This window comes from Chenopodium album, chromosome 20 (assembly GCF_948465745.1).
Source record: "Chenopodium album chromosome 20, dcCheAlbu1.1, whole genome shotgun sequence".
NCBI classification, from domain to species: domain Eukaryota; kingdom Viridiplantae; phylum Streptophyta; class Magnoliopsida; order Caryophyllales; family Amaranthaceae; genus Chenopodium; species Chenopodium album.
The window spans coordinates 40,902,865-41,028,370 of record NC_137853.1 but is presented as its reverse complement, the minus strand read 5'-3'; the positions used below and the strand labels follow the sequence as shown (position 1 = coordinate 41,028,370).

The 125,506-nt window shown below is 33.2% G+C and overlaps 13 protein-coding genes across 19 annotated transcripts; 7 read left to right on the top strand and 6 right to left on the bottom strand.

The window, feature by feature from the left end:
- The first annotated feature begins 760 nt into the window (after window positions 1–760).
- Window positions 761–1,629, top strand: LOC145598356 (protein LIGHT-DEPENDENT SHORT HYPOCOTYLS 4-like). Its single transcript, XM_081654700.1, has one exon. It carries the CDS (start codon window positions 812–814, stop codon window positions 1,478–1,480), a length of 669 nt encoding a protein of 222 aa, XP_081510826.1. The 5' UTR covers window positions 761–811; the 3' UTR covers window positions 1,481–1,629.
- A 10,640-nt stretch (window positions 1,630–12,269) lies between these two features.
- Window positions 12,270–13,006, top strand: LOC145597258 (protein LIGHT-DEPENDENT SHORT HYPOCOTYLS 4-like). The gene is made up of 2 exons (XM_081653401.1): window positions 12,270–12,842; window positions 12,995–13,006. The coding sequence occupies exons 1-2, from the start codon at window positions 12,309–12,311 to the stop codon at window positions 13,004–13,006; spliced, it is 546 nt and encodes a 181-aa protein (XP_081509527.1). The 5' UTR covers window positions 12,270–12,308.
- Window positions 13,007–27,170: 14,164 nt separating this feature from the next.
- LOC145598107 (putative lysine-specific demethylase JMJ16) lies at window positions 27,171–34,007 on the bottom strand. Of its 2 annotated transcripts, none has more exons than XM_081654418.1 (9): window positions 33,802–34,007; window positions 32,021–32,335; window positions 31,166–31,237; window positions 30,744–30,821; window positions 30,152–30,664; window positions 29,842–30,066; window positions 29,506–29,667; window positions 28,513–28,881; window positions 27,171–28,062 (listed from the first exon to the last, which is right to left on the bottom strand). In XM_081654418.1, the coding sequence occupies exons 2-9, from the start codon at window positions 32,108–32,110 to the stop codon at window positions 27,406–27,408; spliced, it is 2,166 nt and encodes a 721-aa protein (XP_081510544.1). In that variant the 5' UTR covers window positions 32,111–32,335; window positions 33,802–34,007; the 3' UTR covers window positions 27,171–27,405. The 2 variants fall into 2 exon arrangements, with proteins under 2 accessions (XP_081510544.1, XP_081510543.1); XM_081654417.1 differs by having other exon boundaries at window positions 32,061–32,335; window positions 33,802–34,006.
- Window positions 34,008–36,435: 2,428 nt separating this feature from the next.
- Window positions 36,436–42,952, bottom strand: LOC145599252 (uncharacterized). Its single transcript, XM_081655652.1, has 3 exons — window positions 42,784–42,952; window positions 39,111–39,376; window positions 36,436–37,523 (listed from the first exon to the last, which is right to left on the bottom strand). The coding sequence occupies exons 1-3, from the start codon at window positions 42,950–42,952 to the stop codon at window positions 36,993–36,995; spliced, it is 966 nt and encodes a 321-aa protein (XP_081511778.1). The 3' UTR covers window positions 36,436–36,992.
- Window positions 42,953–63,293: 20,341 nt separating this feature from the next.
- On the bottom strand, window positions 63,294–68,452 carry LOC145598462 (uncharacterized). 2 transcript variants are annotated; one of them, XM_081654821.1, is made up of 8 exons: window positions 68,230–68,375; window positions 67,562–67,642; window positions 66,502–66,594; window positions 66,157–66,276; window positions 65,705–65,776; window positions 65,467–65,544; window positions 64,274–64,662; window positions 63,294–63,607 (listed from the first exon to the last, which is right to left on the bottom strand). In XM_081654821.1, the coding sequence occupies exons 1-7, from the start codon at window positions 68,260–68,262 to the stop codon at window positions 64,471–64,473; spliced, it is 669 nt and encodes a 222-aa protein (XP_081510947.1). In that variant the 5' UTR covers window positions 68,263–68,375; the 3' UTR covers window positions 63,294–63,607; window positions 64,274–64,470. The 2 variants fall into 2 exon arrangements, with proteins under 2 accessions (XP_081510947.1, XP_081510948.1); XM_081654822.1 differs by lacking the exon at window positions 66,157–66,276 and having other exon boundaries at window positions 68,230–68,452.
- Window positions 68,453–69,401: 949 nt separating this feature from the next.
- On the bottom strand, window positions 69,402–70,952 carry NOP10 (nucleolar RNA-binding Nop10p family protein). The gene is made up of 4 exons (XM_081655363.1): window positions 70,908–70,952; window positions 70,712–70,783; window positions 70,335–70,377; window positions 69,402–69,730 (listed from the first exon to the last, which is right to left on the bottom strand). Exons 2-4 carry the CDS (start codon window positions 70,763–70,765, stop codon window positions 69,633–69,635), a joined length of 195 nt encoding a protein of 64 aa, XP_081511489.1. The 5' UTR covers window positions 70,766–70,783; window positions 70,908–70,952; the 3' UTR covers window positions 69,402–69,632.
- Window positions 70,953–71,564: 612 nt separating this feature from the next.
- Window positions 71,565–78,744, bottom strand: LOC145599008 (protein CHROMATIN REMODELING 8-like). 2 transcript variants are annotated; one of them, XM_081655420.1, is made up of 7 exons: window positions 78,194–78,744; window positions 77,102–77,644; window positions 76,516–76,912; window positions 74,740–75,595; window positions 73,823–74,432; window positions 73,059–73,526; window positions 71,565–72,685 (listed from the first exon to the last, which is right to left on the bottom strand). In XM_081655420.1, the coding sequence occupies exons 1-7, from the start codon at window positions 78,281–78,283 to the stop codon at window positions 72,002–72,004; spliced, it is 3,648 nt and encodes a 1,215-aa protein (XP_081511546.1). In that variant the 5' UTR covers window positions 78,284–78,744; the 3' UTR covers window positions 71,565–72,001. The 2 variants fall into 2 exon arrangements, with proteins under 2 accessions (XP_081511546.1, XP_081511547.1); XM_081655421.1 differs by having other exon boundaries at window positions 74,740–75,592.
- Window positions 78,745–79,127: 383 nt separating this feature from the next.
- LOC145597999 (uncharacterized) lies at window positions 79,128–85,054 on the top strand. Of its 2 annotated transcripts, none has more exons than XM_081654285.1 (11): window positions 79,128–79,294; window positions 79,510–79,740; window positions 79,833–79,916; window positions 80,047–80,180; window positions 80,283–80,377; window positions 81,114–81,202; window positions 81,291–81,387; window positions 82,716–82,864; window positions 82,954–83,024; window positions 84,349–84,463; window positions 84,568–85,054. In XM_081654285.1, the coding sequence occupies exons 2-11, from the start codon at window positions 79,516–79,518 to the stop codon at window positions 84,733–84,735; spliced, it is 1,227 nt and encodes a 408-aa protein (XP_081510411.1). In that variant the 5' UTR covers window positions 79,128–79,294; window positions 79,510–79,515; the 3' UTR covers window positions 84,736–85,054. The 2 variants fall into 2 exon arrangements, with proteins under 2 accessions (XP_081510411.1, XP_081510413.1); XM_081654287.1 differs by having other exon boundaries at window positions 79,130–79,286.
- Window positions 85,055–85,321: 267 nt separating this feature from the next.
- On the bottom strand, window positions 85,322–92,070 carry LOC145598403 (uncharacterized protein At1g03900-like). Its single transcript, XM_081654749.1, has 3 exons — window positions 91,378–92,070; window positions 87,277–87,561; window positions 85,322–86,423 (listed from the first exon to the last, which is right to left on the bottom strand). Exons 1-3 carry the CDS (start codon window positions 91,903–91,905, stop codon window positions 86,355–86,357), a joined length of 882 nt encoding a protein of 293 aa, XP_081510875.1. The 5' UTR covers window positions 91,906–92,070; the 3' UTR covers window positions 85,322–86,354.
- Window positions 92,071–93,278: 1,208 nt separating this feature from the next.
- On the top strand, window positions 93,279–97,109 carry LOC145598500 (biotin carboxyl carrier protein of acetyl-CoA carboxylase 1, chloroplastic-like). The gene is made up of 7 exons (XM_081654862.1): window positions 93,279–93,619; window positions 94,748–94,792; window positions 94,874–95,040; window positions 95,497–95,797; window positions 95,919–95,990; window positions 96,644–96,709; window positions 96,805–97,109. The coding sequence occupies exons 1-7, from the start codon at window positions 93,476–93,478 to the stop codon at window positions 96,826–96,828; spliced, it is 819 nt and encodes a 272-aa protein (XP_081510988.1). The 5' UTR covers window positions 93,279–93,475; the 3' UTR covers window positions 96,829–97,109.
- A 2,685-nt stretch (window positions 97,110–99,794) lies between these two features.
- On the top strand, window positions 99,795–100,427 carry LOC145599507 (auxin-binding protein ABP19b-like). Its single transcript, XM_081655873.1, has one exon. It carries the CDS (start codon window positions 99,795–99,797, stop codon window positions 100,425–100,427), a length of 633 nt encoding a protein of 210 aa, XP_081511999.1.
- Window positions 100,428–104,650: 4,223 nt separating this feature from the next.
- Window positions 104,651–109,367, top strand: LOC145597922 (E3 ubiquitin-protein ligase HAKAI homolog). Its single transcript, XM_081654195.1, has 4 exons — window positions 104,651–104,806; window positions 105,105–105,381; window positions 106,256–106,314; window positions 108,171–109,367. Exons 2-4 carry the CDS (start codon window positions 105,127–105,129, stop codon window positions 109,180–109,182), a joined length of 1,326 nt encoding a protein of 441 aa, XP_081510321.1. The 5' UTR covers window positions 104,651–104,806; window positions 105,105–105,126; the 3' UTR covers window positions 109,183–109,367.
- A 2,947-nt stretch (window positions 109,368–112,314) lies between these two features.
- LOC145596598 (uncharacterized) lies at window positions 112,315–121,225 on the top strand. Of its 3 annotated transcripts, none has more exons than XM_081652793.1 (15): window positions 112,315–112,550; window positions 113,187–113,274; window positions 113,363–113,592; window positions 114,266–114,440; window positions 115,361–115,444; window positions 115,951–116,192; window positions 116,286–116,502; window positions 116,734–116,813; window positions 117,545–117,629; window positions 117,744–117,875; window positions 117,982–118,095; window positions 118,186–118,233; window positions 118,549–118,633; window positions 119,124–119,180; window positions 121,084–121,225. In XM_081652793.1, exons 3-15 carry the CDS (start codon window positions 113,366–113,368, stop codon window positions 121,164–121,166), a joined length of 1,629 nt encoding a protein of 542 aa, XP_081508919.1. In that variant the 5' UTR covers window positions 112,315–112,550; window positions 113,187–113,274; window positions 113,363–113,365; the 3' UTR covers window positions 121,167–121,225. The 3 variants fall into 3 exon arrangements, with proteins under 3 accessions (XP_081508919.1, XP_081508918.1, XP_081508916.1); XM_081652792.1 differs by lacking the exon at window positions 121,084–121,225 and adding an exon at window positions 120,046–120,521 and having other exon boundaries at window positions 112,316–112,550; window positions 113,187–113,265; XM_081652790.1 differs by lacking the exon at window positions 121,084–121,225 and adding an exon at window positions 120,046–120,521 and having other exon boundaries at window positions 112,317–112,550.
- The last annotated feature ends 4,281 nt before the right edge of the window (window positions 121,226–125,506 follow it).

The following is a 125,506-nucleotide window of genomic DNA, read 5'->3' as shown; positions in this document are numbered from 1 at the left end:
TAAGTTTTGTAATACATTATAGCTTTTTAAAATCACATAATATGTGGTACAAAAGTTTCTTAGCTAGAACAACATTTATTAGGGTATGTTCTCATTTACTGAACTAAGCTGAACTGAATTGAATATTTTTATGAGAGAAGGAAATTAGGAACTGAACTGAACTCAAAATAAGCTGAAGAGAACAAGCTAAGCCCTTAGAAGTTAGAATAAAGAAGCATCATATATATGTTCATCCATGGGATATGTTCTTAAGAGAAAACCGCCTCAAAGGTAAGTCTACCAGACATATTTCACCCTTTACAAGACATAACGTGTGATTTTTTACAAAAATAAATGCACATCGAGGTAACCTTTCTACTTAGATTTCCCCTCCTCCTTCCCCATGAGAATAAGAGTAAATTGGTAAAACCATCAACTTCAACTTGTCCCAAACTTAGAGAAGAAAGTAAGAAACCCTTGAAACCCTCCTCCAATGTAAAAACCTCATTCAAATTAAACCCACAAACACAAAGAGACAAACCTTTCACTATACCAATTTTCACTTGCTCATTCAAGTAACTCCAATTCTCTTTACTTGTACTTGTTGCATTTCTTCTTGAAATCAACCACACATACTTACATACATGATACATCCCATTCTATCCTTCCCTCCCTCAATTATTTATACACCCCACACTCCCCTTCCCAAAAATCCATCCTTAACAAAATAACACATACACCTCTCTTTTTCTCCTAAAAAAAAACACCAACAACCCTAAAAAGCAAGCAACTCAAAAACCAACACCAACAACAACAACACTATTAAATTAACATGGATAATCATCAAATCTCTCATCACACACCAAACAACAACAACAATAATAACTCAACAGCATCATTCTTCCTTTCATCATCTTCCTCTACTACTACTACTGATACTACTACTAATCCTACTATCAACACTTGTTCATCTTCCTCGATCTCTAAATCATTAAGTATCCCTACCACTCCACCACCACCAAGCAGTAGCCGATACGAGAACCAAAAACGGCGAGACTGGACCACCTTCGGCCAATACCTCAAGAACCACCGTCCACCCCTCGCACTCAACCGGTGTAGCGGGGCCCACGTGCTGGAGTTTCTACGATACTTAGATCAGTTCGGAAAGACAAAGGTTCACAACCATATGTGTCCGTTTTACGGTCACCCTAACCCACCTGCCCCCTGCCCGTGCCCGCTCCGTCAAGCGTGGGGATCGCTTGACGCTTTGATCGGACGGCTCAGAGCTGCTTACGAAGAAAACGGGGGTAAGCCCGAAATGAACCCGTTTGGGGCCCGTGCTGTACGGCTCTACTTGAGGGAAGTTAGGGACTCACAATCTAAGGCAAGGGGTATCAGCTATGAGAAGAAGAAGCGTAAGCGGGTCCCACAGTATAATAATGAATCGATGTCGATGATGATGCCGTCGTCACTGCCATTGCCACCACCAGGTGCTGGTTAATAATTATGTAAGGACGTATGTTATTTGCGTATTATTATTAATTATGAGTTATGAAGTATTTGTGTATGTATTTATAGTTGATGGTGGTGGTGTTGTTGTTGTAGTAGTAGAATGAAGTATGTTATGAATTATATATGATGATGTTGAATTGTGTTGGTTGGTTGGTTAGGTTTTCTAGGGTTACTACTAGTAGAATAATCTTATGGTCAATGTTATTGCCTTCTTAGGGAAAAGTTATTGAATTTGTGTTGATTATGTGCTACTCTTATGTCATCAGGACCAATTAGTGTTACATGATCAAATAAAAATGAATTAATTAAGTTGAGTCGGGTGGCTATAATTAAGTTGCAATTTGTAGGCTGGTTAACTGGTGCGAGTTCAGTAAGTCGTTTTTATAATGTCAGTTGTTTCTAATAATGAAATTGTTTTGAGATGGTTTTGTTGTATGGAAAAATTTGTGATATGGTTCTATATTTGAGATGTAGACTAGATTCATGGTATATATCTAATTGAAATTAACAAAGGGAAAATAATGTGCATGAGCTTTGAAATTCCCGAGTTAAGTTGTGGTTGATTATTTGTAGGAGTTATTCTATTATCAATTGTGATTAGAAGAATCTTATTACTAGTACTAAGTGGTATACAAAATTGGGCATGTTTTCAATTCATTAGTAAAAAGCAATTGTTGTTTGACTGCATTATTTTAAAGATATACTAGAAAATTGTTGCTATAAGTTTGACTACTGTTGATTACTGCTTAATAATTAAAAGTGGAAGCTAAAAAATAAGCTGTACATCACTGTTTAAATTAAATGCTGGTTATTATACTCCCTAATTGAATTTGAGACATACAAGTAATATAAAAAGTGAGCCATTAAGTAATATAAAAAGTGAGACATACAAGTATATTACAATCTTACTTGTATTTGATAACAATCTTATGATTGTTCTAATGTGTGATTCTATTCAATTTACTCTAAAATTTATTAAATAATATAAGTTTAGTTAAGTTCATATAAATTCATATAGAGTAGAGAGTACTTTACTTAAGTTGGGAATAGTTTAAATAAGTAAGTACAGTTCTAATATATTCTGATACGGTGATGAGAAGATAACTTTATACAAATGTAAAAATATAAGTTCAAATAAATTTGAGTTTGTATATTTAACAAACCCTAAAACTTAAATGCAAATATGCAATTGTATAATATTACTGACCATGCAATCATGCATTATATTACACCATAGCTAGCTCTTTTTTTGAAAAGAAAATCCACTCCATAGTCATTTTGATCATATAAGACATGTCTGTATATGAATTAATTTTTGAGAATTTGTCCATAAAAGAGTTTGTTAGGCAAAAATTATTGAAAATGCCCAATCTTTTAATCAAGGAATGCTACCCTATTATTTAGAGTATCTCTTAAATCTGAGTCTGCTTTGCTTTGGCTTAGTGCTATATTGATTTACAGTTGAAGGTCTTCTTTGATTGAAAGACAATGATTTATCTAATATAACATTTTAACTAAGTTTAAATGTTATCATGCTAGTCTAAAGTGACCGGATTCGGTTTTTTTTTTATTTGCATGGACACGTGAACACAATAATTTTTAATGACTCAATTAAGTATTCTAAACCAACTAGGGCCTATCTAAATTCACCAATGACCCAAATTGATACTCACCTTTCTATGAAATTTATCAAGGGGTAGTCATCCCTAATAGTAATGCACTAATGTATATGCATTGATGTTGGTCAGATAATAATGGATCTAATAAACGAAGCATAGTCTCTGGTTCTCTGATAAATAAGATTGATAAAAGTTATCTACTAACTATAAATGACTTGGTCTATGAGCTATGAATAGTAAGTTGTCAGACTGCATATTTTTTTCAGTGCATATATGTCCATTAACTAGGTGGTTTTTGCCCTGTGGATATTAACTTGTGTCATCTCTAATTCAATGGAAATTAAATGATTATTGAATTACAATGCAAACATCCAACATATACAACTAGTATACACTTAACACCTATATGTGTTACAAGTTATTATAAACCTAATACAAGCTACGAGTAAGTACTAGGGATGGATAAGATATAAACACCAATAGCAAAGATCTTTGATCCTTCTTTAAGATAGATTACATACATGTACTATGTCAGTTATGGTAATATCTTTGATTATATGAAGTATACGTGTATAACAATTTCAAATAAGTGATTAAGTACATAATCCACAGTATCAAAGCTCACTAGAGAGTAGAGTCCGTTCATCACTTAATGTTACATAAACATACTTATTATGATTTATGAGTGTAATATAAATCACCTTGTAGAATTTGAAAGTAGTACGATTCTTTCATATTAGGTTAACAGGTAACTTGATCAAGTCACCATCCTTATGTATGTTACTTGTAACTAATCAAGCATGTCCTATGTTATACTTCGTACATACATAGGATGATTTCCTAAGAGAAAAGCATGGTTGAATAAATCTAAAAATCAATAGTATAATCAAGCCGACAAGTTCTCTATGATTGGATAATTATGTTTGCTAATCCTCATTAAATTTCGTAATTACTAATAATTGTTTGCTTTTAAAGATATGATAATTAGGGTGACCCTTAAGGCCTTGACTATCTTGGTGAAGCTGATTAAGAAATTGCTAAACCGTTGGACATTTTCCTTTCACTTTAAAAGATTCCAAGACAACCACTTTAAAGATAAAAAGTAGTCCCGTAACTAATTGCTTGAAGTTTTGAGTTAAGCCTTTTGTGTGTGTGTTTGTGTGTGTGTAAGTTAATTGAATCCTCAATTACCAATATTAGTTTCTTTAGTACTAGATGATACACTATGAATTTTCCACTTCTTTATATCATAACTTTAAAAATGATAGTCACATTCACATATATTACTTGTGAATGCTAAGAAAAGGTAGCTTTGATTCTTAATATAGTCTTTTGATTGATTAGACTTCCTATAAAATGCTACTATACTTAAATAATTTGATAAAGAGATTAAGGAAATAATAACCCAACGATCTTTAAACTATTCCATGTCTTCAATTTGTGAGTAGGACCGATGTATGTGATGATATTTTCTTTTGACAGAACAAGTATTACTTAATACTCGCTCTAGCATGATATTGCCCTTTTTGCGTGGCATAGACTGATAGACTGGCATCCATACATACTTTATTCATCTCTTTAGGCTAACACGTGTCAATTTATGGTGCAAATTTTCTCATCATACACCCCTTCTTATTTTATAACGGAGTATATTTTGATATATACTTATCTTTCTTATATACTTATGTAAAGTCTTAAAAGTTGGTTATTAGGGGCCTTAATAGGTCAGTTAATAGGTCAGTTAATAGATCTATTAAGTCTTAATAATGATTTTGATTTAATTGTTATATAGCTATTTCAGAATCCATTGTAGTAGTAGTTTAGAGTTGCAAGCAATAGTTCGTTTCAATCTTCAATTAAGTGTTGAGAATCCTTCATTGACTTATATATCAAAACAATCTCAATTCGATTCATGGATAATAGGAGGAACTTTTCCCTTGCACCGAGCCCTTTGTCTTGCTAAAAATAGCACAGCTTTATGAATTAGTTTTCTATTATTAAATTCACTTGGTGCAACTTTATTAATTAAGGTTGGGTACGGTGTGAAGTATGAACTACTATGAAGGGACTATATCAAAAGGAACAAGCTAAGGATGAAGCTAGAGATTAGGGTTTCATTAGAAATTTCCATACTAAGGCTTCAAGCCTTCAACATATAATATTCTATGCGAACAAAGGCGTGTTTAACTGTTTATAAACTTATTCGAGCGTGCAAAATTGTTTGTAAAAAATTGGTGATATTCGCTTCATCTCAAAATAATTGACATGTTGGACTTTTTTTTCGCCATTCATATCTATTAAATTTGACCATTTCGTCATGAAAATGTTTAAGAATAGGTATTAGTGTAAATGTTTAGTACTTAGGGCATGTTCTCTTCAGCTTATTTTCAGTTCAGTTCAGTTTAGCTCCAATAAGTTCAATTTAGTTCAGTTTTTATCTTAATTTTCTTCTCTCATAAGATATTTAGTTCAGTTCAGCTCCAATAGGTTCAATTCAGTTCAGCTCAACTCAGTTCAGTCAATCAGAACAGATCCTTAATTACATATACTTTGTATTTAAGGTTAAACTAGTGCATTGACATGTGTGCTAAATCTAATTGTTTTAATTATTTAGGACAAATTAAATATTATATTTTAGTTTTATTGAACTTCATAATCCGTTATACAAGTAATGAGGGTTCAAATTAGTCAATGGTCATGTAGACCCAGATTATTAACCTAGCTCAATGATCATATGACTCAAAATTTGTCACCTGTTTAAATAATTTATCAATTTAGTACTCTTAGCTTGATTGTTATTGGTTAATAAGGTGAATAGTCATTTGTCACCTTGATGTGATCAAATCATCAAAAACATTGTATTTTTGGAATCACACATGATAGAATTATAATGGCAAATATAGCTAAGGTATCAAATAAAGGTATTATAGAATCTATGTAAAAAACATATATATAAATTAGTATTTATGCAAATGTTTATGGTACTATAAAGCCAAAAAAATTAACTAAAATAGCAAAGAAGGAGGTACATATATATAATTGAAGTTAAAACCATGAAATGTAATTTGGGTCATATGATTGTTCGATTGGTTGTCATAAAAATGATGATGATATAGAAGAGATTCTTTAAAAGAGTTGTCTCTTCAAAATCAATTAGAGCAGCCTTCACTCTCTTATCTTGTTAAATCAATTGAATGACAAGAGAGAAAAGAGTGAATGAGGCCATAAATCGCAATGAGTATGTAAAAGTCAAATCAAATCATTTCTAGATTTGTGGAATTGTTAAAATTGGCTATAATTGGTTAAATACTTGCAATTTACTCTTGAATCTCTTCGCGTATTTCTACTTAATTACTCCGTATTGTATTTGCATGGGTTGTTTGTTACTCTGTATCAGTTTTTGTAAGGTTATCTATTCACATGATTTTCATTTATCTGAACTTGTCAATTTTACTAAAATTTATTTTAGTTATAATTTGAGCTTAGATAATCTTTATAAAAACTTATTGTTCTCTCCCTCTAGAAAAAAAACTTACTCTAACTTTTTCCTAAACTAAACTTATTAGACCTTAAAATAAGTGAAAATAAGTTGAACAACAGACCATAAAAAAAGCCTTGATGAATCTTTACACTTTACATGATATTATTTGAGACCTGCGTATTAAATTTAATTATATATACCATTGCCTTTAATGCAAAAACTAAATAGTGTACGTATGTAGGGCTTATTCTTTTCGGATTATTTTTAGTTCAGTTCAGTTTAATTCAGCACTAATAAGTTCAATTTAGTTCAGTTCAGCTCTTAATTTTCTTGTCTCATAAAATATTCAGTTCCGTTCAATTCAGTTCAGTTCAGCTCAATTCAGTCAATCAAAATAAGCCCGTAATATTAAGTAATTTCTCAGAAGAGAGTGAGGAATTAGTTCAAGTGTTTAAAACGCTTTTCAATTTCAAAAGATTTTGAGATTAATTCTCATCACCCATCTTTGTAACTCTCTAAACAACAACAACAACCCAAAAAATTCCTAACAAACCATGGAGCATACGAAGATTTCTTCCTTGCTTGATAGGTAAAAGTTAAACTTTTGTTTGTAAGATTTTTAACGGGCCAGGATCGGGTCGGGTGGGCCCATGAAAGAGCAAAAAATGGGCAAAAGGGCAAAGTGGGGGGTCATAGGCACGAGAATCCCGCAATCAACGGTCAATCAGATGGGACGTCGGGTTTGATATGACGTCTGTGGCCCTGTCCCACTCTAGGTCTCACCAATCGTGCGGAGCCCTCTCATTTGCCCACGTGCATTTCTGCCATACATGTCGGTTATAATATCTCATCTCCCTCCCCTCGTACTCCTCTGTTTAAAAATAGATGCATCAATTTTAATCGCAAATTATTTGAGGGCTTGTTTTGATTGACTAAACTAAACTGAATATTTTATGAGAGGAGGATATTAAAAACTGAACTGAATTGAACATGAGAAAAAGATATTAGAAACTGAATTAAACTGAATTGAAAATAATCTGAAAAAAACATACCCTAAATCTAACTAAATTCAACGATTTAAGGGATTGTTAATGTAAGTCCAAATATAACATAATATAAATGGAGCCTGTTTTATTTACTTTACTTTCACTCATTTCAGTTGTAATAAGTTTAGCTTATACTTTAGTTTTATTGGGAGTTTAACGGGTAAATCACACATAATTCAGTCTAAACCCCCATTTGCTAACGAACGCTAGAATTGGGTGTTAAGTTTAAATAAATTTATTTCGGAATTTTTTTTTTATAAGGTTTATCTAATACCTATGCCTTAAAAGGGGTCAATAAGTCAAGTTCAAATCATAACTACTCGTACATACATATGTTTTTACGAAGTGAAAGGTTCATATGGTTTGATAAGTTTAGCTTACTAGTGTATGAGAACAAAATGTTTTGTTAAAAATAGTGCATCCTAAGAGAAAGGTTGATAAGTATGGTGTAAATTTGTTTAGATAAATTTAAGTTTAAATCCTTGCCAACAAGGCATAGATGGGTTATAAAGTATAGTATAAGCTCAATTACTGTCTAAATAGGTTAAATGTTTAGAACGCATGTTTATGGTGATGTCATTGTTCTCGTTTAATAAAGAATATAATATAGAGTGCTTTGCCTTCATCTTAACTATACGAGTATCTGTCTAAACCTTAATTTGCAAATGTGTATAAACTTATTTGAAGTTATACAAAATATTAGACTTCATTATGTTTAAAGTAAAGCATTTATCTTTGAGTAAAATTGTCATTATTAAAAAACAATGCTTCTCTCTAACAGGCAGGTACATTAAAAAATAAAGTAGAAATAAAGTCCGAGAAATATTTAATTTTTTTCTTATTTCGATAATCTTTCAACATCTTTAAAAATATATCTACGTAGTATTATAAAATATTCCTATTAATTTTACCCTTTATCATGCCTTTATAAAATTAAAGTATCATGCACCACCAAATCCATGGTTTAGATCAATGTTGATACTCCATTATCATTATTATTAACTCTTTCAAATGAGAGCAAAACCGCTAAAGCTTTTAGATGTGTTGGACGATATTCATTGGATATTTAATTTTAAATGGTTTTTTACTTTTATAATAAAGTGTATAGAATTATAAATTTGAAGGAGTAAAGAATAGAGTACGTACAAAATAGGGGGTCTCAATCTCAATAATAAGCAGTCAAATATGTCAAACTCTTTTGGTAAGTGTGGGCCACAAATTATTGTCTGTTTTAGGCAGTCGTCTTGGACTGTTCTTTGTACGGAAATCACTATTATCCATTTAATTATCATTAATTCTCTACTGCTAGATTTATTAATCCTTTTTAAACTATCAGTGCCATATTATATTTGTATTTAAGCTCGTTTTAACATCTTGGTTGGGCTGTTGGTAGAAATTTAGAAGATCGTTGAAGAATAGAGCATTTTTAACGGTAAGTTAATTGTTAAATAAACTTGTCACGCGATATATAATTTCAATCTAGTCCACTTTATAGTGATTTGGTGGCTCCAATGGTTAGCTATTAACTTGCTATTTAAAAAAACTTTTTAAATTGACTTTGTTATATTAAACTAAAAAAAGAAAAAAACTTAATTGTCAAGCAAATTAGCTTGGACTGTATTTTTTAGTTCTAAGACTTCTAACGATCAAGCTAGTAGCTAGAGACTTTTGAAAGCAAGTTGTTAGCTACAACAAATTGGAGTTGATTTAGTAGATAGATTACATAATATTCTAAGTTTTTTTTTTTTTTTTTAATTTTTTTTTTTTATTGTGATGATTAATAAACTAGCGCTTCTAATTAAAACAAGATATCAAGGGCCTTTCATCAATTAAATTGTAAAATATCAAGCGCTACTTCATCAATTTCATTTACGTATATCATCAATTTCATTCCAACTAATGCTACTAAACAAAGAAGGATCAGTTTTGTTTGACAACAATTAATTATTGCCTTGTTACTTACGAAGTACTTCCTCCGTTTTTTTTAACAATGCATTTATGAAATCATTAATATCTTTAATTATCGATAAGCAAAAATTATGAAAAGTTGATATTTTGAAAGTATATAATGTGACGAATCTAACAAGATCTCACATGATTATATTTTACACTACGTATAAAGCACAAAACATGGTTAAAGGGAGGTGTGTGAATAGTGTTAAAGTCAAAACGTGTCAACTGAATAAAAACGGAGGTAGTATATATCAACAGGATACGTCGATCACTTGAAAAACTAACAAAATATCTCATCAAATAATTGGTAATGTTAGTTGTTGGCTGGTGGTGTTTGAGTAGCTTAATTAGTTGTAACTTGTAAGCAACTATATATCAACTATTGAAACATACATATACCTTGGTAAAATCAAATCAATCTTCTGTTATCCCATATACATGCAAAACTAACAAACAAACAAGCAAAGAGCAAGTAGAACAAGCTACTGTAGTCTTTCCAAGATCGGTTGAAAGTTTTAAACACAATTCAACGATCACAAAAGTGAAAATCTAAAAGCCAAAAGACAACAACAAATCTAGCATGCAAAAAAATATATTAAGGGCCTATTCTCATTGACTGAACTCAGCTGAACTGAACTGAATTGAACTGAGTTGAGTTGAGTTGAGCTGAACTGAAATGAATATTTTATAAGAGAAGGAAATTAGGAGCTGAACAGAACTGAACTTCAACGTAAGAGAACAGGCCCTAAGCCACCAAGGCCAATGTTAGGAATTTACTACACTATATACATTGTATAGTATTTTAATATCAATTTACAATAAACTTATTGTGAGACATAAAAAGTTATTAAAAACAAGAAGAAAAAAAAGAAGTAAAAGGGCCATCATCTTTAGCACTACTATTCTCTGCTCTTTTTTTTGTTGAAATTTGCTATAAGTCCTACTGTGTTGATTTAATATGCTTTGCTCTGCTCTATAGATACTTGTTCTGCTTTTTCTAAAAGTTCAAAAGAATAGGGCCTTACCTTAAAAATACAAAGAGTTACTTTACATTTCTTTTATTTTTTAAGGTGAACTATTTCATTGGACCGAAATCATTCATAGGGTTATCCAGCGGAGTTTGCTGGCTAGACACATTAAGAGTAATCCAAAAAGGTAATTCCAAAAAAAAAAAAAAAAAAAAAAGCCCTTTAGTGGAGATTAATTCCAAGTCTCCAACCACATAGTTAAAACGCTCAATTTGTATCACTACATCAAACTTTAGCTTATTACAATTTATGGAGTATTTTATTTTTATTTTAAATTACAATTATAGGATGGTAAAAAGAAGATAAAAAATGGTAAAAGAGAGGAACTATTTAGGTCAGCAAGACAAGTCAAATCAAAAAGGGGTAGTGAGGTCAGTGCCTCCACTGGTTTTTTCGGCACTTGCATTTAATAATCATCTACTCTTCTTTCTTCTTTCTTCTTCCTTCTTGTTTTTTTGTTTTCTGCCTTTGCATTGCGTGCTCCCCTCCTCTTATTTTACTCCAGTCTCCAGGGTTCTATTATATGTGGTCTGCATTTATATAGTACAAAATTTAATTACCACTCAATTAGTAACTTAGAATTTACCACATTTATCAGCTCTGAAAAGCTTTTTTCTTTTTTCTTTTCGTTACATCCATACAAATAAAATCTCACTTCACATCATTCTTACTATCTCCGTTACAAGTTATGTGCAATGATTAGATATTTTTCCTCTCTGCTTTATGTTAAATTGTTGCACATAACATGTAACGGAAGTAGTATTTCAAAAATTTTAACCTTAGCTTTTATCCTCACTTGATCATAATTTAGTTAATATCATAACTAAGCTTAGCTAAACCAAACTTTATCTTAGGAAAAGAAATATATATTGAAAAACATAATTATATTACATGCTCAAATATATGATATGCATCTAAAACTAACGGCACTAGTCTCATAATTAAGCGCAAATACTACACATCTCACTTAATATATTTTGTTCTTTTCACCTTTGTTCTTATTACGGAGTATGAAGTACAAAATACATAAATTAAGGTCAAAATTAAATCAAATCAGAATACGTATTTTACAAAATTAAGACCAAAACATTTTATTTTAGGTGAAAAAAACTTTAATGATGCATGTAATCATGTAACTCATGTACAGGACACAACCGACAACATTAGTTTCATAAGCACAAATAGTCAAATACTACACATCTTACTATTCTTAACATGACTTGTATAAGTGGTGTGTGCAACAACCAACGGCAACAATCTCATAACCACATATTTGATGAGTACAACACATATATACATACAAGTGAGGTCTATCTTATTATTACTCCTTCATTCACTCAATTTGCCCCCATTTTCCACGCACAAATACTCACACCCCTCCAAAACACTCATTATTATAAACCCTTCAACCTTAACCTTTACTTTTTTTTTTTTTAACCACAAATATATACTTATTTTTTGGTGTTTAGAGAGCCACGTGGTGGATGATAAGAATCTGGGTGATGAAATTAAAATCAATCCCAGAATCACATGTAACTCGGGAGAATAACTTTAACCACTCGAGCTATGCCTAACTCTCACCACAAATATATATTAAACCCAACTCAACTTAATTCAACTCTTCCACTCTTCTTACTTCATTCCTCCAAAACTCACAAAAACCAACCAAAATCTTCTCTTCCAACCAAAAATGGAAACTTCATCAAACATTACAACACTCCAACAATTCAATAACAATAACCCTAATACTACTACTACAACAACAACACTCCTCTCAACCTCCTCATCCTCCTCCCCATCATCTCCATCCTCCTCCTCGATAACCCTCTCTCGATACGAGAACCAAAAACGGCGAGACTGGACCACCTTCGGCCAATACCTCAAGAACCACCGTCCACCCCTCGCACTCAACCGGTGTAGCGGGGCCCACGTGCTGGAGTTTCTACGATACTTAGATCAGTTCGGAAAGACTAAGGTACACAACCATATGTGTCCGTTTTACGGTCACCCTAACCCACCTGCCCCCTGCCCGTGCCCGCTCCGTCAAGCGTGGGGATCGCTTGACGCTTTGATCGGACGGCTCAGAGCTGCTTACGAAGAAAACGGGGGTAAGCCCGAGATGAACCCGTTTGGGGCCCGTGCTGTACGGCTCTACTTGAGGGAAGTTAGGGACTCACAATCTAAGGCAAGGGGTATCAGCTATGAGAAGAAGAAGCGTAAGCGGGTCCCACAACTAAGTCATAATAATTCAACATCAAATTAACATTTATTTGGTAATAATTTTATGTTGTCTTACTATTGTTGTTATAGTTTGTTAGATTATACTCTGTCCGTTTCATAATGATGTTTGTTCTGTTTGCGATCTGATTGTTGCAGATTGCGAGTTGAGTGATTGGTTATGGTAAGGGCGGAAGGATCGGGTGTTTTAAGAGTTGGATTGGTGGCTTATTAGGGTTAGGGTATTATATATCAATGGACATGAATGAACAATCCAATGTCTTGATTTTGGCAATTGTAATTGTATCTTCAACTAATATATATCTAATTAATTAGTTAAAGATCTTTGTAATTATATTGCTTGTTTTAATTAATCAAAATTAAAATTTATTTGGAATAATTAAAATGACATATTTGTGTGATAGAAGAATGTGAATTTCATGGTAAAAAAGTGACAAGACAAGTTGGGTAAAATGAGGAAAGTTAAGAAAGAAAAGAATAGATGATACATCCGTAAGTTTGTCAGTAACAAAGTACTGCTCATAGAACAACAGCAGCAGAAGGGTAATCCATTTTTTGGTTTTTCTTTTTTATTTTCCCCCCTTCATTTCTGCAAGTATGTCTCTACCTTTGCCAATTTTCTGTCATCATTTCTTTTTGATTTGTTGATTCAAAATATGTTGCCATGATGGGTATTTTAGGCAATGTCGTAATCGTTTTTGCGTTTATTAAGGTCTAGTCTGATCTAATCTAATCTGATAACTTGAATTACTCTGGTTTAGTCTAGAATTGATTAATCCGATTTCAACCATAAATAAAGAAATTAAAGATTTGGTCTGTAAGATTGTTGAAAGGTGAGTTAAGGTGAGTTTGTATGTACAATGATATGCATTAGGTCTAATTTAATTTACGAAAAATTTCTTAGTGTTCCATTGTTTCCCAATGTTCTTATAAGGCCATTTCGAGCACAAATCTTTATCTATTTGCATCTTGTTTAAAATGAACAATTTTCATCCATCTTTAAGGTCATTTGTAATTAAGGATGAATTAGGGTGGACTTGTTATGAGGTTCGAGTTAGGGTTTTTTTTTTCATATCAATTACGAAGTACTCTCTAACATGTAGAGAATTGAATTAGGAGAAATTCAAAGCTTGATTATCATTAATTGGATCTTATTCATCCTTTTTTATTTTTTTTTTAAAGTTAATTAATGCTTTGATTAATTGAATTGATGACTTGCGATAAATATTTTGTTGTGTAATTAAGAGCAATTTCTCGGAACTTTCAGCTATCCAAAATTATAATTGTATGTAGTAGTGTCTAATCACTTTGGAGCGAGAATGCGATAATGTGCCCTCTTGTACTGTAATCCAACGAAAATTAGTGGTTGTTAGCTACTCTCATAACCTTATTACTAATTGGTTAAGTACAACAATTAGATGATTTATTAGGTGATTAAAGATCAATGAGCCAATGACTGAATATAATCACATAATTTTTTTATAATCAATCTGGCCGACAACACTTTATATAATCCTATATATTTGGATGTGGCACTGTATTATCGTTGGAGTTCATGATTATGTTGTGCTTAAAGTGTCAACCTTGTTTATTATATATTGTAAATCAAGTTTATTTATTTCTTTATTTCTTTATTTCTAATGCAAGTGAAAAAAAAAAGATTGATGAATGTTCATACTCGCATTACACTATTCACACATTCTTTATTTTATCTAATTCTTGTAATTTATGGAATAGCATATACGGAGTAGCTATGTACTTATAATTTATTTATATTATTGAGAATTAAATTTACAGTGATTAACGTTAATAATTGTGCATTGACAAGAATGGTGGAAAGAGTATTGAAAGGCCAAGAGGCTAACAAATTGGGACCATGAAGGCAAGTACCCCTCTATGAGGAGAAAAGCCCTACAAATAAGTGGGGTGTACCCTAATGAAAAGGGACAATTGAGTTTCCTTAAACCCGTCAACCATTAAGAAGGCCCTAACAAAATCCAAGCTTCCATGATTTGCCTCTTAATTCTTGATCTTTACTCAGCTTGTCTGAAATCTTGAGGCCAAGCATCAGCTTAAAATATCTATGATGGTATTTAACTTGTACAATAACAATAACTGATTTATACGAATTTAATTGAATTGAAATGGTATGGCACAAATTGATTCTAGCTAGGGTTGATGACAAAGTTGATAGATATACCAATAATGGTCATCAACTCATCATATTGATTGATTTTAACTATGATTAATTATGGAAAATTACATGGTTTTATACATTTACTATATATTATTTTCACTTTTTGTTCGAATTGCGAATTTGAATGAACATGTATGTACTTTGTTTTTCTAAATGTTGTTAGATTTTATTCGACATATGCTTAATAAACAGAAGTAAAGTATTACAAACTACTTAAAACTTCAATTACTAGAAGGAACCTTATCAGCTACTTTATTATGTTGTTACAAAGAGAACAAATTAAATTAAACTACATAGTACTAAACAATTAGATTAGCTCAAATAAAGAAAATTATCCTTTCTCATTTGATAGTATTGTTAAAAACGTATAAAAACATGCAAAAGAATCTCAAAACTTCTAAACTTTTGTTTGATGGAAGACATTCACAAAAGTTTGATAAGAAGTCGTTACAACTCGATCAATAAAATTTCAGATACTTCGTAATATTCTTAGGCATGTTCATATGACATTTCATACATAGGCAATATAGCCTAATAGTCACATAAATGACCTATATAAAGATAGAAAATAAGGCACCAAACCTAAGAAGAATTTTCAACATTTGGAGTTTAGGGATAACCAAATCTTATAACCCTCCCATTAGAATATTTGATTCTTATATAATGACACCTATTAATTATTATTACTTTCTCCGTTCTTTTATTTTTGCACCATAAAATTGGGCATGGTGCAATATTTTTGAAATTTTTTTATGAAAAAGAAGTGGTGCAATTTTAGAAAAACGGAAAAAGTATTAATTTTCTAAAATTTGTACAAAGGGTTAGACGATGATAAAAAAATTCAAATATAATTAGATGCCCTAAAAAAGAGAAGAAGAAAAAAAAAAGTGTGTGACCATAAAAAATGGAATATCGATCTTTTAAACTTGCTAATGTCAATATCGTTGATAATGAATTAATGATACTTTTATTGAAGAATATCAACGAGCAAAGAAAAAAATGCAAGTGGATGGATGGTCTTGTCTCTTCGGATAGCAATCAATAATTTACTTTAATTTTTTAAGGCTAAAGAATCTAATCGATAGAAAGACAAGGTTTACCAAAAAGTATGGTAAAGCAAGCATTGCTCTAAAGTAGTGTTGTTGCATCCCTTTGTGATTTGTGAATATCAAAAATTTGTGGCCATCACTCATCATTGTTTGGGAGCAACTAACAAAATTGCATGTCAAAAGTTACACAGCATATATGGTAATTTACACATGATACATTTTGACAAGATTTTTTTTGACTTGGGAATTATGCCTCCTTTTAAAGTAGAGGTTAAATAATCAAGGACGGGTCAGGCCGGGCCTTACGTAATAAGTGTGTTTCCCTCAGGCTTGGAAATTGGTGCGAATTGGGAGGGAGAAAGGTTAAATAAGATTGGCCTTAACAATTTGAGTTGGTTAAGCCATGTTAGAAAAAATTCGCTACACTAGAAAGATCGACTACTATGATTAGTTTAAGAGCAATTGCAATGGTTGAACAAATGCACCTGCTTGCAATCAAATGAAAACATGGAGCTACGCTAAAGTTTAAAGTTATCTAAAGTCTCATTCGTCTCAATTATATGCCATTAAAGGTATGATCAGCCAGGCCGAGTTATTTTGATACATTCTTGCATTTACCTCAAAATAAAAATAACATAAGCCCTTATTAGCTATAAGGTAGACTAATGATAATAAGTTATTTGTTAATTTCTTCTAATAATTAATTAACATTACATCATCAATGTTGTTGTAGCATGTTAGAAAATCCGAGCATGAACAAAATGACTAGTTTCATATTGGTCCCTTCCACTATATATTGGCTCTAAGAGATGCAAACAAGAATTGTTATTATGGTGCAATTATAAATGGTCCATGCATATATGTCACTATATATGTAAGCACTTAAACATCAAGGTGCGTGGAAGGTTAATAAATTCATAAGGTAGATAGTTTGGTTACCTTTGAACTATATTGTACTGAAATTCGTTCGATTGCAACTTGTTGAGTCAGATGAAGCAAATTAAACTATCAACTGAACTATCCTCAAATCAGTTCGATCTCCAGCATTCAACTCAAGAACACTCGCGTTTTAAGTTATCGTATGCCTTACACTACGAACTACATCTTTATGATATTCTTGAATTGTCTTTTAGTAATTTAAATTGAAAGTTATAAATAGCTGGTATTTTGAATGTATATATCGAGATGAAAATGATAAGATTATACACAACTATGCTTTCAATAAAAACTTACTAGAAGTCTAGAACTTAACGTCAATCTAAGTAGGATTTCAAATTTGCTAATCATGCAGATAGATATTTACAATAATTATAAGACGTTCTTTTAGATAATTCTTATTTGTTAACTACTAATTAAGCTTAGTCGTCATTGCACATAATCAGTATTAATTAATTTTGTGAAAAGGGTGAGGCTAATTAAGCAGGTAGTCCTTATATCGACAAATAACTTATCATACCAAAACATATTTGTGTTTATATAGCAAATACAACATAATTAGCTCAAACAATCAATAAATACAATTGTACAAGCAACTAATTAACAATATCAACCATCAAATAATAACTAACAATACCAACTGGTCATATAATCATATATACAAATAGCTAATAACATTACTAGTCTATTGGCTAATTCAACAACTAATACAAACAACGACTAGCATGAGCTAACTAGTAGATTAAACAAACTCATAATAGATCGTTAACACATAAAATTGTATCCGTTACGTTGATTAGATCAAACAAGAATCCAATCAGGTAACAATTAACAGTCAATTGCTAAACAAAGTCATTAGAGTACCCTAGACGACGACCTTTCCAATATTGAAAGATAAGGAATGAAAAAGAATAGAGTGTTAGTGAGGCAATTGACAAAATTGAGAAAGAAAAAGATAGGAAGGACGAAAGTAGCATACCATTGAAATAGTACATGAGAGTAACCACCAATATAATTGATCAATAAATACCAAAAAAAAAAAAACAAGTATAGTAAGAGACAATAAGTACCGTTACTGTAATTTTCAAAAAGAAAACTTTTATAGTACTTGAAAAAGGAAACTCAACAATTGATATGTAAATTATTGTGAAAATGATCATTGTTTACTTACACTTGCAACCTCAACTAGCTATATTGATATAAATAGTGGTCCTTCTATATTTTGTCCTTGACCTAATAATAAGCTAACTTATGTATGAGTATTGAACCATATATTTATATTTAATCATTTTTATGTTTTGTCATCTTATTTTTGGAGATAGATCACTACACTCCTATATCAAACCAGACAAATTGATATTGTAACTTTTCTACGCTAAAAACATACAAACATGTTCACTTGTACAACCACTAATGGTAGCTAGACTGCTAGATGGGTGTCATGGAGTCATTTGATCAAAGTGCTAGTGAATGCGACTTGGATCAGTTAATAAAGCTCACACACGAAAGAGTGTCTGATTACCAAATGTTGAAGTATAACCTTCTTAAATATTAGCACATTTGACTATGTGAGTGTCCAACATCAATAAAAGATAAGATAAGTGAACACTTCTACGACACTATTTCTCTTATTGTTCTTTGGTTATTGAATGAAACTTATTTTATATCTTTAGTTAAATTTCAATTCAGAAAACAAAATTACTTCATAAATAAGGGTTTGTTCACTTCAGCTTAATTTCAGTTCAGTTCAGCTTCAATCAGTTCAGTTCAGCTCCTAATTTCTTTCTCTCATAAATTATTCATTTTAGCGCTATTCAGCTCCAATCAGTTCAGTTCAGCTCCAATCAGTTCAGTTTAGTTCAGTTCGGCTCCAATCAGATCAGTTCAGTTTATCTCAGTTAACAGGTCCTAAATCAAGATTACTACTTCCTTCGTTTCTATTTAGTTGACGCGTTTGATTTAGGCACATATATTAAGGAGAGGAGAGAGAGTGATAGAGAATGAAAAGGCAAGTGGGGTAGCTTGTAAATGCAAGGTAAAAAATTTACCCAAAAAGAAAACGTGTTAACTAAAAAAAAACTTCCTAAAAAGGAATACGTGTCAATTAAAACGAAACGGAGGTAGTATATTTTTAAAAGAAAATTTAAATTGTACTCCGTAATATATACTGTCGACTTGAAACTGCATTGATATATATCATCAATAAAGTAATACCGAGTAGTTGATTAAATATTCTCCACCCCATTAAAATAATCAAACATGTAACATCCACTTGAAAAATTATGATTGAATTTCGTTTTCTCGACTTTTAAAGAAAATGGACACGAAAGATAAAATTAAATACTCGACCTTTTTTATCGAACCATTGTGCTTTTTATAGATCAGAGTCACATGCCTTAATTACAACATGATCATTAATTGAAAGATTGAAATGACATTACATGCAATTTTTAGTACATATGTACGATTTCATTTTTAATCAATTTTTTATATTATACATCGAGTATCGTATTTGTCCAAAAGATAATTCTTCTTTCGGTGGGTAACGAATAATCGAGTAGCAACTTATCTTGTGATATTATCAATAGTTATTTCAGCTCCTTTTGAGGTAAATTATTAATGATCAATTGCAATCACCAAAGGTAACCTGAGTCATGTCCCCCTTCTAATTTATTAGGGTTACCTAGCTAATTTCATGGAGCATTGCCTTACTTTCATTTGCTAGTTTTAAGTTATTGGTCGCGTTTAGGAAGCAGATTTTCAGGCAAGGGAAGCCGGCAAAAGGGTTCTAATAAAACCAATCTCTAGTAGGAACAAATTCATGGGTGAAGCGTAGTTGAGGCCTAAGTGGGCCGTGACCCCTTCACTTTACTTGTGCAACACCCTACTTGCGCTTATTGAATTAGCATGGATGCATATTAGACAGTCCCCCTTCTAAATCGCACTTATTAGACTGGCTCCCCTCAATCAAGTTTGGCTTTGTCCTTGGAACGAATAATCGTTTATCTTTTGGCTAGGTGTGGCATGATATTATGGTGTTAAGCCACCACCCTAAACTATTAACTTTGGTTTGTAATGCTTAAACTATGTGTCTATGTGCTACTCTAGTTACTAATCAAATAATCTAGCCACTTACTCTGTAGCCACTTATTCTGAGGTGAATTATCTCCTTAATAATCACTATCTGAAGCTGCAATTCTCATAGTTTCGGCTTTATTCTTGGTACTCGTAGTCTTATTTGCAGGGCTTCATAAATTTGATTGAACTTCAAAGGGATATTTGAATGTGAAAAAAATGGTTCATGTGCAGAAAAAAGGAAAAACTGTTATGAAATATATAGAAATTAGAGGATTAAGAGAAGAAGGTAATAAGAGAAGTATTACTACTTTTATGTATTACTCTTGGTAATATTTTTGTGCATCATACAAGTGAAATTACATGGCTATTTATAGTAGTAAGAACCACTATTACATTGTGGGCTATAACCTTAGAGGGTGGCAATTAGGGTTGGCTACTACATTAAATGCAATGAAGAAATTGGAGTGTGGACATTCACACCTTGACTAAATTAATTAACTCTTAACACTCCCCCTTGAATGTCCATACAGAATAGGGTATATGTTGCCTCGTTAAAACCTTGCTAGGTAAAACCCTTTAGGATAAAAGCCATAGATAAGGGAAAAGAGTACAACAATATATTACTATATGCTTTAGTGTACTGCCTCATTAAAAACCTTGTCAGGAAAAACCCATTGGGATAAAAACCTGATTGAAGGGAAAAAGAGTGCAGTGCATATAATGCTCCCCCTGATTTTAACATAGTTTATGAAGACGACGCATCCCAATCTTGTGGACCAACCGCTCAACACTCTTCGAAGGTAGGGACTTTGTAAACAAGTCTGCAAGATTATCAGATGATTGGATCTGTTGGACATTTATCTTCCCTTCCTTCTGCAAATCGTGTGTAAAGAATAGTTTTGGGGATATATGTTTAGTCCTATCACCTTTAATATATCCTTCAGTTACTTGTGCGATACATGCAGTATTGTCTTCGTAAATGATGGTTGGACTTTCAGTTACTTTTTTCATCCCATATTCTTCTTGGATATTGCCGATCATTGACCTTAGCCATACACACTCACGTCCTGCTTCATAAAGGGCAATCAACTCAGCATGATTTGATGATGTCGCAGTTAAGGTTTGCTTTGTTGATTTCCAAGAAATTGCAGTTCCACCATAGGTGAACAGATATCCAGTTTGTGACTTGGCGTTTTGTGGGTCTGATAGATATCCAGCATCTGCATATCCGATGAGGGTGGCATCTTGCCTTGATTGATAAAACAAACCAAGATCTTTTGTTCCTCGTAGATATCGTAGTAAGTGTCTTACTCCTTTCCAGTGTCTCTTCGTTGGTGCGTTGCTAAACCTGGCTAACAAATTCACAGAAAAAGCTATGTCTGGTCTAGTATTGTTAGCTAGATACATTAGAGCCCCAATTGCACTTAGATATGGTACTTCAGGACCAAGGACATCCTCGTTTTCCTCTCGAGGTCTAAATGGATCATATTTCATAGTCAAAGACCGAACAATCATCGGGGTGTTTGTTGGGGTCGCTTTGTCCATGAAAAAACGTTTTAACACTCTTTCGGTGTAGTTAGACTGATGGACAGAAATACCATTATTTAAGTGCTCAATTTGCAATCCAAGACAAAATTTAGTTTGTCCAAGGTCTTTCATCTCAAATTCTTTCATCAAGTATTTTGCAGTTCTTTCAAGTTCATTTGGGGTTCCAATGATATTCAAGTCATCAACATAAACTGCAACAATTGCAAACCCTGATTGTGATCTCTTAATGAAAACACAAGGACTGATTTGATTATTCTTGAACCCTTCTTTCATAAGGTATTCACTAAGACGATTATACCACATCCTCCCAGACTGTTTCAATCCATAAAGTGACCTTTTTAATTTTATGGAAAGTAAATGTCTAGGCTTGTGGTTTTCTGGTAATTTTAGTCCATCTGGGACTTTCATATAAATATCTGTATCGAGTGACCCATATAAATATGCGGTCACTACATCCATCAATCGCATCTTTAGTCCTTCTGAGACTGTCAAGCTTACCAGAAATCTTAACGTAGTTGCATCAACTACGGGAGAATATGTCTCCTCATAATCAATCCCTGGAATTTGAGAAAAACCTTGGGCTACAAGTCTTGCCTTGTATCTAACAATTTCATTTTTCTCATTTCGTTTTCTCACAAATACCCACTTGTATCCAACTGGCTTTACACCTTCTGGTGTAAGGGTTATTTTTCCAAACACTTCTCGTTTTTCGAGTGACTTTAACTCTGTCTGCATTGCCTCTTTCCATTTTGGCCAATCATGCCTGCAACGACATTCTTCCACTGTTCTTGGTTCACCATCATTTTCGTCAGATGTCATTTCAATTGCAATGGAATATGCAAATATTTCATTTACGATAACATCATTTCTATTCCAATAATTCCTGGTAGAAACAAAGTTTATTGAAGTTTCATTGTTATCGATGTCATGGTCATCTTGTTCATCCCCTTTCGGATTATCAACTTTTTCTCTATTCTCATCTGTACTTTGTCTTTCTTGACCTTCCGTAAGGGGAATGTTGTTGATCTCATCAGGTCTTTTTAATTTTCTTGGTTTAGAGTCTTTTGAACCAAGTGGTCTTCCACGCTTTCGGCGTGCTAGAGATTCATTTTCAATGATCTTATCACCAGATGGAATTTCAATTCGTGCAGGGGCATTTTCAGCTGGTATATGTGATTTTGTCACTTTCTTTGCATCTATAAATGCATCAGGCAGCCGATTTGCAATGCTTTGTAAATGAACAATTTTCTGAACTTCTTGTTCACACATATTTGTTCGTGGATCAAACATTGACAATTGTGTTGCATTCCAAATGATTTCTATTTCTTTCTTTCGTGGGTCCACTTTCTCTCCCCCTAAGGCTGGGAATACTGTCTCATTGAAATGACAGTCGGCAAATCTGGCCGTAAATAAATCACCGGTCATTGGTTCAAGATATTTAATTATGGAGGGTGATTCAAACCCAACATAAATTCCCAGCCTTCTTTGTGGACCCATCTTTGTTCGTTGGGGTGGAGCAATAGGAACATACACCGCACAACCAAAAATTTTTAGATGTGAGACATTAGGTTCTCGACCAAAAACTAATTGTAGTGGTGAGAACTTATGATAAGCAGTTGGTCTCAATCTAATTAGAGTTGCCGCATGTATTATGACATGACCCCAAGCAGATGAAGGCAATTTTGATCTTATCAATAATGGCCTTGCAATCAATTGTAGTATCTTAATTAATGACTCAGTGAGTCCATTTTGTGTATGAACATGAGCTACTGGATGTTCTACAAAAATTCCAATCGACATACAATAATCATTAAATGTTTGGGATGTAAATTCCCCAGCATTGTCAAGCCTTATTCTTTTTATTGTATGGTCTGGAAATTGTGCTCTTAGTTTAATAATTTGAGCAAGGAGTTTTGCAAAAGCAACATTTCTACTGGATAAGAGACTTACATGTGACCATCGAGTTGAGGCATCAATTAATACCATAAAATATCGGAATGGTCCACATGCAGGATTAATTGGTCCACAAATGTCTCCTTGAATCCTCTCTAAAAATGTTGGAGATTCAGCAGCAATTTTGTTCATAGATGGCCTTATTATTAATTTTCCAAGTGAACATGCAGAGCATGTTAATTCATCTGATCGAGGGATTTTAACATTCCTAATTGAATGTCCTACTGAATTTGCTATAATCTTGTGCATCATTCCTGTACCAGGATGACCCAAACGATCATGCCATAAATTTAGTAGATTCTTATTATCTAACTTCTGGTTAGATATCGAATTTATTTCAACTGGTCGTATATCTATATGATATAACCCTGAAGAATATGCTGGCAATTTCTCATACACATGTTTCTTGCCATGTTTTTCTGCCGCGAGGCATAAATATTCCTTTTGATCCACTATCATTGTTTCTAAATGAAAACCATTTTGACGCACATCTTTAAAACTTATAAGATTTCTTCGAGATTTACTCGAATATAAAGCGTCATTAATGATTAATTTTGTTCCATTTGGGAGTATTATGCAAGCTTTTCCAGAACCTTCTATTAGCTTGACTGACCCAGAAATGGTATTAACATTTGCTTGAAATAATTTTAACTTTAAAAAATATTTTCTATCCTTCAGAATAGTGTGTGTTGTTCCACTGTCCAAAAGGCATTGAAATTTGGAACCAACTTCGGGCAGATCCATATCTTCATAAAATAATAAGTACAAGATTAGTTTAAGATAATTAAACTGGACTTACTTTATTAATGATGAAAAATTAAGAGTACATAATTTGAACATGAAAAAAAAACATATAAGAAAAGTACATAATGAAAACATAATACATATCATAGTAATTGATGAATTATCTAAACATGATTATTCTCTCCAAAGATAAATTCACCACCAGCTTCACCATTGTCTATGTGGAAATCAGACACATCAAGGCTAATTCCAGGGACATTTTCTTCATTAACATAATTTGTTTCGGCATGTTTTTCTTTCCCTTTAATGGAAGCTTGGTATAGTTCTACCAGATGTTTGGTCGTACGACAAGTACGTCCCCAATGTCCAGTCATGCCACATCTATAACATGTGTCTTTTCCTTTTGTGGTGGCTTGATTTTTGTTTCCTTGTTGATGCCCCCTTTGAGTGTTGTTTCTAGGGGGAAATTGGCCTCTACCATGGCCATAACCACGTCCATGGCCACGTCCGCGGAAATTTCCACGACCTCTGCCACGGTTATTATATTTTCCATGTCCACCTCTATGAGCAACATTTGTCTCGGTTGGATTTGAGCTTTCTACAGCATTTGTTTCATTGAATGCTTGAGACCCAGTTGGTCTTAGGTTGTGATTCTTCAACAGAAGATCATTATTCTTTTCAGCAACCAATAATGTAGAAATAAGCTCAGAATATTTTGCAAAGCCTCTTTCACAGTATTGTTGTTGCAATACAATGTTGTTAGCATGGAATGTAGAGAGTGTTTTCTCTATCATTTGCACTTCAGTGACTGGTTGATCACAATATCTCAATATTGATACGATTTTATATAGTGATGAATTATAATCACTGACAGATTTAAAGTCCTGAAATCTCAGGTTTGTCCACTCAAATTGTGCTGAAGGAAGGAGTACCCTTTTATGGTGGTCATATCTTCCTTTCAGGCTATCCCATAGTTCTCTGGGATTTTCCACCATTAAATACTCAGTTTTCAAACTGTTATGTAAATGATGCCTTAAGAGAACTATAGCTTTTGCTTTCTCTTGATCAGTTGGAACTTTAACTTGAGCAGGGGCATCTTTTTCGTTTCCTGGGATGGTAATTTCTTTGATTGTATGTTCCAATCCCTGAGCCTTCAAATTCATTTGGGCATCAACTGTCCATTCAAGATAATTATGTCCGGACAAGTCTAATACGTCAAATTGTCTTTTCATCAAGTCTCTCATTTTAATTACAATCAAATAGGTAATTATTATTAAGCCAATTAAGCAAGTGATAATTAAATTAATCAAATTATAATCATAATAATAATCCATTTAAAACATATTTGCTTCTCCCCCTTGGGTTATTATTATGATTTACATAAAGTTAAGCTAAAATTAAACATGATAATTACTTTAGTTAAACAACGACAACAACAAATATAACAATAACAATGATAATAATAACAATAACAATAAATACTACTACTATTACTATATCACCGACAACAACAACAACAATAATAATAATAATATTAATGACATACATTAATGATAAGACAAAAGGAACATTTATTATAACAAAATGCACTTATAATCTACCTAGAAGACAAAAAAAACTTGAAGTACTACGGAGATTACATGCATGAATTCCCTTTGTCGAAAAACCGAGCGTTACTTATGTAAAATGATGAAAATCATCATTGCCATTAATAAAACTACTAGGGCCATAATTAAAACTAAATATAGTTTTAATTTCCTTAAATCTTCTTCAAAGGTAAAGGGGTGTGGTGGTTGTCGGTTGTCGACGGGGAACATGGTGTGTGACCGGTGTAAATGGAGGAAGAAGAAGAGGAGATAATTTGGGTAAAGTTTAAGGAGGGGATAAGGTTTGTATGGTGAAATAAGGTGGTGTAATCCGCCTTTTATAGGGGGGTAAATTATCCGTTTCAGCTTTACACTACTGTAAAAATATCATACAATGTTCTAGTAGACTGGTAAAATAATCGTAATCAAACTATTAATATTTACAAACGTAAATAAGTATTACACTGGGATGCAAGCCGTAGTGGTCCGAGAACCCTAATCTATTCATGAGGTCAAGGGTTCGAAAACTGAAAGAAACATAAAAGTGTGTAATCTAAAAATGAAATAAATATAAAGGCTGCATCATTTTTTTTTTTCATTTTAGTAATTATGCACAAGTAAGTATAAACATGATTTGTGTGACCATGAAATTTACTCTATTAACATGCATACAACAAATATTTCCACATGCGAAAGTAATTATATATTACTTTCTATAACCATGCATGAGAGTTACCAAACTAAGTATCATAAATAAGGTATGTATTGATATCCTCATTTTTATCAACATGGCTAATTATGTAGAGTAATTTTGTGGAGAAATATATTGTGAGTTTCTGGTATAGAGGATCCCATATGGGCAACTATAGAGCATACTCCTCAAAATATATTTTGTGAAAGAAATTGAATCTTTGTAAAAATTGGATAATCGGTATAAGTATACCTGATTGAAGATGGTGCTGATAACGTGTTATGAAATATATAGAAATTAGAGGATTAAGAGAAGAAGGTAATAAGAGAAGTATTACTACTTTTATGTATTACTCTTGGTAATATTTTGTGCATCATACAAGTGAAATTACATGGCTATTTATAGTAGTAAGAACCACTATTACATTGTGGGCTATAACCTTAGAGGGTGACAATTAGGGTTGGCTACTACATTAAATGCAATGAAGAAATTGAAATGTGGACATTCACACCTTGACTAAATTAATTAACTCTTAACAAAAACAACTATCTTTGATTATTCTTTTAATAAATGTGAGAATTTCTGTACATCATAACATATTCTCGGAAAGAATCCTGATACATGAAACGTAGTTGATTGCGGTCTGTAGAGAGTAACATACGATGATACGAGTAATACAATACTGTAATATAGACATGATCACAGGTAGTAAAAGAGATACACACATTATTGTCGGGGTAAACATTATGCATAAGACCCCCTAGTTTCTAAACACGATCTTTTCCGCTTGGCAATGATTCTCCTTCACTGTTGGATGCTGGACGGAAAGCTCCACTTTTATAGGCTTTCTCCAGACTTGTGACGTATTCATCTAAATCAATATCAGAGGAAGAAGATGAACTTGTATCTTTAGATGCATCGTTCAAACTGGTCTTCCCGGCTTTAGCATTGATATTACCATTCATTTCAAGGGATCCAGTTGCCTCTGAAAGTAACTTTGAGCCAGAAGCCTCATCTTTTACAGAGGTAACCTTGTCTTTAGCAGCAGCAGCAGATGATGGTCCATTTTGATTTAGATTGGTCTTGTCCCACTGCAGGGCCTGCCCAAGATTTTCTTTGAACCAAATCCTGCTCGCAGCCAACTTGCCTTCTGTGGCTTCTACAAGAATATTCAACTCGCTGATTTCGTAGCGCAAGTGGAAGATTTTCTCAGTCCAAGGGCAAGAACAGAAATGCTTAGCATGAAGCAAGCATGAATATCTGTTATGGCTACAAGGGCAGGATACTGCAGACATATACAAGTCATAACAACAGACGCTGCATTCCAGTTTCCCGCCATCACCATTATATGCTTCAATCATTTTCCTTGACATAGCCGCAGAAGAAAGATATTCCCTACTTCTTGTCTCTGACCTAATTCGCTCCTGTGCAGGAAGAAAAAGTTATTCGGCGACATGCCAGCTTTGCCAATAAAACTAAAATCAGCTGTAATATCACAGAGAAAAAAATAAATTCACTGATGTAGAAACAATTGCAGAGTAAAAGACTAGAAAATAGGACTATCACAAATCAATAGCACTTTTGCCAAGCTTGTTTTGGTCTAGTGGAGTGATTTGCAGTTTCAACCTTGTAGCTTTGAGGTCATAGGTTACTAGGAGCTCTTGGGTGAAGAAGATCCTGTGATAGGGTCCCTGGACAAGCCTAAATCATCCATCCTTATAAAAATATCCATGTCATTGGAACATATTATCACTTAAGTTACGTGGCACAAGTGCAATAGGTAATCACTACTTCATTGCCAATCAATTGTAATCATTAAGCCATATTACTATTATCCTAAATATTCCCAGTCAAGTCGAGCCAGGGGCACTTACTTTCAGAGTTTTTGCTAATACCGTGTCTTTTCCAAGAGTCTCCTTCCATGTCAAGACTTCTGGTGTTTTTTTACCCCTTAATAGAAATTCCCATTGGGCCTTCAAAGCTTCATCAGCTGCTCTTAATAGCACCTTATCATAAGATATTAGTGTTTTCCTTCTCTTCTCACGGTACAGCTCCGTTGAAAGTTGCCCATGAGGCAACCACTCCAATGGAGCACAGAGTGCTGAGACAGAACAACTGAACCCACAATCAAAGCCTGAATGATAGGCTCCTGGAAGAAAAAGAACAAATTCGCCTGGCCGTTGGATGCAACGATAAACTGGTATACCCTCTGATTTTAATGTTGCAGGGGACAATTGTCTATCCTGAAATTATAAATTCTAACAATTTTGTAAGAACTACAATACAAAAGTCCAAGATAAATAAAGGTTAGAAAAAAGAAAGAAAAAAAAAAAAAAAAAAAAATCCAGACTACAGTCTTGTTTCCTGGCAAATCAGAATACAAGATTGGCCACAAACAGAGTGTTAGTCTAATAAAGCAATTCTTGTACAAACATATATTTACACAAACAAGACTGTTCACACAAATCATCACTGTGGAATATGAAAGATTATCTGCTGTTACTTATCTCATGCATACAGGTAGTGTCATGCACTTAAGCCCATACTTCTGGCAGAATGAACAATGCCATTATCTTAATTCCACTAAGGTATCATCATCACCTTTGGGTCAAACTTGGGTACCATGAATTGAACATAGTAATATAGCATGTTATCATAAATGAATGACACATATCAAACAAAGAAAGACCGTTCCTCCAAAATTTAGACGCGTGACAATCTGTTAAATCGATGGAGCTATACATACATAAATTTTTTATGCTATTTGTCAGAATACCTTAATTGAAAATTAGAATTTTTTCCTAAGATTTTGAAGAATACTGTCTCATGTTTGCTATAAGGCATAGAAGCAAAACTAAAGAGCTTACTGGTCTATGAATTCGCTCAAGATGCTCTTTTCCAGAATCTGGGAAGTGTCTCTTTGCAATAACCTCAAATTTATGTGAGTCACATCCAGGTGTGCTGTACCATATCCTAGGAGCACCCAAATGCAGATACTGCAGCTTATATAAGTGATGCTCTGAAACAGTCTGATTGATAATTCAAAGAAAAAGACAATAATTATCAGAAGATAGATAATATAGGGGAATACTTTACAAAAATAAATGATACGTTGAATTCACTCACTGAAAAGACTGGAATTTACACAGAAGAACCAAAATGACAGATTAGTATCACATGAGTTTGAAGCGCAAAGGTCATACCCAAGGAAGGCATGAAAAACACATTCCAATATGTAGCTGAGGCGCCAATATACCAGAAGAGTCCAATGTCTCAAACGAAAGCAAGGAACAAGGCAACTTGTTGAGATGATTTAAGTCCCAATTTGAAGCAACACCTTTAACGGAATCAGATGCCTGACCTAGGTTTGATGATACTGAAAGATCGCAGCTGACTTTTTCAGAAATGGTATCAGTCCCATAAAGCACCTAAATAAAGACAGATAGCACTGTAAGTTGATCAAAAATGTAAAGTTAGAACTTTACGACATTATCTGAAATAGTGTCTACATACTTCTATTTCTTCAGTTGGCTTTTCCACAATACGCCAAAATTCACCTTCGATGTTCTGCTCAGATGGTTCCCTCTGTACTTGATGCATAGTTGCCTTAGATTTAACACATGGAGCCTCAACTTCTTTGGAAAAGTAACACTGGTGAAAATTATCAGCATATCGTTTAAAAGCTATAAGATTGAACTCTGGACCAGATTCAATACTGAAGCTTTCTAATCCTTGGCATTCATCAGAGCAAAAATTTGCAGCACAAACATCAGTAGACTCGTTATCCAATTTTCTTCGTTTCGCCTCTCTAGTGTCACTGTCTGGAGTTACCTTTCTGTAGGAGCCGTGATTTTTGAGCTCATTAACCCTTTGAACTTGGGTAGAAAATCTATAATTTTGCCAGATGTCATCTTCCTCGAAAAAGCTTGGAAATTTCCATGATGAAGGTGGGACAATACGACACAATCCATAGGGTTCCACCTGTTGGCGTATGCTTTCAATGTACTTGAAGGTGTCCTTGAATTCCTGAAAGCAGATCATAAAATTTTATAACATAACAATAAATGAAGCATTGAATGAAATAAACATAGAGTTGAAAACATGCCTCTTCATTAGGATGAAATACAATTACATCTTCTAGCGCATAAGTAAATGCACCTTCCGGATCCCACCTAGCTGAAACCTACTTATCAAAAAATAATAGAAAATAAGAAGAGGAAAAAGATTTAAAACTGAAGCATCGTATCGAAGAATTTCAAATAATGCAGTTCTGCGTTTATCAATCCTTTCCGAATATCAATTTAAGCATTGCCATATGTTTTTAGAGGCTAAAGATATGGTCTAATTTTAAAAGGTAACAATTTTATATGGAGGAACCATAATTAAGAGTAACATACAACAAGGAACTTCGGACCAGAAATAATGTGATATTCAATTCAATTAAAATACTTTGAAAAAAAGTAAAAATCAACAAGTAGGGTGAAAATAAAAAAATTAAAAGGAAAAAAAAAAAAATACAGATTAGACCTTTTGACACCCACTGCAGTTTAAGCATCCTCTTTCAACACCCTTGGGAAGACAAACCTTTGGAGATGAACTCTGTACAAAAGAATCGAATAAGTGGACTTGGCATAACTTCCATCCAGTGTATTATATGCAGAACAGAGAAGGAAAATATACTTCAAAGATCCCCATGAAGCTGAGTTCATTCAGAGTACAACTTAATCTGATTTGTACATATTCAATTGCATAGACAGTGAAGCAGCAGATGCAAACAAGTGGTATGAAGGATTTTAACAAGACAACCTTCAGCGACCCTTGCTAAGGTTGTAAGGGATTTGCAAGAGCATGCAGTAAGGGGGAAGAGTATGAAAGTCATTCAGCATGAATGTCCTACACCACTGACAAGTACCACATCTATGTAACCATTTGAAGCAATCAACATTCCAGAAAACATGTGAACATTTATCCAACATAATACATGCACCTATTTATAAATCTTCAGTGACTCTAACCATCTTTCGGATGAAGTACTATGACGTTAACTCCCAACTTCTGTTATTTGAAAAACGCAAAAAGTTACATGCACCTTTTATAAAATCCACTTGAGTTTTGTGATAAAAGGCATAAAGTTTAATTATGGTAACAATCAATAACTACTTAAAAGGTAGCAACAGGTAAATACACACAAGATTAAGAAAGCTAAAATTTACATGGATGCACCTAAATTCTATTTATGAAAGATTTTTTCACTTCTTCATATTATATTTCGTATGATGCAAGAAAGAAGTTTTCATCATTTTCAGGTCTTGGGTGACTACTTTTTTTAATATATAAACCTTGTTTTAATTCAATGCAGGCAAACCAGATACAAAATCTTACATTTACAAACACTGAAATATTAAGGAGAAACAAGTATGACCATATCATGTGGTTTATCATCTGGCTCCCTTTCACTTTCGAACTGGTCATAAACAATCCATGGTCTTTGGTGAATCTTCAAACTTCTCTTGATGCTCTCAAGATCATCAATCTCAGAAGGGGATATCCCTGAAGATATCTCTAGATCATTTACTTCTGCTCTTTGTAAACTGAACGTAGTGAGTGAAGTCAAATCCGGAGGAATATCGAGTTTTTCTTCTTGATGCTTCTCAACAGGACTCATGTTTTCAGTCACCATCAATTCTACTGAGCCAACTAAGAGCGCAAAAAAGCAATGTGTTTAGCCTGTTTGTCTCACGTTAAAGAGGCAAGAACTTTAATATAAAGTATAGAATGCCATTAGAGATATTTCAACAGTCAACTAGCACAAAAAATTGTACACAAAATCTTCTTGATTATCAGTCGTTAGGTATCTAAAAACCTCCCTTCAACTCCTAACTCTTAGCATTATTTGTCACCAAGGGTGTATTCGGCAACAGGTTTTGAGGTAGAGATTAGTGGTTTGACCAAGTCAAAAGATAAAAGACTAGATGTTTTGCAAGGTCTAATCAAAGTTTAAACCTTGGGATGTAGATTCTCAAGTATATATGGCACTGTGACAAAATTAGCCACAATATATTGTTGCTCTCTTCTTATGTGGTCAAATTTTAATAAAATATTACGTTAATTATTGTCTTCAACTTTAACCCTCTTTCTAAAGTATATAAGGTATTCTGATATGGCGATATATGTTGATTTTTGTTGTTTATGCTATCTTCTATGGTGAAATTATGGTTTTATAAGGTATTATTGATAGTTACTGTAAAGATAGATTCCATGCATAATAAGATTAATGTAAAATACACAAAATGCTCCATACATTAATTGTAATCAATTAGTACCTACCAACAATTACATTCACCCGTTGACAGCTACCCGTTGTTCCAACAGCCACCAACTACTCTAAAGCTAAAAGCTACTAGTTGGCCTAGTCGCCGCACATCAGTTCAGAGCTTCCGGCTCAATTAGAGTGAAGTAATCAACTAAGTATAGGGTGAGTAGTTTTCATCTTCAACATAAGCAAACTAGAGCTCAACTAAAACCGCCCTCGACTCACCACTCATCAGACAAAGGGAATTCTTCAATTCGGCATTTCTCTATACTAATAAGGTCAAACGACGATCAACAAGGAAGGAAATAAAGCATTCGATCAAACTTTACTTCATGGTACCCATGAACATACTCATCATCTCATCTCCATAGCAATACATTAGGTAAAGGACAGAAGCATCTCAAGAAATTCATGTACAGTAAACAACGAATTAAAAATCATAAAATCAATTTCAAACCCTAACTTCCAATATACTTTTAACTTTTGCAGCATTAATTAAAGAAAACTTTTCCTCTATATTTCAAAAAGATAACCTAAAGCTACAAATAACCTACTAAAAACTCCATTAATAAACCATTAACTAGCTCTAAAATAAATAATAATTTGCAAAAATTAAGCTCAATAAATTTATTACAATCTGATAATTATACTAGTATTCCACTGCTGTGTAAATTAAATTCCAATTTTTCATAAATTTCATTTATAAGTAACAAAATCAAGCAAAAATAACATAATCAAGCAAAAACAACATGAATTTCTCAATAACAATGTCAGATTAACTAATTTGAATAATATACAGAGCATCAAAAAAAAAAAAAAAAAAAAAATTAAAGTGAATTTTCGAGCATACCTTAATTGAATCTTCAGAAAAAATGACGAAAACTTGTAAATTTGAGCGACGAATTAAACTGAAGAAAGAGGTAAATAAACTGAAAAAGAAATCCCTAAAACTCCATTGATGTAAGAAAATTGTGCAGAGGAGAGAGAAAAATGAGAGTACGAGTGAGTTAAGGAGTACTCCGTATGATTTTGTGTGTTATGAACTTGTGACTTTTTCTGAGGTCTGACTATAAATTTAATCCAATATTTTCTTTGGGCAGCCCAATGTTATAATAATATAGACGGCCCAGCCCAATGATATTATAGGCCCAACTCAATATTTAAAGAAAATCCAAATTAGCCCAGCCCATGCCCTTACCTATTAAACATAAAGGTACAATTATTTATTTATTTATTTATTTTTAAAAATACATAAAGTTACAATTATTAAGCATTTACTAACAATTATATACTTCGTACATAAAAAAAAATTGATATTACTACTTCGTAAAAATAACTTTAACTATATATTGCTAATAATTATATAAAAAAAAAAAAAATTGATATTTTTAAAGTACTTGTAGTGTCAAATCAAACAAAACTTCTTTGAATTATGTTTTTTTTTTTTTTTTTTTTTTAAAATATATATATTGGAAATAATTTAAAATTTTCTCATATTGTAAGTAGAGGCAGGATTCATAAAGAGAACATCAAAAAGAAAAGAACAGAGTAACATTTTCACTTAATGTTTGTCTTACAATATGCTAAATTAGTAAATTGGACTATTGGACAATCTTATACGTGTTATCCACCTAGTGTAAAAGAAGCGTAATTACAAAACAAGGTGTGTCACATCTCAAATTGTTCGTTGTAAGATATATCCAGATATATACCTTTCTTTACATTCATTCCGGTACACGCGTGGTAATAAATTTTGCGCTATCCATCATATGCAATCGTATGTCAAAACCCTTTGTCTTAGAGCCTCAAATAGCCATGTAAAGCAATAAAAGCAATACATCCGAACTTCCTTATAAATGGCGAAACTTGTGAAAGAGTATTATTGTGGAGTTATTCTATATATGATGGTGTGGCTATCTAGCTAGATAGAACAAAAACTATTGCTAAATCACAAGATTATGAGACAATTTTAGTAATTAGTGTAAACATTATTACATTTGTAGGCCATTATTGATGTGATGTTAAACTACATAATATATGATTACACCTAGGAAATATTCCTCTACGTACTGTTGCTTTTACTTTCTTCAATTATTTATTACCTTGTGAATTTGAATTACTCGAGATGCCGTGGTATGTTGAAGATAACGCTAGAAAACTTTTGTGAGTACCTAGTTTTTGCCCTTGTTATGGCTGTATTTTAGAACCTACAATAATGACAAAATTATAAGAAAATACTTAATATGTACGTAATGATGGAGCCAAAATTAATATAAAGGGATGTTGAAATGTTTGTATTCTTGTACATATGAAAATTACAATTGGTAAAAACAAATCTATAAAAACGATTTATCTTGAAAAAGATAAGATAGGATGACTAACATATAAGATTAGCCAACTGGTAAATTTTTCTACTTATATATACAAATTGGTTTTACAATATTGGAATCTGGATCGATGGACCCTATATGTGTATGTTTAGACTCTACTCCAACGAAAGCTTTGTTGTACGTTTCTGTACAAGTAGGTCCATTGAAGAATTATCAATATATAGCATGATTAATACTAATAATGTGATAACTAAATCTAAACAGAGGTGGTATATAAACAAGAAAGCGATCGACAAAAACCCAGGGGGAGGGAGCCACCAGAGGCAAACATACCACCAATATTTGTTGTTAGAGCATTTATATAAATCATGCAAAAGCCGCAGGTTTATTAAAAAAAACCAACTAATTAATTCAACTTGCAAATCATGTAACATCATACTCTTTAATTAAATTTGTCCTCTAATGATCTGCTTTATCTTATCATGCTATAGCTGTTAGAGATAATACAACCTCATTAACTAAGGATAGTTTTATTGCACTAAAATGCAAAGGTAGTAACATTTAACAGATAATGAATTTTATCAAGTAATTAGCAAAAAACATGTGAATTTAAGTTTTTTGTAAATTATTGTTGATGTGATAGTGATTTCATTTATGACTTTGTATGCAAAGAAGCTCAAATTTTGTAATTTGTCATGCAAAAGCTAGCTGAATTCTCTACATTTATTTGGTTAATTCAATGTTTTTGTAGGTATAAATAATATACGACTCATACGTATAATTGGTATAAAAGACCTTATTAAGGTTATTGCTTGTTGAATATATTGCATTGGTTAATTCAATGTTTTTGGTTATTGCTTGTCATGATTTACTTGGGTTGTTTGACCCGTTGATAGTACTCATTAATTACTAATTGTTATTGTTTACGTCGATTAATAGCATTAGTGACTTTTACACCAAGTACATGTTTGCTATAATCAATTGTTGATTATCGCTCTTTATAAAATATCCATCATTTTTTCTTGTATTTATTAAACTAGAAGTTGCCTTCAATTTATTTATTTTTTAAAAAAGAAAAAAATTGCTTTTGTCAAGATTTTCATTTTGGTTGAAAAGATATTTTTCAAAAGATATTTATCAAACATATTGTTTGTTTTGTGAAGGCAATTAAAAATGTTAGCTAATAGTCATTTATCAAACAATAGACAAAATTAAACAATAATAATGTGCTATAAACGCCAAAAATGTACTAAAAATCTTTTCTCAAAAAAAAAAAAAAAAAGTACTAAAAATCTAGAATTGAGCATATATATGAATATAGAGTAAACACCAAGTAAATTTACAAATATATATGTTCAAACAAAGGGTAATAATGGTAAGAGTACATTATGCATGCATATTTTATACAATGATCACTACATATATATTTATAATATAGACCACAACCTAAACCCTATACCATATTATGGCATTACATAAAAATACTATATCCTTTAATGCCTAAGCAAAAACAATAAGCTATCTATAGCTAGTACACCAAACTTCACATAAATCAACAAAATGGTGGTGTACTTCTTGTCTTTCTAAATATGTCCCTTTTTTTTAACCTATTTTCCTTCTTTTTTTCCACTTTTTTTTCCCATTTTTTTTTTAAATTGTTAGTTCGCAAATAATAAAATAATAATAATAATTCTTGTAATGATAAATATCATTAGAAGAAAATGGTGCCACAATCATCTTGATCAAATCTCACATCTCCAAATTCAAGTTGAGGAAGAACTCCATTATTATCACCCAATTTGTTACTTTGATCTTCCATTTCCAAGTCCCATAATAGCCCATAATCATCATTTTTCACTACCAAATCACTCCAAGAAGGGTAGCTTGGGTTACCCTCTTTCAAGAGGTGCATGAAATTATTGCTAAGGTTTAACGATGATGGCGACAACGACGACGACAGCTGATGGTGGTGATGATTATTGGTAACAACATTATTGGTAATGTTTGGAATGTTGTTTCTATTGTTGTTGTTGTTGTGGCTAATAATTGGTTCTTGAGAAAGAGTAGTAGTAGTAGGAGTATAATTTGAAGAGAATGAGTTGGTTTGTTGGCATGCATAACAAGTAGGTGGTGAAGAGGTGCTAGCTGTTGTTGTATGTTCATGCATGTGTTGGCATTGGTTATTGTTGTTGTTTTCTTCAGTCTTGCTCTTGTGAAAAACTCTACATAACACCCAGTCTTCCTGCACATCATATCACAATTGAAATTATTTTTACGAAAATTAAAAAGTTACAGATCAAGTTTATTTATATAGGCTGGTGAAAATGATACAAGTAAATATAAATATATAATACGTGATATTTAGCTTGATTCGATATCAATATATTGTAATGTAGCCCGCATATAATAGTGGCATATCATATACACATTACTAATGTGTACCTTTTCAAAAATCAACTAAAATAAAAATGATTGGAAATTGGGGAAAAAAATATATATATAAAATATTTCCAATCAATATTTAATTGAACCAAAATCACTAAAATTTCTTAATGCATGCATGGTTTTAAGCCAAAGTAAAGTATATTAATGAAGAAGTGACCTGAATTGATTATTAAGAATTTACATAAACTAACAAACTAACTTACTATGTCGGCTATTTATTATTAAGTATAATTATAAGATAAATCTTTAAGGAATTTATGCTGTAGAATATGTCAAGTCTTTGTCTAAATTTTGGATCTTGGATAAGTTTGAATAGTGTTACTTAGTGATGACTTCATGAAAGGGAACACAACACAAGTAAAATTGACAATGAAAAATGATGAAGTTTCCTTGAATTTTCTATATTTTAGAGAATAGATGCCCTAAGATGCTGGATTTGTCTAGAGAAAGTGACAACATATAAATCCTTGTCTCCAATCATTAAGCATTAGAGGTGATCGTCTCTTGTGAATTATTTGTGTGGTGCATGCCAAATATTCCATTCTTTCTAGCCATGTATTCATAATCTTCGTCTCGTCACCCTTAGTGCATATAGTAGCAAAAATTCTACTCCGTACTTCTTATGAGTTATAATTAACCTACTTTATAAATTTATGACTTCATAATATTTTTACACATATCACTTTCTATTTGGATACCTCTTTGTTATTTATTCACCTTTTTCATATTTTTCTAAAACAACGAAAGGAGAAATTTAATTTACGATACATTAGGTTATTAATAAGTAGCTAAGCTAGGGACTAAGGCTAATAAACTACTCATAATAAAAATGTACGTACTACTACCAAATACTTCGGCCTACAACTCATAATGAAATTAATGCAAGATGTACTATAGAATGGACCAATAACATTCTAATTATTTATAGTACTTCGCTAAATTACTTCACGTGATCTATACATTCAAAAGAAAAAGTACAAAATGCATATGCACTAGATTCAATTAATTCAACTATATATACTATGTGTAGACGTGTAGTTGTATGCTTTGTCTTATTTAGTTATGTATGTAGGACATTAGGAGGACTATCCTTCTCCTTGGTTAATTATTACTAAAGTGACATTTAATAAATTATGTCTTAAATATATATATTCTCCTAATTTTAACCTTACAACAATTCATGCATGAGAGTTTCATGTGCTCATGTACGTATCTTCCATGTGTGCGACTAAGTTGGTAAGGGACAAGGCTGACCTGTACCCTTATATATTGTTCACTCGTTATAAAGCCAATAAAAAAAAAAAAAATTGCATATCATACGAAGTTTTAATACTTAATGAGGTATAATTTTATTATACGGAGTACTTTGTAATTAATTGCGTACCTTAGGAGGCATATGAGGACTCTCCAAGCGGAACTCATGCATAATCCAACCCGTTTTGATCCCATTTGGAGCTCGGTTTTTATAGAAAACCAAGGTCTTCCTCATTCCTACGATCTCTTGGGTCCTCGGGTCAAGTATAACCCGATCCTTACCCGTTGCTTTCCAATAGCCAGATGTCGTGGCCCTATTGGTCCGAAAGCCCGTGGCATACTTGCGGTCACGAAAGCTGAAGAAGTACCACTCTGTGGTGTTGAGCTTCGCCACCTCTACACACAATAACATATAAAAAAAATTAAAGAAAAAATAAAGTCAAGAAATGATGGTAATTAGATAATTGCATCTATGATTCTATGGAAATAAAATCAAATCATTATTTGCGTGTATAATATTAATTAAGTACAATGATTGTATTCTCCTTATTATTCAAAAGGATAAGAGAAAAAAGGTACTATTATGAATTATTAGTATAGTATAATTGACAGTTTATATGTGTATCTGAGTCTTTTCAATATATCTTTGTTGTTCATCTAAGTGAAAACAACATCTCCTCTACTTACTTGTTGAGGACGTATACATCATGATTGAGTTCTTCGAATAAGATTTTGCCGATTCCCATTAGAGGAGTCGGCAACATAGTTATTTAAGTGATCGAAATAAACCTAGCTTCATCATATTATATGAATTCTACGAAGTGGAGGTAGTTCTCTCGGTCATCTCCTAACGAGGTATATATGATAGGGGTTCGATTCTCACCCGTAGTTAAGGTTCTAGGACAAATCGGATTTTGGTATAACATAGCCAACATAGCTTATGAGGGTTGTCTATTGTGACTATTCCATCTATTATTAATTGGTTCGACAGTCTACTCCATTTATTACTAGTTGGTTACAGGATAAAACCCTGAAAACCGAAATTTATTGTGATATAAGGAAAAAAAATACTAATTACTACGATCGAGCAAGCATATTATTGTGTTTATAGTATAACCCTCATGTCACGTACTACAGTGATGGAATCTTAAGTCATGTACAAATATTTGATAAGATATATAATTACCCCTTTATTTCCCTAAGTGTCACATCATTGTTAATTCTAATTAATTATTGGCTTCCTGTTTTAATTAATTAGTAGTGGACCTTCTTCCATCTAGCATCATCATTATAAGTTCTTACGCGTTAGAAAATTTTAATTTCCAGGTATGTTGTTGTACAACCTAGACATTAAAAGAAAAAAAGAAAAAAAAAAGTTTCCAACACAGTAAGATTATTGAAAAATTAATTGACAAGAGCTAATTCTTCTGTTAAAAAAAGTAATTTCTATACCTTTTTCTTATCTTTCTTTCATCACTACTATTTGAATTATTAGAACAAATAGGTACTACACCGTAACTAATTTAAAACATTTACGAGTTTAAAAAATTTGTTGTATTTAAAACATTTACGAGTTTAAAAAATTTGTTGTATAGAAAGTCATAAAAGGCAATAGCGTAGACAAGATTTGATCATTTACATCTTGATGAGTATAAGTGTCATACTTTAACTGAACTTATTGACATCTAAATCTAGCAAGTCAAATTGGAATTTTCAGGTGTTTTCATTCAATCGTTGTATTGGTTGTCAATTAGCAACTAAGCATCATTATTCTCTGCATATTTAGTAAATAAACCATTTAAGAATAAACAAAGAGAAAACTTGTTGGTCACTAGCTACTAGAATTACTTCAATTAATTATGGAAATAAGAGATAAGAAGGGTTGAGAAGTGTATTAATTTTCCTAATGAAGCACTAAGAGTTTTGTTAGAAATTAAATAACTTTTTATTTTAGGTAAATGATGAAATTTATAAATAACATAGGTGAATGTAGAAAAACTCAGGTGTAACAATAAAATAAGCTGGTTGGCTTGTTATCTTTCTCAATTTGGAAAGGAGTCAACCTTGGTGTTGTCAAGCTGTTATTTGTGATTTTTTAGCTTTTATGACAAGCCTACTTAATATGCAAGTAAACAAAATATATTTTTGGTGTCATGTGTAATACCATGTCAAAAACCAAAAATGTATTAGGAATATACTATCTTGCATATACTTTTAATTAAGGTGAAAATTTTAAACTACTCCCAAATTTAGAAGTAAATACAAAAAGGGATATAATTATTCAGCTAGTGATCAATACACGTTTTTAGATAATAACACCACATCAGCAACATCACTGGCAAGAATAATACAAGGTGAGAGTTAGTTCCGGTCATTCAATTTTCGAGATGAAAAAGGCTTTTCAACACATAATACACGGGGCATACAAAAAAAGGAGGGAACCAAACCGGAAAATTAGCGCACACACAATGACACAAGTCACAACCAATAAAATGAAAGAGACAAAACTTATTAGGAGAAAAAGATAGAAGGTAACAACTTCAAAAGAATTATTCTTGCGCAAGTATACAATTGTGATCTAACGTTGTACTCACTATAATAGATTAGAAAACATGCCATTTTAGAGCCCCTTTAGTCCCAAAATATATAGTGAAAATGAGGTACTTTTAATCATAGTAACATAATTTTTTCATTTTGTTTTACTACTAAATACTAACTTTACATATTAACACCTTTTCACCTCGGCCCACTTAATCAACTTTCAAAGAATTTTATAAAATATATTAAGTTAAATATTCTTTCATTAGCTTAATCAATAGCTTGCATGCAAACAATTTGAAATCCCGGAGTTTCATGCACTATAATTAAATGCACATTTGAAAAAAAAAAAGTGAAAGGAAATCAAATCAATTGAACAAATGAATCTTCATATATACTAGAAAGTTATTTACCACGACACGTCTACTAATTGGATTATTAGTTTTATGCATGATACATGAATCAAATTAGATTGTTTGTTACTAGTATGTAATAAATATGCATGATATATTAAATTTAAATGTGAAAGCTCTAATAAAAATTGTGCACCACAATGAATAATGTAATGACGATTATCACGAGTAGACCATTCTTATAATTTAACAAAAACTTAAAGTCAAGCTTACTAGCTAGCTACTAAATTAGTGGCAAGTGGAGAAAATATAAAAGTACCAAAATTCCTTCTTCCATCCATTTAAAGTACTAAATATTCGTTTTTGGCACGATCATATCATCATCAAAGTTTATATAGAAATACCATGATCAATCTATCATTCCACTATATATTTATAAGTGATACGATTTATTAACTTGTGTGATGAGAATACTCTCTACTTACTCGACCTTTCAATTATCATAATAAAAACGTGAAAGACAGAATAAAAATGAAAAATTGTTGTACGCATAAGATCTCCCCTATAATTAATTTATTTTCGATAACTAGACCGGTACCGACAACTAGGTCATCCTTCCGGTCGATAACTCGTTATAATCACGTACGTTCCGATTAATTCATGATGCATGAGATCATTGAAAAACAACATAAAGAATCTGTAAAACTTTTTTAAAAAAAGTTTTATCAACTCAAAAAGAAGGAGAAAAGGAGAGAATAATTTAAAAGGAAGAATAAAAAAGGAAAAGATGAAGAAGAAGAAGAATGCATGTAAACTTATCAGAAAGAAAGATTAACAAATAAAAAAATAAATGATACATACTAATAATAGTAATTATTACAGTAATTAATAAAATAAAAACTTAAAACATACCAGGAAGTTGCCAAGGTTCACAAGTATGCAAATCAATTTCAACCAAAGTACCCTTAAGAGCTTCTTCATTAGCAATCTTTTTATAAAGATAATGACAAACTAATTCTTCATCACTTGGATAAAATCTAAATCCAGGAGGAAGTGTTGCTCCAATGTCTCTTAAACCCATGATAATTAACAATCTTAATCAACCACTAATCTTAATAAAAATGTAGCAAAATTAATTAAGAGGGTGGTCCAAAAATAAAAAAGAGAGAAATTTTGTAAATTTTTTGTATAAGATGTATAAAAATAATATAGTATAAAGTTTTAGAAGGGGGTATATATATAAGGGAGAAGAGGGGGTGATGACATAAGAAGTAAGGTTTGGCAAAATAATAAAAAATGTGTCATAATCTGGCTTTTAGCAAAGGAAGAGGAGAGAGAAAGCTTGCTAAGTTAGTTAAGGTGGGGGGAAGTTTCAAGAAAAGCCAAAGTTACAAGAAATCTTAATTATGTGAAAAAAGGGGGTGAGAAATCCTTAATTCTGTCTATTTCTTATGCTAATTAATGCTACATATGAGTATATGGCCAAATTTATTAATTAAGCTTAATTTCTCTAATTATCATTAACATACTTTTTAATTAAAAATCCCAATTTCTTACAGTTGTAAACTTGTAATATAATGGAGTATTATTTTTGAGTGAATAAGTTGCACTTACCACCTTAATTATTAATTTATTTCTATGTAAGTGTATGCTTGTATTTCTTAATTACAATATAATATTTCATACGGCATGTTAAGCATTATTCTTTTCAAGGGTATAATAATTAATGTAATAATAAGAGTAGTAACTATCAACTTATAATTAATCAAGTAAAGTAGTAAGAGAAGTGATGATATAAAAGTGGAGTTGAAAAAAAAAAATTGCAATTACGCGGAAAAATTACAATAAAAAAATAAAATGAAATCAAAAAATTGATTGGCAAGAACATGTGCTTGACACGGCAAATGGATAAAAAGGGAAAACAAAAGATTAAAGTCTGTTTGACTTTATAATGCATATTTTAGGGACCATTTTACATAAACTACGAGTTATCGAGTTTTCATTATTTACATGCATTGGGTCTTTCCTATGTAACTACCGTCGACCGTGTCGTATCCAATTATTCCTCAAGCGGTTTGATTTTTTTTATACATTGTAATTCCGAACTTATTAGAAGGACAATATAAATAAATCTATATCTATACTATATATTAAAAAGCATTCATAAAATTGTGTATGTGCCACGTGTTTCCTTTCTTACACACGTATAGAGCCACATCATCATTCAACAGCCTTTAGTATCATGCCACATCATCATCCAACAATGTTAATTAAAAATGCATACAAAGATATTTGAACCCCAAACCTCATTGAATGGAAACCAAAATGCATTGCCATCTAAGCTAGAATTAATTCATGCTTTATTAATCAAAATTTATATATAAATACATACATTTATTAGAATATTGAATAAAAACCAAAAAAATCCAAAATAAATTATTATTGTCATTGTATTCTAATTTACCCATGTTAAATAAATTAAAAAGTTTTTTAAAGCTTCTAATATAAAAATGAAATTATTCAAAGTATCACCCGGGGCAAAGCCCGGGGTCAGACACTAGTTACAAATTATAAGTGTGAGGTTGTAGAGACTGATGTTAATTCAGGTCACTAGCTAGGTCGATAGAGTTCAGGTTGGATATTATAAATTTGAGATCATACTAAATTATTTTGTCCATGTAAATCGAATTCGGAATTAAGTCAAGGTTTAAATAAAAGGTACATATAAGAAGTTTAAAGAGGATATATTAAGAATAATTAAACACTTGAAAATACCAATCAATGTATGAATTTATCACAAATTCTCAAACTTATAATGCAAGTATATATATTAGAAAAATATATATATTTAACGTTTATATACTATCATACAAGTGACAAGATAGTTGGATAGTTTAAATTTAATGATGACACGTTAGTTATTTTTACTTGTATTTTTTTTTTTATCACCCTTTATCTAGTTAGCTCCAATTTAGAAGTGGGATGAATACACTAAATTATTGTAAAAACAAAAAACAAAGTCATTTTAAATCTTATAGTTAATGAGTAGAAAATTTCTAAATTTCATAATTTATGTATACAATCAAAACGAATCATTTTCATTGAATTTTTTATTCAACATCAATATTCTTATAATTATTTGGAGATAATGCTTTTTATCCAAATTAAAAAAATAAATAAATAAAAAGGAAAAAGGAAAAAAAGTTTTGTAGGGACTTTTTAATGCAGTCTCAAACAAGATTCTTTGTAGCAACATAAAAATAAAAAAGAAAACAAATTCAAAAGAGATTCTTCCTAAAAGGTACTTGTTGAATTCTCACCTCTTTAGATCGGATCGTGATATATCATTCGTCAATTTATAGTCCACATTTTCCTGGACTATTATATTTCTTTTAAATTAAGTAATTTTTAGAGCTTTGAGTCGTTTTCTATGAAAGAAAAATTTTCCATCTATCGAACCTTCGTATTTTTATAATTAGCCAAGTGTTGGGATTATGGGAACAGTTTGTAAGAAAAGCCATGCATATTTTGTTAACTTGTTAAGGGTGTATGACTATATATATGAGTACATCTAGTTACGGCCTTATGGACTAGGCTGAGCCGGGCGCATGAACAAGCTCAGCTCAGCACATCACGTTACATATTATTTCGCATACATGATTTTGAGATACATTTTAGTTGAAAACAGTATTAAAAGACACAGCATGACTAGACATAGTATGACATATTAGACAAAATAAGTGACATTGTCTTATACTTCGTAATTGCAGGCACAACAAAATAAGCTCTCGATTCTTGTTTAGGTTGTTCTTTTAAATTTCAAGGCACTTATGTACAAAAAGTAGCTATTAGGTTGTGTCGTTGGCTAAACAACTGTGTGTGAACCTAGCTAGCCTTTAGGCATGCGAGCTCAACACAAGGCACAATATAACATAATCAACCTAGACCTTTTTTTTTTTTTTTTTTTTTTGAGAGACTCGGAGTCTTATTTTAGATATACGTTGAGGTCAAATAGTATAACTAAAATAAGGAATATATGAGCACATTAATTTCATATTTTATTTTCTAGCTAGCTTAGGCAGTTCCATATAGTATGAATGATGTTGATATCAAGAGCATATTATCCGTTATTTCCACAATTATTTACTCCGTAATTGCTAAGGATGTTCTTTCGTATATGATTTGGCCTACCAATGATTATATCATTCAATCACATACAAGAAGCTTATGCAAGAAGAAGCAGCAAAGGTTATGTGTTACTAAGTTATATGCTGACTGCAACAATTCTAGACATATCACCCATAATTTGATGTGAGTTTTTGTCAAAATTACGACCAACCAATTGAAAGAAATTAAATATATATAGTAATTCAATTACGACCAACCAATTTTAGACGACAAACCTTATAAAACTAGGGTATGAAGAAATTAAATGATAAGTTTCTAATTGATGAAACTTAATAAATGGATCTTAATCTTGAAAATCTAAAGTTATATATATATACACGAAGTAAATTATGTTTTTTTATGTTTGATTGCGACGCTAATGTATCAGTATTTTGGAAATTATTATTATTCTCCTTATTATCTTCAACTCTCATTATAATATCGATATACAAGTATAATTAATCTCATGTATTCTCATAATGCTATAAGTCTATAATAGTAATGTAATAATGTTTGGGTCTGGAGATAGGAGGCTAGTTCTCCGACTTTTAGGCGTGAGGTCAGGAGTCGAATCTCTCCAAGCTCATTCTAGGAGGGATTTCCCTTAAATTCACCCCCTTTCTAGAATGGACATTCTCCTTACCTTTAAAAAATAAAAAATAAAAAATAATGTTAGGGTCCGAGAAAGAAACACATTTGACAATAAGTATGCGCATATCAATATTATAAATCTATCCATAATTTTAATTTATATAATATATATTTCCCTTTCTTTATAATTCAGTATAAAGGATTAATTATCTATAATCACAAAGCATTTTCCCGAAGTTCATTTTTCATGAGGATGTAGGGTGGCGGAAGCAATTATTGGAAAATAGGACAAAAATATTCTTGTCAATAAAAACATAAATAAATACTTTGACAAAAATATAAATAAAAATAATTCTCATAATTTTAGCTTATATGTTCACTTGCATGAGTTGGCTAGATATATGTGTGTAGAATTGTAGATAGTGTGCGGATCTACAATTGCATGAATATACGTATTTTATTATAATAACGTGTACTCATGTATTTTGTACGTAGTGTATATAAAATTATATATTTGCTCTCATTGTCTAAAAATAATGCTAGTATGCAATGTAAGATTTTTCATACAATTTTTATCTGTTGCTTTTGTTTTTCCCATTTATTTTATAGCAATGTATCTCATATTTATGCAACTTCAAGTGGAAATATTCCTATTTTTAATTACATGTAATTAATAAAAATTTGATATTTTCAAAAATACACACTACGCAAATATAATAAGATCCTGCATGATAGTTATTTAATTAATTATTATATGTGTAATTGAGAGTTTATGGTTATATAATAGTTGGCTTTCTAATTGAAGCATACGAGTAGTAGTAAATTGAGACAGACACATTTAGTAATTTACAGTGTGAAAGTCAAACATATAAGGCTTTAGCCTTTTAGGTGATATGGTGTTAGTAAATTTAATTTGTTCTACAATTAAGCTCAGATTTTCTAGTGGAGATAACATACATAATCATAATAATATTAAAAAAAAAAAATTTTAAAAAAATAAAAAGTAAAAAAAAAAAATTTAAAAAGCTATATTCAATTTACGTTTTAAATGAAATCTATAGATTTTCACAAGCTAACATTTACTCTGTATACACCAACAAAGTGTTATCTCGCTCACTTGGTATGTTTCTAACCTCAATTTCTAGAGATTTGGAGCTTGAATCTTATTGATCAGAATAATTTATTGAGTATAATTAGAATATTATGCTCTGAAGTGCATGACCCATAAATACTAGACTAAAAATTCATGAGGGCTAAGATCTGTTCAGAGTCCTTCTTACAAAAAAAAAATAAAAAATAAAAAAAAAATAAAAAATAAATAAAAAAAATAAAATTATATATAATTATTAAAAAATTGATTAAAGTTAAATAGTTTAAAGAGGCAATGTACTAATAGATATATTTGTAAACACACAAGTAGTTTTCCTTTTAAAAATATAGACAATGACAAGATGGGGGAATGTTTGTGAAATAAATTGAGAACAACTCAATATGTAAGTATGTGTAAAGTCTCATTCGGTTTCGATAGAATTTACCTTTAAATTTATTTTGGTGGGTGGATTGAATGAAAGTTGGTTAAGGAATACGACTTAATTACGATGATTTGGTTCATTAACTAAATAGATGTATGAATATGATGCATCCAATTCATTAGTAGCTTAGGGATTAATTGTATGTCATCATCCTATCTTCCTTCATCACAAGCATAATTACAATAAAAGACTAGAGTTACGTCGGGTAACACGGTGTATGATTAAGGAGTAGAGTTACGTCGGGTAACACGGTGGTGCTATTCAACTTATATCTTTGAACTTTTTTATTGAAATAAGTGAAAAAAATTGAATAGAACAAGCTAAGGGTCTGTTCTGTTCACCTTATTTTCACTTATTTCAGGTGTAATAAGTTCAGATAAGTTCAGATAAGTTCAGTTAAGTTCAGATAAGTTCAAATCAGGTCTAATAAGTTTTAATAAGGGTTAACCAAGTACAAATTACATCTGAAATAAGTTTTAATAAGGTCTAATAAGTTCAGATAAGTTCAGATAAGTTCAGGTAAGTTCATATAAGTTCAGATAAGTTAAGATAAGTTCAGATCAGTGAAAATCAAGTGAATAGAACACACCCTAAGGCTTAAGTATTTAAAGCTTGTAATTCTATGTAACAACTTGGTAATATGGTCTCTAGAGTACTTATAAAATACTACTACGTATAATACTACAATTCTAACTTAATTTTTATTTTTATTTTTATTTTATTTTTTTTGTCACGATATTTTACAAAATAAATCTGTTAATTTAGGAGAAATTTGACAATTATTTTTTAAAATAATTTGTATTCGTGAAAACTAAAGTAATACTGTACTTAAAACATCAACTTTTATAAATATTCATTAAAAGATAATTAACTAAAACACAGTACTCGTATAGTATTGATTTGCTTCATAGCATCTTTATATAGTAGTTGGTAATATGAACTATGATTCGGTTCTGGTACATTTGATACGCAATTCTTTGGACCAACCTATTGTTAAGAACTTAGGACTTAGGAATATGATTGCACGAATTATATGTACATCTCTTGGAGTACTTCTAAATTTTTAGTGAACATTCTTCTTGTCTATCTATATGTGGAAATATACGGAATATTATTAAACTTGGAATAGGAAATTGTGTAAAATGAGTTGTATTCAAAATTTAATACTGGATTTCATATATACCATTTTTCCTTTGAAACTCTCTTTTTGAATCAAAATTAAAGTTTTATCAAAAAAAATAAAAATAAAAATAAAAAAAACCTAGTTTAAGAATCACTTTCATGCTTAGCTTGAGTACTTAATTTTTTATTTTAACACTATATTAATTGGAGAAATAAACTATATTGTTTTCCTTGTATAAAAAACATGCTTTTCTCCTCTATCTTGCTAATTTTTTTCCTTATGAACTAATTTAAAAGACAACATATAATTAGGGAATGTGTTATTACTTCTAGTAGTGGGTCCATAAGAATATAAAATAATCTTCTTAAAGCTGCATATATATTATAAAGATTTAAAAGTGAAAATGTTAATTACTAAGTATAATTTAACATTATAATATTAATCAACAACTCGTTACTTTTATCCTGTATTCTAAATATCCCATAAGTTCATATGAGCTAAAAAAGAGTAATAATTATATCGTATGATGAACTTGTGACACACTCACTAATAAGTTAAAATGTTACTGTAAAAATAATTTTTATTATAGTAAAAAAAAATAAAAATATACGTAATAATATGACTTCTCAAATTATATAAGTTGAATAAAACAGACTCGAAGGAACGAGGTATGCCTAAGAAGATCAATTCAAACATTTAATATTGAATTCCTGTCCAGTCACGAGACCCATTATGTGGCGGAAGACATGCTATATCACATAATAATCCAAATTTGTAACATCATTTCTGGTAATAATACATTCCATAGATACACTAACAATCTTTATTTATTTTCAAAAATAATCATAAAATAAATGTTACCAACTAGAAATTGATACGTAGGTGTTTGACGAATGAGATCATGATTATATTTTGTATATTTGTAAGATTAGAGCATTTTCTTGTTTCACCAATATGAATGATATAATTAATGATGATGTTATTAGTAGTAACTAGTACGTACGAGTAATAATTAACGAGTGTGTTTTAATGATAATATGAATGCTAATGATGATAATGCTTAATTAAGTACGGGTTATCTGATATGAAGGGGACGAGTATATATATTGTTGGTTTACACGAATTTGGTAGAATACATGCATCTACATAAACTCCATCCATTAATTATTTTATTTTAAGATTTTGAAGTTTCATAATTATTACAAGTGTTTACCTGATCTTTGATTAGATTAATTGTACGGTATACTATGTTTGAAAATTTAGCATAAAAATCTTTGCGTTATTCTTCTATTTATACACAATCTTATGTGCTCAATATAATAGTATAATTGACTTAATTAGTCTTGTTTCTCAAAAATAAAAAATAAAAAAATTAGTCTTGTCAAAATGCATAAAGAGCAAATGAAATACTTGGTAGTACGTTTAGCCTATTAACCCTCCTTCAACCAATAAGCTTAATTTCAAAAATTCAGTTATTTAATTTGTGCTATTACTTTCAGAGATAAAACCCTAGTAATAGCTAGGTCGTAGTTAATTTCATAATGATTTGCGCAATTATTTGTGATATATATTGCTAAAGAGACAAGGAGAGGATTGCATTCTTGCAAGGCATCCTCTAGCATGCATGAGACTGTCTCATGATCTAATTATCTAAGATAGACAAGTCATTCTATAATACCGATTAATAATGATTAAAAACACTAATTATTCAAGGTATAACATGCCACAACGATATGTGTCAACCTTGTATCAGTATTACATGGAGCCACATATATAATTGAGGATATTGAGTCAATAAGTAAGTTGCGTTACAATTAGAAATATTATCCCAGTAAAATTTATTCTACATACTGCCCGAGTTATTCTAATCCCCCTATCTCTAAATAATTGAAAATGTATATGTTCAATAATTTTGTCACCTTGATAATTTTATTGGCTAATCATATAATTTTTACCAAGAACATACATGCAAATAACTTGTCAATTGATCAACTAAAGTCATCCCAGAATTATTATAAGAATTACGTAATTATTTAATTGATTATCTTAGAATTAATTAATTTTAGAACCTCTTAATGTTTCCTTTCTAGTTTCTACTGTGATTAACAAGAGCTATTACTTAAGAGTTGTTACTTTCTAAATGAAATGTTGTTTTCAACAAACTTATATTCCACGTTGTTTTCAACCAATCACAGTCCTTTGAAAATACGTCGACTTCTAATGGGCCCAATCTCGAAAGGTATAGTTAGGCTTAGGGGTACACACAGATAAATGAGGGCCCAATTTTTGGCTCAATGATTTTCGTAAGGTCATATTAACAGCCAATAATTTTTGTTTAAAAAAAAATAAAAAATTTACTCCCTTATTTTTGTTTTAAGTACTTTGACAACATTGCTCAACTACCATTCAAAATATAATATGGAGTTCTCCTTCACGTATTTTTTTTGTAAAAAATTTTCCAATAACATATTGTATATTTTATCATTTTTTTTTTCTTTTAGACATTTTTTGTTATTGGTGTTTAAATTATTTTAGTATTTTACCTGTTTACTTAATCTGATCTCTTTCTCATGCGTAACATAAAGACATGTTACAGTATAAAAAGATAGAGGAAGCATATAAAACAAATAATACTGAGTAAAAATATATAGAGGAAGTATGTTAGACCAAATAATATCATGTAAAATTATACAACAAATTTGTCCTACCATATAATTTTAGGATGTCAAATTTTTAATGGTTAAAGTTGTGAATTGGAATCTCGTATCCATATTATGTAATACAGAGTAGGTAATAATAATGTATTAATCTACTACTAGCAACTAGCCTACTACTCCCATAAGTTGATGATAGTTATACTTCGTATGAGGTTTCTTTCTCTACCATCAACTGATCGATTTAAACTCCTTATTAAACATGTGCCAATTTTCGTGACCAAGGCACAAAACAATTAATGGTGAGGATTGAGGAACTTTCAACTATTCGAGACAAATTGGCCCATCTTTGATATAGCCTTGATGTTCAAGTACGTTAGTTGTGTTAGAGGTGACACATGATATTAAGCATTAAAGGAGGGAGCTCCGATTTATTATAGCCTTAATAAACAAAATTCATTTATTAATTATCGTAAATAAATCAACAAAAAAAAAAAAAAACAATAACAAACAAACAAAATTCATTTATTAATTATCGTAAATAAATCAACAAAAATGTCCAATCAACATAATAATTTCGTAATTATAGCAATAAATATGTGCCCGTATTTAATTAAAAAGTTGGTTGATTTGTTTATAGTTTTGTCATTTGATGATCAACTTGTATTATTTTCTCGTTTTAAAGTGGTAGAAATGGAATTAATAAAACATTTTCACGAAATTGACTAATGAATATTTTTAGGCAATTTACATTTCAATTTTCTTCTCCTAAACCATTAAGTGAAATTGACAATTGAATTATTTTATTTCCTACCGACAAATGAATCAACAAAAATAGTTAATTTATTATTTCTACTCCCTTAATTGACCCTAGGTACTTTTTTTAATTTTTTTAATGCTTTAGCTTACTAACTAACTAATTGCGACACAAATTAGTTTGTTAATTACCTTACACTCCACATCCATTTCAATCATAAGTTGCACCAAGTCGATCGGCCAAGATATTTTAATCTAAATATTTTAATGATGCGCACATTTTCAAAACTTGGCAAAAGATAAAGATAAAAAGAAAAAGGGGAAATAATAGAGATGAAGTCATTAGCTATTGATCTTTTAGCTAGCATGTAAAAGCTTGCTACTTACGTAGAACAAAACAAGTTGGTACCCTATTCTCTTGCCAAAAGAAGCCTAAATTTATGATCAAATTATGCGTCGTTTGGATATATCATAATATATTAATAAATCAATCAAATGTGTACAACCAAAATCACTATAAACTAACACCACATTATTAGTGATAATTATAACTCTAGTTGCTAATTAAGTTATATGAATTGAGATTGAGCAAACTTTAAATTAATCAGATACTTTAACTTAAACTGTCGCACACTATTAAAACATTATCCCAAAAAGATAATAAAACATACATCCAATTCCTAATCTAAAATAAGCGAAGCTACATTGATCTCATCACAATAAGTTATTATAAGTCACCTCTAGGTCGAGGATGCAATGAAGTCACTCTATTGTAGTGATGAGACCATATATAGCTATCATATAAGAATTTTCTATTAAGGAATGAGGTCATTTAATTATTGGTTTTGGTGTTTCTTGGTTTAAATAGAAAGCTAACATTCTTTTTAACATATTAGGAATTATTATATAGTTAGTTGTACATTTGGCACTCCGATCCAAACTAAAATACAATATGTTTTTGCCAACAGTGTACACTTGTTGTTTGAAATTAGTCGTCACATTTCCTCAGCCGTATACTCGGGTATGAAATTATTTATAAGAAATTCGTGATATATGTGTAGTTGTTGGACAATTCCTATCCTGTCCATGTAGATTCAAAAAGACATGCGTATAAATCTTATATGAAGTAATATATACGTAGATTGCGTACAATGCAAGTAGTATAACAATGCACTTAATTTCAATTCCAAATTACTCTCAATAACAATCTATTTGGCTTTTTGCACGATTTATATTTTCTACGTTAATATGACCTTTTTAATTTTAGAATAATAATTTTAATTAATTAAAGTTTCATAATTCTTACTAATAGATAATTGAAGACAATGATAATACATTAAGTTAGAGATATGAACAAAAGGAGTAGACTATTAATTCCGAACAGAAGATGTATCCGCATATAATATAATCTTCAAATACTCTGTATGTTGTCCTGTTAAGATATGCACAAATATAATGAATCGAAGGTCACTTCTAAGTTCCTTTTACAGAAAAAAGCAGCCAAAAAATATATTTGTTGAAAGATATGATCTTTTTCTAAAAGAAGAAAATTGCCTTTGATTGCTTAACAGTAAAGTTCAGAAATTCAGGTTTTAGAATAAAGTGTAAAATGTCGTGACTTCTTTTTTCTTTTCTTTAAAATTATAAAACCCTTTTATTCAGGCTTTAATTAATTTGATTGTTACATGATTTTATCCAAAAGGACAAATATCATAAAAATGATAATTAGGGGCTGGAAATTGTTTCACAAGCTTAAGGAAAATAAAGGAGGACGTGTAGCTCATAGCTTAATCATAGGGTTATTAGGATCAATTGAAGGCGTCACGTTACCATTATGAATTTTGTGACCCTTCCTATTTTTCACACTTTAATATAGTTTAGAATAATAATAATAATAATAATAATAATAATAATAATAATAATAATAATTAATAATAATAATGTTGCTATATACTTTATTCGATTTTTGTAACTAAAAAATTATATAAATGTTTTATATAGGGAATCTGCAATTTATTTACAAAATAATTATATGAATGAACATAAAAAATTGTTTTATGGGTTCATGGTACACCTAGGTTTGCCCTTAGTTATTGCTAACTATCCTCTTGTAAAACCCACACCATTTTGCAATTTATTTTACTACAATCTAGTAAAGTGTAATAATAAATTAAACATATCTTAGTATCTTACTAAATGTAACAAAAATGTCTAAGACATACTAAACAATTTAATGTAACAACAATATTACTAGTTACTACCAAGCCATTATCTCAAAATAACACGAAATAGTTACACTTTTCTATTTTGACGGCTGAAATTGATTATACTTTACCATGTCTTATTGAAGGTGTGAGGCAACATAACTTATTCATTATCTTAATAACTCTTTTTACCTATATCATTACACATTTAGATTTAGTTATTCTAATATGTATTTTTCAACATTTCACCTTTTCCATTTCTTTCTTTAAATTTTCTATATTTCCTTTATTATGTAATTGAAAGTCTTGTTTTATATAACATAAATTGCAATCATCAATTCAAAAGAGTAATTTTAAACCGAATGTATACATGATTATATGCAATCCATCTTTAAAAACTCGATCAATTTGTATCATTCATATGCGAGTTACTCTATTAATAAATCTCTTTCAATCAATTAAGACTTGATGTGAAAAAAGCTAAGCTTGATGCTCAAGATGCTTTGCATATATTATTAATGGTTTACTGCTCACAAACATTATAGTAGAAGATTAGTATCGTAAATAGTTACACATATGCAATAAAAAGGATATCCTAAAAGTTGATTTGGCAAATAAAGCTCCATTCTTTGAGGATCACAAGATTCCCGCCAAACTTAACTGTTCAAATGAAAAAGATTTATGTCATTATCAATATCAATGTAAATTATTCGACCAATATACTTTAAAAATACAATTAATTGATATCCATAAGCATATTATATAATTTATGTCATAAAAAAGCATATTATATAATTTATGTCATAAAAAAGTATATTATATATCTATATAGCATAGTGTGAAATTTTTATCCAATCATGCATGCTTGCAGTGATATGTATGAGCTGTGACAATCAAGGCAGTTGTACAAAACCAATACTAATAATTAGGGTTATCTTGATAAATTATTAGGGACATATTGATGATCACAATGACATTACTAGCTAACACTTGACAACAAGGTTGTGCAAAACTATCATCAAAAATATTTGAAACGTTGATTATTTGATATGATGTTAAATGAGTGTGATTAAGATGGATATAAATGAGTTATTAGGAAAATTATTTAGTGTGATTTGGAAATTATTTATTTCGAAGATGAAGACATTTGATAAAAAATATGAATATATGATTAAGAATTCAAGATAATTAGATAAATTACACTCCTTGACATCTTAACCTGGTAAACATTTTTTGAATGTAGTTTAATTAAGTTTATTTCTTGGTGTTCAAATTGAGAAACCTAAAAACTTTGTTTGTGCAATCATTATTTATTTCTTATTAATATTTTCAAAGTCATATGGCAACTTTGTATGTGATATCTAATTTCTTAAAAAAACACGGAATACTTTGTAATAGTTTGTGTGTGATTACGCTTGGCACTATTACTATCAGGTTAGGCTCCCGCTAGGCCACACCATACCAGGCCAATTCCCTACTAGTGCCAGCCATTCTCAAAACCACGACCATGTCTCATCCAATTATGTATGCAATAGAATTTGTGACCCAAAACTTTCTCTTTTTTGTGTTTAGTTTTACAGGTTGCTAGCAAATAGCAAATCTCGCATGCCATACATGTAAGTACACCCAATCACATAATTATTGTGTTGAGTCTTGCTTGGTGGAGCTCATGCCTAAGCTAGTTATACTGCTAGTGCGACACCCTAGCTTCTCATGTTGTGCTTGGTGGCCTTAGCCACTAGAATAGGTCTACCGTACCAGACATTGAACCTTCAATTTCACGACGTAACACTACTAAATAGCTACAGTAGTATAGTTGTACATATTGAAAAACACCTATTCCTTAAACAAACCAAAACCCTAATGTTCAATTTAAGCACTCTACTCACCCATCTTTTTTAATTATACCAAATTTCAATACCCTACTAATTCAATCATCAATATGCAATTAGTATAAGGAACCCTAAAATCACAAGCTAAGACTTACTCATGCTATATACGCGGGTTAATTATATCTATCAATTCTCTTGATGTTTGCATTGTATAATTTGACACATCATACTATGTTGACGAAGCAACATGTGGCACTATTATACAATTGACAGCTGTCCAAATGGGAATGATTTAGGTAGAGAGAGAAAGAGTAAGAGAGAGAAACTAAAGATTTTAGTGAGTCATTCACCAAATTAAAGTGAAGAAGCAAAAGGCTGCCTTAATACACTTTGGCACGCCATTTGCAAAAATCTCAATAATGTTGATGTTGCGCCGCAAATATACGTGTTTGTGCATGTGTGGACTTGTTCTAAAATTTAGCTATCCACTTAGAAAAGGAGAGTGTGAAATGATAGAGATATCTCCCATGCATAATTATCACATGATATCAAATTCTTTTTTCTTGAGTAATGATTCGTACAAAAAATTTCTAGTGTCCATGGCCTCCTTTGTTTCTCGTTACTTGTCCCATTTAACTTGTGACGACATAGAGCTTTCTGAGAAACAGTATGAGTAAAAACGACGGTTGAATCTAAGTTTAGTGTGAAGAAATTTTGAAATTTTAGCTCGGTATTATTAGCTCACTGTATCACATTAATACAATATAACTATTTTAGATTAGAGTTCGAGTTTAAGAAGTGAAAGGGTTACCATTACAAAGTACATATTGTTAATTTAGTAAGATTTTTAATCCTTCGGTGACAAGTTTGATATACTTTTGGAATTTCGTGTAAGAGGATATTTGCATGATCGATTTTTTTTTTCTTTTAAAAAAGTTTACAACATGGTGTGAAGTCGTGTAGATCATTAATTTATAACTCTAATACGTGGACTACCAATCCCTTGTAATTAGTTTAAATTGGAATGACTTCAACTTTATTTTTATTTGCGAACTTTGCTTATAGTTCTATATCAAGTATATATTATCTATGACGTATATGCAATCTACTAATTTGTATTTCTTACAAGGATCAACATTTACATTTTATTAATACTAATAATCATCTTCCATAAACTTTAGCAAATTATTAGTGACATAATATTAAAAATTATAATATAGCTAGTAGGGTGCACTGACCCACTATCTAAATACTAAACCCTTGTCATCAAATGTAAGTTATTAATCATGTCTTATATACATTATTGAACCCTAAGTCCTAATCATCATTAAAGCACATCCAACATGCTTTGAATTTTTTAAGCATACGTGATGCCCATGCGTTTGAGTCCCACATTTTCTCTATTCATTATTTTCCTTTGTTTTTTTTTAATATATTAAAAAAAGACCCTTAATTTAAACAAAACAAAAAAAAAATAGGATAAAACAAATTGCGGCAGTCCGTATCAGTTATATAAGCCAAGGTTTGGGTAGGGTTTGCTCCTCTTGATTGGGGAGAAAAATCCAATTAGCAGCCAATTATCTTAATGCTGCCAGAAGTTAGCTAGAAAATTTTAAAATATTAAGCTATAACTCTATAAACGAAAATAATAAATCATCATAGATATGGGATATCCATACGGCATAAATAAAATAAACAATCATTATCGATGATTTTTTTTTTTACGTTATTTTTACTAGAAAAACTAAACACTAAAAGTTTAAAACAATCAACCCTACTCAGTAATTTAATTATAATTTTTTTATTTAACGTATTATGTTATTTGATCTTTCTGTAATTTTTAAATGAACATCGACTTCTTAAAGATCAAGACTCCTACCTTTACCCGATCACGAGTTTCCCTTTTGATCTCCATCATTTTGGACGGTCTCCATATGGTCTAATGTTGGTATATAGGCATGCAAATAAACAACAATTGCACCAACTCATAACTACGTAAGTAGAATAATAATGTGGAGCAAACAAGAACAACTAAAAGTAATTATGCTTCTTAAATTGACACAAGAATTAGGCGCTTTCATTTATTGACCACATTCAAGCAAATATATATATAGGACTAATATAGCCCCACAATTTTACGAATTCAATAACTATCAAATTCCCATTTATGATAATAGTGATAATTAAACATCAAATCAACTTAGCTATCTACAACCCGTGATCAACAACTTATTAAGGGGCCCACCAAACCCTAATCTAAGGTTTGCATTTTTTGAAAGATAGAAAGCAAAGTATAAGCTACCTAAAAAGGGAAATTTTGAGATATTATACCACATTTAACTTCAATTTACTCATAGATAAGAGTAGTAATTTTTTTGTCATATGCATATTATTGATGATTATGTGATATTTTGTGATACAAGTATATATTTTATTGTGAAGTTTCCTTCAAGAACGGTCATCCTCTTGTTGTATCATCTATCTCATGTTGCCTAGCTAGTGGTATATAAGGGTGTGTACGTTATTTTCACCTAATTTTTACTTGTCTTAATTTAAATAAATTTATTACAAGTGATTTTAGTTGTAATTTGTACTTGAATAACCCTCATCAAAATTATCTTATCTAAACTTATCTTATGAGACCTTACAACCCGTCCTAGGTTGTTACTCATGAACAGCCCGTCTACGCTCTAATCATGGCAACACATTGATTTCTACCTCAAACAACTAAATTCTACTACCACATATCATCTATGAAAGTGACAACTTTTCTTTAAAATCTTTACACCCAAGAGTTTTTGTGAAGAAGAGAGGTAGAGAATAGAGATGCAATTAAATCATTACATTTGAATTCATTTTACGTACCATTATATTATACTACTAGTCCTATTAATTATCGCCTAACCTTAGTACTCGTATTAATTATCACCTAACCAACATACTCCATATCATAAAATCTTTATTTTACGTATTAAATTAAATCTAGTCCATTGGCAGACAAAATCTATAATGGTATTCGTTTGACTATTGAGCAAGGAATAAATTAAATGAGCTAGTAGTTATAGAACAGACAATATTCTAAAATTCCGCTTTGCTTTAATGGCATTCATTTTATGTAACACCATTTTAATGAAAACTGGGTCATTAAACGTATAGCATTTTCCTTAAAACAAATATGCAGATTGGATTGCAACTCATTTGCTTGGAAAATGACATGTAATGCGTTTGTATAAGAAAATTAAATTAAATATGCCGTTTATATCATTTGCCTTTTATGACTCTTTCTATATCAAAAACGGAGTGGGATTCTTTGTAAAAAATTTATCACAGGCAATACACTATATGAGCCCCATATATACCAATAATACCATATTCAAACTTTTTAAGTGGGATTCTTTGTAAAAAGCTTATTTTGTTGGTTTGCTTTTGGCTGATCGTGCACAATGTTTGGAAAGATTTACTAAAATAATTTTTTTGTGAAAAAAAAAAAAAAAAAACCACACGTCAGATACAATATTACTTTCATTAACAAAGTTTATAAGTGTCGTTTACAGACTTAATACCAACAACTTATTATTATTATAATTAGCTTTTAACGAACAATTAGAAATCTTAATGAGTGATATTTAGCTAATTATGGTGTAAAAAAAAAGGTTCGTTTAATGTGTATGAATTTATTTATCAAAGTGGACAATGAAATAAACTAAATTCGAGCTAAAATGATTGAGAAACACGTACTTTAAGCGAGATATATTGATGAAATTATTGGATCACAATGCAATATTGTAAGTCAACATCATGCTTAAACGTGGGACCATTAGATACAACACGTCAACTACTAGACCAGTCTAATACAAGTTCCTTATGAGATGTACTCGTAAGGTATCTTAAATCAATGGAAAGACGAATAAAACTCGAAAAATGTAGACATTTTCCCTGTATAATGTACCTTCAAGGAGTGTAGCCTTGTCCAACCAAAATTGTTACCTCATGCATATGCAATTAAACATCATTCATGGCAATGTCGAAAAAAATACATCCACATAGATGGGCCTCACATTATATGTACTAATGTACTACTCGAATTAGTTTTATTCAGCAAATAATTGCATATAACAAGCTGGTTACAATTTGGATGAAAACACTGTTATATTGAACATTAGTGAGTTGGTGTATTACTAGCAAGAAAAAGCTACAGTTGTAAAGCTAAATCTTTTCTGTATGAAATAGTTAAGAACAGCTAAATTTGCATGAGGCTACAATATTCTCAAGCCAAATTTTAAAGAAAAAAAATATGATTATGGAGAGATTTCTCTTCAATCTAGTATATACCACACTAATTTACCAATAAGGGGAGAAGATTATTCCTCCTACGCTAAAGCGATTTTTGCTCAAGTTGGAAAAGGGTTTTCATTTGAAAGAAGGAATGTCGTTTCTCTCAAGAAGCGCAAATAGAAAATTTCTATAATAGATAGGTCATTTCTATTGTCTATAACTATTTCTGTAGTCTTCTTATGGTTTCTTAAAAAACAAAAATTGTCGGGAAGGTAATCCTTCTAATTGAAAATTAAGTGAAATTTTCTAGCTAATCATCTAAAGACAACTTATTCACTAATCTACAACAACCTATGCATGTCAGTTATCTTCCTAACTAACAAGTGACATGAACAAAAAAGACAGAACAATCAGTGTAGTTAAAAACAGTCTTAATCTTACATGTATTTGTTTATATTTATTTAATTTTTTTTATTTAATTTCTGAATTTATATTCTGGTTTTCTGAACTTTAGCAATTGACAGGACTACACGCATCAATTGGCTGCTGATAGCTTGCAAAGTTATACATCTAATATTTGTGATATTGTTTAATTAAGAGAAACAAAGGATAAACGTGTTTAGCTTTAGGATTATAAAATCAACTTTTAACGGATAGAAAACCAACTTTAATGAAATTGACATCCGTACACTTACATGTTATATAAGATAATATAATTAACAAAAAGCAATTAACTAGCCTCTCAAGTAATTACATCCTACAAGGTTCTAATTTATTTACAAAAAAAGAAATCACAAGTTGACAATTAAATAATTTATATCTTCATATATAATTCCGTGAAACTAGCTTCATATTTCTTTCTCACTTACAATTATCTAAAACGCGTAATAATAGATGAGTAATGCGATACATACTTATATCTCAAAATAACTTCTTGGTTAAAATAAATGAGCAATACGATCCATACTTATATCTCAAAATAACTTCTTGGTTAAAAGTTTAAAACCAGACTTGACAAGATTGACCTAACTCATTAATCAACCAATACTAGCAACTTGAATTCCATCTTAATTAAGAATTAATGGCTTAAAAAAGGCTTTTTTTTTTTCATAATATTCTAATCATCAACTTGAATACATTTCAACTCAAATCCCTTCCCCCAAAATCAAAACATTATTGTATAGCAACATTTAATCCAAAACTAACTCAATCCAAACAATTTTCGTTGCCCCGTCTAGTTTGCTTCAAAGTGCAAAATTTCATGGAAATCTGCTTACAATCCAATTATTGCACATTGCACCTAAAGAAAATAATTTATGCTGTTATAGTCTATCGGTTTCCATGTCAGTATACGTGAATTTTCAGAACAAAAACAGTTACATGTACTATCACTTGCAAAGATCCATCACTGTACTTATTTGATGTGAGTGCCTGTGAGTGACACTGGTCACCTTCAAAGTAAAACATTCATGCTAATCATGCATAAATAACAAAATTTAACTAATCATATGATATAAAAAGCTTTCACCAAGATTCCAATATGCTTAACATGAAATACTTTGAACCTATCAGTCTATCACCGCTGCAATGCAACATCAAATATAGAAAGCAAGAATCCAAAATTATGGTTGTAGTCTGACAGAGTCCGAGAGGCCCTGACAATTCTGTGGCTGTCATTTATGTTTAATCAGAAATTAAGCACATCCTAATCTATCTATTACTGGCTAATTCTGTACAAAAATGTTAGTATGACAGTTGATAACCAAGTCTGAAATGATAATATGACATCTCAATGAAAAACAAACAAGAAAAATTCTACCCGAAGATTACAATGACAAGATAGAAAACAGAGTTTTACACGGCATGCTAAATAGCACTCCCCGCCATAGTTATCATGTACATGAAAATCTCCTAAGCAGGTAGTAAAAGAGGCTTCATAAGTGCTTCATCAGATTCTCATGAGATGGAAAAAAAAAAGGGGGTGTATCTTGGATAACTTTAGACAGGAGATAGGGTCCCAGTTGCAGAGATCGTGCTTTAAAAGGTTATGTTTATAGAAAAAGAAAACATCTTTGCTAATAAGGACAGTCCAATAAGGATGCATAGGAAGGTAGATCCTCTTAAACCCACAGATTAATCATTCCTGGCATAACGATAAGAATTCTTATGATCAGCTAGCAGAGGCAGGGGAGTTGATTCTAGATAATTTTTCAGTAGGAAGTGAGCAAAGTCATAAAATTAATAACATAGAAAGAAAAGTATACATGTGCATTCCTTAATTCAGATAGTTAAAAAAAACAATAGGAAGATGATAATAAAAAATTAAATGTTAATATTCATGCTACATGATTAAAATCTTGTGTCTGAGTGTATAATGAAATAAGGCCAAGACCAAAAATTGAAAAAAATATGGGTAAGCTATAGAAGTCACCTCTATAGATAAATACAGTTTTATATTGACCAATAGAACTATCCGAATTTAAAAATAGAATAGTGTTCCAGTATGTTATGAACAAACATACATGCCTAAAGCCTGACCTCTGATTCCAAACGGAAGTTCTGTTGTCTGAATTGAGGCATCACTCAGCGTAAAAGTGCCCACCTGAAATCGCAAAGCACAGAATGCATTGGTTGCCTAGTTCATAAACAAATAAAAACAGAGCAAAGACAGTTTACAAGGAGAGATGCACAAAAGACGAAAGAAAACACAGGACAATGACTACAATGCTTGCTATAACAATTCCGGTACATGACTGCAAATTTGGTAGGCAACACTAAATGTTGGAAATGGTAATGAAGTTGTATGTTTTTTGCAAGGTAAGTCCCATGCCAATGTCCATGTCAAAGCAGCTATTTCCCAAACATCCTCCAAGCATATTATATCTTTATAAAATTTTAGAGGAGGTAGTGTGGTAATGGGAATTATGAAGAAAATGACTTTCATTACTCCTAAATTACATATAAAGTCATTACCATCACTACCATTAAAATGCGTAAATCTATATGCTAATGCCTCATTGGCAAGGAAGGATATTAAGAATTGTTTCACTCAATAGGTATAACCATAGCAAGAATTCATGAAATCGTCAGGTAATAAAGCATAAAGGCTTAAGCATTGGTTTTTATTGGCAAGGATGGTACAACAATGGCATGTGTAAACCACCAGATTTCACCCAAAATGCAACTCAAATAGTAAATCTGAACTGTATTAAAGTAACAACAATTTAAAATTTCCATTAAATGTAAAAATCTGATTAACTAATGCTACCTGTCCAGTGAAATTGTACAACAAGCCAACATATATGAGAAGGCCTAGCGAAAGGCACAGCAACATTTTGTAATTCATCATTATACCACTGGATTGCCTTAACCTCGCCTTTGCCTAAAATATAACTGCTTAACATCCTGGCTCACCAAATCCAGTTTTCTGACAGGGAACATGCAAAAACGTACTTTGTCTGAAATCTAATCCTTCAAAACTCGAACTACTATGCCAGTTGGAGTCTGAAATGTCTGCAGGTGACCTGAGCCAATTAAATCGCGAAGATGAAATCTCATGTCAAGGGGAGAAAACCGAAGGCGCTTTTTCTCAAGTAAAGCCAGCATCATTTCCTTGTATTTCCTCCGATTCAGAAATGACAACAATTCCTTTCTCCCCTGGACAAACATCAAGCAAAGAAGAGTCATTAGACTATATGTCTCTAATACGGGCAATATTTGACCCTGTGAAGAGTGGATAGCTGAAGATAGACTTTGAAATCACTAATAAATAGTGCTATAACTTAAGTCTTAATATATAATAATTAAACAATAACATCCAAAGCCTTAGAATCATTTATGGTATCCATTTATCCATGTAATAGTAATTTTGTGATTTTATATAAAAAAAAATAAAAAAAATAAAAAAAATAAAATAAAATAAAAATAACTAAGAAAATAACATTTACCTTCTGTCCAAATCCCCTCCCTCTTCCTACTAGCTATTTGCCAACTTTTTCCTTTCGTAAAGAAAGCATGTCACATTTTCTCTTTACTCCTCACTCTCTACTTTCTCTCTTCTATCCTTCCCCTCCCTTTTACTCCTATTTTCCTTTTTCTCCATAAGTTTCCTATAAACAAAAAAACAAAGGAAAACCCTTTTCAAAATAATGTTTTCTATTGCAAATTAAATTCCATAAAAATGGTTTTCCATTGAAATTTGTAATCTTTAGAAAATGATTTTTCAAGAAAAATGTTTTCCATCAAAACAAACAGGGCCTAAGGGTTTTCTAGAATTTTTAGCTTTCCTAAGTTTACAAACTACAAAACTTATTTTGTAATCCAATGTCCTCTAACTAGACAACTATTCTTAGTTTGATGGTACACAAAATTATCTAATCATATTGTATACTAGTCAAACTTGGAAGGGTTTATAACTGGAATTCTAGAATGCAGCCATGCAGGGATAACATAGTTACATACCTGAGAGATCCCCTTTAGAATCGAGCCAATATTTGGAATAGCAAACCAGTAAACATTTGGATCAATAAGTTGTCGAGTCTACAAATACAACAGTAGAGTTACAAATTTTACAACAAAGTTATATGTATGAAAGAATTGCATATGCACTATAAAATATGCTTGCTACTTTCTTAGCTAACCCAGCAAAAGGATAGTTCATCTGGAAATTTAATAATAAAAAGGGACTAGATTCACATACAATAATGCCTGCGTTAACCAAGAGAGAAATATATTCGTCCTTCATTTTTCCTCCGGCTGATAACAGGGAGCACTGAAACAAGCAAGAGGCAAAATAAGAATAAATTGTTTATACAAATTCCAAGGTTAAAATAATAACATAGTTTTGCGATAGACTCAACCAGCTAATACTCGCTAAGGAGAAATTTATTACCAGAGCAGAAAAATTTTAACTCATGGATAGCTGAACATAGAAAAATATGATTGAAAAATCTACACCCAGTGAAAAATATAAATAACTAAACTTCATTTAGACAAAGAAGGTGTCAAAACCACAGAGAACATGTATGGAAGTAAAATTAGCTACTCGAGTTGCTGGAATTCACAGTTCACAATCGCTGAGAGCCACATACACCTTCAAGCTTCAGCTGAATACAGCAACAAAGCAAAAAATCACCAACAAATAAAACTTACAAGCTCTTGATGTGAAATGCTTGGCTCTAACTTGGACGTGATAACATGAGACTTGAACCAACCAAACACAGCAAAGTCACTTTCCTTCTTAGTTCCTATCGTCTTTGAAATATTATCTATCTACAAACAAGAATTCAATACAGAAAATCTATTAATACAACAATTATTCTAAAGTTCACTAGTCAGTCTAGCACATGGAGCCTAGGGAAGGCAAAATTCATAAGTTCACAAGAAGTTTTTACAAAATGTTAAGGTAATTTGGTTCAGCTCTAGCACTTCATAAGGCAACACTGGTGACAAATCACAAAAAAGAAAAACGATAACATGCAAAAGTAGATAAACAACCTGCTGTATGTAGTCTTCAAGAAACATTACTGCATGATCATCCTGCCCTGTATTTAGTTTAAAAACGCGCAGAACTTTATCCCTCTTCAACAACTGCAAAAAGTAAGGCTCGTTAATAATATTTGCCATAATCCTCATAAAGCTATGCAATGGACGTAAATGCTTACAACAACAATTAAGCCTTAATCCCATAATGATTTGCGGTCGACTAACATGAATCGCCGTAAAGAACCATATGATACAGAGAAAGGGATGTAAATGCTTACATGATATATATCTCTCCAATTTAAGAGGAAGTATGTAAAAGTACCAACAGCTGCTTACTTGACAGTATATGATAACAGATAATTGACAAAAAAAATAGTGGGGTTAGGTGATTATCTTCTTCCGTTTTGTAAGAAGTAGGACTCAATAATTTCCAGTTTCCAGTGCTCTACTTCCAACAAAGTACATGCAGAAACGAGAATACTTAAATCTGATACTGCTTTAAAAAATTGTGAAATTGTAGTCAATTTGATACAAGGAACCGGCTCAATCACGGAGAAGCAAGCATATGAACCGGTGTCCCTACTTTGCTAAAGTTAGTTCTTACATTCTCATCATTCTGCACCATAATCACTAGTATAGTACAGAGGCTAACCACTAGTATAGTACAGATTAATTGGAATATTCTAATGTACTCGTCTGCTGCATTTTCATTATTGCAGGACATAGTGTGAATGGATGGCTTCTCTAATCATTGTAAATGGATTTTTAAGAAACAACCTCTCTAATAGTCATTTCTAAATTATTTAGGGTATTGCATCTAAGGCTGCACCACTGCTTACTTTTTGGACCTACGCATATCCTATATTAACGATAATATACTCAAATGATGTTATCGTTGTTGTAGATAACTGAACAACGACCCAAGAAAAAAATGACACATCAAGCACATCTTCCAGAATGCAAAAATTAAGACAGCTACTTGGAACCATACAAAATCATGTGATCCAGAATACACGGGATAATGAATAAAACCAAGTTTTAAAAAATAAGATAAGCAATTAAGGAACCAGACCTCTAATTCATGATCAACCTGAGTTCTATCCTTTACACTGCTATACAGTTGCGAACGTAAGATGAAGGGTTTGACAGTTACCTGAACATAAGAAAGCGTGAAATCAGTTAACAAGACCTCTAAATCAAAGTTTGCTTCCCCATTAAAGTAGGTAGGGGATAACTTCACTTTTAACTTTCCCCTTAAGTACATCAAGAAACTAGAACTTTACAACTCCTATGAAATTTCATTAGAAAGTGCATCCTTCAATAAACCTTTCTTCAATTTCGAGCTTACATTCAACAGGGAGCAATGAATTACAAGCATAAAATTCTAAGTCACATATTTAAGGGAGTGCAGAACACTGAAAGATTAGGTTCGATTTCAAATCAAACAATCACAATCAATTGAACATATCATCAAGATAGAGAAACACACACTTGAAAGCCATACCTTTCAGCACAAAATAAAATTCAACAATGAAACTCATTAACACCGCGAAAAATCCCTAGAACAACCTCTGCATTTCACATGAAAATGTATCATTAAGCAACTATCAATCTAACACTGAAAATTGCAATCTAAAGCACATAATTTGGATTTGATCATCAACATATACTAATTAAAATCATCAAACAAAAATCAATAAGTAGAACAAAGCTTGAATTTGAAGAATCATGATACCAAACCTTCTCAAGCTTGGGAAATTGAGCCCGCATCATCCGAAGAGCAACTAAAGTATCACTAAACGTAAGACTCTTCTCTGTAAAAAAATCACAAACAAAAAAATCATTGCAATATTTTCCAGAAATCAAATTATAGAAAATTAGGGTTTAAAATTAGGTCAAAACCTACGAATAAATCGTAAATTCAATTCAACGAAAAAGATGAAGATGAAATTGAGATTACGAATCAAAATTCAAGAAGATAATGAAACGAGGTTGGAAATTGTGAACTTGCCAAGAGAGAGGAGTTCTTCGTCATCGTCGTTGAGTTGCGAGTCGGAATCGGAGTCTGTAGCTCGTTTTCGCTTTTTATCGGCATTGGAGGAGGAAGAAGAAGGTCGAGCTTTATCCTCCATTGTTGTATTTCTGCGGGATAAAAGAAAAACCAAAGCAAAAAGAACAAACTAAACAAGATCCTAGTGATCGTCATTTTTAGCCCGGTCTTTACGAGCCCACGCTACTACGCTAAGGTCCACTAATAAAACGGCACGAAAATTCTTTTAATCGTTTTGAAGATAGTAATTTTTTTATCCGAATTAACCTCATAATTAGCTAAGTTAGTCGATCAATCTCACAATCCCTAGCTAAGTTCGTCGATCAATCTCACACTCCCTTCATGAATAAGAGATTTGCATTGGCAGGATTATGTGAATGTATGGAGAGTTGGATGGAGCATCCTCCTTCAATAGCTTGATCACAACCTCTGAAATCCACCATAAGATGAACTCGCATATGTCCTCCTACCCATGCCAATAAGAGACCTCGCAAGACAGTCATTCGAATTTGATATTTTAGTAGGCGTAGCTATATTATGCGTCATTTTAGCTATTGTTTAGTTTTGTCATCGGTAAAAGTTGTTTAGTAGTCGTAGATATTGTTTAGTACATAGTTAGGAGGTCGCGATAAACCTATCATTCAAAAAGCGTGAACCATATGGACTATATTGTAGTAAAAAGAATTATCATAAAGGTCCAAACTTTACCTCCTAGCTACAAGGCCTACAACTCCCAGTAGGTTACAACTTAATTGAATCCAATGTTTGCATTAGTTTTCCCTACCAACAAACTCAATTAGTTTAGCCTTTAACACTATCTTCTCCCCCACAACTAAAAAGCAGAGCAAAATAGTATAAAATATGCAAGGAGCCAAGGAATTAAATTTTGAAATATATCATGGTAAGATTTGTTCTTAGAATTACATCCTTAAAACGACATCTCAACAATCTATAGTCTGCATCACAAAACATACGAGAGACAAAGGTCATTCCACTACAAATATTACTCAATTAACAATCCCTAATGCTCCCTTAACACTAATAAGCTGATTTGCAAGAGTCAGCCCCAAACAGACAGGCATGCCATCCGTTATCAGTACTTCTGAGGAGCTTGTTGGGTAGGCAAGAGTCCAAAACGCTTCTTTAACAGAACTCTCTGCCTCGAGAATTTGTCATCAGGGGAAAACCGAGCTGCATAGTCAATACATAACATAGTCAGGGGATAAATCATGAATGCATTTTATAAAAAAAAAAAAAAAAAAAGTGATGAAAACCCAAAATGCCAAAGTAAATGGTCTATTAGCTTAAAAGCCTACAGCCAACTTATATGGGAGGTACTCGAATCAAAATTAACTCGAGAACATCACAGAACGCCCATTCAGATGGACAAACAATTAACAAAGCCTTTAAGTTTTCAAAGACCAATCGGACCAGCCAACTACTGAAATTACTCCTATCAGCATTCAGCAGGTCGAATCAATACCAACCCTATAGTATTGGCAATCGGAAAACCATGACAGTAATCATCCACAAATGCAGAACAACTTGAAATCAACCTTGGATTACATTAACAATTAAGAAACCATAACAAATTCAAGCATAACAATCGAAAGAAGCCTCATCAGACTAAACATATGCAACAATACAAACTTCATCATCAACAAAATTCAATCAAATTCCGTTTCGTGTTCTTCAAAATGGCCTTCTAGGGTTTACAACAACAATAACAACAACAACAACAAATTGTTCAATTTATGCAGACGCAATGTGTTTAAGGTGGTAGCTGCAATTTTACCTGGGTGAGCAGATTGTGTGGCCTTACCGACAGGTGATTCCTTCTGCAATATCACATGAAATGAAATCAAATCAAAACTTCGAATTAAGAACCCTAAAATTAAAATTTCATAAAAATTAAAAAATAATTAACCAACCAACAAGGGTGCTCCAATTATAAATTTATAATGTGATACTATCATATTATATTTAATCCAGGCTTCATTTTTCATCAAATTTTTCAGTATAACAAGTAACATATCATCAAAGCATCAACACTTATCTACTCATACTAACATACTTTAGCAAACTAATAAATAAATAAATAATCAAATTAAAAACGATTTGAGCTAATTAAAAAAAAAAAAAAAGAAAAAAAAAAAAAAAAAAAGAAAGAACCTTAGTAGTGTAGACCTTGTCGCCATTATCGTTGATGTAGAATTGCAAATACATTTTTGATAATTTCTTAACCTACTCAATGAAGGAAAAAAAAAATTAAAAAAATCAAACCATACAAACAATATATCAGGAATTAGATAAATTAAAAAAAACTGAAATTAATGTTCTTGAAAAAAAAAAGAAGAAGAGAACTCACCGACGAAGAGTTAGTTTTGTGTATTTGACGACTGTCCTCTGCAAATTCTACACAACAACAAAAAGAAGCCCTAAAAATGGTTGATATATTTATATGATTTGAAGTTTCGGGATTTTTTCTATTCGCGGGACAATTATGGGCCTTATGCCCTTATCTATACTTGGGCCGTCAAAGTATTTGGATGGCCACTCTTCGGTCCGTTTGGAAAAGATGGGCCGTGTAGGTCCACATATTATGCTAGCATGTCTCGTGTCTAGACGACTAAAAAATAGTCATACTGGGTCAAACACGTGTCGCTCTTTAAAAACCAGAGCTTGTTCACGTGTTGTGCCGCCCCAACCAACCAACTCCCCTAATCATCTTTGCATTTTGTTAATTTGGTTAAAATAAACAAATCGACATCGAGATAGCCTATCGTGCTCATGTTCGATTCTTGCTAAATTTTGAAATTGATGTCCACACATGACCCACACCCCATCGGCCTGCCTCTATTACCATGCTGGGTTAATAATGGTCTTGTGCTTGGTCGAGCTATGTAGGAGTAGGCTAGGACTAGGAGGCACCGGTTGTGGCTGCTTAAGTGCTTATGCGTAAGACCTAAGGTGATGTTAATAGATTTGCCTTTATTTATGACTTTTTACCACCTCTCTCTGTCGCTCAAAAAAAAAAAAAACAAAACAACAATAAGCCAACTAACTCAAGCCCTTTTGAGTTTGACCTTAATGGAGTTCTCTTTATCTACAAGACAATTTTTAAAGCAAGTGAATGCTTTTATCCTCCAAGATTGAGATTACAGAGCCCCTTCTCAATCGATTATTAGTTTATCACCCTAAAACTGAAAAGTATAAGGAAACAAACACTGCACTTCTCTAGTTCTCTTTGAGATATGTAAGGAACTAGCCTTGTAAACAATTTTTATTTACAAATTACAATGAATACATCAGTCCAATAATTCTATAATTATACGGCTAAAAGAATGCACTTCACCTAAAAATTTCCTAACTATAGCCAAAATTGTGAAATGCGCCAGGGTATAGTAGCTCTCTACTTCACAATCTTCTTGCTCCATTCCAAAGGATATCCATGGATGCAGCTCAAGAACGTGACAACTGATATTCAGGCTTTAGAACCCAAACTGAGTTATTCCGATTTTTTTCTAGTATAGCAATTTCTTTCAAAAGATTTTTGAACAAGGGCAAATCTTTTGAAGGAATTCTATCTCTAAAATGTTCCACTATTGTAGCAGAACTGGTGCTCCCACCATTATTTTGGATGAATGTGCAGATGTTTCGGATTAAAACTTCTGGAGGGACCCCACTGAGATTCTGAGATGCCCGAGAAGGCCTGGTTACACTGGAACCTGCCCTGTTAGAAGAGCTGGAAGCCAAACTAAACTGATGTTCGAGCCCATCACCGACTGCACTAGCCTGATTCCCTCGAATTTTGGCTAGCAAATCAGATGAAGACAATGCTTTGCCAGAAGCAGCTCCTGCAACAAATCCATTTGTACCAATTTTGGGTGCCTCATCTTCTGATCTGGAGTTTCTTACCAACTGAGAGTTCACTGTTGACCCAAATGTCCGGCGAACAGATGAAGGTGCACCGGCAGCCCCAGATTTTCCTGTCCATGTCGGAACGGATATGTTCTCCCTGCTTCTAAGCATTCGCGACTGACGAAGTGCTTCTGCTGCTCTCTGCGCAACTTGGGAAGCCTGCTCCTCGAGCCTCATTTTTTCCTCATCATGGGCATCCATGATAGCATCATGATTTATAGCACTCTGAAATAGTAAAAACAGGATGAAAATTACTCGAAACATATGGAAACCACACATCACAATGCAGCAACGCACAGATCCAAATGCAAATTGTTTTTTTTTTTTTTTTATAAAGGTAAGAAAAAAAGAGGGAAAGCGTAAATGCAAAAAATTGCATACTCTGTATAAAGTGTATATCAAAGTTAAAGCTTTAAAATAAGATAATATAGCGTAATACCAGCATGAATCAGATCGGACATATGTAATTTTTTGGACATATATATTTCACAGCCTAATACTCAAACATGTAATGGCAAAAACATCACAATTCAAAACCAAAAGTATCCAGTAAACGATTAGACATACAGAAATAGCCTAACAGGTTTATAAAACTTACATGTATCCCATGTGTGTCAAAAAGATTCTTTAAGAAATTTGTTTCTTCATCAGCATTTTGACCATTTTCAGCACCTTCTTTCTCTTTGTTTCCACATAAATCCTGCTGCGGGCTATTTTCTCTGTCCAACACTGTGTCATTTGCACATGCAGTTGTTGCTCCAGAGCAATTATCTTTTTGCTGATCTTCTTTATCAGTGCTAATAACATTCAATTGCTCAGACAATTGACCAAAAATATGTGAAGTCTCAGTTGAGCCAGCATGTTCTTCATCAGTTAAAACAAAAAGATCCTTCAAATCTCTTGCTTTAAAGAATCTTCGCTGCTGTGGGTTTTTCAAGATCTTATTGGTCAAAAAATGTTTGTATATCTGCCTATGATACACTTTCTCTTCTATAGTTCCACGTGTGATTAACCTAAAAATGGTTACATCACGTGTCTGACCAACACGCCAAGCACGCTCCCTGGCCTATTGTGAGTAATAATGTAGTCAGACATCATGGTTATCAGCATTGAGAACAAAAAGAGTTAGAAGCTTTTCTTTTTGACATGAAGGGGAAATTTCATTATAGTAAAGCCATACAGCATGCAAAACGAGTAACACAACCGATCAGAAAAATAGCTTTAGGGACAATGATTTCAAAAACTTCCTTGAGCAAACATATTTAGGACAAAACCCAATGGCAAGAGCAAACTAATAATGAAAAATATCACGAAAGTCCTTAAACGAGCAAGTATACATAACATGAAATTATATACACTGACCTGCATATCTGTTGATGGATTCCAATCTGGATCAAAAATTATCACCCTATTTGCCCCAGTAAGATTTGTCCCTAAACCACCAACTTTGGTTGTGAGTATGAAAATAAATACATCATTTGAATTATTGAATTCATCAATTAATGCCATCCTCTGTTTTACTGCGGTAAGACCATCCATTCTCCTGTAGCTATACTCATTGGCAATCAGAAAATTTTCAAGGATATCAAGCATCTGCTGAGTTTGTGCGAAAAGAAGAACACGATGACCCTGTTCTTTCCACATATTCAGTACTTGAGCAACAACCTTCATCTTCCCACTGCGTTCAGGATTCCCATAGTCTGGATTATGTGAAGAGTGCTCTCTTTCAAGGAGATCAGGATGGTTACATATCTTACGCATAACATCAATACCATAGAGAGAATTTCTATTTCCATCAAATATTTGCTCCACCTCAGAGCTGGCTAGGAAAGCTTTATAAATAGAGCGCTGCTCGGGAGTCAGACTGCAGAAAAGGACATGTTCAGTCTTCTTTGGAAGATGGGCATTCACATCAGCCTTCATACGACGCAAGAGATAAGGCATGATTAGATCACGCAAGACAACTGCACACCTGGCCAATGAGAAATCAAGGACTTACATTAATTACATTAAGTCAAGGATAGACTTTTCATTGCTCTGTGATGACATGTAAATATGGCAACTCTAAACAACTAATTCTTTATATCTTAATTCCATCAATCCATTGTAATTCATAATATAACAGTTCAGGATAATTCATACATCAGCCAACACCAAAATCTACACCCTGCATTATTGGATAAGTAAAAGGTGAAACATCAATAAGTGCTCCATGTAAATTAAGTCAAAAAAGAGACAGATAAGTCATTATTCTTCAAAATTACAGAGAAAAAACTAACCTGTAAGCTGTGGAGACTTGCAATGGAGATGCATTAGCATAACCCCCAACTTTTATGGGCACAGCGAACTCTGCCTCAAAAACAGGTAAGACTCCTAATTTTCCAGGGAAGACAAAATCAAACAAAGACCACAATTCCGACAGTTTATTCTGAATTGGTGCACCGGTCATTATGATACGATGAACTGTCTGCAGCTGCTTACACACAATAGTAACTTCTGCATTAGGATTCCTGATACGGTGACCTTCATCAAGTACTGCATAACCCCATTCAATGTCCAGTAGTTTCTCCCCCAGTATACGAAGTTGTTCGTATGTTGTAATAAGCAATCCAGACTCTGATCTCAAAACCCGATTTATCAAGGCATCCCACTTCTTTGCACTTCTTGAGGAGGGAACTTTATCCTGATCACTTTCAAATGACCCTTCACTTTCATAATCACTCTCATCAGATTCAGATTGCTTTTGTTTTCGACCAACATCAACAGCAGAATCATGAAGTATCTCAACATGAAAGCTACGATACCATTTTCGGGCTTCTCTCTTCCATTGCCTTAACAATGTGACAGGGCATACAATAATACTTGGTTTGTACATATTACTAAAATGCAATGACCCAAGAAATGCTAACACCTGAATGGTCTTGCCAAGACCCATCTCATCCCCAATAATCCCTCCAGCTCTTTGACAATGCAGCTCCCACAGCCATTGAACCCCAACTTTTTGATAATCAAACAGGTTGTCAAATATTGTTTCAGGGATCTTTAATCCACCTTCAAGTGTCACAGATGGAGTCTCGCCACCATCTTCATTCTCAGCATCCTGGGTTTCTGTGATTAAGTCATCCTGTACATCTGCTTTTCAAGGAAAGAAAATATCAGCGCAAAAAAATTTTAGAGTTCAAATGCTTCATATATCCTAGCACCATGTGGTTAAATATAAGAATCGAACAGACCAGGGAATTCAAACATCCAATGTTGAGCATAACTCAATTTCAAATTTACTCCTCCATCCCATGAAAAAGTTTTAACTTCAATTAAGCACAGAGATGAGAAAAAATGTTATATGTAAACAAAAACATATAAGTAATAAATAGAGAGAAAATGAAGTATAGCAGTATTGAAAGTAGATAGAGTATGGTGTTGGAAAGACAAATGGTAAAAATTACTTCGAAATGTCAACTTCCTTTTATCCCAAAATAGTAAGGGGTGAAGTTTATTATGGGACAGGTGGAGTAGCTAAACTGGGGGAATCCAGATAAGATGTTTGATAGTCAATAGTTTTAAGCATAAAACAGCAACTTGATTGAGTTTCAGCTCCCAAGTCAATCACACAATAGTATGCATTAGATGTACTGTAATCAACTTTTGCTTGCCCTGCCAAAGGCTTCTTTGTTGGTTGCCAAAAAAGAAACATATAGAGTAGCCACAACATGACATAATGTCGATTATATTCAAAATCATGCATGTGGCCAAGACTCCAACAATGTGTAGAGTTGTAGACACAATAAAAAATAAAATAAAAATATATTATGAAAAAACCTTAAAAACACAAATCTTATGGCCTCTATATACTCTATTAAAGAAAATCCAGTAAGATTTCCTTCAAATCAATGTTGAATTTCGAGGCTGCAAACAAGCCATTGGGTATAGCAAAATCCAGGATAAAAAAACATTAAACACATGGAAATTTTCAGAAATACAGGTTGTTTATATATATAATATCACATAAAAGCACGAAGCAACGCAACACAGGCACACAGCTTACACTTACATACCAGGTTCTTCTGCCACAAACTCCTCCTTAGCAATGCGTTTCCGCCATCTTTCACCAGGCAAAGGCCTTCTCTTCTTCCTTTTTGCATCATTACTCTTTTCTCCATCACTGTCTAAGCTTTTAGGAGTTTTAAAAGACTTATTTAATCTATTAAAAGCATGAGGTGGTGTATCAAGTCTTGGCAAATCTTTTGGCTCAAGCAGCTTAGACGTTGGACGAGCTTGCCGAGCATCTGTTAGTGACCGAACTGCTCTGGCAACACTCTCAGAAGCATGGTCAGCTGTGTCATTCCTGTCCTCCGGCAGGCTTGAAGTCCCTGGTTGCTGTATTCGGCGTTCGAAGCCCTTAAGCTTATGAAAAGGTGTAAAAAGTCCTTTTCGCACAAGCTCATCCCGTTCCTAAGTCATAAGAGTATTTGGAAACCAGTTAAGCATAGCTTTGAATAGTTATGAGGTGAGTCACTGAGAACAAAATAAGGTTAACATGCACCACTTTACAGAATGAAAAGATGACATTTTCAATAACCACACCCCTTCCCCACACAATGAACAATCATTTCATTCATTTGTGTATATTTAACAGCTCACCGTTTCAACAAATCCTCCAGATGCAGCATTCAGAACAGCATCGAATTCATCATCCTCTTGATATGAGACAACCTTCTTCTTTTTGGACTCTTTGTTAGGGCCCTGTACCTCTTTCAACTTCCGCTTTGACTTAGACTCTTCCCTGACCAAATACTTCAACAACTTTTCCTCAACCCCAACAGCTTTGCCATCTTCACATATATTTGATAACTCATTTCGAAGTTCAGCCCTTGTCTTTTTCAGGCTTTTCAATCGATCAGCAGCCAAAGCATGCTGAAGGGTAGAACTATTAGGCATGGCCTTGTCAAAACCCTCATCATCCTCTTTGTTTCCACCATGACTCTCAGGTTCAATCTCGTCATTCTTTCCCCCACTTTTCGTTTGCTCAACAGTAGAAGCCACAGCATCTATTTCAACCTCTATGGCCCTTAATTTCTTCAAAAGTTCCACTTGGCTGGAAGAAGAAGCTTGAGTTCCCACGGAATCAGTGAATTCTGAAGTACCCCTCTCTCCATGAGAACTGCTTTCAGCATTATTTCTAGCCTGCACACAAACACACAAAATCAATATTTTCCCCAAATTCAGCTTTTGTAAAATACAGTACCCTTCTTCACTCCCACTTTCCATCAATCCATAATTTCTACAAAAATCCCTAATTACAGGTACCCAATTGTCCACCCCGACCACCGCCACCATAAACAATTTTGATCACTAAAAATCACAACAGAACTACGATAACACTTCCCTACCTTCAACCCTTGATGTATCACCACCCGATCAATCGAAGGCGACATTGTGAAAAATTATAACCTCAATGAACAATTTAGCAGTGTGTGATCATCAATTGAGGATCACTATACATAAATTTTTAACTCAAATAAAGTTTTCACATAATTAAGAACAAACTTAGCAAAATAATGTTGACCTAAAACAATAAATTGTAATTGAAATTGATAGCTAAATGTATAAATTCAATCAAACATTCAGAAAATAGTAAAACCCCACATTGTATAACATCAAAACATAGCATTATCAATCCAAATTAAAATTAAATTTGACAAAATGAATATTGATTCAATGAAGAATTGTTACCTTGTGTAAGATATCTCTTTCAATATCCTCGGGATTGAGAGAGGTAACCCCTAAACTATTGAGCAAAATCGTGTCTTCTTCTTCCTCCATTGTATGGAATTTGATCGATTAAGTTTCAAATTAGGGCCAAAAGATTTTGAAATCAATTTCAATTTGGACAATTTTATCGGCAAAAACCCTAATTTATACTCTCTCTCCGTGCGCGCGAATTCCCTCTGTTCTGTTGAGCGACTTGCTTGAGAAATTGAAGCAAACAACAGTAAAGGGTGATGCAGCTATGGGTCCATGTCCATCCTTGTTTTCTTTTTTCTTTTTTTTTTTTTTTTTAAGAACATCCTTCTAGTTTACAAATATTCTTATTTTTTGTTTCAGCGAATTTTTTTTTTTGTTTTTTTTTTTTTTTTGAAAGCATGTTTCAGCGATTAAAAATAAATGATTTTTATTATTCTTTTATTTGAGAATATGTGTCATGTGTTAGTCATGACTTTAAACATGTTATAATGGATGCAAGAAAGATAAACAAAATCAACAAAAACACACCGACATTTACCAACAATGTGCTGGCTACGTCCACAAGCAAACAAGGAAAAAAGTTTTATTACTCTCGAGAAAATACAGATTATATATTCATACTACCTCCGTTACAAACCATGTGCAACGATTAGACATTTTCCCTCTCTATTTTATGTCAAATCGTTGCGCATAACCTATAACGGAGATAGTATGAATATATGATCTGTATTTTCTATGGTACTCCCTAAAATAGAATTGAAATGACACAAGCTCACTTACGTCCACAAAACATTCGCAAGTCCCTTAATTAAATCACGTCTACAAACCCATATACCGATATACGGAGCGGCCGATGTAGGGCATGGACCAAAGTCTAGACCGTAGCACTATGCCAACTAAATGTACTTCGTAGTTTTTAAGTTTCGTAAAACTGGTACGAGTAAATGCTGCTCATTTGCACAGAAATTTGTAGTTTTTCAAGTGCACCCCTCTACTTCTCTCTCCTCTATTGAACCGAACTTTGAATTCTCCATTGAAGCGCCTTTCTGAGCTTTATCTCCTCCATTGAAGCAGCTTCGAGGTATTGAGGTAAATTGATTTTCTTCATCAACAAACATCTGTGTTACAGTGTAATCGTTAATTTAATTGTTATTACAGTCAATTTAGGGTTCTTCTAAGGTTAATTGATTATCGAACTATTGGTTATAATCTGTAATTTTGCTATTCATGTTATTAAGCAAGAGGAATTAAAATTGATAATTGAGTAAAATTGTTTATTTTGTGTTTTGATTATTGATTTTTAGGGTAAAATGCGTTTAGAGGAGTTGGAAGTTGATACAGGTGATGAATCAATGCCAGAGTTGGAAAGCCGTGAAATATCGGCTTCCGGCGACCGAGTTTTTGATGATGTTAATGATTATGACGAAAATGATGATGTTGAACAAGTCCCTGTATGGCTTGGTTTTGTTGAAAAGCCTAAGAATAGCCGGTTGCTTCTCCGTGAAGCCTTTCCGAGCAAAGCCGGAGGTGTTCCGGTGTGTCTAGCTAACTCTTTTGAACTCTGAATACTCTTGTTATTGTGTGTTGTGTTATTTTTTGATGCAAGATTATATCCTTACTTGTTTAGGCGTGGTTGGATCCTGTGAATTTACCGACCGGGAAGTCGTGTCTTTGTGATATGTGTGGGGAGCCTTTGCAGTTCTTACTTCAGGTTTGTGTTGTGTTTGTGTTTCGTGTTCTAATATGCACACCGGTTTTTGACAGGGCATTGATTTGGTTTGCTTCATTGCACAACATTGAGTGTGTTTTGTTCTAATATGTTTCTTTTGGCGCGACTACAGGTGTATGCTCCTATCTCGGAAAAGGAATCAGCATTTCATCGAACTTTATATGTGTTCATGTGCCTTTCTATGACGTGCCTTCTTAGAGATCAGCACGAGCAATGGAAGCGTGGACCACAAGTGCCATCTCGAAGGTATCTTCTGTTTTTATGGAAATAATTAGCTGATTCTTTTTAAAGTATTTTAAGTAGTTCTTTCATCACTTAAGTTTGGGCAATTGCAATGTTTATTTCTAGTGTGAAGGTTTTCCGCTGCCAACTCCCGCTTACGAATGCCTTTTACTCAAGTGAGGCGCAGAAGGATGGGAGTGCCAGACCATTAGGATCAGGAGGTATCTTGGTTCATGCTTTTATTTTGAAAATTCTCTTGCATATGAATTGTCTTGATAATCACCCTTACAATGCTCCAATATTTGATACACTGATTTGGAAATATGTTAATTTTCAATTCGAATGGAACATGTAGATTGTGAACAATTACATGATGTTGATTAATTGTAACATGTGTAGTGATAGGAAATAAAGGGGGCAAAGAAACTATGCTTTTTTAATATATTATTAGGAGGATATTTCATTCTTAAAAAATAGGGGTACAAAAGTATATTTTAATTCATGAAAGGTCACATAATAAAGTTAAATTAGACTTCATGGTTGGGATGAAAAATTAATGGATTGAACCCTATGGTTCAAAGTCTTCAAACAACAATTCAAAACAGAAAATGTTTAATCTGAAATGTCCTTATTGAAAATTACTTGAACTTTTCTGATCACCATTTTGCTGTAAACAAACTTGGTAATCCTTATTTGAACTTATGTCAAAGACTACCTTGAGGATAAATTCAAAGAGTTTTGGACTTTTGGTCATGATGAGCCTACAATATAGTAGCTTACTTCTGCTGCTGGTCACAATAATGCCTGTACATTGTAACTGACATCTGTTTACCCCCCCCCCCCCCCACCTCAAAAATAAAAAGTTCTATATTATTCACTCTTTCGATTTGCTCTGTCCCAACCCTCCCAAGTCCCAAGTGATTTGAATGTCTTCTGATTGTCACTTATGTTGTTTAGCTCCCCTTTGTGCTTGGTGTGGCACATGGAAAGGAAATAAATTATGTAGCAACTGCAAAACAGCTCGTTACTGCTCTGAGAAACATCAGGTAATTGCAACTTAATCTTTTTTGAATTTGAGTGACTTTGTAAGCTTAACCATTACGAAGTACTAATTTTTACTCTCACTGCTTGTAGGTATTGCACTGGCGTGCAGTTCATAAAGTCAAATGTCAACAACTAAGTATTTCTTCCAAATCATCTGATGATACCTCTTCAAATGAGGCTGTCACAGGTTTGTCAATGATCATATATCTAGTCTTCTTAATATGCAATTTCAAAAAAAATCAAAATGCTTTGTTTAATTTCTTAACTTAATTTGAATGATTTACCTGTAACCCCATGTGGCTATGATATCTTGGATTCTGTGTGGTTGCTGGATTATTTTGTGTTATTTAAGTGCCGGAAAAATGTTGATCCTTGGAATTCTCTTGATTTTGGTGAATTTCTTGTAAATGCATTTACCTTGCTGCGTCACTTGCATGGTTTAGAACAAGACTGTCTTGTAGTCTGACACTGCTGCTTGCCTGCACTGCAAGCTCTGTATCTCTGATCATATTTCAGCATCAAAAATGCTAATAGTCAGTTTATGCTCTAATAGCTAGCTAATCTCGTGCCTCAAACTGAAATAATGGTGGGAACCTGGGAGGAGATGAATTGAGTCTTTGTAGTTATCATTGAACTGAAGTGTGTAAATGCTGTTTTACTTGATCTCTCTTTGACCATGTTACTGTTTGTATATGTTTTCTCTGTTCCGTTTATTGCTATGCCTCATCTATGAGCCCACTAGCTGCTAATTGTGACCCGTGGGTTAATATGGGAGATTTGTTATACCATCAGATGGACAGATGCTTTAGAGGTGTTCACATTTATATTAAATTGCTTCTGGAATGCAGTGTTTTCACTTTAATGAAAGTCTTTGACTAGTGCACTTTGTATTTTCCTGATCAACTTTGAGAAGTTATTTTTGTAGAAAGGGCAGTTTAGAAATAATAGTGAAACTTGTAGTTGAATAAGCGGGGAAAACCAAAACTGATAAAAGCTGCTAAACCAAAAGGAAAATATGTAATATTAGGGCAGTAAAGAAATACGAATGATAAAATTATATAGTCATAGAAGGGGATGGGGAGGTTGCCAGACAGTCAAACAGAAGATGCATGCATGGGCAGGAACTTAACTTGAGAAGCTTATCTCCTTCCATAATTAATGCCCTTCTGTGTTCACCATGGTGATGGAGAACTCTATAAAGGAAGGATCGAGTATGGAAGAGAGAGAACAAGGAGAATATAGGGAAAGGGCCTTTGAGAGGAGGGCTATCGGGAAAAGATGGAAGATACAAGACAGCTGCTCATTTTTTTTTTTTTTTTATTTTTTTCGTACAACCAATTTATATGCATCTCACCATGAGGGAAGAGGGGGGTGGGGGGGGGGAGGTGAGTGGGAGGTCTCATAACAAGGTAGTTTTTGGAAGACATTCTTAACATATTTTTATTCGTAAGTTGTGTTGATATAGCATTTGTTGGATAAGGCTGTATATGATAATTTCTTGTTGATTGTGAACAGCTGCAAGCAAAGCTCTTTGGCCTGAGTTTGAGATCATAAACGAACATGAAGATAACTTTTCATTTTCTGATACTGATGAAAATGCTGATTCATTGGTCTCAAGGCAACAAGTGGATGAAGCAGCTGACTCACTCATGGACAGCTTTGAGGTGTGAGCTAATGCTGTGTACGACTTTCTACTTTTAGGTGGTAACTGTTTCCCTGGAGTGGTTATAAATTATACCTGGTTTCTGAACAGGGTGATGATGATCGACAGAGCTGGGCGACATTTCAACAGCATCTTGCTAAAGCCCCTGAACAAGTATTGAGGTAATCTATATTTATGTAGTACAGTTATTGCTTATGTACATTTTGAGTGTGTTACAATATGTATATTCTTATGGTTTATGCATTATATGTGATACTTAGATTTCTATCTGGAAACTTTGTTATCTTGTGACTACTTGTTTTCAGTAAATTACTAGAAGGATTTGAGTTGGGGTAAATCAGATTAGGTCATGATTAGCTTATGCCGTTTTTGGACCTCTGTTTTGATTCGCTGATTTAGCTTGCCATACGCCCATACCTATACCCATACCAGAAACTTATCTGACGCCTAGACTTTGAGTATGATCTTTAAGACATGATAGGAAAAATATCACAATATATGAGGTTTCCTCTAATTTTTTTCGTTTCCTAGGATTTGACTGTTATAGAGGACAGAGGATTTGTACTGCAGTCCAATAACACATGCGTGTAGCCATAATCAGCTGGAAGATTGTTATGAGGAAACCCTCAGAAGGGTAAATATGTACTCCAACCATCTGGAGTATTGTCACTATGATATTCTAACAGTTATAAAAGTGTGCCCTGACAGAAATGATACAAGGGTCAAGGGCTCAAGGCTATAATGAAAATAAAAAATAGTCACTTTTACTGCTTTACCTGGCTCTTGGGTTCTCTCTCGTGGGTAGTATATCTCTCATGAGTCTCATCTCCACACAGAAGCAAGTTTACCTTGTGTTGTAGTTGCAGGTGCATTTTAATAACCCATAGAAGCTGCAACTTCATTTATTTTGGAATCTATCTATATTAGAGTCAGTTGCTTTTAATTTTTTATTTTTTTATTTTTTTATATTTTATTATTTTTTTATTTTTTATATTATTATTATTATTATTCAGGTGTAGTTTGGTTGCTCATGAATAACCAAAATGGGTAAGCTCGAATCTACCTCCCCATTCCTCTTGCAGGAGCCTGTCGGAGTAATGTGTTGTATTGTAAATTACCAAGCAATCACAACTTCACAAGCCTAAGCCTTCCCATCATGTAACCTCTCCCACACACACATCCCAAAAGGCCCAAACAAACTATGGTCTCCTTTTTTGTCATTTCAACCACCTCTGAATATATATGTAGCTGATCAAACTGTAGACTTGTTTATACATCATGGAGAGATTCATTGCATATCTGATGGTTTAAACTCCTAAAGTTTAATGAAGACCTGACATTCTGGGCTGCATTAGATTGCTCTGTGACATGAAGTTTTTGAAATCATATTTTCTAATGGAAATATTGTTTGCATCATTGCATGCCTATTTTGTGGTTCAAATGATTGATGTTACAACATATTTTCTTTTGTTTGCCCAAAAACAGATACTCTAGAGATGAAGGGGCAAAGCCTTTGTGGCCTACATCAAGTGGCCGACCATCTAAAGCTGATATACCAAAGTGCTCTTCCTGTGGCGGCACAATGAAATTTGAGTTACAGGTTTGTTTACATTCACTTAATTAGCCAAGAGATTTTCATGCTTGAGGCAATTTTTCCCAACAATCTGTATTTAATTGATAATATATCGGATGCTTTGTTTGTAGATCTTGCCTCAATTGCTGTACTACTTTGGTGTGAACAATGATGTCAACTCGCTGGACTGGGCAACAATAGTGGTGTACACCTGTGCTGATTCTTGTGAAGGAAATCCATCTTACAAAGAAGAGTTTGTTTGGGTCCAACTTACCTCGCAATCTTCAACTGATGCTTGATTACCATAATTAGAAGCTTCTTCCCCTCCCCAAACACAGACACACCCTTTTTGTAGTGATATATGTAGGAAACCTATGTGGCCGTGTGATGCTTGTCGAAGCAGTTAAAGTCCCTCAATTTTGTTAATTCCTTGTCTTAGTGATTTTATAGTTGAACATCAAGAGGCTTATATTTTTGCTGCAAGGTTGCAGGTTGCTATATAGACTAAAACCACAAGATGTATTATTAAATCTATTCCAAACTACTGTAGCTATCAAGATTTGGGCTGTGCAAAATTTGAGTAGATACAAATTGAGTATGAAATTTTATATTGTTCTATTTGTGTATGTATTACTTTTTTTAGAACTTGACAATCCTATTTAATTCAAATTTATACTCCGTACTGAATAGTACACTACATGCTTTCATTGCCACAATTTGACGTTCACATAACGCAAATCTTTGACCCTTAAAAAAAAATTCAATTCATAAATTAATTTATTTTAAATAAAATCATAACAAAATTGTTTTTTATTTTATATACAATTTATAAGTTACGTAAAAGTGTAAAAGTCAAATTGATGCCATTATTTTGAAACTTAAGACTTGCGGAGTAAATATTTCCTTTTAAAATTACACATACAATGATACAAGTATACAACTCTTGAAAATACAAGGAGCATTCCTACAAACTAGCTATTTTCTCTTATGCCATAGCACATTAGCACATATACTCATCAAAAGGGTGCATCACAACATTCACAAGTAATCACGTATTAGTAGCCATATAATAGGGTTCACTGAGGTTTATAAACATATATTTTGATGTATTATTTTGAAGAAATTGGTAAAAATTCAATAACTCAATAAACAACCTCCGGGTTGTAAGTCTCTCCCTCTCTTGCGCGCGCACACGCATAGGTAGGGATGTCAGTGGGGCGGGTCAAGTAGGAGACCCGCCCCATCCCCGCCCCAGTAGGGCGGGGATGGGTCTCAGTTTGGCGGGTGGTGGGGCGGGGATGGGGATAAAAACCATACCCGCCATGGGTGATGGGGCGGGGGTGGATTTTAAGTTGTACCCGCCCCATCCCCGCCCCGCCCCACCCGCCCCACTTCATACCCGCCCCATCCCCACCTCATACCCACATCTATATATCTTTTAAAGCAAAATTACATACTTTTATACTATTTATAAAATAATTACGTGAAATACAATATTAATTATAATACTTTGTATGACACTTATATTATAACACAAAAATGTGTGTAGAATGTTTTATTTTATAATTCGTATTAATTATGTAAGATTGTTTATTTGAGATACAGAGATTAGGTGGATCTTGGATGGGGATTAGGCGGGTCTTTGGTGGGGATAAGGTAGGGATGGATATCCAAGTGGGGGGTGGGGCGGGGATGGTTTTGGAGTTGTACCCGGTGGGGCGGGGATGGGGATGAAAATTGGACCCGCCGCGGGGATGGGGATGGGGATGGGGATGAAAATATTAGGTGGGGATGGGGATGGGAAGGCCAACATCCGCCCCGCCCCGCCCCATTGACATCCCTACGCATAGGCGCACTGTTCTCTCGTTTTGTAAACAACAATCTAATAGTACATATGTGGGAAACCAATGGAGTACATTTAAAACGCAGCCCATCCAGCAGCACTGCCATTTGTTGTCCCGGATCCAGCTTTAGAAGGAAGATTCCTCTGCAGATTGCATCAAGTACATTTAAATAATGCAGAATAAGCACAATGAACCAGCCACATGCTCTTTCAAATATGGCAACATACATCAAAAGGAATGTTCAACCATTTAAGATAAAAAAAAGTAAAAGGATACTTCTTACTCGTATATCATAAGAGAATGAAAAAGTTCAGCTACACCATCAATTCCCACTAGTACGTTGTAAATATGAAGTGTAATCATGAAATTGAACAAGAAGTCTTGGTGCTATCTTAAAACGTCAACACATACATGGTTGCTCTAACACCTAATGTTCTAAATTGACTATGAGATCAAGGTCCTATTAAGTGTCCAAATCCAAAAGAAAGGTTTGCACTAAAGCCTACAGCAGAAACAGAACTCTTCCAAGAAAATTTTCACTCATATGACACACGACCTATTAATTTGAAAGTATCATGTCCTATCAAAAATTCCACATTAAGAACCAGGAATTTTGGAATTTAGCTTCACTCAGACAACATCAACATATTACAGATTTATCAACAAAATAGCCTAGAATAACCCAAATGAAACTGATTATAAAGGTTGATGGTAGCTTTAAGTCTAAGGAATTACAAAACCTACAAAGAAAGAACTTATAATTAATAATCAGAGTACCTGAATGAAAATTTTCCCTTCTTTCAACAGTGTCAATGTTATTTATTTTCCCACCAAAAACAAGTGCGCGTGTGCACGCACACACTATTGCAGCATGTACTTTAGACATTTTTGGTAACTTGATCCAAGTGGAATAAGTTAAACGATGAAGTCAACTGTGAAAAATAATTTTGGTAATTTGATCCAGTTAAAGAAGCACATCTATGCTGAGGGACTTACCTCAAGTTGTGAGAAATCAGACAAAGGATCCACAGCATGTCTTGCACTGTCTTTTGAGCCTTTGGGATTAGAAGTAAGCCTAGTGACTGCAGGGTCATTGGGTGGTGGTGGGAGTACAGAACGAATCTTCCCAGACCCACTTGGAGGTGGAGCAAGGCCCAGAGGTTTTGGGTTCCCAGACCCATTTGGAGGTGGAGCAAGCCCCACAGACTTGATCCCAGAAGAAAGCATACCTGATCCACTCGCTAGTTTGTGCTTCACATTTATCCGAATAGTTTCACCTTCCTGAAATCATGTATACACAAAATAAGAAGAATATGGGGTTTTGTCACACAACAAAAATTGCTGTAAGTCACCATTGCATATTTAACCCCCCCCCCCCCCCCCCCCCCCCCCCCCCCCAATATCAAGGACTGCAAATTTCAAGCTTAAGCATCAAGCATTGTGTCAGGTTAGCTAGTTCAGCACAAATTTTACAGATACGTTTGAAAAGATTGTAAGCTTGCAAAACTACATGGCCAAAACATAGTTGTGGGAAAAGGTGTTTAAATTTTCACCATATATTGCAACAAAACCTTTGAAGATTAAAAGCTTAATATGCTTACTCTAATAAATGGCACAAAAGACAGGAACAAATTCTTTTTACATTTATTTTAAGAGGGTATGGGAGAGGTTTGAAGTTTAATAACTAAAGAGTTTTAATCTCCATAAAATCTTATAGCACTAAACGCCACTTACCATTATATCATGCAAATTTATTTATTACTGATTTAGTTCATAAGCTACCGAGCACATGCGCCATGAGAGCTGCCTTAAAGTACAATTCCTATCAAGCGGCGGGTTGAATCCTTTGCAAACGACTTAAATACACGACGGGGTATTGTAAGTGGGACAGTGGCCTTGCTGCCACGATCCACTAAAATTCAGCCCTATGTCACTTCAATTCGTCCCTCCCCCCCACCCTATTCCCTAAAAACACCTATAGTTTGGAAAACTACACTAAAAAATGCTAAGTACAAGACTAAGACAAGTAACAAAGCCCAAGTGTAGGGATGTTGGATGGTGTAGGGGGGGCGTGTGGCATGTGCACAAGACATGTGCACCCAAGGACAAGGCATACATATAGATGTTTTTGTTATTTAAGGGTATGTCGACTTTGCCTTAAGACATGATGATTAAGAATGAATGAGATGGTTCCAGGTACTATTTACGACTCCCAAGGCCCTTTGGGAACTCATGGAAGCACCTAATCTCGCCGGGTGAAAAAATAATATAGTGATATACGGAAGCCAAATATAAAGGCTATAATACACGGATTTTGAGCAATTTAGGAGGTGTTGGACCCGGTGTCGAAAATTCATGAAACACTACGAGATGCATCAAGGGGTCATATAATATTGTTTTGACCCATATACTATGTTACTTGGACTCGGATGAAGTGTCAAATTAGACACAGGTGTCCAAGTATCGGACTCGCCGATTTTTTTGAAAAAAATTGTGTTTTTAGTTAAAAATGAAGTGTTTAAGTGTCGGTGTCGGTGTCCGACACGAACATGTGAGGTAAATGAAAGAGTCCGAGTAATGTAGCCCATATATGACCATTATTTCGACTACATAAGGCCCCGTGAATAACCCATAAAAGAGGCATGTACGAAAACAAATAAATTGAATGCTTAAAGGCAAATCGGATAGTTCCACCCACCCAATTGGACTCCAAGAAGATATTAGAGTCCATGGTAAACATCTCGGCAGTTTTTATTTTCGGGCCAAAAATAGTCAAATTTTCCAAAATTAAAGGCTATTATCCACGCTTTTTGAGCAATTTTGGAGGTTTCGGAACTGATATCGAAAAGTCTTGAGATACTAGGGGGATACATCCAAATGTCATATAATGTCATTTGGAACCATATATAAATATAATCATTATATATGGTCATAAGTATCCGTGGTACGCTTGAGTTTATGAAATCGATACAAATTGTGAATGGGTAAATTGGATGCTTAAAGGCAAATTCGATGGTTCCACACACCCAATTGGACTCCCGGAGGGTATTAGGTTCCATGATAAACATCTCGGCAACTTTTATTTTAGCGCCAAAAAAATTCAAAAATTTCTAAAATTGAAGACTATTATCCACGCTTTTTGAGCAATTTAGGAGGTTTTGGGACCCGGTGTCGAATCGTCTTGAGATACTAGGGGATACATCCCGAGGTCATATAATATCGTTTAAAATCTTATATAATCATTATATGTAATCATAAATGTCCGTGGTAAGCTTGAATTTATGAAATCGGTACAAATTGTGAATGGGTACATTGGATGCTTAAAGGCAAATTGGATGGTTCCACCCACCCAATTGGACTCCCGAAGGGTATTAGGTTCCATGATAAACATCTTGACAATTTTTATTTTCAGGCCAAAAAAGTAAAAAATTTCCAAAATTGAAGGCTATTATCCACGTTTTTTTGAGCAATTTTGGAGGTTTCGGGACCCGGTGTCTAAAAGCTTTGAGAAACTAGGGAATACATCAAGGGGTCATGTAATGTCGTTTGGAACCATATATAATCATTATAAGTTGTCATAAATGCCCGTTGTAGGCTTGAGTTTAATCTCCATAAAATCTTATAGCACTACATGCCGCTTACCATTATGTCATGCAAATTTATTTATTATGGATTTAGTTCTTAAGCTAACACTTGAATCCAACATAATACAATACAACAAGAGTATCAAGTTCTCCGTATTGTTGGTTCCAACATTTACAAGATCATTTAAAGTCAACCATTAGGATTCACAATCAATAAGGCGACAATGCTTACGTGCATGCATGACCAACAAGAAAGTAGGGAGTAATTCATCCCTCTGAAAAACCACACGCTTGGCCCTAGGGAAAATCACCAGATAAACACTCTTCATATGAATTAGTTCACTGCTATTAGTGACTATCCCTTCACACATAAATAAGACTTGATAGCTTCCTACCTAATTTACTCTGTATAAATTACAAACTACCTAAGGAACACGACATGAGGTCATTAAGTAAGTGAGATATTCAAATCAGCCTATATCTAATGTTGTAGCAAGACTCCTCCTCTACTTTCAAACTGTAAATTTTAAGCCAAAAAATTTCTATCCTGGCAACACAATAGGTTAACTGTAAAACCTAACTCCTAACTAGCAATGCGAATAGAAAACTATCACCTAACATTTATCATTAAACTACTGCTCTACAGCCAAAATAAGAGCTTTCATTTCAAAGTTCCCAATTATAATTTGCATAACACTAACTAAAGCATAATTTAGATTCAAACTAATAACAGAAAAATGTTGCTTGACCTGAATAACATCCTATTCCTTTCACATATCATAAAAGATAAAAATTTTTGCAGGTTTACGTGTGTTTAAGGAGCAACAAGCTTCAATATTACCTCTGATGTCCATGCCCCTAACCATCGATTTTCAAAAATGCAATTGCAAAGTTTATTACTTTATGTTATCCTACCAGGGCTACCACTGGCACTCTAGCAGCATTTCTTCATTTCTATAGGATTTACTAACTGAGCATCAATACACCTCATACTTCCAAATCTGCTATTGCTAACTGAATGCCAAACTTTTAAATCCACCTCCCCTCTATTCCCCATTCAAATCAGCCATGATCAGCATCCTCAAGCATCGAGATCGAGAGACCATCACATCTTTGATCTCTCTCCATTCACAGATCCTCATAATAACTTATTAACTTACCAATCCCCTCACTTTCTTAATTTCTCTGCACCTATCAATACTTATACATTTTCCATTGCACAACAATCAAAAACATAATTGACCAAAGTAAAATCCGATCTTTGCTTGATCTCTATCATCCGAATTTCTATCATCTCAAGTTTAGACTTCAATCGTACTTTGCATTCACTCGAAAATGTGAAAATGTAATCACACATAAAGACTCACAGTTGATCAAACACCTTAAATCTATAAAGCCTACTCAAATTGCTAACAATAAACCAATGCAATCAAATTAACATCACATTTTGCAATCAATCACAATTAAAGCAATATAAGCTCAAAATTCAGCCAAATTAAAAGATAAAAAATACCTTTAATCTATGATTAACAGCAGGATGAATATCAATAGAATTCTCATCACCACCATCAGTAGCAGCAGAAACCTCTTTCTCACTCTCTCTCTTAACATGCTTCTCATGATCAGACAACGCAACATTGAAATCAAAAGCTTCATTTCGCTCAGCAAACCCTAATCCAATAAAAGCATGTTTACCAGTACCATCCTCGATCTTAAGCACAAAGTATCGGCTAGAATCGAGCGCAGGTTCAACCGATTGATCGCGAAGTCCAGGATAAACGAAGCAAGCAGCAAAGAGATCGCCGGAAATCGGATCTTCGAGTCGAATTTCGGCGCGAGACTTGCAGGAAACGACGCGAAGACGACCGGACCAGATCTTATCGGATTGGAGCCATTCGCCGCATTTGTAGCCGCCGGAGGTGGAGCGAGGAGGGATCTTGAAGACGGAGACTTCGCGAACAACGAGGAGAGTGTGTTCGAAGGAATCGTCGTCGAATTCGTCGAAGGAAGAGGAGGTGGAAGAGCAAGGAGAAGACGCCATTGATGAACAGAAATGGAGGTCAGTGAATGAAGGTAATGAAAATGGTGGAGATAGAGAGGAGTAGTGGTCTGAAGTTGGAGGAGAGAGAAAATGGAGGTTGTTGTTATGAAAATGAAATTTGGTCAAATTGATTGGATTTTGCACCGAAGTGGCTCAATTTTTACACTATTTTTTTTGTTTTGAAGGGTAGATTACATTACTAGCTTAGCAAACTAACCTATGGATAGTAAACTAGTAACGGACGAGTGATTGTGGAACCGTGTTAAATAGAAAGAAAATGAAGTGTAAAGATGGGAATTAAAGAATTTTATACGTGTCATTTCAAATTAAATGTCTGAAATAATCAAAAAATGACAATTCAATGTAGTATGTATTTTATTTTGAAAAAAAGGTAGATCCAATTTTTTAGAAACTGCTTGAGTTTTAGCAAAAGTGGCCAACCTATTTGCCACAAAACCTTTTAAATGGCACGATTTGCAAAATTATAAGTTTAAAATGGTACGAAGCATATTTCATTTGTATTGTAATCTCCTAAATATTTAAATAAGGCATCAATAAGGAATAAAGGGACTAATTTTTTGTACTATATGCTACCGAGTACATAGATAGGAAGCTATTAAGTGCATTATGAGATATAATTCAATCCTTTGGCTACTTCTTCTTGGCAAACTACACTACTTTTTTTTTCCTTCTTTATATGTATAGAGTTGGGCTTGGGCATAAGTCAGTCAAGAACCAATTGCATAGTGCGAATGACTTGAACCAGCACGGGTGATGTACACCGATGGAACATGTACATAATTTTCAAAATTTGGAACCAACACAACAAGTCAATTTGCTTATATTTGACCAATTGCAAAATATCCAAACTGACCACATGCATGGGCTTTTTTTTTAAAGAAAGACCAACACAATCCGTCCGGATAACTTTTGTATACACCCAGTTTTCAGTAATTTACTGTACATCGGGTACACTTTTGTCAGATTTAGTGTCACTTTTGTCAAATTTAATATCACTTTTGTCAAATTTATCAATGAAGCATAAATAACTCGTATATATTAGGGTAACTTTTATGCGTTTTAGTGTAACTTTTGTGTATTTTATTGTCACTTTATAATAGATGTTCACTTTATTTACTGAACATCTGTTTTATTTAAAAGTTAGCGATCCGTAACAACTAAATTTTTCTCGGCCCTTTCTAAACATGACCCGTTAAAGTATCAGGCCCAATAATATTGGGCTTGCTAAACCCGGCCCGTACCCAACTCTATTCAAGTTTGTGCACATTCGGGTTAATAGTAGAATGCGACACATAATGGATGATTAAAGTTTAAACACTTACATCGGTATTATCGGAGCTCCCTCATTAGAGGCTCACCCATCTGCTGCTTCTTCTTCGATATCATCGATTCACATAACACAACACACCAAACAAACAAACTACTACAAACTTCAACCATTTTATTAATTTATCACCAACTTTTAATCAAATTCAACCACTGCCCTTTTCTTCTTCATTCTTGGTTTTCATTCATTAATTTTTGCAATAATTTCAGAAGAATTTCAACAATGGCGATCTCAATGTCAGCTTCTTCTTCTCTGAATTCAGCTATTTCTGAAACACCCACCTCTAATTTTCAGAATTATCACCATTCTATATCCAAAGTATCCTTCTCCTTCACTCCCAAGCCCAAGCTTGGCCTCATTTCCAAGGTTTATTCTTTTCTTTCTCTTCTTTTAATTGGTTAATTTTTTAAAATAAATATTGTATTTGTTACAATTAATTAAGTCCAACTTGATTTGGGGTAACAATATTGTTGTTGATTTTTGAGCTTAAAGTTTTGTGGGTTTTCTGATTTAATTTGATTTTGATTTGCTGAAACTTATGAATTGTTGAAAATTAAGAATAATATTAATATAGATTGTAGCTGTTGATTGAAAATTCAGGTTCTGTTATTTAAACGGTAGTATGTATTTAAAATAAAAAATAAAAAAAATTGAATTGTAAGCTCATGATCTTTTGCTTGTGTATGTAGTCACACTGACTTTGTTATAGTATTCTGGTTTCTTTACATAAGACTCTGTACTTGTACAAACACGAACGCGAACACGAACTCAACACGACCCGTTTACTTGGAATGCCAGCATATTGCAATGCCTTTGGCATTATATTAGCTTATCTTCATCCAAGTAGTGTTTGTCATTCTTTGAGATTGAGGTTTCATGAAGAGTGATCTGATGCCCTTTTAGGAAATTTATAGAGTAAATGATTGTGATTTGTGATTTACGTGTTGAGCGATTAAGCGAATGGGCGGCCAGTGTAATATTCCATTACATGGTCATGTTTACTGGTAGCTTTTGCTTTATCCTAATTTTTTTAAAACAAAGTGTAACTTGGAGATGAAAGGGTACATGCATACACTTGTACATTATATAAATGACCTTTTTTCGAGTTAAGCTCGACTATGTCTAGAAGGGAAAGACTGAAAGAGTTCTAGCACGAGAAGTTCAAAGCACATATACATGTTTAGTTGTATAATTGTAAAATCAAATGATTTTTCCAAAAGTATAGGAAAGCTTTTAATGTCATTAAAATATATGAAGCTATGCTAAGGTGTCTTGTTCTGATAGTCGTGATAGTCGTGAATCTCGTGACATACGTGCCTGGAAATTATAGGAAAACAGGGTGAATTACTAAGAGAAGCAATTTGAACATTAGTTTTGGTTAAGGACTGTTGGTATATTGTTTTTGCTACTTTATCGTTGCTTGGTTTTAGCTGATCCAAATCATTTTTAATATGGGACTTATTATTGCAATAAATTTTTGTTGTGACCATGTAGACTCTTTCAAACCGCATTGTTGCTGTTAAAGCCCAATTGAATGAGGTGAGTCTCCTTATGCCATATAGATTTAATGATCTCTTAAGCAAGTGTGAAGATCATTTTTTGACTAATTTGTCTTTTAAGGTTACCTTGGGTGGCTCTAACCATGCCCCACCTACACCGCAAGCAAAATCTGGACCAGCAGCCCAAGAAATGAAGAATGATGAGCCGCCAAAGGAAACTTCCCCTACTTTGTCAGCTTCAGAAGAATCAGTTTCTGACTTTTTAAGCCAAGTTGCCAGTCTTGTCAAGTATATTGCCTTCTTTCTTTCTGACACTACTGATACAGTCATAGAGGATATGAGATGGCTTTAGAGAGGTTACGGAAACCAGGGATAAATGAAGAAATATTCAGGAAATAATCCGAAATATGGATGTGGTAGAAGAAAAAATCAGCATTAAGGAGAAACATAGTGATAATGAACTACACAAAGAATAACCATTATAAAAATTCCATATCAATGTGGAAAGAATTGAATTGAAATACAAAAATAATTATAATTAATACTAAGTACTATATTTGTGTACTATTTTTTTGTTATAATATTATTGTCAAATTTATGAAAGGAAAGAAGGGAATTAAATAGGATGATAAAGAATAATAACATAGAATGGTTATAGAGATTTTTTTATTTTTTTATTTTATTTTATTTTGTCAACCACAAGGTTTCTGAAATTAATTTCACCTTCTATATTTTGTGCTCTAGGCTTGTGGATTCTAGAGACATTGCAGAGTTGCAATTGAAACAACTTGACTGTGAGATATTGATCCGTAAAAAGGAGGCTATTCCACAAGCACAAAGTCCTAACCCTACACACATGGTTACAGCGCAACCGCCTCCTCCAGTAGCACCTTCCCCAGCTCCTGTCTCCTCGACACCTACTCCTGCTCTACCAGCCCCGGTTCCTGCTGCCAAATCAGCTAAACCATCACTTCCACCTCTTAAGAGCCCTATGTCAGGCACATTTTATCGTAGTCCAGCTCCTGGTGAGCCGCCATTTGTGAAGGTGGGTGTATACCTCTTTTGTGCATGTGCATCAGTGCATGCACACGCAGCGTATTACTGTATTCCTATACCCTTTTATACTTTTGTCAAGTAAGGTGAACAAATTTTTAATGTTGTCTTAGGTTGGAGATAAAGTTCAGAAAGGACAAATCATATGCATTATTGAGGCCATGAAGTTGATGAATGAAATTGAGGTATGTCATGAAACAGTGCAAGTTGTGTTTATGTGAAGGTATTATAGTTTTTTTTATTGATGCAATGCAACGAAATGAATTGGCTCTGGTTTTTGTATTTGGCATACTTATTGATCATATTTAAAACAATTTGGGATCGGATTTGGTGTCTGACATATTTATTATTACTCAATCAAATAACGCCAATTAATAAAGCCAATCAGGAATTGGAGCTCTAAAGTGATATACTTGTACGAGTTGTACCATATTTTTCGCTTTTAAAATATAAATTTTTAAAAATCACGTGTGATGTATCGTATTTAGATTGGAAAGAAAATTGGTTCTTTTTTTCTTCTCTGTAAACATAATGCATGGGTGATGGACTACATACACCATGCCTTTTATTTACTACTTGTAGTATTTATTTGAGTTTATCAATATTGTTACTGACCATCACTGAACCTGGCACGCCAACGTGTGTGATTATGCTGCCTTCTTGAGCCCTGCTTATCCCACAATGGCCACATGTGCAAACTAGAACATTGTGGTCTGTGAGGACTCCTATATTTGTGGAAACGTTCATCTTTTACCCTGTGTGTCCTAATGTTATTCTTGAAAATCTTCGAAGATTTCAGCTGTAATTTGTTGCATATCTTTCTGTCTGTTCTGTACAGGCTGATCAATCTGGGACTGTGGTTGAAATACTTGCTGAAGATGGTAAACCCGTCAGCCTTGATACGGTAAGCTCACTAGTCACTAGTACCAAGTTATGTAGATTGCTGTCTTTTGTTGTTCACTTAAACTTATTTTGACCTCATTGATACATGCTTTGCAGCCCCTACTTGTAATTCAGTCTTAAAGGGTCACCGGTTGCTCGAGCTCCACTGTTTGCATTACTATGATATTCTGTCAGATATCGACCTCGTTAATATGTACTATTATTAGTTTGTATTGCTGCTGGTTTATTGCACTTTAAATGGTTAATAGGTGAATAGAAAGATAATAAAATTTTTTTAGATTTAGTCTCTCTTTTTCTCCGTTTGGTTGGAAAATTGGGGGTGGGGGTATTTGGGAAGACTTGTAATTCTATATTTGTGAATGATGTTATCCATTATGATATAAACTTTGATTTCTATTTTAGCAAGTAAGCAAGGTATGGAATGTATCGTCAACAGCTCCATACCCACATACGTAGTGTGACAATGACATGGGTAGTCGACTCCTCTTCCTTGTGGCCTTGCCTTTGCTACAAATCAGAATCGCACCTGGATCTTTACCTTGATAGTGAGAGCGATGATAAGGCTCATCCCATGATTCCGCGAATTTGCAAAATTAGCATCAAGAAACTGAACTAAAATCTCTTAACACAAAGTCTGACTGCAGAACTCGACTGTAAAAGGGTAATCAGGAGAATGTAAATACAAGAACATAAATTTATTTTTCAGATAAATGATTAAGTTTTAAAGATTGACATCTCTACAAGTACTGCAGAAAACAGCTTAAATGAGAAATAGGCAAACAATGGAGGTCAAAGTAACATATACGTAGTGTCATGATCATGATACAAATGATATGGAATGGCAACAAAAGTTAGATTAATATGGTACAGTATGAAAAAAAAAAAATATCAATAATTCCTACTCCTTATCCGGTACCCCATAAAATAAACAAGTTGATATGAAAATCTTTATGATAAGGGAAAAATTATTGAGTAAACACAAAATACGGTCCCTAAATTTTGCCAAAAGTTTGATTTTGGTCCCTATACTTTCAAAAGTTTGATTTGGTCCCTCAACCACCAATGACTCATCAATTGTGGTGGCTATTGTAATGAGTCATCAAAGTTTAGGGACTTTGCCATATTTAATTGCTGACTGGATCAAAGTTTAAGGACTTCTAATGCTGACTGGACTAAATTTAGGGACTTTGCCTTTTTTAATTCAATTGCTACTAATATGTTAATTAACCATATTTTTAACTTTAATTAATCTAATTATTTTACTCATTCCAATCTTGAATTTATTTAATTTTCCACAAGGTGAGGTCGTGAACTTGACATGGGTTATCCTTCAATTTTTTTCTTCTTAATTCAAAACTTATTTGTTTTCGATTTGATTTTTTTTTTGTTTAATTTGACTGACATTTTAGATTTGTTGGTAATCGGGGGGTTTTTTTTAAATTAATTTTAAGACAGTTGTGGTGTTATGATGGTGGCACCCGGTGGTTGTTTATGTATTGGCGGTAGACTAGTGGTTGTGGTGACTATTGTGGTTATGTTTAGGTAACTGGTAAGGATAAATTATTGAGCGAGTTCGGCAATTAGAAAGGTTAATTTTATGGGATTAATACTTGGAATGCATGAAAGTCCCTCAACTTTGGTCCAGTCAGCAAGAATATAATAAAATAAAAATGCAAAGTCCCTAAACTTTGGCCATGTCAGCAATTAAATAGGCATAGGTCCCTAAACTTTGCTAAAACATTGTAATAGCCACCACAAATTATGACTCATTGGTGGTTGAGGGACCAAAATCAGACTTTTGAAATTTGAGGGACCAAAATCAAACTTATACCAAAGTTTAGGGACCGTATTTGGTCTTTATTCGAAAAATTATTATATCTTTTCAACATCAAAAAATTGCATTAATTTGGATGCATCATTTATTATAAGGGAAGCAATCTTTAAAGTATAACTAGTGTGTGTCTCGGGCGATGCCCCGGGTCGCTATTTTGTGTATATCTATAATTTAATAATTATGTTCAACTATTTGTATATAGTGTGGTTTGAGCATTGTCTCAAGTTTTTTTTTTTTTAAACCTTGTATTAGTCTTGTGAAAAATAAATGAATCACATTACCTCTAATGTACTTAATAAATGAATAGAATGTATAATGATATATGAAATTTTAAACATTAATTAAACTTGGTTGAGAGGGTAAAGGTATTACATTTATGTATCACAGGTTCTAGGTTCGAATCTAGCCTAAAGCATCTTTTATTTTGTTAAAAGAGAAATGGCAAGCTTACGTGGCACATATACTTTGGATATTGACATGGCGTATTAACTGTGAATAGTGCCACGTGGCACCGTTCCTTTAAAAAGAACGCCTTACTATATATTAAAAGGCGTTCCTAAGAACGTCGATGTGCCACGTAGTCTCATTTTTTGTTGCGCCACGTCATCTTCACAATGTCTAATGATGCCACATCATCACTCAAACAATGCCAAGTAACCAACATTATTGAATTTAAAAACGTAAGGATAAGGAGGATCGAACCCTCAACCCCTCTTACAACAAGAGTAACCATTTCACCATTTAAGCCAATTTCCAAGTATGTTATTAACATGTAAAAAAAATTATATAAGTGCAACCCGTAAGGTTTAATTAAAATAAAATATACTTAAAAAAACTCAATTTTAGTTTGACAATGATAATTACAATTTTAAAAAGCCTTTTAAAAAATTTTATTGATTGCACGTCAAGAACAATAGCAAGCGGGGCAATGCCCGGGCTACTCACTAGTTGCCATATGAAAATCAAGAAAGAGCATCTCATGAATTAGCTAGTAATAAATATGATATTATCACTCCTTAATTAAAGAAATTAATTAGGATGATTCAATAAAGATCTTAACTAATAAGGATGTTCAAAAAAAATATCTTAATTTCTTTAAAAAAAAAAAATATTTAATTAGGAGATGGTGTGATAGTCCACGTTTTTCTTACCATTATATATAGCATTAAGCATCATAACTTCATAAGTTCTTACATTGAGAGCAAATAAACCAACAATACATAATTTTCAAAAAAATTCCATACAAATCATAATGGAACTACAAAAAATTTTCTTCTTCGTTTTTCTCTTTATTTCTCTAACATATGCAACAAGTGTTGTTGATTTTTGTGTGGCGGATTTAAAGCTTCCAGGTGGACCGGCAGGATACCCTTGTAGAAATCCTGCTGACCTTACGGTTGATGATTTTACTTTTTCAGGTCTAGCCACTCCAGGTAACGGGTCAAATATTTTCAAACTTGGGATAAGTGAAGCATTTGATGTCACATTCCCAGCCGTGAATGGTCTAGGTATTTCCGTCCTTCGAGCAGACCTTGGTGTGGGTGGAGTCGTACCACTCCACTCACACCGAGTGACAGAACTTATCTACATGGTCGAGGGTAGTATGATTACCGGTTTTATAAATACGGATAACAAGCCGTATTTTAAAACATTGAACAAGGGCGATATTATGGTCATACCACAAGGGTCTTACCATTTTTCGGTTAACAACGGCACGACCCCGGCCGTTGCTACTGCTACGTTTAATAGTGCAAATCCTGGCATACACATTGCTACATTATCTATTGCAGCAAACAACTTACCCACTGATCTTATTCAGAAGATTACTTTGTTGGATACTAATCAAATTCATGAGTTGAAGAAGATATTTGGCGGCACTAATTAATTAATTAGAGCATATTTATGCCTTTTTTTTTTTAATGGTATTAGTCCGTATTAAAGTTTTGAGATACACAAGTTGTATTTCATGTATTTTGGTCTCAGCAAGCTAAATCATAAATGAAATTTTAAAAGCGCATTTGCTTGTTTTGAATTTTTATTATTGTTCCATTTTGTTGAATATGGGTTAATACTACCTCCGTTTATTATTATGTGCAACTTTTACTATTTTTGTTCGTTTGCTATTATGTGCAACTTTCTATTTTATTTCTATTTTTAGTACTTAAAAAACAATGATTTTACGATTTTACCCTTACTTATGAAATCTGATTTTTTTAATTTTACAAATTCCCTCTTACTTTTTCTGATTTCCCACCCAAAATGCAAGTGGGGGGGGACCTACTTTCTCTCTCCTCCCACTTTAATTACTCACCCACTTACTTCCTTAATCTTTGCCCTTCAAATTTTGCCTAGGTATCCGTAAAGTGCTTCAAAGTTGCACTTAATAATAAACGGAGGTAGTACATTTTTTGCAAAGGAAAAAAAGTCAAAGTATAACGGAAGGGAATATGAGTCAAAGTATACCAATGGAGGTCAAAGTAGCATATACATAGTATATCTCAATAATGAGTCAAAGTATAACAATCAAGTACTTCGTATTAATTAATGATAATAATTGGAGAGATAAATATCAAGTTTGACTGTTTGACCACTCCCCCCTATTCAAAATTAACCAAAGATACTTTGTATGAGAGTAATGATTTTTTTTTTTTTGACAGCAGAGAAAAAGGAGACTAGCTCCCAACAGACTCAGGACTACTAAAGGCGTACAGATAAGGATTAGGAGAGAGTTTAACTCTCTTAACAGAACTAATACAAGGATTTAACCGAGGGATGGGGGTACAATCATCAAAACATGTTGAACAATGCAAATGTGAGGGTTCCAGGCCGAAGACTTGCTCCTTTGCGCTTCTTGGACCTGCAATGCCAGTACCTGAAAAAGAATTTACCTTTCCTATTCTTCATTCTTGACTTATGAGGCCTTCCATACTTCCTATTTATGGCGGAGAAAACGAAAGTAGAGTGTGTGAGTGTGGGAATGACTTGTACTACATCGGATTCAAAAGCCCTGGGGTCATCTTCATTTGAGCCTACGGATTCCACTTCCACAAGGTTAGTGGGGGTAAAACCTTCCGCTGGCTCATCACTCCCATCCTTTGTACTCAAGTCCGTGTTCTGGTTAGGGCTGGACTTACCAGGCCTAAAATCATAGTTGACCACTCTTAGGCCAGGGGGAGACATGACCTTTTCTTTTTGTTGTTTTTTGTCGTTGCTCCTCTTACCCGGGCGCATCAATTTAGATGGCATCCACAAAGCATAAGGACCTTGTGGGTCACTAGGCTTGTGATTTTCAAGATGCCTTTCATGAGTAGTCTTGTCCTTCATTTGTACAGTCATCCATGAGTCAACAGATTTGTTTAAGAAATTCAGGGTCTTCCCTTGTTTGAGTTGCGAGTAAGCCAAGGTGGATAGTTTAAGGGATTGGTTTCTTTTCTGTCTGTTGGAGAAGTAGTGAAAGTTCTCACGATCCTTTTCCTTTGAGTGTCTTGCTTCTTGATTCGTTGCAGAGCGGGAATATGTTCCTTCCTTATCTTCCAAAGGGGCATAGGAGTTGTGGATTGGAATAGTGCTTTCTACTTCCATTTTACTAGCCTGATTTGAGATGGGTAGACAGCTAGTAACACCGCTTTGAACCTCAGTATGAGATGATGATGATGGTTCTCACATAGGGCTAACATGGGGTTCCATGGCCTTCCCCTTTTTAGCATGAGAACATTGAGTGAGGACAGACGTCTCGACACCCCTCTTACCATTGAGTTTTCTAGCTTGACCACATAGTCCCTTCAACCTCTCCAACTCACGGAGAATATCCTTATTATTTGGCTCTATCTTGACTGCCTTGTCAAGATCTTCATACGCCTCTTCCAATTGGGAAAGTCTAATCTTTGCTAAGGCCCTTCTATAAAGAGCTTTAGCATTGTTACCATCGAACTTTAAGACTAAGGAGCAAAGCTCCTTAGTTTGATTATAGTCATTGACCTTAAGGGCACAAGCGGCAAGATTCAATTCCAAAACAATTGCTAAATTCCAGAGCATGACACTATCATCCACATTACTTGGCAAACCAAAACAAAGAAATTTTAGGCCTCTATCGTACTTGGCACCGGCAGAAACAACCTCACCATTCTTAAAACATACATTACCTTCATCCTTCAACCGTTTAGCTTGAATATAGATATTGCGGGAACAATTATTAAGAGCAAAATTAACAATAGTATCATCATAGTCATCATTCAGATGCATGACCATAAGAGCATCGATTAAAGGTTTGCAATCCATAGCTATTGACTGAAATTAAGAAACTAAGAAGAAAAAGATGAACACAATGAAAACGATGAAAACGAGGGAATCATGTTTGAGTACCGACGGAGTGTCATGAACGCCAGAACTCAGGTGGCTAGCGCAGGGGCTCGACACCACGAAGTCGCCGCCGGTAGTGTTCCAGCAGACCGCAGCCGGTTCTCCACCCTAGAGAAACGAAGGATGGCAGGGGGCGTTGGCTCAATAAACAGCCTCCGATGATCCTTGGCGAGCTTGAAAGGGGGAGGGGGTTCGCCGGCGATCGAGGAGCAAGCCAAACCTCTCTGATCGCCGGCGATCCGTCGGAAAACCAAGCTTTGTGAAGAGTGGTTTTAAGAAAAACAGGGGGAGCTTAGATGGTTTTTTGGGGGAATATTGTTAGCGCGTGAGGCGCGTAGCAACAAGACAACGAGCTGTATGAGAGTAATGATAATATATACTCCGTATTGATTATAATGCGGAGGATCAAAAGGACATCATAATGTTATTCAACAAAAAACTCATAACAAAAGAAATCTCTACTTTCTTCCTAAAATCGTTATGTTTATTTTAGAATCATCTCTCGTGGCCCCTTTTTACCAAATTGGGCCATTGTAACCAGCTAGAGCTTGATCTATTCTGCTTAATTTCAGTTCAGTTCAGTTCAATTCAGCTCCAATCAGTTTATTTGAGTTCAGCTCTTAATTTCCTTCTCTCATAAACAATTCAGTTCAGCTCAGTTAATTTCAGTTCAATTCAGCTCCAATCAGTTCAGTTCAGTTCAGTTCAACTTAGTTTAGAGAATTAGGATAGGCCTCAAATGACCATCAAACTAAGGGACAATTTCAACTTAACAATCTTTAAGAATTTCCAAAACTAGAATAATAATATATCATTTTTTAATATTTCATTTGGACCATTATTCAAAATAAGGTAAGGGTGTTGGTTTTGGACTGAGTTTAGTATTTTATCCATATCTTAAGGTTTAGAAATGATATTGACCTGATTCTAATTAGGTTGGAAAGTAGACTTCTATATCTCTTTCCAATAATATATTATTTGTCTTAACCCGAGTTCAGAATCAAAAGTTATGATTAAAACAGAAAACGTTTCCCCCCTAGAATTTTGAAAAAATTAGGTGTTTCTGCGTTTGGCCTCCACCAAAAAAAGAAAATAACTTTAACTCCGACGATGAGTCTGATAACCTTGCCCTCGGTTGTTAGTGGTTTGTTGAGAGGAAATAATGTTAGATTGAGTCAGAGGGAAGAAAAATATGGAATACAGGTCCGGATATGTTTGTCCATTTACATTCAAATGCAGGCGTTACTTAATAAAATGAGGGCGTCGATTAACTTGTCGCAAAAAAACTACTCCCTCCGTCCCTAAATTACATTCCTCCTTTCTATTTTTGGTATTCCAAAATTACATTCCTCCTTTCTATTTTTGGTAAGTTTTTTAGTAAATCAACTCTCTTTTTCTGTTTTACATTTAATGCTTTCTCACTCATCCTTACCTAATCTCACTCATAATCTTTGTGCCAAATTACAATGAATATGATTGGTTAAAAATTTTCAATTAGGAGCATGTGATTGGTCCTTTTTTTTTTTGCAAAGGATTGATGACATGTCATGAGTAATAACTAATCTATCTTTGTACTTCCCATTGCATTATCTAATTATTGTTATTTGTCTTATTCTTCCCTCCTTAATTCCCGTGTAAATTTCCAAACAAGAATGTAATTTAGGGACGGAGGGAGTATATTTTTTATTTTTTATTTTTTTTCTAAGGAAAAAAATATTTCGAAGTGACAATACTTCATAACATTATAGAAGGCGCGTTTATTCCTCAGAGAAAAGTAGCAAAAGGAAAATCGTTGACGCCTCCACCACTCCAAACACTCATCCTCCGTCGCTGCCGGCGGTCGGAGTCGGTGACGTCGGCGCCACCACTCTCCCTCCTCCCGGAAACCTCTTCACCACTTTCTAGGTCAGTTAATCTCTTCTTCTCTTCCTCATTTGATCGAATTCAGGTTAAGAGATTTCCAATTTTTCATTACAGTTGTTAATTATGTACTTGAATTTTTGTTTTGATTTGATTTGATTCTTTTGTTCATTGATTACGGGACTTTTGTGTTGATTTGGAAGAATTTAGGGTTGATTTTTGAGAAATAGGGGATAATTTCGCTACAATTCGACTGAAATTTTGCCGATTAGGGTTTTCAATTTTTCTATGTTTCGTTGTTTGTTGTAATTGAATTTAAGTGTATAGTTTTTGTTTAATGTAGGTGTGAATTTGTTGATGTGAAGATGCTTCAAATTCGTCTAAATAAAGGTTCGTCACTAGAAGGTAGCACTGGAACTAAGTTGTTGCCTGGGGAGTCTGTGAATGTCGCATGCCCTGATCACCTTGTTCTTGCTGACCTTCCTGTTGCCAAGGGTCTAGGTTCAGCTACGTCTGCTTCGTTTGTGAAGATTGTGGGCCGTCGTTCTCGACGACAGCTTGCTGAGCGAGTCCACTTTTGTGTTCGTTGTGATTTCCCTATTGCGATTTATGGCCGCTTGGTACACTCTTTGCTCATTGTTTTGTTATAAGTTTATTGAAAACTATCGGAAATGTCGTATGGTTCTATGTTTACTCTGCTCAATAATGGTGATTACTGAGTTCTTAGATGAGATTTTGAGTTATTTTTATGAAATATATACTGACCCAGTGGCATCCGGTTGGGTGAAGAATTGGTTTATAGAAGAAATTGTTGTATCTTTATGTCTATTATTAAGAGTTTTCAGCTTGCTTTGTTGTTTCACTGTCTGTGCTGAGGGATTGATTTTTTGAGCTTGCACAGTCTGATACCCATGTAAAGGCTGTATTTTAGACCCTTCTTGTTTTGCCTTATTACTTAGGTAACAAATGTACGCACCGTTTGTGATGTTCAGGGCTGAGTGGGTTGCTGGTGGTTTACGATGTTTCCTTTTGTTGTCAGGGCTCAAAATGGACCAATTAGGGCAATTACTTAATGAATTTTAGTAGATTCTTTCGTGGGGAGATTGTTTGTTCAGTAACCATCGATTATTTATTGTGTGCAGCATAGCTTTAAATTTTATATCAGGGAGCCGATACTGTTGTTGTGTGTTAAAGGTCCATGTTGAGTGATAATTGATAAGGCATAGAAAGGTTGTAAAGAGGTATTCTCTCAAAGTATGTTTTACAAGCATTTGTTAGAATTATTTAATTTATATTTTACACTATGGTTGAAGGACTAAAATGTAAATAGACTTGGGTCAACTGCAATGTGAAAATAGCCATGTAGTAAGTGTTTGACTTGAAAGCTCTTTTTGGTGATTATTGCTCAAATTGCACCATGCTATTTTCTACTTACTATCCTGTTCTGTGTTTTCGGATTTATAATGGTTATGATACTTTTGTGGTTTTTTGCAGAGTCCATGCGAGCATGCCTTCTGTCTCGATTGTGCTAGGAGTGACTCAATTTGCTATCTGTAAGTGCTTATAGCTTTTGAATTACTGGTTGGCTTTTATGATGGATCATGTATATGTTTTTTGTGTGCTGAATGATATGATCACTCATCACTCCATACACTTCATAATCATGAATTATAGTTCACTTACAGATGGGCGAGATGGCTTGTGGTTTTCATCATACTTTAGTTGATGATGAGGAAATGCCCTTGTCTTTAAATGTAAGAATGTAGGGATTAGTGGAGCTAGTTGCATAAAGTGTAGACAACATTAACCTTATATGTAACACTGAATCACTGATGCCATTCAATTATAATATTTGATTATTTTCCAAGCTAATGACTTGTTCCATATGTTAAAATGTAGTGCATTCTTCTAGTTTGATAGGTGGTAGTAAAGTTGCGTGTGGCTTTCCCAAATTTTGCATTTTCAGTGTGAAAGTGGAGAATTCTAACATTTCTAGACTTTTTGCCAACTGCCAAGAGCATGAACATATTTAAAAGATATATATTGCATCTTCGAGTTGTCTAAGGTGGGATACTTGTGTGGAACTTTGGAGTATTTGCACTTCAGGAAATTTATCTTTATCTTTTGGAGAAATCTTGACCCTTGTGAAACATTGCTGGGAATGGGGTGTTTGCAACTCAGTCTCAGAGTAGTAACTAGTAAGTAATATTTCAGAGAAGTAGATTGGAACTTTTTGACCTGACAGGTCCATGCACATACCAGGATTTGAAATATTGTGAGTATTACTCAGTCTCAGAGTAAACGTAGCACACATAGCTGTCTTTTGAAATTTTTTATTTCGCCTCAGGTGCCTGTGTTGGATACTTGGTTATTTAATGCTCCTAAAATGGGTATGGACATCTGACAATTTTTTTGGAGCAAAATACATGCGACGTATTCATATAAAAGGCTGAGTCAAAACCTATAGTCCTAGAAATGTTTCCGTATATTGCAGTCATTTGAGTCTCCGAGAGTAGTAGTTTAGAGATAAGAATATTAATGAGTAAATGAGGATGATGAATAGTGTGTAAAAGTGAAGAATTGTAAAGAGTGGCTCCTTGGAGTCTTGCTGAGCTTTAATCTCCCCATTTTTGTAAAGGCTTCATGTCTTATCTGCTGGATACTTGGTTATGTTATGCTCATGACATGGGTATGGACATTTGGCCCTTTTTATGGACCAAAAACCATGCAACATTCTCATATAATAAAGATCTGTTTAAGTTAGAATTTGAGAAAAATGATTGAAGCCTTGCTAATAATTTCATTTTCTTACAAATTATTTACTCTAACAGGGCTTTATACTCCCTGCCTTATTATCACTTATTTCCGGTCTAACAAACTCATACTTCGTATACGGTTAGCTCATGAGTCATGGCGAATAGGTTCAGATAAGATCACTAGATCAGGTTCAAGGTTTATAGGTTTAGACAAGATAAGGCTTATAGGTTCGGTCAAGATAAGTTCAGGTTTAATAAGTTCATTAAGATAAGTTTAGTTATGAATATAATTTCAGGGCTAATTAGTTCGGATAAGAATTGTGAAATTCAGGTGAAAAAATTGCTACTTAAATGGTCAATTGGGTCTATATATCATCTTTTTAAATTATTAGCAGTTGTATATTGATTCTCTTTTTTTCAGTAAACAATGTATGTATAGTCTTGATGGATTTTTCTAGGTAGCTCTGTTTGTTCCTATGAGGTCATAGAAAGCATTATAGGACAAACTTGATAGAGAAGTAGAAGTTCTTATGTACTCTTGGAGTATAGTCTTCTGGTAGTGCCAATTTGTGCTCATTTTGAAACATATGGTATAAGGAAGGGCTCTGAGATAGGGACAGAGCAATATATACTGAACAATTTGTTTGTTACAGATGTGATGAACGAATCCAGAAGATCCAAACAATCAAAATGATGGAGGGTATCTTCATTTGTGCCGCTCCTCATTGCCTCAAGTCATTCCTGAAAAAGTCTGATTTTGAGTCTCACATACATGAAAACCATGCCGACTTGCTTCAGCCTAATATGAAAAGAGAAGAGATGAGCGAACCAGAGGGATCAAACTCTAAACCCTCTTCAACTTTAGATACAACACTTCGAGGTCCACCAAGGCCTGGTTTCCCTCCTAGTGCAAATCATCAGGTGAATGATCGTGAGGATAAAGCCCGCCGCCAGCAACCTAGAGACCAGCCTCCTCTTAGACCACTTATGCAGCCAAAGCCACCCCAGTTCTACGGACAAGCCCATCCTTCTGACCCTCAATCCGACAACCGCCCCATGGGCTTTGATGGGTCAGGCCAACCTCGGATGCAACAGCAGAATGGTGATTCACAGGGTGGAACACAGGATTTTGGCCAGTTTTCTGACAAGCAGCAACAAGGAATTCTGCCTGATCCTCATCGTGAGTACTCAATGATGTACCCCCAACAGCCACCTAATTTCGCAATGCCAGTTAATGCAAACCCAATGATGATGGGCCCACCTCCATTTGGCTTTCCTCCTTTCCCATCTGATGCAGCACCACCCTTTTATAGCACTCCAGGTTCCTATGAGGTAGCCCGATCAGACTCCACTGGGGAAGGTGGATCTGAGCAAGGGTCGGTATTGGGTTTTGCTCCAGGACCTGGGCCTGGTAATTTCCAAGAAAATTATCCCCGTCCTTGGAATGGGGGCCCTGCTAATGTTCCTTTTGAAAATGTCCAAGGTGGGCAAGGTTTGTTGTCAGCACCGCAAGGCATGCCACCACCTCCACCTCCACCAGGGCCACCACCTCCTCACTTGGTGCAACATAAACATGGGTACTTTTCAGGTGAGATGAGTAATGATGGAAAGAACTACGGTTGGCAATCAGAGAGACGTGATGGTTTTGGAGGTAGCCAGGACTAGTGCAAGTTTCCTGCTTATTATGCTGTATTATGCCCTTTTCACTTTTTTTTGGATAATGCAGTAACTTTTGCTTTTGTAGACTCATAGTATTAGTATATTCTGTTCGTTATTGGCATTTGATTTTTTGCTCCTTTGGTATATATATTACCAGTGCTTGCTAGGTATGCGGCATATGCCATGGTTCAGCCTGATGCTAGTTTTGGACAAGAAATATTAGGCTGGAAGATGTTTACAGTTCATAATAAACAGGGAGAAAATGACCCAGCCCAATTAGACGAACAATTTGCCAATAACACAAATGTGATAGACTCGTGCTCATTCAATTTCGAAACTTTTATTTTAATACTTCAGTTTATGTTGTACGAGGGGATCAAAGAAAGGCAATGCTAGTTCTGATCTTATTTTAGTTTTGATGTGACAAAATCATATAGTTTAATAGATAAAATGGAAAGTGTTCTTTACTTCACCTTTCAATATGAGATGCATAATACTGGCATACTTGCACTTAACAAGCAGACAATAGAAGAGTTGTATATGCTCAACTAATGTCAACTCATCATCATTTGATAAATTTTACTATCATAATATTGAATAATATTATAATATGATAAATTAGCTGGTTGTATAATATATGGATTTGATTTAGATTGGCCATATTATTTTGTGGGGTTTCCAATAAAAACGGACTTAATAAGAGAAATGGGTCACATGGGCTAATGTTTGAGAAAACATGTATCTGACTGACCAATTGTAGCCAAAAATGAGTCAACCCACATGTACAATATGAATGATGTTAAGAAGAATAAGCATTGTGGTCTGCCAACTGTTTGTAATATAAGGATCATTTTTCCGTTCATTATAACTCCAACCACATGAATCAGATCATATTCTAATTCAATTAGAGAGAAGGGATATGAAAATTAACAACAATGTCTGTGAAAATATGTTTCATTTTTATTCCAGTTTTGGTGTCTTGAATTGGTACCAACATGGTGGGGAATATTACAACGTTTGTAGTTCGGATTGGTCGTTCACGAAGTCAAACGATATAAAATTGGTTTATGGTAAATGAATGGAGTACGTTATTATTATGGAGCAACATGTGTTGTAGCTAGTAGTCAACAGTCAATTTCATCAAATTGTAATGTAAATACTTAAAACTAACAGAATAGTCATACGACAAATATAAATCCTTTTGGCCAAACATGTCAGTTGAATAGGCTAATCGTTAAATGCTAAACGAGCTATTTCCAAGTTTTTTTTTCCTTTGTTTTTGTGTGTGTGTGTGTTTTTTTAGTTACATGTTATTGTTCTTCTTCGGCATTATAGGAAAGAAATGTCAAATAAAAGGAATGCTACAAATATTGTCAAATAGACAAATAACAGGGATGCTACAAATGTAAAAATGTAATTGATATATTTATTCGTTAAGTTGTGTCAAAAACTTGACTTTAACACCCCTTTACACCATTACATGTTTACATGATTGTTTTATACATTTTCTTGTTGATAAGGAAATAGATATTGTGTACTAGAAGAGAGTAACAATATGCTAGGAATTATGTAATTATCAAGAGGTTTGGTAGTTGAATAATGTATAGAATGTGGGGCAAAAATGAATAAATAAAAACAAAAACTTGTATTGAACATTGAAACATATTATAATAATAAATTATTTGGAGGAGGATCTATACTTAAACCGATCTCCGATCTTTGCTACTAGGCTAATGCCTTATTGATTCTTCATTTGGTAGTTCATAGTACTAACAAACATGAAAATTGGTGAATTTATATTAATATATCAAATTTAGGCAAAAATCCAATACACCGGACTACCGGAGTATTATTAGCCAACGTTTTGTTTTCTTTTTTACTTTTAAGGGTAAAAAAATATTGTTAATTCATAATCTTGATGGAAATTGTTCATTAAGTGCAAATCAAGCAAAGCCTTAAAGTAAGTGAGATAGATAGATGATTAAATTTAAAATAAAAGTAAATAATAATTGTAAGAAAATATAATAAAAAAAGGGAAAAATAAAATAAAAAGATCCTTAGCATTTGGATGGATGCTTTTACCAAGTTGGCAGTATGACTATGTGCTAGTGTTAAGGCCAGCCAAAGAGGCCCATCACTCACTCCCTCAGAAGTTTCCTATAAATCATTTTTCTAAGGAAATCCCACATCGAATCACCTTGTAAATAGTGTTTTGTCCTAATAAATAGTCGACCAAATCTATAAATCATTACTTTAATTAATTATTTCTCTCAATCATAGAGTAAAGCATGTTCTTATTTATATGGTACGCTATTATTTTATATGGAGTAGTGCATTTAGAATTAAGAATGATGATTTTGATTTACCATGTTCAAGATAATAGTTGTGGATATAGTTTTTATTTATCCTAAAGTAACATTTAGTAGGATGGAAGGAACAAATGTTTATTTACGAGGCTAAAACGATTTATTAAAAACTACAAAATTATTAAAATGCTTCTTTTAGAGGTTTAAACTAGTCTTCTATTATACGTTAACTATAGTAATACTAACATGTCTTTAACTATTTCATTAATCATCTTTTATTCACTCTTCTTATGTGTTAATGTGTAGCATGTATACAGTACATCTAAATAGACAAGTTACACATATAAAATACACCTGGATATACATGTCTTTGAATATGTGATGCATGTATTACCGAAATCTCATAAAACATGCATTACACGGCTCATGTACGCTCATAAAATCCTTGTTATATGCATCGTAGGATATCATCACTAACTAATAGCCTCCACTGGTCCATTGTTGATAATTTATGCAATTAAACATTTTTATTCTTAGTACAATCCATTATATTTATCGAGAATAATTTTATTTACAAACAGATAAAGCCAAGACAATCAAGTAATCAACTCCCCTCGCTCTCTAATAAATTAATCATACAATAATAATTTTTTTTTTATAAAATCTATAACTTAAAGAGACAATAATCACTTTTATTGGGTGATCATTCCCAACTTTACGCATTTGTCATAAACTATAAAATATACACATACAATCATAATCTATAAATTAAATTTCCCCCCAAAAATACCAAAATAAATATAAAGTTGAAAGTAAGAAGAATAGAAGAGAAGAGAATAGGAGAGAGAAAGAAAGATCATGCGGGCAACGAGGACTCTCTAGCTATCGTGGTCATCCCTTCCGAATTCTTCGCTATTCTGATTTTTTTTTTTTTTTCTTTCATCTTCTCATTTTTCATCTTTTTTTTCCAATTTATTTTCAATTTTTATTTTCTGCAATTCAATTTTCTGAGATTTTCGCGGGCCGACGATCACCGCTATTTCTCTTCGGTCTGCGAAATTCTTCACGGTAATCATCCACATTCTTTGAATTTGATCTTTTGCCTGATTTTTTATTGTAATTTTTCAATTTTCATCAATTTAGGGTTTTTGTTATTGATATGATGATCAATTTGATGTTGCTGGATTGTTCGTCGTGTTTAATTTATTCAATTGAAAATTTCCCGGGTTGAGGCAATTTTTAATTTTTTTTTATCATGATTATATTTGATGTTCGTGTTATTGAGATTTTGATCTTGTAATGTGGTTGTTGAATGAATTTTATGGAGTTATTATTTCGATTAATTGGATTTTATTGAATACAGGAAATTAGATCAAATTGATTGAGGTTTCCTCAATTAACCCCCTTTTCGATTAATGATACTATGGAAACAATTTATTTATTTGCAATTGGCAGGAGTTTGTTGTATATTGGTATTGCATTTTGACTTACACATTAATGATTTTGTGAATTCTTTGTTTTATTCTTCCTTCTTATGAAGTTTTTAAGATTAAATTAGTTTATGGTTAAATGTAATTGCAATTGGGAAATGTTACAATGAGATAGTGAAAAGGTGTGATTTTTGGATGTTTTGAGTTAAAGTATGTTTGAATCCTGTTTAATGTTTAATACTTTATATAAATGATTTCTGTATTCATGTTGCAGGGTTATTAATATTTGAATCTGAGATATCATGCTTTGCAAAATGAGGTTGGATTGATGTTCTTCAATAGTTGCAGATGAGGTGAATTTGGTGGGTATTTTAAAGTATATTGAATCATTGATTATGCAATTTGGAAAACTCAGGAGGTCACTGAATATTTTCTTTTTCCCAAATGAAGGGTATGGATTCGGCCAAGAGTTGGTTTCATAAGTTGCAGCCACGTGATAAGTTGAGATCTACATCAAAAAAGAAGGATTCCGGGATGTTGGGAGGTAAGGAAGTGTCTGCCCCAACATCAGATGATGAAACACCGTCAAATGTTACACAACAGAGGGTTGCAGCAGCAAAGCAATATATTGAGAAACACTACAAGGAGCAAATGAAGAATTTGCAAGAAAGGAAGGAGCGGTATGCTTCGAGAAATTTAAAAATTAGTGATTATTTTGCTGATTTAGAACTTGGGAATTGGAATAATTGAATTTAAGAGAAGGTTGACTTTTAATGATTGATCAAAATCTTGATTATACCAGTGCAACTTAGTAAGCAATATAGCACCTATTGATATTTTTTTTTTTTTAAATTTATTTATTTATTTTTTTCTGAAGGAATATGGCACCCATTGCATAAATTACTATAAACATCACTGAGACGTATATTAGAGAACTAATTAATTTTCGGAAATTCTATGTGACATGAGTTAATGCATAATCACCGTGCATTTTTTTTATTTTGTTTTTTTTTTTTTTTTTTTTGTCAATTATATTTGTTTTATACTATGTTCACATATTTCATGATTCCCTGTGTTAGTTTTACTCTTCCATTTCTGATGAGGAACATGAAGTTAGTATACAACTTTTCCATTTCTGATGAGGAACATGAAGTTAGTATACAACTTTTATGTTATTCTTCCCTTGTCTCCTTATATAGATAACTAGTGTCATATATTGCCTCAGTGCATGTGATTGCATCATTGTGAGGGATGTGGTCCATGTGTGCAAAGTTGATTATGGATTCGTTTAAATTTCAATATAATTTGCTTTGAAGCTTAACTTGATTTATACCACTTGCTATATGTGACCAGTCGGAGTGTTCTAGAAAGGAAGTTGGCTGATGCTGATGTGTCTGAGGAAGATCAGAACAACTTATTAAAGTTTTTGGAGAAGAAAGAGACTGAGTACATGCGCCTCCAAAGGCATAAAATGGGTGCTGATGATTTTGAGCTGTTGACAATGATTGGAAAGGGCGCATTTGGTGAGGTATGTAATTTTCAATTTGTTTCATTTTCACAAACATTGTTTCTTTTCTCCGTTAGTATTCAGTCCCTTGCCATGAACCCTCTTTTTAAATCTGCAGTCTTCAGACCATGGCAGTGAACATTTCAGTGCAGTATACCAGTTTTTATTTTTGTATTTTGGCAACTCAATATGTACTTATGTAAACAGTAAGTTTGTTCTTATTTTTATACCAAATTGGAGCATCCTCTGCAACATCACTATAATTATAGCTCACTGCAAATTGCCTCTTCCCTTGTGCACCTCTTCCAAATGGAGGGAGTAACCCTACCTAGCTGACAAAGGCCTATAATTAAGATCAATGAAGGCTGATGTAGTTATGTTTTATTGGGTAGGCCCAGGTTAGAGATATTTAAAGCTGGTCACATAACTATAGAATAGGATAGTGTTGGTTTCCTTAAATTGGTAGGTTTAAATGAGGAAATATGGAGGATAAGGGTCTGTTAGAATGGCCTTTGAAGAGGTTACTGACATTAAGCCTTATTTCTTTCTACTTATATTCTTAGATTTTTCTCGCCCTTATCTTTGCTTACGAAAGAAGAGGTTTGGGGATACTAGTTTTTCTTTTTTTTTTTTTTGGCGGATGAAACTTTGGACATGAAAGAATCTTTTTAATCTCAGCCTTGGCCAATGTGCTAATTCGTTGACAATTAGCAAATCATTAAATTTTTCCAGAGTGTCTTATTTTATAGAGGTGCTTTGTATAGAAATTGTAGGTTTTAATTACTTTTGATGTCATTGCTGGTCTGGGACTTTAGGTCCTTATAATTTTGCAGAAGTATCTTTTGTGATTATACCCCCTTTTATTGTTTGCATTTCTGCTATTTTTGGATGAATTGTGTGCTGTCAGTGCTTAGTTAAATGGTCAAAATTATGTGGGGCAGGTCAGGATATGTAGGGAAAAGACAACAGATCATGTATATGCTATGAAAAAGCTCAAAAAGTCAGAGATGCTTCGACGAGGGCAGGTACGACTATCTCTATTTGTTTTTGTCAACCGTTATTTCTAGTTGTGCTTTTATGTTGATTTTTTGCAACTTATTGGGAAAAGGGTTTTGGTCGGAGGAAATGTTGGTATGTTCCTAGATTAATTCTTGTTTTATTGTTTGCATGTCAAGCATCCTTAAGTAAAGTACATGGATTATAATTGTTTGTTTATGTTGTTTTAGATATCTTATATTGTATGGGTGCTTAGTTATGGAAACTACGTCACTCATGATATTACTCAAACCATTCCTTATCCTATAAATCGAAATGAACTAACATTCATCTATGCGGCACAAATCAGAACATAATATTCTTTGTTAGTATACTCGAGGAAAGACTAATAGTTTTATTTTTATAATATAAAACTTATAATTAAATTTTCTGTGTATAGCACTACATTAGTTGATCAGCTGATCTGAAAAATCCTATACTCAGTATATGCCATGTTTATTTACTAATTTCATTGCCAATTGCCGTGTAATTGCAGGTTGAACATGTAAAAGCTGAAAGGAATCTTCTTGCAGAAGTTGACAGCAATTGCATTGTTAAGCTTTATTGTTCTTTTCAAGATGAAGAATACTTGTATCTCATTATGGAGTATCTTCCTGGTGGTGATATGATGACTTTACTCATGAGGAAGGATACATTGACAGAGGATGAGGCACGATTTTATGTTGCAGAGACTGTTTTGGCCATTGAATCTATCCACAAACATAATTACATTCATAGGTTTGTGATTGACATTTTTATTTGGCTATATTGACTGCTGTAATGATATTGCATGGCGCACATCTGATTAACCTGTAAGTACAACTTTGGCAGAGACATTAAACCTGATAACTTGCTGCTTGATAAATTTGGGCACTTGAGACTGTCAGACTTTGGACTTTGTAAACCATTAGACTGCAGTACCCTTGAAGAAAAGGATTTTGAAGTCCAGAGTGGAAACGGGAATTCATCAACTGATGATGGCTCTACAAAGCCCAGACGTACACAGCAGGAACAGCTTCAACATTGGCAGAAGAATCGGCGGATGCTTGTATGTTCATATTTTTTTGCTGGAAGATATTGTATTAACTGTGTTTGAAGCATTATCTCCTTGGAGTGTGCAGCTTGAAATAACTTAGTTAGCGCTTCATAATTTTCCTTTCTGTACTAATATTATGTATGCACTCTTTGTTAGCTCTATTTTTATGTAATATGTGAAAAGTTTTGGGCCTTTTATGCTTTTTTCTCTATCTTATGATGCTGATTCACTGGTGATATGCAGGCTTATTCTACAGTTGGTACACCAGATTATATAGCTCCAGAAGTTCTATTGAAGAAGGGTTATGCAATGGAATGTGATTGGTGAGTAATATAAGTACTTCTTTTGTTGGCAACTTAAGGAAACGAATCCGAAGTCTGGTGATGCTAAATACTTTACTTCCTAAATCTGGATTATTCTGTGTAAATAGGATAAAAACATTCCATTTTTAAGTTTTGGTTGTTGGCTTAATAATTGCTATTACTATCTCCATGATCTGATAAAAAATAATTATTAAAAAAACCCACTGCATCCTTCAGAGGGGAAAAGTTGTTAAAGTTGTTAATTCCGAGTAGGATACTTGAAAATGTCTAAAAGTAAGAACATTTTAATATGGACACACATTACGTGCTATATATGCTGAGGAATTAAGATTTTTGAAACTTAGTCGTACTTGAAATGTGGGAGCTCACTAAGTGAAGTCAGTCTTGCCACAATTTAGAGGTTACGAATTATGAGCTTAGTAAGGTGGTAAGTTACAAATTGGGGATTAAGATCAATTTGAAACTCTTCTGATGGTTGAACTGGACATTTGTTTTCCATACCAAATACTTTTTTAAGTAATTTATACATTTGAATCACTTCAATTTGGCTTATATGGTTAACTGCAATACATGTAACGTGTTTGGCCGCTTATTTATTATTTTACATAGATATGATCTCCTGCCTTTGTTTTTTGGTAACTTGTAATAAAGGTCTGTGTATTTCATTCACAGTTGATTGTGCCTTTATAACAGTTGTTGCCTTCTGAAAATGTATGCTTGTTGATATACAGGTGGTCACTCGGGGCAATAATGTTTGAAATGCTTGTTGGATATCCACCTTTTTACTCAGATGATCCCATGACAACATGTAGGAAGGTAATTTTTTTTCTTCCCTATTCAGTCACCAATGCTGATATAACCGTTGTAAACCGATGGAGTAATAGATTGATTATGCAAGAAGTGGTTTATAGGTCTTTCCTCGTTTTGCAGATAGTAAACTGGAGAACTCATTTAAAGTTCCCTGAGGAAGCAAAAATATCTCCAGAAGCTAAAGATCTCATTGGTAAACTGTTGTGTAATGTTAATCAGAGACTTGGGTCAAATGGTGCTAATGAAATAAAGGTGTTGTATGGTCTGTCCTATTCTTGGTTCTGTAGGAGATCTATACAGATCTTTTTAATAAGAAGCTTATCCTTTTCTTCTATATCTCTATAAATTATAATGTTAGGTTCATCCATGGTTCGATGGCATTGATTGGGGAAGAATATACCAAATGGAAGCTGCTTTCCTCCCTGAAGTCAATGATGAGTTAGACACACAGAATTTTGAGAAGTTTGATGAGGTGCTCTCACCTCTTTGTAGTGATACTGAAACTCTACAACTCTTTTGCATTTATAGATTGATATACTTACAGTTTTTGTGGTATATGCAGGCTGACTTTTCATCCCAATCCACATCAAAGCAAGGTCCATGGAGAAAGGTAATTTGCTGTACTTTTAGTCTTCTTATTTGTTTTGGTATTTTTGGTGTCATAATAATACTTCATGCAGTAAATGATTATTTTCTTGCTCTGTATCTCTGGTTGTAAACATATTAACTTACTTTACTAAACAGGGGAAGCTCTTAAATTACAAATATTTCATTTTCTGCTTCATCGATTAATCTGTTTTCTCATATTTCTTTCTTTTTTCTCTATCTCTGCATTATCATAGTATATGCTCTCTGTTTCCTTCTTTGTCCTGGTATTTCTGTTTCTTATCTTAATTTTTCTCTTGTTATAATGGCCTTTCTACAGATGCTTTCATCCAAGGACCTAAACTTTGTGGGCTACACTTACAAGAACTTTGAAATTGTGAATGATTATCAAGTTCCAGGCATTGGTATTCTTGCTCTTGCTCTTGCTCTTCTCTTAAGTTTTTTTTTTTTTTAACAGTTTTGTCAATGTCTAGAATCATGTTTTGTATTAGAAAATGAATGGCTGAGATTGTATAAATCTGATTATACTTCTGTAAAAGGGATCTATTGAGTTTTAAAGTTCCATCAACACTTATTAACATAAACTCATAAACTCGTCACTGTCCCAGAGTAAAAAATCCTGTTTCTCTGTGACTCTTCTAGTGGCTTTTCATGCATAGCAGGATATTTGAATTTGAATAACAGTATAATAGAACAATATTAATTGGGGAAAAAAATGTTGTTGAAGTTGTAGGGTAGTGGGTTAGTTTCATCTGATTCTTGTATCGTTATTTGTCAACGTTTGTATCATTGTCACCTTCATTGGGTCTTTTTCTGAGGCTTCTCTATCACAATACATTATTTTATTGCCTTGTCTAATACTCTTGACCTTGATATTCTTGTGGCTACTTGCAGCTGAATTGAAGAAGAAAGACAACAAGCCTAAGAGGCCGTCAATCAAGTCACTCTTTGGTAAGTCTGTACCTCTGGGGTTCTTGTTTTGAGTTTGTATGTCATTTATTCCTATCTGCATTTTGTGTCATCTAGTTCCCTGCGATCTTTTCTGAGAAGCCTAGATATTGTGAAACCTCCATTGAAGTTTCGTAAAAATGTTGCTTTACTGCTAACCAATATACTTGGAAGAGCTTGTAGACTTGGTTTCTCTTCATTGGGTGTTGTTTCAGCAGATTCCTTCACATAGTATTCCTTGCTCAAACCTCACATTTTTTCCTCTTTTCTCCTCCCATTTTAATGTCGCTTTTTATGTGACTTATGTTAAGCTTTAGTTGCAATTGCATATCACCATGATTGGTTGCATATGAAAGTTTAGCAAGATTGTTTTGTTTCTTTCAACTGCTCACGGCTGTGTGCTCCCACCATTATGCTTGCAGTCCTAAGGAGAAAATATATAATACTACTAGTATACCATCTTTTTCATTTTGATAGCCCTCCCATAAATATTCTCATTCCTTTGGTTACATGGATGCCTGTACTGTTTGAATATATCGATTTTAAAAGAGTTGAAGTTGATGAATACTCTATTCTTGGACAAACCTTACACTTATGCTTCTTTCTATCAGTTGATAATTGAAGTGAGACATTAAAAGCAAAAGGAATTGTTTAATCCGATGGTAGAAGGGATAAAATTGATTTGGTCATTTTTATGGATTTTTTTCTTTCCCATATGAGACGGCTGTATAGAGGTTCATCTGTCTCAAATCTTATTGGTTGGAGTTATTTGATCATTCACCAAATAGGTTTGGTTGGAGTTATTTAATCATTTACCAATAGGTGACTAGTCCGGGTTTTTTTTTCACTTGTTGCTTCTTTGTGCCAGAGGACGAGTCATCAGATTCATCAGAAGCAGCAACCAGTGGCGATCAATCTGTTAATGGGAGTTTTTTGAATCTCTTGCCTCCTCAATTAGAAGTGTCCCCAGTTCAAACCGATACTCCCCCATCAAAGTTTTCCTAAATACTTGAAGCATTAGGTAACCAAGGAATATCTGACCTATGATAGATCTGGTCAGTCTATACTCTATAATTATCCTTGTTTCATTAAGTACATTTGAAAGCATAGGAGAATCTTATCACTAGCTAATTTTCGATCTCGCTCCTGATTCCATTTTCATTACTGTAAAATTTCCCCCCAAAGTAACCCAACTAAACTGTAAAGTGAATACTATTTGTTGATTACTGATGCCCCATTCTTTTTGTTCCAACCTTTGTACTGTATAACCTGTATCTTGTACAAATGTATTGCTTGTGTTAAGCATTTGGGTTTCCCTTGGTTAATGAGAGATAAATTTCTGTAGTTTTCCGATTCATTTCCCCAATGTTCAGCTCAGATGTGCGACCTATACTATTGCAGTAAGGTTCATGTTTCCTGCTACTACGCAAGGAATTGTTCGTCACTAAACTTAACATTCACTAGTTTCTTGATTCGAAGTCTTGAATAGGATATAACCATAAAGGCCAAAGGAATGCGGCATATAATATACAGTTCGGAAACTGTGGATTTTACAGTTGTTCCGATCACATGACCAGAAGTTTTATTAGACTACTCCGTATTTCCCTTAAAGAAATGATAGTTTGTACTTGTCTTATCATAATTTATTTGTCACAGGCATCCGTCTCCAAATTAAGGTAGTTTAACTCTTCCCACACCTCCATTTGAGTGGAGTTTCACCCTATCACCCATTTTTTCTTTCTGAAAAAGTAAAAAACCATCCTAATATTTAGATAACCCTAATGGTGTTATGCACCTAATCTAATCCATTTTTAGAGATAAGTGTATAGATTGTATACAACTATGCTCCCCTTCATATAAGTGGGGTGCTTTAGGAATATAACCACAATCTACTTGTTGTTTGTAGAAAATATGACGAGTTTCCGATCTCAAAATAGTACGTGTATATATGATCTTGAGACGGATGGCGGATCGGGACATTCACGGTGAAATTATTGCATAAAGATCAGCATTTGTGCTACCTTGAAAACTTTGAACTCATGTACACACAATTTTAACACAAAATCATTGATTATGAATATTTATTAGTATTGTTTATTTACTTGTATTAGTAAATTGTAAACCCCTTGTTTTTAACCTCAAAAATGATCCCCTTTAGATTAATTTGACTGGATAATCAATTATCTAAATCGTGTTGCACAATAATTTTCACACTGAATTGGTAATTTTGTAATTAGCTGGAATACAATAATGGACGACAAATGTGAATGTGATCATGAAATTTTCTTTGGATTGCTTGTAAAATTCATGTAATTAAACCATAATACAAGGAGATTATCATTTAAACAATGATACTCTAGTTGTAAAAGTTTTAAGGAATTGGCGCACGGCACGCTTTACTACCGCGTAATGCACCACCGTTGCGTAATTAGACTTTGTCTCCCTTGGTTGGCAATTTGGCATATTATGGAGTTAACACATTATAATTAGGTACTCGGTTTTTAGAATCTCAAAACAATTTGATTATAACACTATGTATGTACCAATTTTGACAATTTATTTTATTAATGTATGCAAATCAAATGTCATTGTCTAAAGTTGTAGGATTAGTTTCATGAACATTCTCAAATATTGATTGTTTTTCACGTGTTATGTATATACTCCCAATTCAACTCACATGACAGTTTACCGTTATAGTCAAACTTATGCATTGACACTCGTATACTAGTATTTTTTTTTTGGGGGGAAACAAATTTATACTATTTAAATTGTAACAAATAGTCAAAAACAAAGAGAATACGTACCACCATACCAAGAAAATTATTTATCTATTATAGCCTAAAGTAACCAACATTCGTAGGATATACATGACTCAGAATCAAGACCCTTTGTCGTGTATACCATTACTGAGGCATCTTTGATCTATTTTAATTATTTAATGTTTAGTAAACCTAGTTAAAAATAAGGTTGATTGTTACTTTTATTTATGAAATTATCTCCCTCACAACCTTTCTTTCAATTACTATGAGACTATAAGTCGGCAAAAAGTTTAAATTAATGGTATCTGACATGTGTACTATTGTGAGTCCAAACAAGATAAGTTAGCAGCCAGAGTACTTAGAATATCTATATGATTTCAATTTTGAATTGAACTTATTGAATTGTTCTTTATAGAAGTCTTCAAAGATTGTGTGGGACAGTGAGATCGGACCTATAGTTGCCTCCTCGAAAAATTTAATAATATAAATAAAAAAAATAAACATAATCTTATATAGTATTCTAAAACACAGGTTGTACATAAGCAAAGGATCAACCACCCTGTAGATAAAAGAGTTTCTATGCTCTACAAGTCTGTGATGTTAATATATTTCTAATCTATTATACACACTCGAGCTCATTAATCAACAATACTTTTTATTTTATTACACTATTTATATTAAATCCTTGACCACATTTAATAATTTATATCATAAGCAAAATATAAACGGAATCAAAGCAGTGTGAGTCTGATTAATAGACACGATTTCATGATCATTGTTCAGAATATTTAATCAGGACCAGTGACGCTCTAAAATATCTGATAAAAAATAGCAAACATACCGTCCAGGGCCAAGTGCCATTGTCGGGTGCATGTGGGAGATGGCCTCAACGACCTCTACTTTAACAAAGGGAGCTGAGAGCAAAGTGAACATTATGTTAGAAGTTTTTGCTTGCACTTTTATCAATCACTTGTTCCATATCCACGTCATTCGAGAACCCAAAGAGAGTCTTAAAATAAGCAGTAATGATCTTTGAAATGTAATCCTCATCATCAAAAGAATTCCCAGCCTCATCACGGATTACATTGACGTTGTTTCTTTCCAGACGCGAATTTGCTTTGTTGTGAAAGAAACCCGTATTCTTGTCTCCACCTTTTAACCAATCCTGCCTACTTCTTTAACGCCAGATGAGTTCTTCACGGTTCTCAAATTCGCCCTTCACTTCAGTTTTGCTATGTTCTCTTATGCTTGCGTCTCTTCCATGAGCTTGCCCATAATCATTTTACACTTCCTCATCTCTTAAGCAAAACTATTGAAAGTTTCTCTCACCTAAAGCTAAGTCTAGTGGTTGTTAACTAATGTTTATTGCCACACTCCTCTTTTCTCCCAAACGTTATTTATAATGTTCCCACACGAATCTTCTCTCTACCACTTCTTTTCCCACACGAGTCTTTTTTTTTTTTTTTTTTTTTTTTTTTTTTTTTGCGTAGGGACTTCCCTATCTTTAAAGAAAATTGGTAAATGGTCAGATTTCCTCTTCTTCAAATGTATTACAAAATGAACAAACCCTTGGAAAATGTCTTTCCAAGCTTGATTTTCTTTTTTTTACAAAAAAACAAACTATTGAGTCTCTTGGATGGTGTTGTCTCCCCCCTGCTGTTGGTTCAGGTGTACTAGTGCCAATGATACCCTAAGTCCTCCAACTGGCAACCTTTCTAAGAATGGCAGTTTCATTAAAATTTATCTTCTCTTATCTTCTCGTGGGACCAAATCATTAAATTCTCCCCCACACAATCACAAAATACTAGTGTCATCAGCATGAAGGGACTCCATGAGAGCACCAGTCTTATGTTATTTTTTGTCATCTTCTGGGATTCCAGTTAATGACAATCCTCATGCTCCGGGCTACTAATTGTTGCATCGATTTGATTAATTAAGTATGAATTGATGCGCACATCCCGACCTCTCTTGCATATATAGCAGTGCTAATTCCATATTTCTCTCTTTTTTCGTCCTCCCCTCTTACAATGAACAATCATCATGTTTTCACACTATATTTTGACCTTCATAATTGTCGTCGGGCTACGAGAGAGCGACACTTGACAATCTAGATTTTAGTAAGTGTCAAGCAACATAGGCGATACATATGTATTATTGTGACACATCAATAACATAAAACTAAAACCGACATCAGGAATAACACGTGTCACTTCCTAGCTAGTTATGTTCTTTTTCCTCCAAAACTTTTTTTCTTTGTTTTATTCACTTCCTATATAATTGTGATTCACTCCCTTAAAAAAAATATTCACCAACTCATATAATTATGATTAACTTCCTTTAAAAAAAAGTATTCACCTACTCATATATATAATTGTGATTCATCTCCTAAAAAAATTATTTTAATATTTTTCATATATTTTATTGTGTAAAATATTATTTTATTATCTTTTACTTTTTTTTGTGTGTTCCACTTGGTTCACCTTTTGGGCTAATTTGGATTCGAGGCTCAATTCTAGGTATAAATTAATATTCAAACTTTTTTAATTTCATTTAAAAATATTATGATTTTTTTTATTGATTTTGAATCAACATTATAATTCATTATAAAATTTAGTAAAAACCATACACGGCACGAATGAGACTTAATCTAGAATGATGCTAAGTAAGAGAATTTTGGATATAATTTCTAAGATAAAAATGTTGTATATAGTTTTATTATCACTATACTTAATATTTCAAATAAACGAAATTTTTCATAACTTTTAATAAATATTCTATAGCTCGGTTATACTTCCAACATAAAATTTGTTTAAAAAAATTCTTTAAAATAAGATCCATTTATTATGCATATAATTATTTTAGAAAATAATATATTGTCAATAAAAAAAGGTTTTAATTCGTATAATCATTTAAGTTTGGTTAAAATATTTTCAGTTCAATAAAAATAATCTTAATTCAATAAAAAAAAAATCAAGTTAATAATAACATAGTTATTTATTTACAATTAAAACTACAAAAGTACATTATTCTATAAATAAACAATATGATATCGTATGTCTATATATTCAGCATTATTAAAAGAGATTACATGATCGTATTTAATATTCAAGCCAAAAATTTTATCTTAAAATTTATCTACAATCCGGGCATCATTCTGGCACAAAACTTGTATATATATAAAGAAGATCTGTTAATCGCAAGATTATTCAGAGTGTTACATACGATTAGAATTTCTTATCATGTTAGGTAAGATTATTAATTTTAGTTATACCTCATTGAATAAGAGTTTTGTAATTTCTTTTAGAATTAAATAATTCAAATACCACGTGAATGAATTGGCGAATGAGACTTTAAAGCTTAAATTAATCAAAAATAATATTATCTTTTGAGATTACAAATGTTAACAATTTATTTCAAAATAAAAATATTAAATGATATACTATATACCACGAATAAAATTATTATCACAAACCGTGCATTTACGGGTTTATGTAGTAGTACATTATTCAGGAATCCCTTTTATAATTATAAATGTCATATTTTATAATCCGTTTTTGATATTCTAATTTA

What these genes read in the sequence shown, in the direction of transcription:
- LOC145598356 (XM_081654700.1), top strand. Translation starts at nt 812, where the DNA reads ATGGATAATCATCAAATCTCTCATCACACACCAAACAACAACAACAAT.
- LOC145597258 (XM_081653401.1), top strand. Translation starts at nt 12,309, where the DNA reads ATGGAAACTTCATCAAACATTACAACACTCCAACAATTCAATAACAAT.
- LOC145598107 (XM_081654417.1), bottom strand. Translation starts at nt 32,318, where the DNA reads ATGGTGACTGAAAACATGAGTCCTGTTGAGAAGCATCAAGAAGAAAAA. An exon ending in TATTTCATCCTAATGAAGAG is followed by an intron (nt 30,665 to 30,743) that starts GCATGTTTTCAA and finishes ATCTGCTTTCAG; the next exon opens with GAATTCAAGGACACCTTCAA. An exon ending in TTGAGCGAATTCATAGACCA is followed by an intron (nt 28,882 to 29,505) that starts GTAAGCTCTTTA and finishes TTATAATTTCAG; the next exon opens with GATAGACAATTGTCCCCTGC.
- LOC145599252 (XM_081655652.1), bottom strand. Translation starts at nt 42,952, where the DNA reads ATGGGTTTAAGAGACATTGGAGCAACACTTCCTCCTGGATTTAGATTT. An exon ending in TGAACCTTGGCAACTTCCTG is followed by an intron (nt 39,377 to 42,783) that starts GTATGTTTTAAG and finishes TATTGTGTGTAG; the next exon opens with AGGTGGCGAAGCTCAACACC. An exon ending in GTCCTCATATGCCTCCTAAG is followed by an intron (nt 37,524 to 39,110) that starts GTACGCAATTAA and finishes TATGATGTGCAG; the next exon opens with GAAGACTGGGTGTTATGTAG.
- LOC145598462 (XM_081654821.1), bottom strand. Translation starts at nt 68,262, where the DNA reads ATGATGCGGGCTCAATTTCCCAAGCTTGAGAAG. An exon ending in AATTTCCCAAGCTTGAGAAG is followed by an intron (nt 67,643 to 68,229) that starts GTTTGGTATCAT and finishes TCTTATGTTCAG; the next exon opens with GTAACTGTCAAACCCTTCAT. An exon ending in AGGTTGATCATGAATTAGAG is followed by an intron (nt 66,595 to 67,561) that starts GTCTGGTTCCTT and finishes TACTTTTTGCAG; the next exon opens with TTGTTGAAGAGGGATAAAGT.
- NOP10 (XM_081655363.1), bottom strand. Translation starts at nt 70,765, where the DNA reads ATGTATTTGCAATTCTACATCAACGATAATGGCGACAAGGTCTACACT. An exon ending in ACAAGGTCTACACTACTAAG is followed by an intron (nt 70,378 to 70,711) that starts GTTCTTTCTTTT and finishes GTGATATTGCAG; the next exon opens with AAGGAATCACCTGTCGGTAA. An exon ending in CACACAATCTGCTCACCCAG is followed by an intron (nt 69,731 to 70,334) that starts GTAAAATTGCAG and finishes TTGACTATGCAG; the next exon opens with CTCGGTTTTCCCCTGATGAC.
- LOC145599008 (XM_081655420.1), bottom strand. Translation starts at nt 78,283, where the DNA reads ATGGAGGAAGAAGAAGACACGATTTTGCTCAATAGTTTAGGGGTTACC. An exon ending in ATCCATCAACAGATATGCAG is followed by an intron (nt 73,527 to 73,822) that starts GTCAGTGTATAT and finishes TACTCACAATAG; the next exon opens with GCCAGGGAGCGTGCTTGGCG. An exon ending in TTGACACACATGGGATACAT is followed by an intron (nt 72,686 to 73,058) that starts GTAAGTTTTATA and finishes TTACTATTTCAG; the next exon opens with AGTGCTATAAATCATGATGC.
- LOC145597999 (XM_081654285.1), top strand. Translation starts at nt 79,516, where the DNA reads ATGCGTTTAGAGGAGTTGGAAGTTGATACAGGTGATGAATCAATGCCA. An exon ending in CAGACCATTAGGATCAGGAG is followed by an intron (nt 80,378 to 81,113) that starts GTATCTTGGTTC and finishes TATGTTGTTTAG; the next exon opens with CTCCCCTTTGTGCTTGGTGT. An exon ending in CAATGAAATTTGAGTTACAG is followed by an intron (nt 84,464 to 84,567) that starts GTTTGTTTACAT and finishes CTTTGTTTGTAG; the next exon opens with ATCTTGCCTCAATTGCTGTA.
- LOC145598403 (XM_081654749.1), bottom strand. Translation starts at nt 91,905, where the DNA reads ATGGCGTCTTCTCCTTGCTCTTCCACCTCCTCTTCCTTCGACGAATTC. An exon ending in CTGTTAATCATAGATTAAAG is followed by an intron (nt 87,562 to 91,377) that starts GTATTTTTTATC and finishes ACATGATTTCAG; the next exon opens with GAAGGTGAAACTATTCGGAT. An exon ending in CTGATTTCTCACAACTTGAG is followed by an intron (nt 86,424 to 87,276) that starts GTAAGTCCCTCA and finishes TGCAATCTGCAG; the next exon opens with AGGAATCTTCCTTCTAAAGC.
- LOC145598500 (XM_081654862.1), top strand. Translation starts at nt 93,476, where the DNA reads ATGGCGATCTCAATGTCAGCTTCTTCTTCTCTGAATTCAGCTATTTCT. An exon ending in GTGAGCCGCCATTTGTGAAG is followed by an intron (nt 95,798 to 95,918) that starts GTGGGTGTATAC and finishes ATGTTGTCTTAG; the next exon opens with GTTGGAGATAAAGTTCAGAA. An exon ending in AGTTGATGAATGAAATTGAG is followed by an intron (nt 95,991 to 96,643) that starts GTATGTCATGAA and finishes TGTTCTGTACAG; the next exon opens with GCTGATCAATCTGGGACTGT.
- LOC145599507 (XM_081655873.1), top strand. Translation starts at nt 99,795, where the DNA reads ATGGAACTACAAAAAATTTTCTTCTTCGTTTTTCTCTTTATTTCTCTA.
- LOC145597922 (XM_081654195.1), top strand. Translation starts at nt 105,127, where the DNA reads ATGCTTCAAATTCGTCTAAATAAAGGTTCGTCACTAGAAGGTAGCACT. An exon ending in TTGCGATTTATGGCCGCTTG is followed by an intron (nt 105,382 to 106,255) that starts GTACACTCTTTG and finishes GGTTTTTTGCAG; the next exon opens with AGTCCATGCGAGCATGCCTT. An exon ending in AGTGACTCAATTTGCTATCT is followed by an intron (nt 106,315 to 108,170) that starts GTAAGTGCTTAT and finishes TGTTTGTTACAG; the next exon opens with ATGTGATGAACGAATCCAGA.
- LOC145596598 (XM_081652792.1), top strand. Translation starts at nt 113,366, where the DNA reads ATGGATTCGGCCAAGAGTTGGTTTCATAAGTTGCAGCCACGTGATAAG. An exon ending in AAACATAATTACATTCATAG is followed by an intron (nt 116,193 to 116,285) that starts GTTTGTGATTGA and finishes CAACTTTGGCAG; the next exon opens with AGACATTAAACCTGATAACT. An exon ending in CCATGACAACATGTAGGAAG is followed by an intron (nt 117,630 to 117,743) that starts GTAATTTTTTTT and finishes CTCGTTTTGCAG; the next exon opens with ATAGTAAACTGGAGAACTCA.